At 42.5% G+C, this 144,179-nt stretch overlaps 1 protein-coding gene and 1 pseudogene across 2 annotated transcripts; one reads left to right on the top strand and one right to left on the bottom strand.

Annotated features, from left to right (window-relative positions):
- Positions 1 to 61,637: 61,637 nt before the first annotated feature.
- Ccr3 (C-C motif chemokine receptor 3) lies at positions 61,638 to 126,105 on the bottom strand. Of its 2 annotated transcripts, none has more exons than XM_074059383.1 (2): positions 125,874 to 126,105; positions 61,638 to 66,649 (listed from the first exon to the last, which is right to left on the bottom strand). In XM_074059383.1, the coding sequence occupies exon 2, from the start codon at positions 66,636 to 66,638 to the stop codon at positions 65,559 to 65,561; it is 1,080 nt and encodes a 359-aa protein (XP_073915484.1). In that variant the 5' UTR covers positions 66,639 to 66,649; positions 125,874 to 126,105; the 3' UTR covers positions 61,638 to 65,558. The 2 variants fall into 2 exon arrangements, with proteins under 2 accessions (XP_073915484.1, XP_073915483.1); XM_074059382.1 differs by lacking the exon at positions 125,874 to 126,105 and adding an exon at positions 81,985 to 82,212.
- Positions 75,903 to 76,346, top strand: LOC109696493 (10 kDa heat shock protein, mitochondrial pseudogene; annotated as a pseudogene).
- Positions 126,106 to 144,179: the final 18,074 nt, after the last annotated feature.

The raw sequence follows: 144,179 nt of genomic DNA, 5'->3' as shown, positions 1-144,179 counted from the left end.
ATAGACTTATAAATGATGGAATAGACCTGAGAGTTAAGAAATAAGCCCATACATCTTTTACCAATTGATTTGCAACAAGGGTGCCAAGACTTGGGGAAGAGATAGTTTTTTTCAACAAATTGTGGTGTCCATATGCAAAAGCTTATTGGGCCTCTTCCTTGTGCCATATACAAAAATTAGCTAACAATGGATTAGTGACCTAAATATAAGAGCCAAGACTATAAAACTCTTAGAAGAAAATACAAGCTGAATAATCATGATCTTTGATTTGGCCATTAATTCTTAATATGACACCAAATGCATAAGAAATAAAAGAGAAAAGTTGATAAATTATACTTCATCCAAATTAAAAACTTTTGTGCACCAAAGGACATTATCAATAAAGTGAAAAGATAATATATAGAATGAAACAAAATATTTGCAAATCATTTATCTGGTAAGGGCTTAATGTCCAGAATATCTAAAGAACATCTGTTTAAAAATAAGCAAACAGGCACAATGACTCATGCCTGTAATCCCAGCTACATGGGAGGCATAGGTAGGAGGATCACAGTCTGAATTCAGCTTGGGCAAAAATGTGAGGCCCTACCTGCAAAATAACCTAAACCAAAAAGGGCTGAGGTTGTGGCTTAAGTGGTAGGGCATCTGCCTAGCAAGTTCAAAGCCCTGAGTTCAAAGCCCGGTATCATGCTCACCCCAAAATGGACAAAGTACTTTAAAAGACACTTCTCCAAATAAGATATACAAATAACCAATAAATACATGAAAAGGTACCAACATTATCAGTCACTAGGGAAATGCAAATCAAAACCACAATAGAAGAATTTTATGTACACTAGGATGGCTATAATAAAAATGGAAGTAAGACTTGCCAGGTTATGGAGAAACTAGAATTCTATGCCATTGCTGGTGAGAATGTTAAGTGAGTGTAGCAGATTTGGAAAAGAGTTTGACCGTTTGACCATTCCTAAAAACAGCAAACACAGAATTAGTATATGACCCTGCAATTTCAGTCCCAGATATGTACTCCAAAAGAACTGAAAACAGGTAATGAAGCAATTACTTGGATGCGAATATTCATAGCGAATATTCACAGTGGTCAAAAGGTTGGAAACAACTCAAGGACTCATCAACAGATGAACACTGTAGTCTACACAGGCAACCATCCGGTGGCAGCACAGGGACCTGCCACCAAGCAGCTGGGCCTCCAAAACATGCTAAGTGAAAGAAGCCAGGTGTCACCATATTGCTCCATTTATATGAAATATTCTGAAGAGGTGAAGCTATAGAGACAAAAGGATGGTTTGTGGTTGCAAAGGGATGGGGAAGAAAAGAATGGGAAGCGACTGCTTAATAAAACTTTCACGTTGGAGTGATGAAAATGAGTTGGAAGTAGGTAGAGGGGGTGGTTGAACAACATTTTGAATCATTAAATGCCACCAAACTGTTCACTTCATCTTATGGGACTTCTATGTCAATAAAAAATAATGCATATGTTATAGAAAAAATCAAATATTTTAGAAAAGAAAAATAAAGGGAACGTAATCACCCATAGTTCGTTGACCTCAAAACAACATTTATTAGTATTTTGAGCTACTTTTATCTTCTCTACTTTCCCCCACCTTCTAGGTTTTTTGTTGTTAAACTTGCTTATGGCATTGTAACCTTATCATATGTACTTTTGTACCTTTTTGTTTTTCTATGTAGTAAGCTAAAGCTTTTTGTATATTGTAAATTATTTGCAACTATAACTTTAATGATTGCCTACTGGTCATTATTCTTAAAAGACTGTGACAGCCAGACACAAGGACAACTCAGATTTACTTCCTAGTCTTGCTTCACTTCCAAGAGAACCAGGAATTTTACCGTCTGAGAAGAATTATTGTAAGGTCTCATGTCATTACGTGAGGCTCTGGGGAAAGTGGGACTGGCTGGGGAATTTGCACTATATTTTACCATCTTTTCCTCTTGATTCGTTCATTACCTTGGCCAAGAGTTAGCTGGTTTTAAAGTCAGACTTTTTGTGTGTTCCTAACACTATGGAGTCTGAGGCAATGGGTGGGAAGAAAGGGTTCTGAATCCCAAACCTGCCTTAAGGAGTTAGTGCTTTAAGAAGGCAAATAACGTGAAGGTGGGCATATGGATTACAGCCAAAGAGACTGGCTGGGTGGACAAGTTAGGAGGCCATTCTAAGAGTTACCTGGTGGGAAGTAACTAGAGGGAAGGCCGTGGAAGGAAAGGAAATGGAGGCGTAGATCAGAAACCAAAATGAAAGGATATGAAATTGTGTGCACACTGCTATACTCCATGAGGACTGGCAGAGAAGATAGACTCAGAATTTCGGTTCTTACTCATCGGTCACATCAACTTGATGAGTCTTCATAGTAGAGTGTTTAAAACTTTGCTAACTCAATACCAGCTAAAAGACTGGCAGCTTCAGTATCACTTGGGACCTTGTTAGAAATGCAAATTCATGGGCTCCACTCCGGTCAAGAGTCAGAAACTCTTGAAGTGGAGCAATTTGTGTTTTAACAAACTTTCTAAGTGACTCAGATGCACAGCAAAGCAGAAATGGAGTTTTCTGTAGCAGAAAGGATGCTGGATGTAAAGTCAAGAGCATTGGGTAAGGGGCTAGTGCTGCCCCTGATGACCTGGATGACAAAGAGCAATCTACGTGACCTGGGCAAGCAGGTCAGGTGAAACCAGGAAACCAGATGGTCTGCATTCTGATCCAGACATGCCATGCCTAGCCTAGCCGGTGACCCCAGGCAGGAAACTTTGCCAATCTGAGACTCAGCTTCCTCCCCAGGATCATATATGAAGACTTAGAAAATGGGAGCTCTTACTATTATTATTTCTTCATCCATACAATTACGCATTTCACCTAGCATTCTTTGCTTCTAAGAAGGCTCTGAAAGGTCACACGGGTTGGCATTGTTTTTTTCTAGAAGTGGTGTGACTTGGGTAGCTATGCAATTTTTAAGGCAGAAGACTCATTTGCAGTTTGGCCTTGCCGTCTCTAGACCTACCACCCCAGCAATAGTTTCCTTTTCTTCAACCTCATCTTTGAGCCTATAAAATAATGTATCAATATCTACCTTCCTATCCTCACAGAGCTTTTGAGAGGAGTCTCCTCCAAAATTAAAAAGAAAAAAAAAAAAACCCAAGATAAAAGTTCTTTTGTAAATCTTGAAATACACATTATTATTTGTGCTATCATAATGAATAAGATGGATATTATTTCTTGGACAGTGGTTCAAAATTTCCCTGACAGGCTTGCTAAGATTAGCCTTCAGACTCAGAGTTTCTGACTCTTGACAGTCTGGGGTGGCGATGCAAATGTGCACTTCTGATAAATTGCTAGGCAATGCTGCTGTGACTGCTCGGGTACCTGCGGTGAGGGCCACAGATTTAGATGTAAACCTGGTACTGAACAAAGTTCAAGGGAGTGGTGCCAGTTCCAGTGTAATGAATCTGGCATTTTCACACGAGAGTCCAGGGCAAAACACATAGGATAGGCATCAGAAAAACACTTTTCTAGCCTTGTCTGTCACTCTTGTTAGCTCTGTGACCCAGGGAGGGCTTGAGAGGCCTCTCTCAGGGTGTCCCTCTCTGAGATGGAAGGAGGGACCAGGAAATTTTTTAAAGAAAATCTCTTTCAACTCAAACACACTTTTAATCAAGAAATTACAGACTCTTCTGTGCAGGTAATTTGAATTCTCAACTAGAAAAGACCAGATAATTCTTTTTCTCAGATCTGTTTCTTATTGATTATTTCCCCCCTTTTCTTGAGACAGTAGCCAAGGAATAGGAGAAAGATTCTTGATTTTCTTTGTAAGCCAGTTCAATTTCCATTCCTCTTTTTTTTTGTAGCTATATTTTTACCTTCCTCTTTTGGTTTCTTACTCCTTAGCCCTGCCTTCTCTGAAATGTTTCAGTTCCCTCTCATGTATTTTAAGACCAACTTTCTATCTTTCAACAGATGTGACAAGGGTGCTTTTGCCTGATTCTTTAAGGCAATAGAGAGAGACCTATTTTGGGAAGAGACACAAGAGGGGTCCCTCAAATTCCTTCTTCATCCTTTCAAGGTGTTGATTCTTTGTTTTAGATTATAATAGAGGTTGATGTTTCTTGGGAAGTCATTCCTGGAGTAAAGACAAACCCATTTCATTCAGTGATGACCAGTATTGATTAAGAATTTCTGACTGTCTTATACTGTGGTTCGTTTTTCATGCTTTTGCCACTTTTAACACCTATGGAAAATTAAAATTATGTGTAGCACACATGCCTGCACAATATACCTGCCACATTTTTCTCACCTTTTTATTCCCTTTCTGATCTCTTAGCATTGTTGCTAATTAGGTTAATAAAATTATCCATTCCTTAGCAAACTCCTGAAGTTCTTTAACTTTGAGACTATATTAAAAAGTCTTTGAGATCATGAAAGACTGAAAGACTGGGAACAAGGTAAATAGATGGAATCGGAGAGCATCATTCTGAGTGAGGTTAGCCTGGCCCAAAAGACCAAAAATCGTATGTTCTCCCTCATATGTGGACATTAGATCAAGGGCAAACACAGCAAGGGGATTGGACTTTGAGCACATGATAAAAGCAAGAGCACACAAGGGAGGGGTGAGGATAGGTAAGACACCTAAAAAACTAGCTAGCATTTGCTGCCCTTAATGCAGAGAAACTAAAGCAGATACCTTAAAGCAACTGAGGCCAATAGGAAAAGGGGACCAGGAACTAGAGAAAAGGTTAGATCAAAAAGAATTAACCTAGAAGGTAACACCCACGCACAGGAAATCAATGTGAGTCAATGCCCTGTATAGCTATCCTTATCTCAACCAGCAAAAACCCTTGTTCCTTCCTGTTATTGCTTATACTCTCTCTACAACAAAATTAGAGATAAGGGCAAAATAGTTTCTGCTGGGTATTGAGGGGGTTGGGGGGGAGAGGGAGGGGGCAGAGTGGGTGGTAAGGGAGGGGGTGGGAGCAGGGGGGAGAAATGACCCAAGCCTTGTATGCACATATGAATAATAAAATAATTTAAAAAAAAAGACTGGGAACAAGACAAGGATGTCTACTTTCACTAGTATTATTCAACAAACGCAGTACTTGAAGTCCTAACCAGAGCAATCAGGCAAGAAAATGTAATAAAAGGCACTGAAATTGGAAGGGAAGAAGTAAGATGATTTCTTTTGCAGATGACATGATCTTTTATGTAAAGTTTAGTATATAGTGTAAGGTAAAGTTCAATTTCATTTTTTTCTGTATTATATGTGCATACTCAGTTTTCCCAACAATATTTATTGAAAAGACTGCCCTTTCCCTATTGAATAGTCTTGGAACCCTTGTCAAAAATCATTTGGCCCCCATATGCAAGAAAGAAATGAAATCTCTTAGAATTAGCACATGAATTTGAAAAAATTGTAGGATACAAATGAGTACACTAAACGAACTGCTTTTTTCTACACAAATGAGAAATCTCCAAAGGAAATTTAAAGAGTAATTCAACTTGGACATAAGCTTAACCAAAGAGGCAAAAGACTCATATCCTGAAAACTTTGGCAAAAGACTCATATCCTGAAAACTAAAAAAAGTTGCTGAAAGAATTCAAAGAATACATGAACTGGAAAGACCCTATGTTTGTGAGTTGGGAGACTTAATAGTGTCAAGATGTCAATGCCACCCCAAAATGATCTATACATGCAATGCCATTCATATCAAAATCCCAGTGATATTTTTTGCAGAAATATGAAAGTCACATGGAATCTCAAGTCTCCTCGAATAGTAAACACAGTCTTAAAGAAGAACAGAGTTGGAGTGTTCACAGTTCCTGATTTCAAAAGTTCCTACAAAGCTCTGATAATCGAAGCAGGTACACATATATAGATCAGTGGAATGGAAGGAAGAACCCAGAAATCAGACTTTGCATATGGGGTTAAATGACTTTTGACAAGGATGCCAAGACTATTTAATAGGGAAAGGGTGGTCTTTTCAATAAATATTGTTGGGGAAACTGGGTGTGCACATATCATAAAGAAAAAAAATGAAGTTGAACCTTTACCTTACACTATATATAGTATAACTTTATATACTAAAATTAACCAAAATGATTAAATTCCTAAGCATGAGAGCTCCAACTGTAAACGTCTTAGAAGAAAGCATCAGGGAAAACATGGCATTGAGTTTGGCAATAACCTCGTGGGTCTGACACCAAAAGCACAGGCAACAAATAAAAAATAAACAAACTAGGATTCCTGTAAATTAACAACTATTTTTTGCATCAAACAACACTATCAACAGAGTGAGAAAGCAACCATGGGATGGAAGAAAATATTTGCAAATCATATATGATAAGGAATTAATATCTAAAACATATAAAGAGCTCCTACAACGCAACAAGAACAACAGAGAAAGTCTTGAGCAAAAAAAGAGCAAAAGATTTGAACAGACATTTCTCCAAAGAAGAAAATGGCTAATAAGCAAATGAAAAAATGCTCAATATCACTGGTAATTGGTGACATGCAAGTCAAAACCACCATGAGATATCACTTTACAACCATTAAGATGGCCATTATTTAAAACACACACACACACAATAACAAATGTTGGTACAGATGTGGAGAAATTGGAACCCTTCATTGTTGGTGGGAGTATAAAATGCTTCAGCTGCTGTGGGAAAGCATGGTGGCTCCTCAAAAAAATTAAACATAGAATTCTCATGATTCATTTGATCAATGAATTGAAAGCAGGACTCAAGCATAAGTTTTATAGCCATATTCACAGCAGCATTATTCACAATGGCTGAAAGGTGGAAGAAAATCAAGTATCCATCAATGCATGAATGGGAAAAGAACATATGGTGCCCAATTTGTGATGGTTTGACTGATGACTTTGTTTTTTATTTTACAAAGGTATGAAAGTAATTTGGATTCGTTAGAAACCATATTTAAAATTTTGAATTCTGATCACTTCCTGGGCTGTGATATGTGGTACAACACTCTCTTGTGGTGATAGGCAGTGTCAGTGAGCCACAACTCCCAGTCGGCCACAGGATCATAGAGGTGAAACAACTGATGCTCTGCATTGTACTGCGTTGCTAAGCTCTAACGTTTGTAGGCTAGGTGTAGTCAATGCATTTTTTTTTTTGGTGGTACTGGGGTTTGAACTCAGAGCCTTACACTTGCAAGACACTCTACTACTTGAGCCACACCTCCAGCCTATATATTTGACTTATGGTATTTTCAACTGAAGATGGATTTACTGGTACATAATCCCATCACAAGTAGAGTAGCATCTGAATGTACAGCCTTAAAAATGAAAGAAAATTTGCCTGTGTAATGGTGTTCTGTAATCCCAGCTACTCAGGAGGCAGAGGTAGGAGGATTATGGTTCATGGCCAGTCCAGCAAAAAGTAAGATCCCATCTCAAAATGTAAACCGGACGTCATCGAGCACTGCTGTAACCCCAGCTACTCAGGAGGCAGAGGTAGGAGGATTGTGGTCAAAGGCAGGCCCTGGGCAAAAGTGTGAGACCCTATCTGAAAAACAAACTAAAACAAAAAGGGAAAGGGTGTGAATCAAGTGGTAGAGTGTCTGCCAGCAAGTATGAAACCTTGAGTTCAAGCCCCAGTACCACACATACACAACATAAGATATTCTGACCCATGTCACCATACGACTGAACCTTGAAGACACTGGGCTAAGTGAAATAGACCCATCACAAATGAACAAATACTGTGTATTTCCATACACACCAGGTACCTACAGAAACCCACAGTAGAATGTGGTTGCCAAGAGCTGGGTAGAAGGGGAATGGGGAATGAGTATTTGTAAAATGAAGAGTTCTGGACATGGGTAGTCATAATGGCTGCCCTTAATATCACAGAGTTGTACTCTTAAACTGGATACAATTATAAATTTTATGTCATGTGTATTTTACACACACACAGCCATATAAAACTTCACCATTCTGTGGGAGCATAGAGCCGGAAGAGCTCTACGTTTCTGGCCATGTGGTGCAACACACCCAGGTTACAGATGAAGAGACTGGGGTCCCGAGCAGTGGCATGGCTCAGGGGGGCTGTGTTGTCGTTGTGGCAGAACCAAGTCGTGACCACTTTCTATTACGTGGCATTGAACTGCCATGTGGTCTCTCCAGCTCTCTTTCCTGCACGTGGCTCTTCCACCCTATCACCATCTGCACACCCGTCACACATCCTCTAAGAACCCTCCAGGCTGTTCTTGTGGGGTGAGAAAACAGATCTATCTCTTGATTAAAATGTCCCCCGCCCCTCCGCTCCACTACGTGAGTGAGATAGAGTCTCAACGTGTGGTACAGCATAGCTTTTGTCATCTGGGCCTCTGTGACACCACCCTCTCCTCCTGTCATTGTCTCATACGTGGTCACTTCAGCTACACTGAGCCCAGGCTAGAGCCCTGAAGGAATCCTGCAGCCTCCCACCATAGAGCAGTGTGCCAAGCACTGCACCTTTCCCCACTCATTTATGCACCATTTTAGGTGTCTTTTCCTCCCTGCAGCCTCCTGGGTGCCCCGTGTAAAATCAGCCCCACCCATACTGATGTCAACTACCTGCTGAGCAATGCCCCTCTCACCTGCACCAGTATTGCCTTTGTGCCTTGCACTGTGGGACAGCGAGGGTCCAGATGACAGGAATTAAATCTTAGGTCTTGTTCAAAAACAGTTCTCAGTCATGGCCATGCATCAGACCCAGTCAAGGAACTGGATAGAAATCTCCAAGCTCAGGCCTCTCCCTAGACCAGCTGAGCAGATTCCAGTGTCACACTGGGGTCAGGGAATGGGTTTACATAGGAAGATGCTGGGAGATAAGTACAGAAAAATCAAGAAGGCAGACAGCATGAGCAGATCTGGAACAGAGAGAGTGACCATGGAGTATACAGCTTGAGGAGTTTAGTCTGGCAGCGGTGTGAACTGGGGAGACGAGAGGGTGAAGGCAGAGGGAGGAGAGGATCAGAAATGATTCATCTCCCAATTTCTGGGCTTAATGTGATGCTTGGTACAAAATAGTTCCTCAACAGACATGGAGGAAAAGGCCAGGCCTTGGAGGTCATCCCTACTGTGGATAGTGAGCTAAAAGACACTGCAAAGTTTTTCAGCTTCTTCTAGAACTTTGATTTAAAAAAACAAAACAAAACAAAACATCTAACTGTGCTCATTACACTCTTTGACTCAACAGTGCTCTTGCAGGAGTAAAATACACATGCTTGGGCAACACACACACACACACACACACACACACACACACAAAACCTCAAGGGTAAAAAAGTGGTGGTGGCTGAGCTCAGCAGATTCCAGCTCCACTTCCCCTGTTTCTCTGAGTCAACTGTAACCAGGGAGGAGTCAGGCCTTTTCCTGGCCATGACTTAGTTTTGGTTAGATAAGAGAGGAGCTGGAGTTTTAAGGTGAGAGCTGTTAACACAGTGCTTTTCAATCTTTATTGTGCATAGGGATCCTATGGACATCACGTTGCTAAGTTGATTCACCTTCTTGGCCTGGGGAGGGACCTGAGACTTGCTTTTTTATTTTAATTCATTAGTCATTTACTTATTTGTTGGTTTTTCAGCACTAGGGATCACACTCATGGCCTGGTGCACAGTAGCTACATCCCCAGCCCAGCACTTGCAATGTTTAATGAGCTCTCCACTGATGCTGAAGCCACTAGTCAAAGTTTTTGACCAGTGTCAAATGTCAAGTTTTTGCAGAATTTTCCAACTGGTGTCCCCAGTGAACAGAAGGCAGGCTAAGAAGTTGAATGTCTTGCAAGTCACTTCACATTCTTTATTTAGCACCAGTGTGCTAAATAATTTCATTTTTTATGGTGGTGTGACATGAAAAATGTTGAGAAGCACCTCACTGAAGCATGGGTGCTTCAATTCCAGAGGGTATCAGAATCATTTGGGGAACTGGGTAAAAATTCAGAGGCCCAGGTACTATCTTATTTCAACTAGCAAGGACCTCCTGATGATTCTGGTATACATTAAAGTCTGAGAATCACTGCACAAATGGGTGACTTTAGATGCCCTAGGAGATAGACTGTAGGCTGAGGAAAGTAGCAAAGTCAGTCATCCACTGGTGAGAAGAAGGGAGGCTCATTTTCCTTTATTTATTCTATCATTCAGCAAACAGTGCTTACTGCAGGTTGTGTGGTTTTGAATACTGGTGACATGGTGTACAGAGACAAATCAATCAGACATGGATTCCTCCCTCAGATATTTCATGGCTTTATGGGAAAGACACTGAGCTGTCAGTTGGAATAATGTGATCCATACCTGGATCTTACACTCTCAAAGAAATGATAAGACACATGTGTCTATAATTCACTAAATTTCAGAGAACAGTTCTTCTGGGTCAGATGCTAAGGTTACAGTGATGAATAAGACAGTCTCTGCTCCATGGAGATTTCTGTTTTCTGGTGGTACTGGCGATTGAACCCAGGGCCTTGTGTATGCTAGGAAAGTGCTGTAACACTGAGCTACAACCCTAGCCCTTGCCCCTGGAAACTTCTAAGCTAGTGGATAAAAAGGAAATATGAACAGGCTAGAATGTCAGGATTCCTTAGGTCCTGGATGATAACTCAGAAAAGATGAGGATTTTTCTGACTCACGGATTCTTGGGGTGGATACTCTGAACCGTCATGGAAATAGGATGGGTTCTCATTCAAAGTATGAGACAGGATTTTCTCCAGCCCCATCCATTATGCACTCTCCATGAATATAACCCACACCCCACTGGAAACCAGAGGGGAGGGCTTGATGTCTAATACCATCTTGTTTTGACATTCCACGGCCTATAACACTCCCAGTGTTGTCCTCTACCACTCCAGCTCCAATTCAATAGCTTTTCAAATCCACGTGGGTCCTAAGTCCTCAGTTACATAGATTTTTTTACATACCAGAGAAGGGAGGTGAGCTTTCTGCCCTTCCTCACTAAAGCCTGCAACTTGCTTCCAGCAGAAACGAGTCATTTTCCTCTGACTTCCCACTGCTTTGATGGCAAGGTGCAGAAGTACACAGAGAAAATCAGGGTTACAAGAAAAGTTCTGCTGTGGGACTCTTGTGTCTTCAGCTGTACCTGCTTTTGTGATGAGCTTACTAGTAAGTCATCCACCTGAAACAGAATGTGTTTAGACATCAGCCTTCAGTTTGTTTTCCCAAACATAATAAAATGAAAAAGGAAGTTATTATCTCTAACCTCAAGAATGAGGAACCGTGTATATTACACATTCAGTAAATACTACCACCAGGCATTGGAAATCTGCCATTTTTATTGTTTAAAAAAGACTGATATAATTGTATTTGTGAACACAAGGATATTGTCTCACTCTTTTAATTTTTCAATCTTTATTGATTCAAAAATTTATAAACTCCTCAGTCCTATATTGTATAAAAACCATAATAATTTCCCCCACATACAAAACCCCATTTCTTCTCCTGCTCTAAAACAATTCATGAAATTACTCAATGATGTATCAGTAATGGGGATGGATCAGCATATGCTGAGGACTGGGGGAAGTGCTGTGAGCAGAAAAATACTGAGTTTCTCAAAAAGGACATGATTTGATGAAAGAGGCAGATTTAGCAGACCTGGCGGGGTGCTGGGGCAGTGCTGGACTACTTTATCTGTAGAACAATGCATCCCCAGTTTAAGTGCAAGGTTACATTGTACTTCATTTATGCTCATGAAAGGTATTGACCTGTCAGTTTCCTGTACTATTTTTGTATTATTTTAGTATCAGGGTAATGCTAATCTCGAAGAAAAAGTTATATGAGAGTCCCTAATCATTGCTTTTATGGAAGATTTCATGAAGAACTAGAATAATTTCCTATTTTGTTGTCAGATAGTATTTACCAGTGAAGCCATCTGCATCTATAGCTTGCTTTGTGGGAGGGTTTTAAACTATACTTTCAGTTTCTTTCATGTGTATGAAACTATTTGGTTTGTTTCTGGGGGTGAATTTGGTTGTTTGTGACTTTCAAGAAATTTTCTTTTTCTAAGTTGTCTAATTTATTGTTCTAAAATTCCCTTATTGTACCTTTTTATATCAGTAGGGTCTGTACTGGTGTCACCTTGCTCATTCTTTTTTTTTTTTTAATTTCTTTTATTCATATGTGCATACAATGTTTGGGTCATTTCTCCCCTCTTCCCCCAACCCACTCCCTTCCCCCCACCCCCTCCCTCTACCCCCCTACCCCCTTGCTACTGGCAGAAACTATTTTGCTCTTATCTCTAATTTTGTTGAAGAGAGAGTATAAGCAATAATAGGAAGGAACAAGGGTTTTTGCTGGTTGAGATAAGGATAGCTATACAGGGAGTTGACTAGCATTGCTTTCCTGTACATGTGTGTTACCTTCTAAATTAATTCTTTTTGAACTAATCTTTTCTCTAGTTCCGGGTCCCCTTCTCCTGTTGGCCTCTGTCACTTTAAAGTATCTGCATTAGTTTCTCTGCATTGAGGGCAACAAATGCTATCTAGTTTTTTGGGTGTCTTACCTATCCTCATACCTCCCTATGTGCTCTTGCCTCTTCATGTGATCAAAGTTCAATCCCCTTGTTGTGTTTTCCTTTCATCTAAAGTCCACATATGAGGGAGATTTTTGGTCTTCTGGGCCTGGCTAACCTCACTCAAAATGATGTTCTCCACTTCCATCCATTTACTTGTGAATGATAAGACTTCATTCTTCTTCATGGCTCCATAAAATTCCATTGTGTATAGATACCACATTTTCTTAATGCATTCGTTGGTAGTGGGGCATCTTGGCTGTTTCCATAACTTGGCTATTGTGAATAGTGCTGGAATAAACATGGGTATGCAGGTGCCTTTGGAGTAACCTGTATTGCTTTCCTTTGGGTATATCCCCAAGAATGGTAATGCTGGATCATATGGCAGATCTATGTTTAGATTTTTAAGAAGCCTCCAAATTTTTTTCCAGAGTGGTTGCACTAGCTTGCATTCCCACCAGCAGTGTATAGGGTTCTTTTTTCCCCACATCCTCCCCAACACCTGTTGCTGGTGGTGTTTTTGATGATGGCTATTCTAACAGGGGTGAGGTGGAATCTTAGTGTGGTTTTAATTTGCATTTCCTTAATGGCTAGAGATGGTGAGCATTTTTTCATGTGTTTTTTGGCCATTTGAATTTCTTCTTTTGAGAAAGTTCTGTTTAATTCACTTGCCCATTTCTTTATTGGTTCATTAATTTTGGGAGAATTTAGTTTTTTGAGTTCCCTATATATTCTGGTTATCAGTCCTTTGTCTGATGTGTAGCTGGCAAGTATTTTCTCCCACTCTGTGGGTGGTCTCTTCAGTTTAGAGACCATTTCTTTTGTTGAGCAGAAGCTTTTTAGTTTTATTGAGTACCATTTATCTATGCTATCTCTTAGTTGCTGAGCTGCTGGGGTTCCACTGAGAAAGTTCTTGTCTATACCTATTAGTTCCAAAGTATTTCCTACTCTTTCCTGTACCAACTTTAGATTTGGGGTCTGATATTAAGGTCCTTGATCCATTTTGAGTTAATATTGGTATAGGGTGATAAACATGGGTCTAGTTTCAGTTTTTTGCAGACTGCTAACCAGTTTTCCCAGCAGTTTTTGTTGAAGAGGCTGTCTTTTCTCCATCGTTTATTTTTAGTGCCTTTGTCAAAGATAAGTTGGTTATAGTTGTGTGGCTTCTTATCCGGGTCCTCTATTCTGTTCCACTGGTCTTCATGTCTGTTTTTGTGCCAGTACCATGCTGTTTTTATTGTTATTGCTTTGTAATATAGTTTGAAGTTGGGTATCGTGATGCCTCCAGCATTGTTCTTTTCACTGAGTATTGCCTTGGCTATTTGTGGCCTCTTGTGTTTCCATATAAATTTCATGGTAGATTTTTCAATCTCTTTGATGAATGTCATTGGAATTTTGATGGGAATTGCATTAAACATGTAGATTACTTTCGGAAGTATCGACATTTTTACTATGTTGATTCTACCAATCCATGAGCATGGGAGCTCTCTCCACTTTCATAAGTCTTCCTCAATCTCTTTCTTCAGAAGTTTATAGTTTTCCTTGTAGAGGTCGTTCACATCCTTTGTTAGGTTTACACCTAGGTATTTGATTTTTTTGAGGCTATTGTAAATGGAATTGTTTTCATATATTCTTTCTCAGTTTGTTCATTATTAGTGTATAGAAATGCTAATGATTTTTCTATGTTGATTTTATATCCTGCTACCTTGCTATAGCTGTTGATGGTGTCTAGGGGCTTTTGAGTAGAGTTTTTTGGGTCTTTAAAGTATAGTATCATATCGTCTGCAAATGGGGATATTTTGACAGCTTCTTTACCTATTTGTGTTCCTTTTATTTCCTCTTCTTGCCTAATTGCTCTGGCTAGGAATTCCAGTACTATGTTGAATAGGAGTGGAGATAGTGGGCATCCTTGTCTCATTCCCGATTTTAGAGGGAATGGTTTCAGTTTTTCTCCGTTAAGTATAAGGCTGGCTGTAGGTTTGTCATATATAGCTTTTATAATGTTGAGGTACTTTCCTTCTATTCCTAGTTTTCTTAGAGCTTTTATCATGAAATGGTGTTGGATCTTAACAAAAGCTTTTTCTGCATCTATTGAGATGATCAAGTGGTTTTTGTCTTTGTTTCTGTTAGTGTGGTTTATTACGTTTATTGATTTTCGTATGGTGAACCACCCTTGCATTTCTGGGATGAAGCCTACTTGGTCATGATGAATGATCTTTTTGATGTGTTGTTGAATCTGGTTTGCTATTATTTTGTTGAGGATTTTTGCATCAATGTTCATTAAGGAGATTGGCCTATAGTTCTTCTTTTTGGAGGTGTCTTTGCCTGATTTTGGGATAAGTTTAATACTGGCTTCATAAAAAGTGTTAGGCAGTTTTCCTTCCTTTTCTATTTTGTGTAACAGTTTAAGGAGGGTTGGTATTAGTTCTTCTTTAAAGGTCTAATAGAATTCAGCAGAGAATCCATCAGGTCCTGGACTTTTCTTTTTGGGGAGATTCTTGATTGCTGCTTCAATTTCATTTTGTGTTATAGATCTATTCAGGTGATTAATGTCCTCTTGGTTCAGTTCTGGATGATCATAAGTATCTAGAAATCTGTCCATTTCTTCGAGATTTTCAAATTTATTTGAATATAGTTCTCAAAGTAGTCTCTGATGAGATCCTGGACTTCTATGGTGTTTGTTGTTATTTCCCCTTTTGCATTCCTGATTTTACTGATTTGGGTTTTTTCTCTCCTCATTTTAGTCAGGTTTGCCAGGGGTCTATTAATCTTATTTATTTTTTCAAAGAACCAATTTTTTGTTTCATTAATTCTTTGTATGGTTTTTTTGGTTTCTATTTCATTGATTTCAGCTCTTATTTTTATGATTTCTCTCCTTCTATTTGTTTTGGGATTTGCTTGTTCTTGTTTTTCTAGGAGTTTGAGATGTATCATTATGTCATTGATTTGAGATCTTTCAGTCTTTGTAATATATGCACTCATGGCTATAAACTTTCTTCTCAGGACTGCCTTTGATGTGTCCCATAGGTTCCGGTAGGTTGTGTTTTCATTTTCATTGACTCCAGGAACCTTTTAATTTCCTCTTTTATTTCATCAATGACCCATTGTTCATTAAGCAATGAGTTATTCAGTTTCCAGCTGTTTGCATGTTTTTTATCTTTATTTTTGTTGTTGAGTTCTAGTTTTAATGCATTGTGATCAGATAGAGTGCATGGTATAATTTCTATCTTTTTTTTTTTTTTTTTTTTTTGCTGAGGCTTGCTTTGTGCCCTAGGATATGATCTATTTTGGAGAAGGTTCTGTGGGCTGCTGAGAAAAATGTGTATTGTGTAGAAGTTGGATGAAATGTTCTATAGACATCAACTAGGTCTATGGTATGTTTTAGATCTAGGATTTCTTTATTGATTTTTTTGTTTGGATGACATATCTCTTGATGATAGTGGGGTGTTAAAGTCTCCCATGACCACTGTGTTGAAGTTAATGTATGCTTTTAGGTCCTTCAGGGTATATTTGATGAAAATGGGTGCATTGACATTGGGTGCATATAGGTTGATAATTGTTATTTCCTTTTGGTCTATTTTCCCTTTTATTAGTGTAGAATGTCCTTCTTTATCTCATATGATCAATGTAGGTTTCAAGTCTACTGTGTCTGGGATAAGTTTTGCTACTCCTGCCTGTTTTCGGGGGCTATTGGTCTGGTAAATCTTCTTCTAACCTTTCATCCTAAGCCTATGCTTATTTCTGTCAGTGAGATGGATCTCCTGTAAGCAACAAATTGTTGGATCTTCCTTTTTAATACAATTCATCAAGCAGTGCCTTTTGATGGGGGAATTAAGTCCGTTAACATTAAGTGTTAGTACTGATAGGTATGTGTTGATTTCTGTCATTTAGTTGTCTTAGTTGTTTGAGGGTTTGATTGTGTGTAGCTAAATTGATGTTACTCTCTACTTTCTTGCTTTTTCTTTTCCTGTAGTTTGGTGCTGCCTGCCCTTTCATGGTTATGTTGGGTTTCACTTTCTGAGTGCAGAATCCCTTGAAAGATCTTTTGTAGTGGTGGCTTTGTGGTCACATATTGTTTTAGTTTCTGCTTATCATGGAAGACTTTTATTGCTCCATCTATTTTGAATGATAGTTTTGCTGGGTAGAGTATCCTGGGGTTGAAGTTGTTTTCATTCAGTGCCCGGAAGATCTCACCCCAAGCTCTTCTTGCTTTTAATGTTTCTGTTGAGAAGTCTGCTGTGATTTTGATGGGTTTACCTTTGTATGTTATTTATTTTTTTCTCTCTTACAGCCTTCCATAGTCTTTCTCTAGTCTCTGTACTTGTTGTTTTAATGATAATATGTCATGGGGTGGTTCTATTTTGGTCAGGTCTGTTTGGAGTTCTGGAGGCTTCCTGTACCTATATGGGCATAGTTTTCTCTAGAATTTTGGGAAATTTTCTGTTATTATTATGTTGAATATATTATGCATTCCTTTCGCTTGCACCTCCTCTCCTTCTTCAATGCCCATGATCTCAGATCTCGTCTTTTGATGGAGTCAATAAGTTCTTGCGTTTTCTTTTCACAGGTCTTGTGTTTAAGTAATAGTTCTTTGATTTTTCCTTTGATTACCATTTCATCTTTGAGTTCAGAGATTCTGTCTTCTACTTGTTCTATTCTGCTGGATTGGCCTTCCATTTTGTTTTATATTTCTGTTTCATTCTTTTTTCTGAGGTTTTCCATATCCTGAGTTTCTTCCTCATAAGTATTGTCTATTTTCATCCTCAGTTCATTTATCTCTTTATTTATCGTGTTCTTTGCTTCACTTTGGTGTTTATACAGTGCTTCTATGGTTTCCTTTATTTCTTCTTTTGCTTTTTCAAATTCTCTATTTTTGTTGTCTTGGAATTTCTTGAGTATCTCCTATACTTTTTGGTTGACCATATCCAGTATCATCTCTATAAAATTTTCTTTGATTACTTGGAGGATTTCTTCTTTCAGAATGTTCTTGTGGGCTCATTGTGTTCTTTGGCATAGTTTATCTTTATTTTGTTGGAGTCTGGATCTGGGCATCTGTTTTCTTCATTTCCCTCTGGTTCCTGTACTAATTTATTGTTGGGGGGAAATTAGTTTCCCTCTTTTTTCCATGTTTCCATCATTGCCCTTGCTATTGTTACTGTCTTTGTACTGTGTGTAATTCAGTATTGTCTGGTTTATAATAATGATGATGATATCTAGAATGGAAGGGTGAGAGGAGAGGGAAAGCAAAGAAGGTAAAGAAAAAGGGAAAAAACCAAACCAAACCAAAACAAAAAACAGAGCTGAAGAAGTAAACAGGAAGAGATAGTGTACTAATCAACAGTGAGCTAAACAGGCATTAGAAAGACAGAGAGAGGATAAAAAATAAATAAATAAATAAAATTTCCCAAGTTCAAATGCAATAAAGTTTCAGTCTTAATAGATTTGGTGCTAGTCTTTCAGCATCCAGTTCTGGTGTTGGTATCTGAGTGGTAGTTCTGGTGGTCTCTCAAGCAGGGTAGGAGCTGGCATCTGGTGGCACAGGAGCCCTCCTGGTTTCTCCATTTAAAGTGGCAGAGGGATGCTGTGCGCAGGCTGGGGGTGTGGAGGTGTCAGAGTTTTGCCTCTTCTTGGTTTTTCCTGCCAGATGTATCTTCAGTGTCTCTCCAAGAGTTTACTTTAGGAAGCACACTTTCTGCTTCCTCCCTCTAGTTGCCATGTTGGAATCCACCAATTCTTTCTTGATGCATCAGCAATACAGGCATATAGCCATGTATTGCATAACAACTATGTTTCAGTCAACAACAAACTGCATAAACCATGGGGGTCAGGAAGCAAAAGAAAAAAATAGAAAGACCTGGGTTCTAACATCCTCTTCAAAAGCACATACATCCATTGACATCACCTCACTCATTCTTAATAGCTATACTTTGTGTTTTCTCTCTTCTTGATAGGTCTGGCTAGAGTGTTATCAATTTTATTAATTGTCTCAGAAAATCAGCTTTTGGTTTCATTGAGTTTTCTCTTGTGCTTTTGTTCTGCTTTTTTTTTTTAAGTCTCTTTGATTTCTGCTCTTTATCATTTCCTTTCTTCTGTTTATATTGGGTTTAGTTGGTCCTATTTTTCTAGTTTCTTAGATAGAAACTGAGGTCATTGATTTGAGACCTTTTTTCTTTCTAAAAATTCTAATAGGAGATTCCAGATGGAGGGAGATACATAAATTTCTCTGTGAGCATTGCTTAGCTTATCCTACAAGTATATTACAATTTGGAGTAAAGCAAAAGAAAAAGAAAAATACATTACCCTAAAAATTCTTTAGAGTGACAAACAACTGCCAGTAAGTACAAGTTAGTTACTTGGGACCTTTGGGACTGGTTATGTGGCTGGGTTGCTAGTGGAGGCTGGGACCCAGCTCTGCCTCTAGTTACCATGGTTACCAAGCTTAATGCCAACTGTGGCTTTTTAGAAAGGGTGTCTTTTCATGATTTGCCTGGAGGCATCCTATAGTTGTTCTGTCCATGTTTCTCTTCACTGTTAGAAAAAGATCACTTCTCTCTCTCTCTCTCTCTCTCTCTCTCTCTCTCTTTCTCTCTCTCTCATTCAGCTCAACATGAAAGAGTTGGCTCACTTTAAAGAGCTATGTGGGACAAAAAAAGAGTATCTTTATCTTGAATTTCTCTTACCATATGAGGCCTAGATAAAAGTCTTTAGTTTGTTAATATTTGTAAATATTTTCTTCTGCTCTGTTTCCTTGAACTTGTTCTATCATGTCCAGTTGTTTTCATCTGTTGCTTATGATTTTCTGTTTTGCTTTCTAAGACTTTTCTTACCCCAAAGGAATAAAAATATTATCCTTTTTTTTCTAGTGCCTTTAGCATTTTCCATACTTATACATTTCATCCATCTTGAATTTATTTATTATTTTTTTCATGTGAAATGAAATCATTTTACTTTATTTCTTTTTCAATGTGTAGACAATTCCTCAATACCATGTATGGTGTTTTTCAACTGATTTGAAGTGACACCTTTGTTATGTACTAAGTCCCTAGAAGCATGAATCTGTTTTGACTATCTGTTTTGTTTCACTCCTCTTATCGCTTATCTTATCACCTATTCTGCCTCAATGTCTTCCATTTTAATTGCTATCATCTTATAATAGGCTCTGATATCTGAAAGGTTGACACTTTATTCTCTTTGTTTCAACTATTATTGTTTGGTGTCTCTCATTTTATTTTCCATGTAAAATTGGAATCATTCTTTTTTTAAAAACCCTTTTTGTATGGAAATGAATTTATAGTTTAATTTAAGGAGAAAGGACAGCTTCATAATAGCATCTCTCTATCAGTATTGTGCATTTATTTAGATTCTATCTTATGTGATTCTGGTATTTGACTCATTAGCCAGTATTCCCAATATAATACCTATTGCCATTCCAATAGTCTCATCTTCAGGATATTAATTCAAGTAACTCAATCATTGACTAAAAATTAGTTTGATAATGAACATTTTAGCATTCTACTAAAGATCTTCTTTGAGGGTAATGTTAGCCCATCATTGGACACCAATTGAACCAGTCTTCATTTCTCCTTTATTTTAGCCATCTCATAGATCTTTATTCAATCCAATGTAATTAAATGGACCCCTCTTATCTTGACTTTAAAATGCTAAGGCATGCATTAAGCGGCATTGAGTCTGTCAAATATCATCTTGTCAATGAGCTTCATTAGGCACTCCTGGATTTACCAACTGGTTAATCTTATTTTTCTGAAGGCATGTGTTTGGCATAGCACAGTTTGTAGAGGTGGACTTGTCCTATAATGTAAGAATTGGTTGCTCTGCTAGGGGAGTGAGGTGGCATAAGGCCAAAGGATTAAGCAACAACAGAGCCAGGGGTGAGCAAGTGGAATGAACTGAGAAGTTATTGCCTAAGCTTGTAGGAGAAGGGGTTCAACCAGAAGGTCATCAGCATTGTGGATTGGTCTCAAGGATATGTAAGTCAGAGGCTGGAGGTGGGTATGGAAAAGTGAGGCTCAAGAAGTCCCTGAACTTGGACATGGAGTGTGTCAGAGCAAGTGGGTATTTGTTCTGTAAGTCCCTCCTTGACCCCCACCTCCTTCTACCTCTTCATCCTGTTTTCCATCATGGCTAGGACTCACTCACTGCTTGCCTTTGGCCAGGCTAGTGCCTCTGATTATTCTGACTAAGGCCCCTGAACATCACAGGTAAAATAAACAAGAAACTCTGAATGGTGGAGAGGAAAAGCAGATCAGCCAGAGACCTAGACACCCAAGGAATGGCACACTGTGAGTTCACTGGACTTGCATTGCATCTCTTATGTCCTAGACTGGGTGCTGGAGAAGCCAAGAACCTGGAAATGAATAACAGATGAATAAATAAATAAAAAGATCCAACAAAAGCCTGATCTCTTTAGCCAAAGGACCAGAAAGATACGAAGTTTTTAGATATTAAAATCTCCACTGTAAACAAGCACCAGAAAAAAAACATGGCCTCATACCCATCCCTGCTATCAAAGGGAAACATAGATTTCACTTTCAGCAGGCTGTAATAAGCTTCTCCAAAGCTCTCCCCTCCTCCCATAGCAGAATGGTGTCAGAGGAGGCCAGGCGAGGAACTGAGTCTTTGGTCCCCACCAGCTGGTAATGAGACTCACTCTTCTTCCTACAAGTGTCAGTGGGGACAATGCAGTGTCAAGTCTGGACTTGAGCCTGCACCTAGCAGAAACAAAGCTTTCCACACATGCCCCTCTGGGGTGGCATCAGAGGAGGGCTAGTAGGGAGGCAGCACTCTTGCTACCATGTGGCAGTAGCGAAGGCTGTGTGAGGGACAGTGACATGTACTTCCACCCTGTCTTCAGGAAAGTACTGGCAGAAACCTAGTGGGGACTCTCACCACACAGCATCGTTAGGGTGCAAAACATTTGTCATACAAACAGTTCTCAAAAGAAGTATTTGTGTCTATCTTAATCTCAGACAGACTTCAGAGCAAAAGCAAACAAACAAATGCAGAGTGAGAGAGAGAACATTCTTCCATCCATGGAAATCCTAAATGTGTAGCAATACTGAAGCAAAGACTGAAAGAACTGGGAGGAGAAATAGATAAATTTACAATTATCACTGGAGACTTCAAAATCATTCCCTCTACAACTGATGAATAGCTAGACATAAAATCATGAGGTTAAGGAAGAACATAATAACACCGTCAACCAACAGGATCTAACTGACTTTTTTTTTTTTTTTTTTTTTGCAGTGCTGGGGTTTGAACTCAGGGCCTCAAGCTTGCTAGGTAGGCGCTCTTCCACTTGAGCCATGTCCCTAGCCCTTTTTGATTTTAGTTATTTTTGAGATAAGGTGTTGCTTTTTGTCCAAGCTGGCCTTCCCTGATACTCTCCTATTTATGCTTCTGAGATGACAGGAGCATGCCACCAAGCTCAACTGTTGGTTGAGATGGGGGTTCAAAAACTTTTTGCTCAGGTTGGCCTTGAACCGGGATCCTCCTGATCTCTACCTCCTTAGTAGCTAAGATTATAGGTGTGAGTATAATTGTCTAATTGACATTAAAAAAAACAAAACAACTCAGGCACATCAAAGGAAACAATCACCAGAATGAAGAGACAGCTTACAGAATGGGAGAAAATCTTTGCCAGCTATACATTTGATAAGGGACTAATACCCAGACTATAAAAGAGCTTAAAAAAATTAAATACTAAAAGAACAAATAATCCAATTACTAACCTGGCCAGCGAATAAGAAGTACAAATAGTCAATAAACATAAGAAGCTTTTAACATCCTTAGCTATAAAGGAAATGTAATCAAAACACTGAGATTCCATCTCATCCCAGTCAGAATGTTATCATCAAGGAAACAAACAACAACAAATGCTGGTGAGGATTCATGAAAGAAGAACACTTGCATGCTGTTGGTGGGAATGTGAATTAGTGCTGCTGCTCTGCAAATCAGTATGGGAGGTTCTTCAAAAGATTAAAACCCCCCTGGTGGCTCATGCCTGTAATCCTAGCTACTCAGCTGGCAGGGATCAGAATGATAAGGTTCGAAGCCATCGCAGGGCAAATAGTTCATGAGACCCTATCTTGAAAATACCCAACACAAAACCAGGATTGGTGGAGTGGCTTAAGTGTGAAACCCTGAGTTCAATTCCTATACCTCCCCTGCATAAAAAACAAAACTAAAATCAGGCACATGCCTGTAATCCCTGCTGCTTGGGAGGCAGAGATCAGGATTGTGATTTCAGGACAGCCCCAAGTAAAAAGCATGAGACCCTATCTGAAACATAATTAAAGCAAAAAAAGGGCTAGGGGCATGGCTCAAGTGATAGTGTCTATCTAGCAAGTACAAGGCCCTGAGATCAAAACCCAGAGCCACCTGAAAAACACCAAAACTAAAAATAGTTTTATGGTCCTGCTATACCACTCCTGAGACTATATCCCAAAGCATGTGAGCCAGAATACAGTAGGGATATTTGCATGTTAATTGAGCACTGATTACAATAGCTGACAATGGAATCAACCTATGTGCCCATCAACTGATGAATGAACAAAGAAAATATCGGTATCTACATAAGTACTAATCAGCCATAAAGAACAAAATTGTGTTATTTGCAGGAAAATGGATGGAACCTGAGATATCATGTTAAGCAAAATAAGCCAGAGTCTGAAAGAAAAATATCACATTTTTCTCATATGCAGAATCCAGACATAAAATACACACATACATATATGACATGAATATAAAAGAAGAACTGTTGGGGAGAGGGAACAAGTAGGGATAAGGATGAAAGGAGAGGTTGATGGAGGGGTGAATATGTCCAAAGTACATTATATGCACAGAGGAAAACCATACTGAAACCCACTGACATTATTTTAAAAGGATGTGGTGGGGAAGGGGAGGAGGAGCAGGGAGTAATGGAGGGGTTGAATCTGACCAAAGTGCTCTTCACAGCCCAAGCTCTCTGCTTCTGAAACTTCTCATCAGGTTCACATCAGACGCCTATCCTGTCCATGACCACTTTTCCAATTAAGGCGTACAAAGGGCTAAAAATACATGAAAAGAAAGTTCAATATCTTTAACCATTAGAGAACTGCAAATCCAAACTATGTTGAGAATCTACCTCGCCCCAGTCAGAGTGGCATCACCAAGAAAACACAGAGCACCAAATGCTGAGAATGCAGGGAAAAAGGAACTCTCATTCACCACTGGTGGGAATGTAAATTATTCCATCCACTATGGAAATTGGTATGGTTTGGGTTCTCAAAAACCTAAAAATAGAACTCCCACTTGATCCAGCCATACCACTTCTGGGAACATACTCAAAAGAATCAAAGTCAGCTTACTATAGAGATATCTGTTTATTGGTATTTGGTACTACTTTGCCCATCAATGGATGAATGGATAAATAAAATGTACATACACAATGTAGCTTTACTCAGCAATTAAAAAGAATGCAATTATGCATTTGCTGGAAAATTGATGGAACTGGAGATCATCACATTGAGGTCTCTTATGGCTATCTTCCACGTAGATACTGTGGCAGGTGTCCCCAGGCTCCCTGAGCTGTGATTCTACCTTGTTCTCAGGTCCCCAGAGTACCTCAGTCTCAAACAATAGGTCCCTGCTCATACTGGCACCTGGTGACAACTCTCCAAGATATGGGGAGCAACACAATGGTTTTCTTCTCCAATACTGGCCTGCCTCACAGGAAGAGTCACTGTCACACCGAGTCCTCCCCCACTGGATTTAAGACTTGCAGGAAAGGTGGGATTATCCTACATTCTGTTGTAACCAGGTTTGTCTAGCTTACCTTGTGGTTGTGATTTCAGCTCCCTCCCCACACTCATCCCACTCCAGAAGCCAGGGTTGGAGCTGTAGGTTGTTTCCTACTTTTTCTGTCACCTTTCTGTTTTTCTGTGCTTTTCAGCTGCCCTGTCACTTCTATTTTGATTCCTCATGGTCTTCTCTTTCTCTCTCTGGAATGTGGTGTCTCCTTTGTTCCACTCAGCTTCTCATTCCCAGAGTCACACGGGTCAGGCTTCTAATCCACCATCTTGCCTTGCTTTTCTCACCAACAGAATTTTGACAAAAGTACAAAAAAAGTTCATTGTGAGTCATGATTTAAGCGTCAAGCATAAAACAGTAAAGTTTTTTTTAAATAAAAAACAGGTTCAGAATCCAGTTGTAGGGAGAATAGTTGACTTGACACCAAAAGCGTGAAACATAAAAGAAAAATTTGATAAACTAGACTACTTACATTAAAAACTTTGTTGTAAAAAAGACACTCCTAACAAGATGAATGGAGGAACTACAGAGGAGCAGAGTAGAAAATATTTGCAAAACACATAGCCAACAAAGGACTAGTATCTAGAATATATAAAGAATGATCAAAACATAGCAGTTAAAAAAAATCAAACAATTCAATTACAAACTGGGCAAAAAATATGAACAGGCTTTTCACCAAAGAGGATATATACATGGCAAAAAAAAGCACATGAAAAGATGTTCATTCTTTGCCATTATGGAAATACAAATTAAGACCACAAAGATGACTACGTACTAACTTGTCAGATTGGCCAAGATTAAAAATAAAACAGCAGCACACCAAATGCTGGTGACAATGCAGAAAGAGTGTTCACATAATGCTAGCAGGCATGAAAAATTTTATAGCCAATCTGGAAAATAGGTTGGCAATTTCATAAACAAATGAAAAGTACAAATGCCACACAACACAGTAACCGAGTTCCTGAGCATTTATCCCAGAAAAACAAAAACCTACATACACTCGATAATCTCTCTGTGAACGTTCAGAGTAGTTTTAGACACAATAGACATTCAGCTGTCCCCTGACAGGTGAATGGTTGAATAGATTGGGTCATAGCTATACCATAGAATACTACTCAGCAAAAAAAGGAATGAACTGTTGATCACTATTGGACCAATGTTAAGGGAGTTATACTGATCAAAGAAGCTGTTTTAAAAGGTTTTGCACTACACAACACGGGGATCGGACTTTGAGCACATGATAAAAGCGAGAGCACACAAGGGAGGGGTGAGGATAGGTAAGGCACCTAAAAAATTAGCTAGCATTTGCTGCCCTTAACGCAGAGAAACTAAAGCAGATACCTTAAAGCAACTGAGGCCAATAGGAGAAGGGGATCAGGAACTAGAGAAAAGTTTAGATCAAAAAGAATTAACCTAGAAGGTAACACCCACGCACAGGAAATCAATGTGAGTCAATGCCCTGTATAGCTATCCTTATCTCAACCAGCAAAAACCCTTGTTCCTTCCTATTATTGCTTATACTCTCTCTACAACAAAATTAGAAATAAGGGCAAAATAGTTTTTGCTGGGTATCGAGGGGGTGGGGGGGAGAGGGAGGGGGCGAAGTGGGGGGTAAGGGAGGGGATGGGGGTGGGGGGAGAAATGACCCAAGCCTTGTATGCACATATGAATAATAAAAAAAATTAAAAAAAAAAAAGGTTTTGCACTGGGCAAGGGGCGTGGCTCAAGTGGTAGTGCACCTGCCTAGCAAGTACAAAACCCTGAGTTCAAATCCCAGTACCATAAAAAAACCCAACCAAACAACAACAAAAACATAAAATCCAAACCAAAAACAAACAAAAGGTTATGTGCTGTATAAGTCCATTCACACAGCATTTGTGAAACTAAAATGTTAAGAATAGAGAGTAAACAAACAGTTGCCAAGGTTAAGTGCTGGGGGTAAGGGTGGGAGTCTGGAGGAAAGTGGGTGTGGCTCAAAAACAGTGACACAGGGACCTGTGCACACATTGCACTGTGTTCATGTTGATTGTCTCAGTGTCACTATCCTGCTTCAGGGCTGAGGGCATGGCTCAAGTGGTAGAGTGCCTGCCTTGCAAATGCGAGTCCTTGAGTATTACAGAGAAAGAGAGAGAGAGAGAAAAGAAGAAAAGAAGAAGAGGAGGAGGAGGAGGAAGCAAACAGAGGACAAAATAAGATAGATAAAGTGAATCTGATTTTATCAGTATCACAAAAAATGGTAAAAACTAAATGAATAACCTAATTTGTTATCCATTTAGACAACATGTTGGGCACCAGTGGCTCACGCCTATAATTCTAACTACTCAGGAGGCAAAGATCAGGAGGATTGTGGTTCAAAGCCAGCCCAGGCAAATAGTTCTTGAGACCTTATCTTGAAAAAAACCCATCACAAAAAAGGACTGGTGGAGTGGCTCAAGGTGTAGGCCCTGAGTTCAAGACCTAGTACCGTTAAAAAAAAAAAAAGAATTCTTACAGCAAAACCACACAGAAAGATTGAAAGTAAAAGCATCCCTTTATTTTATTTATTTTAGGGAAAAAAAAACCCCAAATAATGCTAAGGTATAATATCAAAATGGGATTTAAGGCACAAGCCTTAATTTAGATAAAGAGAAAAACTATACTAAACATTAAAGAAATAATCCATTAAGTAATTTTCATTTTGTTAATATAGTTATAATAAAGTGTTTTAGTTCGCTTAGTGTTGATACAACAAAACACCTGAGACTGAGTATTGTATAAAGATAAGAAGTTTATTTAGCTCACAGTTTTGGAGGGTGAAAGTCCAATATTGGGCAGTCCCATCTGTTTGGTCTCTGGTGAAGGCTGCATCACAACATGGCGAAGGAGAGGAAAGAGAGACAGCTGTACTCAGAAGGGACCAAGTTCATGGGGTGGCTTTGCTTCATAGCAACGTGCTTTCCTAAGAGCTAAATCATTGCCTGAGACCAGAATTAGTGCCTTCTGATTGGTCACGGTACGCATGACCTAACCACTTTCCACTAAGCCCCTCTTCTTAAAGGATCCACCACCTCCACAGTGCCACATTGAGGACCAGGCTTCTAGCACATGAACCTTCAAGAGACAAACAATGCCTAAACCATAGCAGAGACATAGAAAATCACAATATTAAAAAATATGAAACACTGAGTTTTGCAAATTTCACAATTTTTTTTTCAATTTTTAAATGAGAAATTTCTCCCATAGACATAAATCTTTATCATAGTTTTGCTTGAAATTAGTCTGCACATTTTTAGTCAAGATTTACACTGATAATAGTGATAAAAATTAAAGCAAAATGTTTATAACCAAAGTTTTACAATTAAAATTATATTTAGTTATAGTAGTTCTTTTTCTTTCATTAATGAATCTAATGTTCATTTTTTTTTTTTTTTAGTGGGACAGGGGTTTGAACTCAGGGCCTTGCACTTGCGAAGCAGGCACTCTACCACTTGAGTCACACCTCCAATCCACTTTGCTCTGCTTATTTTGGAGATGGGGGTCTTTCAGACTATTTATCTGGGCTGGCTGGCCTTAAACCTCAATCCTCCCAATCTTGGCCTCCCAAGTAGCTAGGATTATAGGCATAAACCACAGGTGCCCAGCTGTTGACATTTCTTTCTTTCTTTTCTTTTGTTTATTTATTTATTTATTCTTCTTCCTTTTTTCTTTTTTATTTGTTGACATTTCTTGTATATACAAATGGATATCAAAAGTTTGAAATGTTTTATGTTAAGATTTTTAACTGATACATCCTTAGAATTTTCATTCCTGCAGCTGGTTTGGAGGCCCCTAAAAATGCACATCAGCTCTAAGTGAATGGCAGTGACCAACAGATGTAAAGTGGTCAGGCCTGCTACCTGGAGCTGGAGCTGCCAGGACCCCTCACTGAGCCTCCCTGACCCCCAGGCTTTGGCTGCACCCCGCCTTCTTGGGCATAGGGAACAGAAGCAGAGTCCTTCTGCCATTGCCAGTTTCCTTGTCCTGGATGGTCAGCCAGGAGCTCTGCAGCTGGCTGGTGGTGTGATGTCCCCCCAGTGGTGGCTCCTGGACTCTGTGCATCCCCACTGAGCAGCAAGGGATGGAGGAATGCCCGTGCTTCCTCCTCGGGGGCTGCAGAACAGCGTGCTGAGTGAGGGTCTGCCCTCTGCACAGTCCCGTGCCAGCTTGCTCACGATAAGGTACCGCCTGGCTGTCCTGAGGGCAGAGGATGTTTACAACATGACCATAGTCCATTTGTGGCTTCCCATCTGAGACATTCTGAAACAGAGAATGAAACTTTTTCAAAGCCGGCCATGGGCAAGTTCCTTCTAGAGGGATTAGCAAATCTGAAATAAATAGTATCATATACCACACTCTGGCCAAGATTTATTAAGTTACAAGTCATCCTCATATTGATGACAAAAAGCAAGGGAAATGAAAAACAAAAGCAGAGAGCCAAACTCCTGAATTCTAGAAGACTCTGAAAACAGAAACTTTTTTTTAAAAAAATGTTTTTATAACTTATTCTGTGATAGAAGCTGATCTGAGGCTATTCATGGTACTTACTGATCTCATTCTAGCAAGGCCAATGGAGAAGAAAATGAGAAAAAGAACAAGAAGTAATACTATACTAGCAACAACGACAACAAAAACAAAAGGCACAACTAAATTGAGGGTGAAATCAAGGAAACACCTGGAGCAACTTTATATAAATATGTTTGAAATTGTGGACAAGTGAACAGCTTTCTAGAAGATTATATATTGGCAAAGTTGACTCATAAAAAATAGGAAAAAAGGGAATAAACTTTTAAAGAAACTGAATTATCTCAATTTCCTCTCTTCCCCTAGCAGATTTCCAAAAGAGGAAATACAAATGGCCAAGAAACATGAAAACAGACTAAACTTCTCTTACAATTAAGGAAATGCCCTTTGGAACAGCGTTGAGCTAAGGTTTTCCACCCAGCTGATTAAAAAGTCTGACAATACCAAGAGCTGGAGAAGATGTGGAAACTACCCTCTCCCATCATGTTGGGAGGAATTTAGATCAGCAAACCCACTTGTAGGAATTCTAGCAATATCTTAGCATGCTAAGATATTGCATGCATGTACAAAGAACAGGGAAGACGCTGGGGTGGCTGGAGCAGGGAGTAAGGAGGAATGCGCTGGAACCTGTGCAGAAGCCATGGCAGGGCTCTGTACCTCGCTAGGAACCAGCTGGGAGCTCTTAGAGGCTCTGGGTGGTGGAAGGATGGATGTTTGAACAGGACACCTCCAGTAGCTGCCCTGTTAAAGCCAAGGACAGAAGCCCAAGGGCTGGGCCACCATGGTGGCCAGGGTGACAACAGAAGCAGTGGCATATTGGCGGGTTATGTGGTCAGATGGGAGAAATGGCCCAGCCACACTTCTGATGCTAATCACTTGTGGCGTCAGCCTCACGGCCCTATGCATGACTCCCTCATTTTAAAACAGCAGCCAAGTCATCTGCATAAGCTTGTACTTGTTGGAAACCAACTTCCCCTTCTCGGGCAAGCCGTGCGTCTTTCTCATCCTTGTAAAGGGGAGGAGGCCACTGTCATTACGTTTGTTTTTTTTTTTTTTTAGACAGGGTCTTGCTAGGTTTTCCAGGCTAGACTCCACAGTGCTAGGATTATAGGCGTGTGGCACTACACTGGGGCTGTGTTTGTTTAATTTTGATCACTTAGAGTGAATATTAGAGAATTCTAAGCGAGACGGGCCCTGACCATTTATTGTCACACGAAGCACAGAGACGTCAGGAGGTGGAATAAGAAAGGGGTGCCTATGTCACCAACTCTGTAGAACTCTTAAAAAAGTAGTTTCAAAAACAAATGATGAAGTTAAGATAATATTAAGGGGAAGTTTCTGAGTCTGACTCCGGAAATAAAAAGGTTGGTACTGTAGCTGCCGCCTCTTTGTAAGAAGGGCTACGTCCCCCTGCCGTCCTATGAGGATACATTTTCACTAAATGATTGGTTGAACCTTCTGAGTTTAGGAGTTCTTGAAGAAATAAAATATTTGAACAGAATTCCTCATCCTGTGAAAGATACAGACTGCCCATAGTTAATTTGAACATGCATGCACCAAAAAACAAATATCCAAAGACTATAAACAGTGTGATTCTGTTATTTATAGCCAGAGGCTGCTACTGGCAATGAAGTTAGGAACATTCATGACTCTGGATGATCTGAGTGAGCAAAGACCTGTGTACATGTTAGGCCACACAGCCCCATTGGCAAGAATGGGTGCTTGTTTAGTGCTCAACCTGCACAACTGTCCTTGGCCAGCCCTCTTAATCCACATCTTAGTAAAGCCCAGAGCTGAGCAAGCAAAGAGCTCTCCACTTCGGTGTAGACCGGTTCCTTTTTTTTTTGATCCTTGTTAATTGTTTTTGTCTTCTGCTGACCTCTTTCTGCATCCACACAGGCCAGGCAGATCGTCCCCAGTTGGGGCTGGTGTTACCATTTCCTTTCATTAAGGCCGACACATTTACTACCAAGAGCATCTCTCCTTCTTGCTGTAGATTTTTTTGGGTAGATAATTTTCACAAGGCTGTATGCAATGTGCTATAGCTGCTTTTCCTCTGTCGGATGCACCACAGAAGTCTGTAAGGAACCAGGAAATGCAATTTTCTCTTTTATGAAGACTCTACCAAAATATTTCCCTCCCTTCCTGCTCCTTCCCTTTCTTGTTAAAGCCTCAAATACACTAAGTGTGAACTGGCTGTGGTTTTACGTTTACCTGGTTTGTGCTGTTTGAAAAAGCTCTTAATAATCAGAATGACAGACTTAGACTTTGAGACTTGACCTTGGATGTTGGGGCTGGTAATTTTAATTTGGGATTCCACAAAATGACACTGTAGATTCAATTAACACCACCAACCATGTCTGATTGGCTCTTGATTCTTCACGCATGTCTCAGAGGACATCATTTCAATCTGCGTTCTCAGGTACTTTTCTCTCTAATCTAAAAAAACCTCCCTTTTCATCATGATAGGCTGAAGTGGGGAGTCCTGGACTTTGGTCTTGTCTCTAGCAATGGGTGAGATACTGGCAATGCATGTTGCCCCTTAAAGCCTCAGTTTCCCCCACAAGCAAAGAGGAAAGAGGGGCCTCTGTCCCAGCTCTAACATCTGTGGACTTTGGAAAGTTTCCTCTCACTGTGCACACAGTACATTAAAGAAAGAGAAGCAAAGGGAGCCATCTCTCTGGATGTCTATTTTGTTATGACTTTAAGGAAGCAGAGTGGAATGGGTAGAGTTACAGAAATGATTTCTTTCTAGGGCCTAGGATGGGACTCATGTCTGTAATCTCAGCTACTCAGGAGGCAGACATAGGAAGATCTTGGTTAGAAGCCAGCATGATCAAAAAAGTTAGGGCAACCCTATCTTTAAAGAAAAAAAAGCAAGCCAGACATGGTAGCACACACCTGTACTTCCAGCTACATGGAAGGTAGGTCCTGGGAAAAAGCATAAGATTCTATCTGAAAAATAACCTAAAGGAAAAAGACCTGGAGGTGTAGCTCTGGTGATAGAGTTGCCTGCCTAGCAAGAGCAAGGTCTTGATTTCAATCTTCTGTACTACCAAAAAGAAAAGGAAGAAAGAGAGAGAGAGAGAGGGAGGAAGGAAGGAAGAAGTGATTTGTCTCTCTACTCCAATGTGGTGTTTGAATGGCTTCCAAGTGCCCCTGATTCCTCAAAGCTGCCCTGTTAAAGTGTGGATGGACAAGTCCACACACAGAATTTTTGGGCCAGAAGATCGGGGACAGAGTGGGGTCTAACATCAGCTTGCTGAAGCAAGTTTCTGATGCTGATGGTTTGGGGGTCCCACTTTAAAGACCACTGTCTTCTGGGCCTAGACTCAAAGCTAACACCTCCCTGTCTGACTTCATGCACTCAGCTTGACTCATCCCCAAGCCCCTGATTGACATTCCAAGTGAAAACACCTCTTGGTTCCATCCAGGTGGTTTGGGACAGGTACTGATATCAGGCCAAATGTCTCAGCCCCCAGACCACATGAATCAGTCCAGGTGTGGGTGCCTGGCTCTGACTGGGCCAGTGAGCGCTTCTAGGGTAAGTGGAGCTGAGACAAAGTGATTTCACCTCTTGGTCTGCACTCTATAGCTTGTAGAAGTAGTAAACAGAAAGCTTACCTGCAGCCATTGAAAGAGAGAGAGGTATAGGGCCAGACGAGTTGGCTCATGCATGTAATCCCAGCTACTCGAGAGGCAGAGGTAGGAGGATCATGGTACTAGGCTGAGCAAGGATAAAAAAGGAGAGACCTTATTCAAAAAATAACTAAAGCAAAAAGGGCTGGTGGCATGGCTCAAGTAGTAGAGTGAGGCCCTGAGTTCAAAACACAGGACTGCCAAAAAAAAAAAAAAAAAACAAAAACAAAGAGAGAGAGAGAGGTGTAGGGTAAGAGAGGAGAAGAGACAACAGGAGGAGAAAGGAGACTCCTAATTCCTGAGGCTCTCGTCTGTCAGCTCCCACGGTGAGGCTCTGTTGCACCTCTGCCTTCATATTCCACTAAGATGTCTTTAAAATAAAGTCTTTTGTTGGCTTAAACTAGTGTTTTGTAAGTTTTCATGACCTTCAGAGTCCTCTGGAGGCTTGTTAATTCTATCTCTGGGTGTCACTGCAAGAATTTTTAATTCAAGAGGACTGGGATAGGGCCCAAGAATCTGTGCTCCTAACAAGTTCCCAGTTAATAGGTGCTGCTGGTCTAGGGACCTCACTTTGAGAACCACAGGCTTAGGAAGTAGCTTCCCCAATATTTTTCTAATATATATGCATTTTTTCTAATTATATATATATAAGACCTGACGAACCTCGTACTGTTCTAGTCTTCCAGGTGACTATGTAGAGGTTTACGTGTTTTGTGACTCTGTCCCCACAGCAGCTCTTTGGGGAAGAAGGCTGTTGTAATCCCATTTTACAGATGAGAAAATTGTGGCTGTGATGCGTGAAGCAACACCCATCAGCCTGTTGTAGAAACACAGAGCTGGGAGTTGACCCAGGACTGCCCAACTTGGAAGCTCACATTCTTAACTTGTGCTCAATGTCACGTCCCATTGTGGCCAGTCTGGGATCCGTGCCATGGTTGTGGGCCAACCAGTCCTCTGTGATTTGCTCACATGGGTCCTGCCTGGACACCTCTCTAGAGGCTGAGTTCAAGGCTCGCTTCTTCCTTCGGCTGTGGTACTTTGTGGTTGTTCTGCTGTATTTCGAGTCTTTGAGTCACGTGCTTTCCCAGCTCCCTTGCCCAAGGGGTGAGGTCCTCAAAGGTGGGAGCTGATGCTTGCTCACGCTGGGACCCACCATCCCCCTCCACCTCTGGTACCCAGTGTCTCAGAGCCAGCTGGCACTCAACAGATGCCTGTGAAGTTGAACTAGAAAAGAAAGAAGTGGTTTTTTCCTTGGTTAGGAGTGGCCTTGGCAGATCAGCCTGCAGGGTGTTTCTCAAGAGTGCTCGGGGTGGTGGGAGGAAAGGGAAGGAAGGGCTGTCTGCAGCCTCGTGCCTCTGCCCACTCCTTGGGCTGATCTGGATCTGGGATGGGCCCTACATGAGGGCCTCATCTCGAGGGGGGCGCGATCTTGTGCAAGCTAACTCTTTTCAGCCAACGTGGCTTCTTTTGGCTTTCCAAAGAAGGCTGAGAGCTGTACCTCGTGCTCCACCCAGGTATTTTCGGTGACCTCTGTTGGAACAGATCCTACCACTAGCTGCCCTTCCTCACTAGCCGTGATTATGTTCAAAACAGCATCCCTTGCAGCAAGAGGTGGCCGTGTGGCACAGCACTGGTGATGGAGACTTTAGGGGAAGTCTACTGAGATATCCTGGAAAATTTTTCTTTCCTCATAGTGTAGCTGCTCCTTTGCCTTCCTTTTATTTCCTCATTTTCTTCCTGCTGGGAATGAAAATAGGATGCTGGCTGTGGTCAAACCTTCTAGAGCCCATGCGTCAGCCACAGGGACAAGAGCTTCACTCCAGGAATGGCAGGGCAGAGAGACCGGTGCCCAGGCACCTGTGTGAGTAACACAAACACATTTGGTCAAGTTCAGTGGCTAGCCTTCTGCTGCACGCAGGTGGAAAGACTCCAGTGGGAAGGCACGAGGATGGGTGGCTCTGTGGTTATGCCAGTGTCTGTACATTGTTCTGAGGAGGCTGATTGTCTAGACGTACCCGGGCTGGACTGGGAGTCACAAATATGAGTGTTGGACGTGGGGACCTGGTGAAGAGTTTTGGAAAGTAGAGGAGTCATAAGGGGCGGGTGGGGAGGGGGCTGGGCAGCTAGCCGAGAAAGAGGTGGTGATTAAATACAACCATTATTGTTCAGTAATGGTCATTTAGTTGGGCACTGGTGGCTCGTAACTGTAATCCTAGCCAATCGGGAGGCTGAGATTGGGAGGTTCATGGTTTGAGGCCAGCCCAGGCAAATAGTAAATACCCTATCTCCAAAATAACCAGAGCAAAATGGACTAAAGTTATGCCCATAGACTGCCTGCTTCTCAAGCACAAAGCCCTGAGTTCAAACCCTAGTGCTGCTGCTACTGCACACACACACACACACACACACACACACACAAATAATAATAATAATAGTCATATCATGCCAGACCCCAGTGCCTCCTTCACACCTGTCTTCCTGGGTCCCACACGGGATCAGGGAAGTGACACTGGTCCACTTAGGCTTTCAAGACCAGCAGAATTGAACCCAAACTTCTTCTAAGTTGTGTGGGCAAGTCACTTAGCCTTTCAGAGTTTTTGTTTGGAAAAAGAGTTAACGGAACTTACAAATGCAGGGATGCCAGGATGCACATTTCAGTGAGAAGGAGATGTGAGTGAGCCTGGGCTCCAAGTGTGAACTCCAGGCTCTGAACACTCACAGACGGGTACCTTCTGATGAGTTGGTTCTGAGACTTTTGTTGCCAGTGCAAAGAGGGAAGGCACTCTTTCCCATTCTCAAGACTCCCAAAATCAAGAAAGGAAGCGTCCACTAGCCGCACAGCCATCCTGGCCTGGAGCAAGGAGAAACAAGTCTTCTGCAAAGCTTCTTTGAGAAGACACAGAAGTGATGAGGCCTGTCCTGATGTTTTTTTTACCCAAGATCATTTTGGAAAAAAAGTTAAATAAGTCTGGAAAGCCCCTTCGAGTGACTTTGTTGGTGGGTGTCACGTTGGCGTTACAGGCTCAGTTGCTCAAAACGAGCTGACCACAGCTGCCGGGGCTCCTGTGTCCAACGCAGCATCTCCAACTCCTTCCTCTTCTTTCTGTCTTTCTCCACAGCTCTCATCTGAGGAACTGTGGCACACATGGGGGCATCTCCAGGACAATGCAATGAGCACCGCTCACACCACCCACGAGTAAACACAGCGGTGCGCTCCAAAGGCCAACATAGGTCAGTGTTGGTCAGCGGTGATTGTCACATGTCAAGACGCAGTTCTGTAGGAGGTGTTCTGAGGGTAGAGAGAAGGAATGGGGGTAGCATCTGGCTTACATTAGAATCCTATAAACGTGTGTATAGGCATCTCCCCTTCTGGACTCAGAGAAGCAATTCCTTGTCATCAAATCAAGGCCCTTTAAAAAAGTTATTTATTTATTTATTTTCACCTGCACTGGGATTTGAACTCAGGGCTTTGTACTTGCTAGCAGTCACTGTACCATTTGAGCCAGTGCACTAGCCTTTTTTTGCATTGGTTTTTTGAAATGGGGTCTTGCTTTATGTCTGGGGCCAGCCTGGACCTCCATCCTTTTTGTGCTTCCCTGTGTAGCTAGAAAGTGTACTTAGCCATTGTTAAGATGGAGTCTCAAGAACTATTTGCCCAACTTGGCCTCAAACTGAGATCCTTCTAATCTTGGCCTCCCAAGTAGCTAGGATTACAGGCATGAGCTACCATGCCCAGATCACAAGGCCATTCTTAGTGTATGAGTTCCTCCTTTCTTCCCTGATTCAAAATGTCCCTTTTATGATATTCCAGAGATAAAAGTAACATTCCAGGACACCTTAATGGAGAGGAAGTGTGTGACTTGCAACTAAACACGTATTCCATTCTTCCCCCACCCCAACACCACCCTAGGAAGGTCACGAGAATAGGGGAGAGAAAGGCCCAGGGTTATGTACCAGGCCTAGCTTTTCCACAAAGCTTTTGTAGTCACCTCAACTCCAGGCTTTCTCTCCACTCTGCCTCGTCCTGTATCAGCCTGTCTCAAACTTGAACTTGTTTACACACCTCTGGGGATCTCAGTGGAATTACGGACTGATTAGTTACTCTGAGTGGGGAGTGAGACTGGGCTTTTCTGAAAATCTCTGGGTGATGTGGATGCTGCTAGCCCACAGAGCTCACTTGACCAGTGTTCCATGGCAAACCCTTGTCACTGTTGTTAATAGCCTTCCAACTGCTGCCTGCAGAGGCCAGATGGCACCTGTCCCTGACACATCCCTTTATGCTTAATCCAACACTGTGTTCTTGGACCCTGCTTTCATGGAAACTCACAGAAAAAAATCACAGAGAGCAACCTGCTCCTTCTGAGTTCATGGATTGGAGCAAGGATCAGGGATGATTAGAGAGAGAAATAAATCACTTCTGCCCCTCTGATCCCCAAATAGCCTTGATTTTGATTCCTGGGCCCCAAATCCCCCCTTCTCACCTGTCCTTTCGCCTCTCTGTCTTGGCTTCTGTAGAAAGAGTGAAACTCACAACCTTTGAGTTTGAGTGCCAAGGGTGATTTCCTCCGTGGATATTTTGAATGTTGACATGACTCATCTCTTCCTCTGGCTTTTCAAAGTCTACCTCTCTGTCACACCCCTAGTAAGTCCCCTAGCCCACGCTCTCCTGGGCTGTGTCAGGTTCTTTGCCAGCTTCCCCGCCCCAGGAGCTCCCCACCTTGCTGCCACATCAGTGCTTTCTCCAAGCAGAGCCACTGTAGGTGCCTCCCCCATTCACACCTTATGAACTAAATACTGCTTCTGCAGTCCCTCTGTGTCACTGGGCTTTCTGCAGAAGACCTACTCAGCTTCGAAGAAAGGGCCGATTCGGGGCTCACAGAGTTTGCTGACCTGGTGTGGGATGGGATGTAGCTCAGAACCTGGTAGACTATTTATTTATTTAAGCAGTGCTGGGGTTTGAATTCAGGCAGGTGCTAGGCAGGTACTCTGCCACTTGAGTCAAACCCTTTTCTGCTTTAGTTATTATTTTTTATTTTTTCAATAGGGTCTCCCATTTTTGTCTAGGGTTGGCCTCGAACCAAGATCCTTCTACTTATACCTCCCCTGTAGCTAGGATTACAGGATACGTGCCTGATTTATTTTTTGAGATGGGGTCTTGATAACTTTTTGTCTGGACAGGTCTTGAACAGAGATTCTGCCTCCTAAGTAGGTGATATTACAGGTGTGAGCCACCACATCCAGCCTATGGATGAACGTCTATTATTTTATTGATTCATTTCTCACCCAGGTCACTGGACAATGTCCAAGCTGTCATGATCGCTACACGAGGATCAATGAGCAGTAGGAGGAAGTGGGGACTGGGCTGGACCAGGGGCAGAGGAAATGGGAGGGACAAATCCCACCTGAAGGTGTTGCATAGGGCCCTATGGAGTGTCCTGACTCCAGTTCCTGATTGATCCAAACAACTTAGGCCACTGAGCTGTGCCACTGTGCCAAAGTACAGACACCACATTCCACCCCCAGGTGAGCAGTCTTATAGGGCCACAGGACAGAAGGTGGACAAACAGAGGGGATCAGCCACAGAAAGGTGGGCTCCATGTAGCTGAAAAGGGATTTCCAGAAGGTACTGAGAAGCTTGAGGGGGATGATGGGTAGGCAGAAATCATGAGGTCAGAGAGTTCAAGGAGCCAGAGTTTCTCTTTCCTCCACAGCACAAAGAGACTGACAAGGTATAAGACTAGAGTTTGAATGGGATTGGACTATGAGCACATGATAAAAGTGAGAGCACACAAGGGAGGGGTGAGGATAGGTAAGACACCTAAAAAACTAGCTAGCATTTGTTGCCCTTAATGCAGAGAAACTAAAGCAGATACCTTAAAGCAACTGAGGCCAATAGGAAAAGGGGACCAGGTACTAGAGAAAAGGTTAGATCAAAAAGAATTAACCTAGAAGGTAACACACACGCACAGGAAATCAATGTGAGTCAATGCCCTGTATAGCTATCTTTATCTCAACCAGCAAAACCCCTTGTTCCTTCCTATTATTGCTTATACTCTCTCTACAACAAAATTAGAGATAAGGGCAAAATAGTTTCTGCTGGGTATTGAGGGGGGGAGCGGGAGGGGGTGGAGTGGGTGGTAAGGGAGGGGGTGGGGGCAGGGGGGAGAAATAAACCAAGCCTTGTATGCACATATGAATAATAAAAGAAAAATGAAAAAAAAAAAAAAAAGACTAGAGTTTGATGGCCTGTTATTGGAGGTGGTTATGGGTTTTAAACAAAAATTCAGGGCTGAGGTTATGGCTCAAGTGGTAGAGCACCTGCCTAGCAAGTGCAAGGTCCTAAGTTCAAACTCAAGTACCACCACCAAAAAAAAAAAAAGAAAATACATATGTTTTCTCCTTAACATTATTATCTTTAAGAAGACTTGTAGCTTAATTTTTAATCAAGCACAATTTGCTTTACTAGAAGTAACCACTTTGAAAGGAAGTCTGGTATCTGTGACACGAAACCTAGTTTCTTATCTCATCAAGTTGTGTCTGTCAGTCATTCCCATAGTGCTGTTTCTCTTTTTTTCTTGCAAATTTGTAAGAATTCCATATATTTTAAATATCAATACTTGATTGGTCATCTTTGTTGCAATTTTTTTTCAAATTACTGTCTGTATATTGGCTTTGTTCCTGTGTACTTTGTTTTGCAAAATGTTGAGAAATCTCCATGAGCAAGGGTCTTACCTTTTCCTTTGTAGTTTCTGAGTTCCTGTATAAAGCATGGTTATTGATACTTGAATGTTCCAGAAGGGTTTCTATTCTCTCTCCTTTTTAAAAAAAGAGTCTCATGGCTGTTTTAGGAACATGGGTGTGCAAGCTTTTGCCAGATTTTTCTCTTCTTGTCCTCACTGTGTTTATTAATCAGACACTTCCAAGATGGCATCAAAATACAATGACAAAGGTAAACATTTGTCTGTGGTTCTAGTTAGCCCTTTAGGGGGATATATTTTAGGCAACAGACTTTATTACAGATAGTTCCATAACTTTTGCTATCTTATTTAGAGTTACTACTGGGAATCATTCCAGGTTTTTGTTGAATAACGCTTCCAGTATTTATGAAGATGACCACTTGGTTTAATGTTCCTTAACTTATTGATATAACACATCAAAAGAACAGAGCTCTAATGTGAACCACCTTTGCATGTTTGGATAGCATCATTCGCCCTTGGTCTGTTATACTTTTCATACAGCTGGATTTTAGTCACTAATGTTTTGTACTCAGGGTATTGATATCCATTTGCCTTTTTTGCATCCTATTTTTAAAATAGATAGGATTCACAAAGTCAAGCAGGGAGTTTTCCATCTTTACATATGAGCCAGAATAATTTAAATATCATAAAAATATTCTTTAAAGCTTAGGTAGAATTTAGCTTTGAAAATACCTGCTTCTGATACCTTTTTTAGAAAAATAGGTGTTAGACTGAAAGAGGCACAGAAGGGATAAGTGGAAGACAGCCCAATGCCAGCACAGGTTTTATTATTCAGGAAGAAACCCTGTGGAGGGGGTCCCCAGCAAGAGAGCTGGAGCCCACAGCCACTTTCAGACTGGGGATGGATGTAGGAGGTGACAGGAAGGTCATTGGGCTAGAAAATCCTCAATGGCCCTCTGACCCTCCTGAGACAATGGTTTAAGGGTGGGTCATTAAGGGCTAGATGGGGAGTTTCTGGTAAATGGCTAAAGGTGGATGTTTATCTATTTTTTTTAGGGCCAGGTGGAGAGTTTCCAGTAAGTTACCTTCAAATAGGAGGGGATCCAGTTCTAACATGGCTGCCCTTTTGTTCACCCTAACAGTAGGTATTAGTTTACAGTTCCAGTTTTTCTATGATAGTTGGTTTATCTGTATTTTTGACTTCTTCTTGGGTTAATTTTCATGATTTAAATTTTCCTAGATCTTCCATTTCCTTCAGGTTTTCAAATGTGTTGCCATAGACTTGTGAATAGAATCATCCACAATTTGTTCATGGTGTCCTTGCTGGCACACCTCCCTTCTTGCCCCTAAGGAACAGGCAATTCATAGAAAGCAAATCCCAATGGCTAACCAGCATCAATGCATTTTCAAAGACATGAGTTACATTAAAAATGAACTGCTTGGCTCTCATCACACTAACTGTATTAGGAAGGGTGGGTGTTAGGAAAAACACTGCCTGCAAAGAAAGCTCACAAGAAAAATCTCACCTCTAAGACCAAGGTTTAACGACAGGCACGAGCCACCAGGCTGACAGGGAAAGATGGTGCAGCACAGACTCCGGGCTAGGTGTGGCTTTTGCAGCAGAGGGAGGTTAAGGAAGTTAGCACATGTGTGGGAGTCTCCCTTAGGGGGAGCTTGTCTTAGAGCATGGGAATTTCTGTTTAAGGGTGGGGATGTCGTTGGGAATGGCTCCTTTCTCAAGTGAGGCCTCAGGATAAAATGACTGCTGATTTACAAAATGGCGGCATTATTGTTCTATCATTCCCCCATTTTTTCTTTAATAATGATGGGGGCAGGGGCTGAGGATCGGGAATTGGGGCAAAACATCAGACTCTTAGCTGCTTCCTGCTGGCAGGGGGCGTTGTATGGGGCAAGCTCCTCAGACTCCTGTGGTGTCCTGGTAGGGGTCCTCACAGTAGTTCTCTGGGTGGTTTTGGAGAGGTTGATATCCCTGGAGGTACAACTGGTTAAACTTTTGATCAGCAATAGCAGACATGCAGTCTAAAAGAAATCTTTGTACTGTTTTTATGATACAAGGGAGGAAGCTTAAGAATAGGAGAGCAAGAAACATAGGCATTAGGATGGGCATTGGCCAGGAGAACCACTGTGAAATGTTGTTCCCTAGAGGATTCCAAGAGTCCTCCAATTCCCTTCTCCATTTCTCTAATAGCTCCTGGAGTTGTCTAATTTTATTTTTTACCACCCTCCAACTGGCTAACATAGAAGCAGCATTCTTCTTGTAAAAACAGGCAGAGACCACCCTTCTCTGCAGTGAGCAGGTCAAGGCCTCATCAGTTTTGGAGTACAACTGAGGCTAGGGAGTCAAGTTGTTTTTGTAGGATTAGGATAGACTCGACCACTGTTTGAAGATCACTTACCAGTTGGTTAGAGAGTTTTGTGTAGTAGTGGATACAGGTTCCTATTCCTGCAGCCCCTGTTCCCATGACAGCCATTATTCCCAGGGTAGCTAACAAGGGAATAGCCTGGATTGCCCTTTTAGATCAAAGGCACACGGTGAGGGGAAATAGGAGGTCCTGATCTTCTGTAATAATATCCATGTCAGGAACCAAAACTACCAGAGTACAGATGCCCTTCCAGGCTTGGAAGCAGGGGTATACACTCTGACTGCATAGAAAGAGAGTCCTGGGAGGGGGGGCAGCAACAGATATTGTTTCCAGTTTTGTTGGCAGTCCTAGTGGTGTGGCATTTTTCGGCCTCTAGGGAGGTTACTTCAATTGTCTCCAAGGAACTCTGCAGGCAAAGAGGGGCTGGCTGAAAAATGGAAACTGGGGAAAGAGTGGAGGAGGTGATCTTTTTGGTGAAGGAACAGTTTAAGGTAAGGGGTGTGGAAATACTTACGGGGATGGCGATAACCTGAGAAGGGCCAGTCCACTGACATATCCAACAACCACGGGCTAGAGTAGGATTGGTGTGGTTGAGTAGTTGATGAGTGGTATTTATGACATGGAGGAGAAGGGTTTCAGAAAGGGACAGCATATGTAAAGGAATTTTGAGGGGCTTTCTGGTGGGAAAGAATAGGTTGTCAAGAACCTGAGGTACCTGGGTGCAGAAGACCTTCTTGTATGCCTGATCCTGGACTCCTCCTCCATTGGACATACCGTAATGTGTGAGCTCAGTCCAGCACACTTCTTGCTTACGATTCCCAAAGCAAGTATAACCCGTGTTGCTGCCTTTACTCCTTGCAGTCCAGTGAGATTTGCCCCACATTGTACATGGGATAGCTATATCGTAGCAAGCCCTATGCTGATAGGAATAGGATGAGGTGCACGAGTAGGGGGGATGTTTGGGGCTCATGAGGGTACAGGTCATAAGAAAGAACTGAGCACAAACAGTAAGACACACAGGGCAAGGTACCCAAAACAGAGAGCTGCGCGATGGGGCCATCTCCACTCAGGGGGAGAAGTTGCCCATAGGCCAATACTCAGGAGAGAGGGGACGAGGACAAGAATTACTCACAGAAAGGGATGGAGTGAAAGTGGTGCAGTTTACAATAAAGCAAAGAGAATGTTGGAAAATGAATAAATTTCTTCAGGAGTAGAGTCTGAGAGAGTACCTTGGAGGTGAAGGTCGGATATCCAATCTATGAAGCAGGAGTAAAGAAGGTATGAGAAAGAAGGGAGGCTGATTGTGTCAGGAGGTGGGAAGAGTAAAATCTCAGAATAGAGTGTATATAGGAAAGAGTAAAAGCATGGGCAGGCACTGACAGGAAATAATGGGAGGGGGGGAAGTATAAAGAGTGAGTAGGCGAGATGCCAGGTCCCCAGGCATAGGGCTCCTGCCTATACCCTGGGAGTCTCTGTGGGTGTGTCTCTGTCTTCTAGGATCTTGGGGAGGCAGGAAGTCTTTATTTTTGTTGGTCCTGTAAGAAGAGATTGGCAGGTCTTTTGTGGGGCTGCCAGTTTTAGATTTTGCACATGTACCCAGGAGGGAAATCCTGCTAGTTTAGCAGCTGTGGGGGTGGTGAGGATGACCTTAAATGGATCTCTCCACTTTTCTTGTAGGTGGCTGTACTTTTTAGGTAAACCAGATCTCCCATTTGGAGGGAGGGAGTTATTTCGGTGGTGTCAGAGAGCTGTGGTAACTGAAAATGAGCATGTGACCAAAGGAGAGAGCGAAGAAAAGTGAGGAGAAGATTGAGGAGAGTGGGGGAAATGCTAGGGGGCTCTGGCTGAGCTGTGATAGGGAGGAGCAGATGGCCTTAGAGGAGCTCGAAAGGGCTGAGCATGAGTGGTCTTTTAAGAAGGGCCTGGAGCCAGAGAAGGACTAGGGGTAGGAGCTTTGTCCAATCTTGGTGGAGCTCGAGGGAGAGTTTGGTGAGAGTATTTTTTAGTGTGTGATTGGCATATTCAACTTTACCTGAAGATTAGGGGTGATAGGGAATGTGAAACCTCCAGTGAATATTTAAGGCTTGTGCCAATTTTGGGGAAATAGAGGAAACAGACTCAGGCCCATTGTCTGACTGGATGGAGGCTGGGAGACCAAACTGTGGGATGATTTCTGTGACCAAAATTGATGTCACTATGGGGGCCTTCTTATTGGTTGTAGGGAAGGCTTCCACCCATCCCATGAAGGTGTCTACCAATACCAGGAGGAACTTAATCCTCTTTATTGGAGGCATATGTGTGAAATCCACCTGCCAATCCATGGCAGGTGACATCCCCTGGCTTGGTGGGTAGGAGAGGGAGGGGGTCTGATATTGGAGTTGGGGTTTGTGTGCTGGCAAATTGAGCAGGATTGGGTAACCTGTTTAAGGTATTGTATGTCTCCTGGAGATAGGGAAAGGGATTGGTGAAGAAAGGCGTAAAGAGCATGAAGGTTAGGGTGAAAAAGCATATGTAAATAGGAAAGAAGAGTTTTTAACTTCAGAAGGGGGAAGAGACAGTTTAGTGGGGGGATAAGAAGCTGGGGTAAAGCGGTACATGGCCAATTGGGGTGCAGGTTAGAGGGCTGCCTGCTTGGCCTCTGCATCTGCTCAGTTGTTTCCTCTGGTAATTATGGAAGAATCAGTTTGGTGAGCTTTGCAATGAGTAATGCCCACTTGGGAAGGGAGGCGTGAAGCCTCTAGGACCTGGGCTATTAAGGCAGCATTGATAATGGGAGTTCCCCTTGTAGTTAGGAATCCCCTTTCCGCTTTGGAGGTCCCACACAATGGAATCCACCAGTGTAGCAGGTAAGGGCAAGGGGTCAGGAGGGGCTTGTGGAAGCAGGGCACCCATAACAGCAAGGAGGGGCCGTGAGGATGGAGATAAGGGGTTAATGAGTTGTGGCTTAAGAGGGGGTGGGTGTAAAGTGTGAGTGGCCTGGAATTTTGACAAAATGTCCTTCCCCAAGAGTGGGGTGGGGCAATTAGGGAGGACTAGGAAGGAGTGAGTAAAAAGTGTGTCTCCCAGTATGCAGGTTAAAGGAAAAGTCACTAAGGGCTGGGTAGGAGTTCCCTCCACCCCAACTATGGAGGTTAAAGAAGGCTTGGTAGGTCCCCAAAACTCCGGCAAGGCAGAAAGAGTGGCACCAGTATCTATGGGGAAAGAGATAGGCGTACCTTCAATGAGGGCAGTTACTCTGGGCTCCCATGGAGTTATGGTTGTCAGGCCTGGGAGTCCTGGGCTCTGTCAATTATCAGCCACAGTTGCCAGTCCTAAAAGATCAGTTAGGGAGGAGGGACAGTGAGAGGGGCATAGACCCTCCACCTTGAGAGGTGGAGGGGCAGCCCATCACCCAGTGGCCCTCCTGTTTGCACTTAGGACATGGCCCTGGCAGGCGGCGTGGTTTAGGACATGCACAGGCCCAGTGTCCCTCAAGGCCACACTGAAAACATGGGCAGGGAGGTGTTTGGAATTTTCCCTGGCCTCAGGAGTTAGAGGTCAGAGGCCTTTGTCGGAGGGCTTGTGCCAACATCTGGAATTTAGCCTTATCTCTCTTTTCCTTATCAGCCCTTTGTTGTTCTTCTCGGTAATTATAGGCCTTGAAGGCCACATTTAAAATTTCAGCCTGCAAAGTGTGAGGACCATTTTCCAGCCTTTTAAGTTTCTTTCTTATATCTGGGGCTGACTGGGAGATAAAGTGGGTCATAAGAATAATTGTCCCATCCCGAGTTTCAGGGTCAACTTTTGTATAGCGTGTAGCACCTCTGTGAGCTGGGACAAAAAACTAGCCAGATTTTCCTCCTTCACTTATTGAATTTCTCTGAGTTTATCAAAATTAACAACTTTCTGGGCTGCCTTTTTTAGTCCTGCCACTAAACAAGTAGCCATCTGATTCCTAAGTGTTCTACCACTGGTTTGGTAATCCCAATAGGCTCCTCAGTAGGGATCGCTGTAGCTCCTACAAAATGGGTGGGGGTGGTGTGATGGACCTCATCTGCATGGGCCCTAGCTGCGTCCCAGAACCTGTGTCTCTCCTCCAGAAGGAGGATGGAGGAAAGAATGAGATAGATGTCATGCCAAGTAAGGTCACAAGATTGAGCCAAGTATTGGAACTCTTTAACATAAGAATCAGGATTAGTGGTGAAAGAGCCAAGGTGCTTTTCTATCTGAGAGAGGTCAGTGAGGGAAAAGAGGACATGGACCCTCACAATGCCTTCCGCTCCAGCCTCTTCTGGAGGGGTAGATGGAAACTAGCTGACTGCGGGGTCTGTGAGAGTGAGTGTGTGTGGGGTTCATGGGGTCCTGTGGTGCTGGGGGGGCAGAGGGAGGGGCAGAAGGAGGAGTGGAAGGGCAGGTGGAGGGAAGGGCAGAAGGAGGGGTAGAGGGGCAGAAGGACTTGGAGGGGGGGGCCAACGCTTGAGCAGTGGAAGCCTGTCGCTGATAAGGTGGAGGCTCATTAGCAGGGTTGAAAGAGGGGAAAGTTTCAGAGTCAGAAGGGTGTTCGAAAAAGGATTTGGCTGGTTTTGAGACTGGTTTAGAGGCTAATAGAACCTGCACAGGGGAACAGGAAATACAGAGGGAAGGTTTAGTGCAGAAATAGGAAAAGGATTGGATGTAGGTTATTACCTTCCATTTACTAGCACACTCACAGAAATTGTATAAATCCCTTAAAATATTGGGATTGAAAGTGCCATTAAGTGGCCATTTGGAGGCGTTGTCTGATGGATATTGGGGCCAGACCTGATTACAGAGAAAAATGAGCTTTTGGGGCTTAAGATCAGGCATTAGGTGAAGAGGCCCAACGTTGGCCAGGAGACATCCCAATGGGGAGTCTGAAGGAATTTTGGACAGTCCAATTCCCATGGTGAAGCCTGAACTGAGGAGAAGATATGATGGGCATCCCCGAGATATCGATTCCTCAGGAGAGAGTAGAGGTGGAACTCCTGGGAGGGACGTCTCCGTCACTGGGGGCCCACAGTCCTAGAGGACCTGGTCCCCAGGGATGAGAGAGAGAGAGAGTGAGAGAGAGAGAGAGAGAGAGAGAGAGCCAAGACCTAACGCCAGGGTTTCGAGGAAATGAGAAAGAGATCACGGCTCTGCATGCGAGGAGGACTCACTGAGAGAGAACCTTGAGGGAGGACTGATCAGTGGTGGATAGTGATTAGAGGCACGCTGGGGTGGAGGAAATTCCCTGTGAGCAGTGAGGGCATCTTCTTGGCTTGGGGGTTCCAGCAAAACAGCTCAGATCCTGGAGGATGGGAATGGGAGTTTGGAGTGGGGGGCCAGGATGGGGGGGGACCGAAAGAGCAAGGTCAGCACCGGAAGTGCACCCAATCCGAGTCACGGCACCAAAATATTAGGAAAAATGCTGCCTGCAAAGAAAGCTCACAAGAAAAATTTCACTTCCGAGACCAAGTTTAATGACAGGCACGAGCCACCAGGCTGACAGGGAAAGATGGTGCAGCACAGACTCCGGGCTAGGTGTGGCTTTTGCAGCAGAGGGAGGTTAAGGAAGTTAGCACATGTGTGGGAGTCTCCCTTAGGGGGGAGCTTGTCTTAGAGCATGGGAATTTCTGTTTAAGGGCAGGGATGTTATTGAGAATGGCTCCATTTCTCAAGTGAGGTCTGAGGATAAAATGGTCACCAATGTACAAAATGGCGACATTATTGTTCTATTAGTGGGAATGTAGGCTTCGTGAGTTGGTAGGTGGTGCAGGGAGGGCTAAGAGGTTTCCTTATAGCTGCATATGAAAAAGTAGTCAATCAGCGTAATTGTCTCAGAAAAGAATCTGGCAGGGTCTTTTCAATTTAAAACACATGCATATTTTGTGACCCACCAGTCCTGCTCCTGGACACCTATGCCATAAAATAAAAGTACCAGTGACTAGTATGTAGAATAGTTAAGTTGTTGGTGGTGGGGAGCTCTGGAGGTGATTAATCCAAAATTATTAGAAAGGGTTAATGAGTTATTCCCACTCCAGAATATTATGCTCTTTAAAAGAAGGGATTAGAGGGCTGCGTGTGATGGCTCATGCCTGTAATCCTAGATCTCAGGAGGGTAAGGCAGGAGGGTTGAGAGTTCAAGGCTAGCCTGAACTGTATGGTGAGACCCTGCCAAAAAAGACAGACAGAGAGAGAGAGAGAGAGAGAGAGAGAGAATCTGTTGAATGGAGGGGTGTCCACAAATTATAGTAAAGTGAGAAATTAGCAAGTGATGATAAACAAGTACCACACAATGACATAAGTGAAAGCAAGCAAAGAAAACCTTATATATAGCGAGATACTTGTATTTTCTTTCTTTCTTTTTTTGGTGTGGTGCTGGGGATTGAACCAGGGCCTTGTGCACGCTAGGCAGGTGTTCTATCACTGAGCTACAACCCTAGTGTCTGTATTCCTTTTTAATCTGAAAAAGGGCAAGGGAGAAGGGAACACCTTTACTTTTCTATAAATTTATATATTAAGATGTCACTTGCTATAATACATATTTAGTATTTTTTAGCCTAAAAAAACATCAAAAAGGAAGTCAGAAGTAAAACTAATCAGTAACTAGTATTAACATTTAATAATACATGCTTCTCATCTTTTTAATTTCTGTCAAAGCTTTTCCAGTCAGGTGATGCAGCCCAGGTCAGCCCCACTGGAGGTAGCAGAATAGGTGCCATGGCTGTGGCATCTTGAACTTCTGTACCTAGAGCTGAGCTCAACAGTCCACTCTCATCCAAATCCAGGAACTCCCAGCCAGGTCACTTTCCATTGGATTTCCACGTGAGCCAGGTTGGTCTTCTGTGGCCTATGAACCCAAGGTTAAATTTAACCATAGCCAACATAATAATGATTGAAATAGAAGAGACATAAAGGGAGAAATAGGAGTATTTATCTTTGCAAAGGATACTTAAAACACTTCTTCCACTCCTCTTTAATGTTTCCTTTGCTTTTGGCCACCACCTCCCTGGGTGGGATCCATGGAATTTGGGCTCAATCTGCCCTTTGCTCAACCATCTGAGATTTTTATTGACCTGTCTGTATAGGACTACAATAGTTGTTGTTAATTCTTACTTTTGGGTGTGTTTTTACAAGGAGATAAAAAACCACTCAAAACATTCCCCCTAGATTTCACCACCCATCTTTCTCTCTCTGTCTCTCTCTCTCTCTCTCCATTTCTCTAGTTGTATAAGGGACTGCTAGGGCCAGGTAATATTTTCTGTTTCCAATTGAGCACTTTTTTGGGTCAACTTATAGCAGCATTTCACTTGGGCAGAAAATGTTGGAGCAACAGAGCTTAGCTAGATAGGTAAGAGGTCAGGAAGGAGCATTGGTGGGTGGATCATTGGGTAAAAACATGAGGTGGGTCACCACCTCTGTCTCTCCCCACCCATTTCCACTCTTGGCTCTCTAACCTGTGCATCCGGCCTCGGTTCAGAGGCTAGATCATCTCTACTTTCAAGATCTTGTCTCAGGTGGCCCCTTAGCTAGATGTTTATATAATTTCTAAAAAGTCTACTGATGTTTCGGATATAGTCAGAAAAAGAAAAGCACTGTACCAATCCATCTTCAGATTTCTTATACTTCCTGAAACTTCTATAGTTCTTGAATTCACCTCATGGATGTTACTCTTTTTTTTTCTGTTTTAACTTTTTATGAGTCACAAAAGACAAAATAGCACAAAGATCTTAGACAAGTACCCAGCATGGAAAGAGTTTATTAAGCAATTTAGTGCTATTCAAAATGGTGTTAAGGTCATATGAAATAGGTAGGAAATAAAGTTGAAAGAATCTGATTTTGGCTTCAGTGTTAACCTTAGCCATTGGAGGGCCAAAACGCCAAATGTCTACATCAATGTCGTCTTTGGAGTTCCTGAACTGCTGTGTGGTCCATGGTCATGTGATCCTGCAAGTCACCACCTAGCAATGCATATAAGACCTGCACAGGCTTATTGTAAATAATGGAATGTCAACTCCAAACATAAGTAAACATTAGATGTAATGTAGAGTGAAAAATCTCCCTGTATGGTGAAATTCTGTTAATCAATTAAAGTGTAAATGTTCATTGAAAATTGCAGGAGGAAAGTCCCCCCAAAATTAATAACAGAAGCTGTCAATTTTATGTACCAAAATCAAGGTTTTTCAAATGGTGAAATAAGTAGGAAAAAAATAGGTCAGCACTTAAAGTAAATACTAAGTCTGTGTTGTCTAGGTGCTATAAGTAGCTTCCTGTGTCAGCCTTGGACCAAGAGATGCTAAAAACATCTAAATAGCATTTAAAAGTAGAGAGGAGGAGAGAGTCAAGGGATTAAATTACATCATGATTTTGATCTTTCTAGAGTTGTTTGACATATCTGAATTATTCTTGAATCAAACAAAATAACTTTTAAGAAAAAGAATTGCTGTTGACTTTTAGTTTGTTTAATGTACTTCAACCAGAAATCTTTCTAAAACAATCTCTGAGAATTCTTGTCATCCTATGATGGTGCAATAAAAAGCTGAAGGTCCAGATTGCATCTCAAAATTTCCCCCAAGGTTTCCAGAAGAGTGTGTAGAAATATTTAATTCAGATTTTACAAAAATAATAAAGAAGAAATGCTGGAGATGTGGCTCAGTGACAGCACACTCGCTTCGCCCGCACAAGGCCATGGGTTAGATCCTCAACACCACGAAAATAAACAAATAACAAAAATGAACAGAAAATTGAAATAATAATAGTAAAGAAGAAAAAGAAAGTGTTGAAGAAAAAAGGGAAACTTAAAGAATATTTTATCTCACTAATCAAACTTTGAAATAAGTTACCTCACAAGAATGTTTTATAAAGACACAGTCCTTGCTTTCAAAGGATGACTGAAAACACAGAGGCTAACATATAAATAAAAACCTTGATCAAAGTATCTCCAGAGATTGCCACCCACTTTCAGAAGTTGAAGGGTTTTTGAGACGTATCCAGGCTATGGATTCAAAGATCATTCTAGAAACCTTTGACTGATGTGAATTCTCCTGTGCACAAAACAATCACTCACAGGTGAAGTGTGCTAGTTTTCCATCTCATGACCCCGCTATGTCTGCATTTGGAGACACCCAGATATCTTTTTGTGGTGTTTGTACGTGTGACCACACAGTGGAATGACACTGTATTCTACTGTCACTTGCTGGTGATGAGACTTCCTGTCTCATATCAAAAGGAACGGAGTGAATCTGAAGGAAGAAACATTCGCTGATTGGAAAATCAACAAAGGGAAATATTCTGTAGTTGTCATTGTCATCGGAAAACACAGGGTGAAGCTCTGAGTGATTTGGGGATGGCAGATGCAATGCTCAGTTCTCACCTTTCAGTTGTGTTTTCAGAAGGTGACAAGTGGTACAATGTGGCAGAATTTCTGGTTGTAAGCAGAAAGGTAAAAGGACACTTGTGTCATTGGGTATTTTTTTCTTTTATAATTCTTGTCATCATACTTTCTCAAAAGTCAGTAGTAAAGATGTGCTTGTTTTCACATGGGTGTTTACAATTTGGATCAATTTCTTTTATGAAATTTTGGAGCCAGAATGGTCAAAGATAAGATGTTTTTGTTTATAAAGAAAAAAACAAGTGGCATCACATGCATGGCGTTGGAAAGGCTGTTGGAACAAAAGAAAATCTACTCATAAACTTTACAGAAAACGGCACTGGCACAGTGGAACTTGCTAACAACCGACAGGAGCTTATGGGAAAACAGCTCATCTGCTGGAGAACCAACGGCCTCCCACTCCATAGCTGTGCGAGCTGTGACAGCTGAGAGGCACAAAGAAAGATCTGTCACCAAAAGTCAACGCCAGTTCCAGTGCTGCCTGGCCCATTGTTAGATTCAAGGCCTGGGAACAAACTTTTCTCAGGAGCCTCTGTGGAATCCCATCTGCATAGGAAAATATTAGAAAAATAGCTCGGGTTCCCTGAAGGCAGAGCTCCAGGAGGATGATGTGTCAGAAGCCGTCAGGGTGTGTGACCTCAGGCAGCAGACGTGAGGGACAGGGAGGAGAAAGGGCAGGACAAGGGTGTGTATGTATGGCCACAACCGGGGTGTGGTATGTGAGGTCTCAGGATGGTCCCTCCGGTGGTGTGTGGAAGGAAGCACATTTACCCCTCAGCTCCTGTCCCTCACTGGCCAGAGCTTTGTCCCACTGGGCACCAAGTCCCCTGCACATACAGCTGTGTGGGTACCATGTGCCCATGGAGGAGTCCTAAGGTGGGTGGTAGAAAGCGCCATCTGGCCACACCTATGTGAGACAGATTGGAACCCACTGTGGAGAAGGATGAGATGGAAAGTGGTGGCCATGAGTGTCCAAAGAGGGAGCTTCTGTAAATACTCAGAAAGCTTCTTCATGAAGTGCACAAGGAAATTGCATGATTACTGTGATGCTATCTTTAATTCCAGGAGTTGAAGAGGAGGGAAGCTGTCACCTTAGCTGATGACCACAAGAGATAAAGAGAGGAAAGTTTAATAACAGTGACAAGTGTGCTTTGGGCTGGTGCAGTAAGCACCAAAACTTGCTTCTCATCAACCTCAGTTGGAAATGAGTGACTATATGTATCTTACACGTCCTGACAAGTGACCACAGGAGCCACTGGACACTTATATCGCAGAGAATTGATTATATCTGCACCATAATATCAAAATTTAAAAATTACAGCACTTGCAGCTGGGGGCACGGCTCAGTGGTAGAGCTCTTACCTAGCATGTGCAAGTCCTCATTTCAATCACTAGCCCTGAAAAAGAAAAGGAAGGAAGGAAGGAAGGAAGGAAGGAAGGAAGGAAGGAAGGAAGGAAGGAAGGAAGGAAGGAAGGAAGGAAGGAAGGAAGGAAGGAAGGAAGGAAGGAAGGAAGGAAGGAAGGAAGGAAGGAAGGAAGGAAGGAAGGAAGGAAGGAAGGAAGGAAGGAAGGAAGGAAGGAAGGAAGGAAGGAAGGAAGGAAGGAAGGAAGGAAGGAAGGAAGGAAGGAAGGAAGGAAGGAAGGAAGTTTAGAGCTGGGCATGGTGGGACATGTCTGTAATCCCAGTAGGTGGAAATAGTCTGAGGCTGGCCCAGGCAAAAACACGAGACCCTATCTGAAAAATAAACTATAAAAGCTAAAGGACTGGAGAGTGGGTCAAGTGTAGAGTGCTTACCTAGCATGCTCAAGGTCCTGAGTTCAATCTCCACAACCTCCAAAAACAAGTATAAAAGCCAGCGATGGTGATATACATCTGTAATCACAGCACTTGAGAGACTGAAGGAGGAAGATCTCAAGTTTCAGACCAGTGAAGGAAAAGTGAGATCCTGTCTTAAAAGAAAAGAAACAGGTGGGCACAGTGGCTCATACCTGTAATCCCAGCTACTCCAGAAGGAGAGATAGGGAGGATTCAGTTTCAAGGCCAATGCAGACAGAAACTCTGTGAGATCCATCTCAATCAATAAAACTGTGCAAGGTGTCACAAGCCTGTTATCCCAGCTACATAGGGGGCTTAAAAGGAGGCTGTCTGTCCAGGCCTGCCCTGGGCAAAAGTACAAGACCCTGTTCCATAAATAACTAAAGTGAAAAGGGGTGGGGGCATGGCTTAAGTGGTAGAGCACCTGCCTGCCTAGCAAGCATGAGTCTCCAAGTTCAACCACCAGTACTGCCAAAAATAAGACAACACAGCACTCACATTTAATAATACAGTTGCAAACAATCACACTTTGAAATAGAATTTCAGACTGTGCCTAAACTCCAGCTTTTTTATCTAGGATGGTGACAACTGTTTGTAGCCTTAAATGTGATCAGAATTTTGGCTTTTTTTTTTTTTTTTCAAGATCCTGGAGCTTCCTCCCCTACACGTGGGTAAATAACATACACACATTCCTACTGGTCATGTACTGACTTTAGATGTAATTTACTGAGTCCTGATCTGTAAGGTGATTATTTGGCTTGTGACCCTTCCTTCCCTACCCCTTTGAAATATGGTTATTTGACAGTTTCTGGTTAAATCACTAATTCTTGTTCACACCATTCTGAGTACTTACATATCACTCATTGTTCAATCTACTGCTTTGTGGTTTTTGGAGTTGATGTATCTTCCCCACCCATCCGCTTAGTTTATATTTTTATACTTATTTTCAGTTTTCCAATGTGATCTGTAATTGGGCCCAACAATATTATAAAAGCCTCAAACCCCACAAGTTCCACGTTCTTTCTCCAGACCAGCTGGCCTGGCTGCTCCAGAGGTCCTAGGAGTCCCCTTGCCAGCCTTATAGGACTGGTAACTAGTAACTAATTCTATTAGGACACAACCACACCCACTCACTGATGTGTGGCTGCTTCCTTGCCACAACCACAAATTTGGGTAATTATGACAGAGACCATCTGGCTTAAAAGCCTAGAATATTTACTACCTGGCCCTTGAAGTATTTACTTCTATCCAGTCCCTGTTCTAGAATCAACAACAATGTGCCAAATAACATGGCTGTAATGATTTGCTTCAGGAAACAAAACAAATGTAGACGAATGCACACAAGCGAGCTAACGGTTTGATTTAGTCGTAATGTTTCACTGCTCCCCAAGACACACTCGTTTTTTGGTCTGTTTGTTTTACCAACCATGTAGGTAAATTCTAAAGGGAGCATGGCAGGAATTGATGTATCTATGACTTTCTTATGTGTTGATGAGACTCCAATCTCCGTTATTTCCCCCACAAGATAGGTTTGATTTTTTTTCAGCATTTGGTTTTCAATGCTCCCACCTGGGCTTTCCTCTCATAGTGAGCATTCTGTACTGTCTGACGCCAGTGTGGAAATCCTACCATTGCCTAGTACATCCATTCCAATGCTGCACTTGAGGGCTGGTGAAAAATAATCACAAGGTGGTTTCAAGGTCAAGTTCACATTACAATGATGCAGTCACAACCAAAATCAGTGGCTTTCGTGAGGCTTTTCATGATCACATGATTTCCTGGGTCTTTTGGAATTATTACAATTTATGCCTGGAAACCAATGAGCCCTCAAAAGTGTGGGTATTTCTTTTCCCACTGTGTATTAATCCAGCAAAGTTGGCTGAAGTCCATTTGGGAAATGACAGAGTGAACATTCTCATAAGCGGTAGTGTTGTCACACTCTTCTTCAAAGACCGTGTTTCCTAATCAGTCAGCCCCAGTTTTATGAAATGACTCATTTCTGAGAATTTGGAGAAAGGTCACAACTCTCAATGCAACTTAGGACATATCTGTGTGGCTTTTTTTTTTCCTCACACCTGAACATTTGTTGAGTAACACTTGATTTAATTTCTTGGGGTCCCCACAAAGAAGGAACATAATGAGAGGTTTCTGGATGTTTCTGCTCATTCCCCTAGGTCCTTTTGTTGGCTTTTAAAATGACCACAGCTATATTGCTTCTGGCAGATTAAAAGCCCACACGTTACATACTCCATACACCATTGACGTCAAGGGTTATATTTCAATTACAGCCCCTCCCCCATCATTCCAGATGACCTTCTCTCCCTAATCTAGTCTTTATGATCAGAGGAAGAGTATATGAGTTACTGGCCTGAACCCACACGGTAGAGGTGACACAATGTTCCTGTCTTCCTCTGAGTTATGCCAAGGGACCCTGACCTTTCATACTCACTTGGTTTGAGCCAGCATTTGGATCAGGATTATATTCTCCTAGTCAGCAATTCCTAAAACTTCAGCCACTTAGAACAATATTTTCAATGAGTGCATCTGCCAATAAATTCAGCCCAATGAAAATTTCTGTTCTGCTATCTTTATTAAGCACTCTTAAAATTCAAACCCAGATTTTAAAAATAATATACCTTGACCAATTTCTGTTATTCTTTTTGGAAATTCTTTCCCTATTCTGATGCTGCATTTCCTTCTCTTGGGCCATGTTGCATTCAAATCTACAGCTGAGTTATTTATTAGTTAGTTTATAAACAATTGCAACAATGGAGAGTGGGATGTGGGAGTGAACCCTTAACTTCCCCATGCTAAGGAAAAAAAAGGCTTCCTAAGGAAAGAGAGATGTAGATGTCGGTGTAACAGAGGGCAGTGGAGGGACAGGACTCCTGGCCCTCAGCTTCCTCCCCAATATCCCTGTTCCCACTGCTCTTCAGTCCCTCAATACCTCAACAGTCATACAAGCTTTTTTGGAAAATTTGTAAATTCAACTCATAATTCAGACACCTGCCAATGCAGATTCTGAGTTGATTTCCTCAAAGTCAACTGAATTAACAGTCTTAACTTGGCAGATTCCTGAGTTAACAGTCTTAACTTGGCAGATTCAAATAACAAGAGACTTAAAAAAAAAACAAAAAAAACCATGGTCACAGAAAGGCTCTAAGTTTCCCCTCACTTGAAGGTGGAAATTCCAGAACTTGAGTATTTCAGGCCCTGTCCTCAGTAGGCACACAGCTGGAGGGGCTTACACAGTTGCTTCATCCCTTAGTTCCATGCACTGTTGTTTTCCCATCCGGGCATTTGGAGAGGAAATCTCCTTTTCTGCAGTGAATTCACTGGGTTGTTGCCACCATGGAAGTTTGATGTCTGCAACCTGCTCTCCAGCACTCATTTACATACCAGTTCATCATCTTGATTTATAAATAATCCCAGCCTCAGCCAAGAATGCCTGTTTGGGCAGGGTTCGGATGGCCTAGTTTAGGGCAGGCTGAGGTCATCATCCTTGGATCAAATTAGTCCAGGGAATCTGGCAGGAGTGGGCGGCGGGAGGCTGGTGATGACCTCAGCAAGACTCACTATGAACCGGGCAAACTCCCCAGTGTGTGTTCATAGCAGGGTCCCTTCCTGTGGTCCACAGAGTAAGTTCAGACCCGTGGCATGTACATTCAGCAAGTGCTCCTGCTTCCAGACCTTTCTCCCAAACTGTCCATTTTCTCTGGTCCACACTGACTTTTTGTCCCTGACATCCTCTGTCCTCTCCCAACAGTACCTTATCTCCCTCGGAGGTACAGCTTCCTGCCTTTAAGATCTGGCCTGGCCTCTCCTCTTCCAGGAAGTCTTCCCTGAACACTTACTTGACACCTGCCAAACTTTTTTCTTTTATGACTAATTTCCTCTCTTATGCTATGCATTGTTTTTTTGAGTCACTCAGGGTCCCAGCAGGAAACAGCTGGTACACTCAAATGGCAATTTGAGGAGACAAGAGGAGAGCAGGGTGAAGGGTACTAGGCTGTAGGGGCAACGGGTGGGAGGAACTGAGCTCAGGAATTGTAACTGATTAGTTTGACAGAAGAACAGTGTCTTTACTGAGGAAAACGCCTGCCTCCCGCTCCATTTTCACTTCTCCTCTGGATCAGAGGAGCCGCTAGTCTGAGGGTCATCAGATTTCAGAATCTGGATGGGGTCATATTTATGGGGAGCTGGCCTCTGCATGTTAGAAGGACCCCACACTTTCATTGGCAGGAGGCTGAATCAGGGTGGGCCCCGTGGGTCCATGTCCTGTTCCTTGCTTTTTCTTTCTTTCTTTTTTTTTCTCTTTCTCTCCTCTTTCTCTCTTTCCACAGTTTTCAGCATGGCCACTGCTTTGAGCTTGGGCATGGTCTTCTGGAATAAAGTTTGAATACTGGTTTAAGGAAAGGTTCTGGAATTTCATAGGCCTTGCATTATAACCAGCCCTACCAAAGCCTGCCTCAGAGGGAACTGGGAATTGACCCAGATAATAACAAAGTAGAGGCGTGTCCACTATCTTCTGTTGCTCCTTCCTGCTGTCACTGCATAACACAATTTCTGGGAATGCAAATGGTATCTCCAAGAGTTTTGCAACACAGGTGGAGAAGATCAGATTTAGATATTCCAGAGTTTCTTGCTGTAATATCAAAACCCCACTTTCCTCCTAGCACAAGGGCACAACCCTTTGCTTACCCTTTGGCTGTACAGGGTTGGCTGGGGCAAAGGGCTGTCATTGTCTAGTGCCCCCTAGTGTTCACATCTCCCACTGCAACTGTAGTGAAAGCTGGTATTGGCAAGGAAAAGACTTCATCTGAGGGACCAATTTGACTGGGACCTCACACTGAGTCATGAAGAATCATATCCTACCAAAAATGAGAGGTTTTCCTCAGATACAGAAAGTCTAGACTGTAAGAGTCATCCCTTTTGATGGCAATGGGCAATGGCCAACTAGGAAAAGTTAACCTTGAAAATAGGCAAAGTCTAGATATATAGGATTTGATTTGGAATTTCTATATTTAAGCCTATACATAATTCGCTCATATCCATGTTTGTATTTATATCTACATGTATATTTAATATCGTAGCTTTTTTTGTGATACTGTGGTTTGAATTCAGAGCCTATTCATTGAGCCTCTTTGCCAGTCCTTTTTTTCTTCTTCTTCTTTTTTGTGATGAGTTTTTTCAAGATAGGATCTTGGGAACTGTTTGCCTGGGCTGGCTTCAAACCTCAACCCTCCTGATCTCTGCCTCCTGAGTAGCTAGGATGATGGGCGTGAGCTACTGGAGCTCAGCTTACCATAGCTTTTTTTTTTTTGCTATCCTTGTCCTGCTTGTTAGGCAGGATCTGGGTCTCTAACATCTGTTTAAGTCCTGTAAATTACTCTGCCTGGACCTCCGAAAGCTAAAATTTGCAGGCTTTGATTTGCTACCAGTACACTGAATCAACAGAGCACATAGAGTGTAGAATCTTACATTTGTACCTCACTGTGCCTTTAAATCTTAGCCGAGGCTAGAGTTCTACACAGAATGAAAACTATGACTTTTTGTCATAATGCTTAGGTACAAAAGTCTCATGATCACTTGAAATCACAAAAAGACAGTTTCAGTTCAGAAGCTGAAGAGCTGACCCCCATAAGCTATTTAAAACTCAACTTGATTTGACATTTAAATCTCCCTCCTCTCTGCCCTTCCAGGTGGCTGAGGGGTGACTGTTGAGCGAGAGAGGTGTGAGGCCAGGATCCTACTTACCTCTCTCTCTAGCTGGCATCTTCCTTCCTCAGCTTGCTAAGTGTGGTCATTAACACTCCTTCTGGGTGGGAGCCGGGAAGGAAAGGAAAGGCCAGGTTGGACTTTCCACTGGGCTGGCCCTGTTGTAAGAAGCCACAGTCCTTTCTGAGGATGGCACATATTTAAAAGTTGATCATGGGCTGCTTTTGTAGTCATTTGGAAACAGCCTTGGGAATATTCAACAAAGTTCCTGTGATATAAGACACATTTTCCCAGCTGCCCCCTCCCACACATCTGGGTGTCCACTGTACCACACACGCGTTCCTCAGATTCCTGCAGAAAAGGTCGCCCAGGCAGTCCTCATGGGGCCATTAGAAGTCCTGTAGTGAGCTTTCTCCCATTTAGACCCAAGCAAAAAAGCTCCACATTCATGGCTAAAATCTACTCTGTAAATACACAGAGTATATCCAAAGTAGTGGCAATTCTCCACCCCCCCAACCCCCAAGACAGCTGGCCCATCCCTTGCCAGATCTTCTGGGTGCGGACACTTCTTTGTAACTGTGGTGACTCATATCGAGCCCTCAGTGGTCCCCTTGGCATGGCTTTCTCCAGGCTTGAGGTGAGAAGCAGGCACCCACCAGGCTTCCTCTCTTCAAACCCAGGATGGGTGGCACCCCACATTTGAGCAGCCCTCTACAAACAACTCCTTTTTGAATACTTCCCTAATTTCATCATCCATTCCCTTTGTCCTTACATAGGCTGGGGCCTCAAGAGTCATGAAACCTATTTTTACAATTCCACTGTAAATGTTCCCATTGTCTCCTTTGGGATTTGACATCTATGGGTCCTGCTGCCTCGACTGAAACTTCCAATTGGATATCTGGGTGCAATCTTGCTAGCAATATGAGCATGGGCGACTGACTACACAAGCGAACTCCGTTTTGCCTGTTTGGAACTGCATGGACGGACAAGGTAGAAGTAATCTTGGAATTTAACCCACAGGCCTCGTGCCACAAGTCTTCTCCACAGCCAGGTCTCCCTCATCACAGCAGACCCAAGGCCATGGGGGCATGGACCATCAGAGGTCAGGAGACTTCTTAGAGAAGAAGAAAGTTAATCTTTTAGGACAATATAGTTCCTGCAATGGCTCACCTGTGTCGAGGCAGCATAAGTCCCAGTAGTGCTCTGCATAATACAGCAGAGGGCGGAGTTTGGCCTGTGGGTTGAGCTCATAGCCATGGATTAGGTTATGACTAGAGGAAGGGGGATGGTGACCCTAACTACTGAGGGCTTCCCTGGGGAGGAGTGCACAAAACCCCCATTGACTAAAGCGTTTGACATCCTACAGGCTACTGAGCACAGGAAGCTGCTTTGTTTAGACGTGAAGACTAGAACTTTGGCTCTGGAATTTGGAGAGCATGTCAGGAGCTCAAGCTCTTTTTTTGAAATAGTAGATTGCATTGACCAACAAAAAGAAGGCAGAGCAGGGATGCCAGAGAAGTGAGCACTGAGGTATGTGGGAGATCACCTGCCATTATCTGGGGTCATGCAAGGCTTTGCCCACAGCAGGCCCTCTGCTATGAATTCGTGGGCTTCTGTGCCTTCCAGCAAACCGACCCATCTATGTGGTTGCCACTCTCACTTCCAGCTTCTGCTTAATAACAAAAAGTTTCTCAAACCAGTTCACACATGGAGCAAGTGTTGTCAAGCCTTAACCACATGTGCTCAGCTGCCTTCCAACTTCCAGTGTCTGCATCTTGTTGCCCAGAGAGCTTTCCCCAAAGCTGGGAACCCCTCTAAGCATTCTGGCTCCCTTAGCCCCAGTGGGAGAACTGACAAGTGTGTGCTACACTGTTTCCTAGAGACTTCTAGTGGCTTTAACCCCAGTCACCACCCACCAACCCCCAACCACCACCTCTTGTCCCCATAGAAGATGGCACCTTCTCCTCCTGTTTTACTTCCCCACTACGCAAATAGAGTTTCTCTTTGATTTCAAATCCTTACCCAGGGTCTGAGCCCCAGGGAACACTATCAAAGCAGAATGTCATTTTCTCCGTGTGCCTTTCTCCAACGTCTCCACCCCACTTTCTGCAGCATGGTCCTCTAGGCACCCACCCATATTATGGCAGTCCTATGAGTCACAGGTCTTTTCCACTGAACAGTGAGGGAAATTCCTAGAAATGGATCTTCTTCAGTTTTGCCTAGCATTTTCCTTCCTCTGTCACACAGGGCTGAAATTATGCGTTTGCTGACTGCACGAAGCTTCACGCAAAGGTAGAAAAAGGTTCAAAGAGACAAGTTTGTCATGCCACTAGCCACGTGGAGAAAGCCACTGGCCAGGTGTGGCTATCTAAATTTAAATCTAAACCATTTAAATTGAGTAAAAGCTTACAATTCAGTTCCTTGGGCACACAGTCCACATTTCAAGTGCTTAATCGGTGCCTATGGCTGGTGGTCACCATATTGGACCATGCAGACACAGAACATTTCTATCACTGCAGATATTCTACTGGACAGAGTGAGGTTAGAGAGTACACTGAATTAATGATTTGGTTATGTGCGGTTTTGTGTGGGTCTCAAAGCTTCCACAGATAAAAGAAGTATAAAAAAGCACCTGTAGCCAGGTATAATAGTGCTCATCTGTAATCCCAACTACTTGGGAGGTGGAGACAGGAGGATTGTGGTTGGAAGAAAGCTTGAGCAAAAGTCAACAGAGGTGTGGAGGTGTGGCTCAAACAGTAGAGTGCCTGTTTTGAAAGTGTGAAGCCCTGAGGTCAGACCCCAGTTCCACTTAAAAAAAAATAAAATACACACACAAAAAACAAGCCTGGTATGGTAGTATACATCTGTAATCCCAACTAACTATTCAGGAAGCAGAGCTAGGAGGATCATGATCTGAGGCCAACATGGGCAAAAGCACGAGACCCTATCTGCAAAGGAAATTAAAAAAGCAAAAGGACTGGAGCCATGGCTCAAGTGGTAGAGCACCTGCTTGGCAAGTGTGAGGCTCTGAGTTCGATTCCAGTATCTGTACCCAGCACATATGGTTACCTAAGAGCAGATACCACTTCCCAAAGCAACAGAGAACAAGCAACATATACTTAAGTTTTGAAAGGATGTTTTATTTACACATTGGCTGAACCACAGAGAAGAGAAAAAACACTTCAAATTTTCCAAGCCAAAATGAGATTCATGTTGTATGTTTTAGAGTGTTCCAAAGCTCACATTTGTGATACCCATGGACAGCTTTCAGGTAGGCACGATGGTAAGAAAAGTCAAAGTCATAAACCGAGGCGTTGAGGATGGATGGAATGGATGCCTGAGAACACACACACCAACTTTTCCAAGCATTTGATTGGGAAGTGACACAGGAGTGTCTCTCATTTTGGTTGAAATAAGCACTGGCAAATCTGCAAATCTGTTATAGGACAGGACTTGAATTCAGGCAGTGGAGGACAAGAACAGATTCCGGTTGAACCTGACCATGAACTGCCCTGAGGCAGAGTTCCTGTGATGACCGATTTCATTTCTCTGGGACTTAGCTGAGAACATGGTAGATGCTCTGCAAATGTGTATGGAGTGAACGAACTGTATGTGAAAGATGAATTAGTAAGCAGAGACACCTGAGTACACCTTGGAGATGCACCTGGTCCCATGCCAGCAGGAGGTGATGCCTTGAGATTATCCACCACTCACTACTCTTTCCCTTTCTTTTTCAATCTATTTTATAGACTGAGTCTCTAGTGTCTAATGTTTTAGCAAAATAAGAGACTATCTGTAATAAAGATGGCTTGGAAATGTCTAATCTGACTTTTTTTTTTATTAGATCAGGAAATTGGGGCCCAAAGAGGTGCCAAATAATTCTGTCAAATAATAATCTGTCTAGTAATTTATCAAAGGAGTAATTCATGACAGGAAGCTTCTAATGTCCTTAAGGATGCTGGGATAAATAGTAGCCTAGTCTTTTATTTTTAAGCATAATTCTAAAGTTTTATTTTTTTTTTCACAACTAACATGTTTCCATGGTTCAAAATCCAAAAGGCACCACAGGCCACCCCTCCCATTTCCTGTTCTCCAGGCACCCGTGTTATTCCTAAAGATCAGCTTGCACTGGGTCTTTTGTATCCTTTGTTATGGTCTATGCATCTAAGCACAAAGAAAAATGTATGTGTGTCTTAAGAAGCATATTGATATGACTTAAATATGGGTAGTGTCCTACCCGCACAGGTCTACGTGTTGATGGATTGGGTCATCAGGGGGGCACTTTGGTGGGTGTTGTGGACTTTTAGGAGGTTTGACCTAGTGGGAGGTCCTTTGGTCATTGGCAGTGTGCTCCCAAAGGGGATTGTGGGATACGGGTCCATGCTCTGTGCTTGGCTTCCAAGCCCATGGCATCTGAGTTGAACAACTTTCTCTAATATGTCATCTGGCCATTGCTCTTACACAAGTCCCAAAGTTATGGAGATGCTGGATCTTGGACTGGAATCTCCAGAACCATGAACTAAATAAATCTTTTCTCTTTATAAGTTAATTCTCTTAGGTATTTCATTGTAGTAATGAAAAGCATTGAAGTAATGTGAAGTATTACATATGTGACACAATGTTCTGCTCTTGGATTTTTTTCCCCCATTGGTACTGGAGTTTGAACTCAGAGCTTCCCGCTTGCAAGGCAGGTGCTGAGCCACACTTCCAGTCCCTTTTGCTCTGCTTATTTTGAAGATAGGGTCTTTTTTTGCCCAGGCCAGCATGGGCTGTGATGTTCCCACCATTGCTGTGATGACAAGCAGGCCACCACACCCAGATCTTCTTCCACTGAGATGGGATCTGACAAACTCTTTTGCCTGAACTGGCCTGGAACTGCAATTCCCTTGTTTCAGCCTCCCCATCAGCTAGGATTAGAGGCTTGAGCCACAGGAGGCCCAGCTGCCCTTTGATTTTTTTTTTTTAGTGAGACTGGGGTTTGAACTTAGGGCTTTTTGTTTGCAAAGCAGGTACTGTACAACTTGAGCTATACCTCCAGTCCATTTTGCTCTATTTATTTTGGAGATGGGGGTCTTTCAAACTATTTGTCTGAGCTGGCCTCTAACTGTAATCCTCCTCATCTCAGCCTCTCAAGTAGCTAGGATCATAGGTGTGAGCCACTGGCACCTGGCTGCCTTTTGATTTTTACAGTCAACCATACATTGCTCCTAGCCCTGAACACTTCCTATGCTTTCTCTTGATCAAATTCTCTGACTATTCCTGGTACCTCTCTTACCAGAGGGGTCTTACCAGGTCTCTCCTTACCTCTACCCCGCGCTCACCTCCTAAATTACCTCCTTGTGTGGTTCTGAGCTTCCAGTCCATGCTCTATGTGTTACTAGATTCATCTTCCAATGCAATGTTGATTGTTTTACTACCCTGCACTAAACCCTTCTATAGCTCCCCCTGCCTTCCTACCAAAGCCCAAGATCCTTTGTCTAAAAATCCAAGGGCCCCACACATGTACACACTCTCTCCTTTCTTGTTTGAGTTGGGCATTTCCTTGACTTAAAGTGGCTTTCCCCAAATCTTTTCCTTTTCCAAATCCTGCTTATTCTTCAGAGACCTGCTCAGAGCCCACTTCCATCAAGTCTTTCTTCCCTCAGCTTTCAACTAGAAATGATTTTCTCTTTCTGGTCCAGGCATCGCATTGAGTGTCTACTTGTCTCTATCAGCTAACAGGCAGCTCTTGTATGAACAGCAGGTAGGTTCATATTACACTCCCCTACATGGTCTGTAGTGAGAGGCACCAGTTGAGAAGAAGCTTAGAACTTACTTCCCCAAGAAGCCATACACAGGGAAAAGAAAAGGGAACGAGTACCTGTATCATTCCTGCTTTTATTGAAATACTTCTACATCACAAGATACTTTTTTTCTCTCCTTAGGTTGTAGCTCACACAAGTCTCATTCACCTTTGTATCTCTGACAACTCCTAATGCAGGGTACTAAATACAGGGGCTTTAGAAAAACTCAATTGAATGAAACTGATGAGCTCAAAATTCCTACTAAACCAATTGTTTTCCAATGGACTGACATCATTTAGAGGCTGCCCCAGATGGAGAGTATCCTTAGCAGAAATTGGTCCATCTGCATCTTCCTCCAATGGCTGTGAACTCCTCACTCCAATGATGAGGCTGGGCTCTCTATCAGCACTTTAGTTCCAGCACGTGTTCTAAAAGTATGGTCCCAGTCAAGCAGCACGTGCATTATCTTGGAGTTTATATTGCCACAAATGCTGGAGTCTAACTCCAGACCTGCTGGGGGTGTTTTAATATGCCCTCCAGGTGCAGGTGGTGGCAAATTTGAGAACCACTGAGTTAGAGCTGCAGGGTCCCTTTGAATCCATCACCTCCCCTCTCTCCTCACTTGGACTTCTTTTCATGTACAGGAGGCCTATGGCCTCCAGCAATGTGATCTTGGCATTTAGGAGAACAGTGTGCACCTTCCAGGGCTCTGTGAGTCACTCGAGGAAGATCTGATCATTTGTTGTGATCACGAAGTCAATTGTTAAGACTATTTAGAGCAGGTATGTCATGCTAGTATCTTGCAAGAGTATTTACCCATAGGAAAAAAAGAAAATGAAAAAGATAGCCTTTGTGAAGCAAGATAGAGCTCAGCATATTGGGAAGTAAAATGATTGGTTTAATGCATTTTATGAAATGTTTCGTTTATGTCAAACAGCTGAAGACGTTAAGATTTAAAATAGCCACCTGTTTGTGGCTGCACATTGATAACTATTTAGCCTCTAGGTGCCTTAAAACTCATGTAACTCTAAGAATCAAGCAAAGCTGTGGTTTTCATGGTCAATGATGTGTAAACTGCTCAGCCCTTGGCCTCTGGCAATGACCGTGGAGTGCACGCATATATTGCCATTTTATATGTGTTTTCAGGTTTTCAAGAGCTTCAGTGTCGCACCAGAAGTTCAAAGGACTGGCCTAGAGGTCACTGTGTCTGCTTCATCGAGCCCATCCATCTTCCTTAGGCAGTTATCTGCGCCTGACCTAAAACACAGCAGAGAATTCCACCTCCCCTGTGGATGGGGAGAGAGAGCTGCTTCTTTCCAGTTTCTCACCAGGAAGGAATGGGATGTGTTTGCCCACATGGATGGCCACATGCCTCTGGAAAAAGTGGCGCAGGTATTTCCGGAACCGCTCACCAACAAAGGCATAGATGACGGGGTTGACGCAGCAGTGGGTGTAGGCGATGACCTCTGTCACCTGCATGGCTACGTCCAGCTGTTTGTTCTGCTCACAGTTGTTGTCCAAGAAGACTCTTTGAAAAGCAGAGAGAAGGATAACCAGGTTGTAAGGAGTCCAGAAGATGAAAAATACCACCATGATGACAAAAATGAGTCGGATAGCCTTGTTCTTTTTTTTATTGGGGCATCTCAGCAGCGTTTTGATGATTCCTGAGTAGCAGACAGCCATAATGACCAGAGGGAGAGCAAGACCCAAGATATTCATTCTCAGAGCGTGAAAATGTTTCCATTTATCCATGTCGTCTTCAGGGTAAAGAGGGCTGCAGACAGACTCTCCAAAGTCCCCTTGCAACTCATGGGAGAAAAATTCAGGGAGCGCTGCCAGCCCTGCCAGGACCCAGGTGGTGATGCTGGTGATGACACCAAAAGTCACAGTCCGGGCTCGAAGGGCAAACACAGCGTGGACAATGGCCAGGTACCTGTCAATGGTCAGCAGGGTGATAAAAAAGATCTCACTATATAAACCCAGGTAATAAAACCCAGAGAGGAACTTACACATGAAATGGCCAAAAATCCACTCGTTATGCCCAACATAGTGAATCCAGAATGGAATAGTGAAGAGGAAGAGCAAGTCAGAAATCGCCAAGTTGAGCAGATAGATGTTAGCCATAATTCTGAGCCTTCTATATTTTGCGAGGATCACCACGACTACCACGTTGCCCAAAAGGCCAACAGTGAACACCAGGGAGTACAAGGCAGGTAGGACCCTAGATCCCAGCTCCTTGATGTTGACTTTTTCGCAGGGCTGTGCCCACTCGTAGTCATAGGTTGTGGTCCCAAAGGTCTCAGCCAAGGCCTCAGTTTTGTCTGTAGGGATCTCCATTCTGCTTGTCCCTGTGACAGATGAAAAAAAAAAATTCTGTAGTTAAACATGATGAAACCCATGTGAAACACAGCCTATTGGTTATATTTTGGAGATTCCTTAGCACACATCTCAAAAGACACATCAGAAACGCTTTTAGTGGGGGTCAGGATGGAAAGATCCGACGTTCTTAAAGTCAGCATGACCCATGAACTGTTGTGGATGGTGGGAAACAAGGGGGATATTGAGCTCTGCAAGCATTTAAAGGAGGAAATTCAGAGTTTTGAATTGAAGGAGGGAAAAGGCTGGATAAAAGTAACAATAACGTAACAGTAATTTTTAATCATTGCATACTTTAAGGCATTTTGCATTTTGTTTTGTAATTTATATGTGACTCTCAAAAGCATTACCTTCATATTTAAAAACAAAATGCTGCCAGGCGCTGGTGGCTCATGCCTGTAATCCTAGCTACTCAGGAGGCAGAATCAGGAGGATCGTGGTTCAAAGCCAGCCAGAGCAAATAGTTTCACGAGACCCTATCTCGAAAAATCTTCACAAAAAAGGGCTGGTGGAGAGGCTCAAGGTGAAGGCCCTGAGTTCAAACTCCAGTACCACACAATAAATAATTAAATACAAAATGCTTACAATAGCAACAATTATTATTATTATATTAATAATTATACTTCTTCAAAGCCCTGTAATGATACAAAACATGTTTATCATAGCTAGTGGGGAAACTAAAACATGGAGAAATATAATAATTTGTCCAAATTCTCTAACAAGTACATACAAAAATTTAGGCTATGCCTTCAGTTTCTAACTACCTCTAATTCTTTCATCACTAGATTCAGATGTAGTGATTTTTAAATTTAACTGTTGACAGTTTAGCTATCATAATTGTGATTAGCCTTTGAAACAGTTCCAATTTCAGCAGCATTAACCCTGGTTACTTTCTTTTTCCTGCTCTTGAGAATACTGGATTAAGCAGTGATAGGCCAACAGCAAAATCCTAAGAGTTTATTCTTCACAAAAGAAATGCATGGGAGGGACTGGTCAAGGGAATTCTTAATCAACTTATGTTTTAGATCAAGAACCTCAGGACCAAAGCTTGCTTTTCTTAAGATGGTTGCCTCTAGTGGAGAAGGTAGAAATCCCAAGAAGGACCCTTAACCCATGCACTATGTGCTCAGAGGGAGGCCTACTGACTTTCTCCTTGCTAGGAGGAATGGACAAGGGTGATGGCATGAATTTGGAAGTCAATGGGCATTCCTCAGGGTGAACCTTGGCAATGGCAAGGAATTGTCTTTGCTTCTTAATAGAATACTTAACAGAATACCAAGACCCCAACCGTGAGGGTTCTGTGTAGTCAGAGAGAGTGATTGTGGAGACGGGAAACACAGGAGCCAGTCCAAGCCCTCTCACCAGCTGCGTGACTTGGACCAACTCTGAGGCTCCCTTAGTCATCTCCAAGAAAAGGGATGATGATACCACAAAGGGTTGTCAGGAAGATCAAATGACAGTGTATATGTAACATCGCATTTTAACCTTGCAAAAGCTGTAAAACATGGAGGAAGTAAGAATGAGAGAAAGATCATGAGGTACCATTTCAAATGAAATTGGGAAAAAGGAAGTCCCATTGTTGGACCTTGCCAACCTATATTTATGGCTGCTCTTCCCAGGTCCATACATTTTCCATTGATCAGAGACATGTTCTGGACGCTTGAGAAGGGAAATGGAGTTGAAGAACTGACTTGTATAATCTCATCAGCATTCTTACTCCTAATCCCATAATCACAGCATCTGAGAAAAAAAAACTTATTATTTTGTGTGTTGTACATTTACAGTCACAGAGAGTGTTCTTCTAAATTTCTGAATCTAAACAAGAAAAAACAGCTGCTTCTTCAGAGGGCAAAGTACAGTAGCCTCCCTTCACCATGAATTCCAGAGAGATGTAAGAACAAGTCAGACTTTAGAAGAGATGTCATTAAAATTTGTTTGATTTGAGGAGTGTCTAACTCCTGTGTTACTTCTATAAGATCTACATGATCAGTATGAGAAATGTCTAGAACCTTTTGGTTTGGTCTTCAGAGCCTTCCATGAGCTTTCAAATGTTTACATCAAAGCCCAGGAAACATATATGCTTTCCTAATTCTGCAGCCAGGTCCTCCCTTCCTGGGAGATAGGAAAATGGATAGGGTGGTCATAGGTTTACCCAGTCTCAGTGGATACAAAGATTTAGGTATGCAATAGTCAGATTTTAATTAGGCTTTTCAAAATGGCTTTTTGCAGCTGGGCACCAGTGGCTCACACCTGTAATCCTAGCTACTCAGGAGGCAGTGATCAGGAGGACCATGGTTTGAAGCGAGCCCTGGGAAAATAGTTCTTGAGACCCTATCTTGAAAAAACCCAGCACAAAAAAAGGGCTGATGGAGTGGCTTAAGGTGCAGGCCCTGAGTTCAAACCCCAGTACCACCAAAACAAACAAACAAAAAGGCTTTTTGCATTTTGGAAAAAATGATAGGGTAATAGTAAACAACAGCAACAATAAAAAAAAAAGCACAAAAACAAAAGTAAAAATATCCCAAATTTCATCATGCAATTTAACACACACTGCAAATATTTCTCTTTGTAGATACGCATGCATTTATATAAGATTTGCAAAAATGAGAGTACACTATTTTAGCTGGTTCCTTAATTACACAAACCGGTTTTAGAAGCCAGGTAGAATCACAAACAAATGGAAAATGAAAGCAAGCGTGGAAGTGGCTTAGGCTTGTGATCCTAGCTGCTTGGGAGGCTGAGATTGGGAGGATCGAGGTTCAAGGCCAGCCTGGGCAGATAGTTTGAGAGACCACCCCCCCCATCTCCAAAATAACAAGAGCAAAATGGACTGGAGGCGGGGCTCAAGCAGCAGAGCACCTGCTTTGCAAGGGTGAAGCCTTGAGTTCAAACTCCAGTCCTCCCCCAAAATAATGATAGTGTGTAACTAAGATGACAACATGAAACTCTATAAGCAGATAAAGGCAATGGGCAAATAATGAAAATAGTTGTGGTAGGGAAGTGGATTATGGGTAATCTTTGTGATCATTTTTAAAGTTGCAATTGAACTGTAATTGAAAGCAAATGCTCTCAAACTGCTAGAAGATTTGGCAAACATGTTTTCCAAAAGACAGGTGAGTTAAAAACCCAGGCAAGTTACAGGATGAAGGGATTACGTGTCTGAATTGAAAACCACAAACTGAATGATCTGAGAAACACTAGCTAATGCATTTGAGTTTTCTTTTAAATTTTAGGAAAGTGAGCAGCTTGGTTCTTTTCCTCAGTCTTGGGTAGGGTTGGCATATAGCCACCCAGACTCGGGAGAAGAGACTTTCTCTTAGGTTCTGGGGCTCAGCCAGCCTCCCTCTCGGGACTGAACAGGCCTGCAAGGGACCACAGGGTGTGCACTCCATGTGGACATGTGGGCTGTGCGGATGCCATGATGTCTCCAAATGTGTGAGGTGCTCAGGTCCACACCTTCTTTTCTCCTTCTACTCTGAGATTCTTAGTGCTTCTGGAAATTCTGACGTTAACCCGGAGGCCTCTGCTGGGGACCCTGAGCCTAAACACCCTTGAGTCAACATCGGAAGGGCACCTCCAGGGCTTAACTTCCCTGCCTTCAAACCATTCTGTCATTGAAGAAGTAGACACCATTTCTCTGCACCTTCATGCATCTCTCTAAAAGTAAGCCAGAGGGCCACCCCCAGCCCCCGCATCAACTCAGAGAGGCTTATTATACCCCAAAGATGCCTGGAATAAAACCAGTGCACCAAGGCACTATCTCCTCGGTCAGATCACGAGTACATACAGTATCTTAGAGTGGAAGAAATGTCCATTTTTTTCAGCATGGATCAAATAATTCATGACACATCCCAACATTTTCTCTGTGACTTTTTTTCTTTATAATTTACAGCCACTTAGAAGGAAAATGGTTTCTGAGTTCTTTTAGTTTACATTCTTTCCAGACAAGCTGTGTGAGATAAGAGTCAATAATAATTTTGCCTTCCATATGTCAGCACTTTATGTATGTCTTTGTATATCCTTATGACTTTGCAAGGTGGGTTTTCATAGACCCATTTTGTAGACAAACAAGCAGAGGTTTGGCAAGGCCCAGTCACTAGCCCAAAGCTCTTGTGTTAGTGCACAGCAAAAGCTGGGACTTGACCTGTGACCTTTGACATAAAACCTACTATTTTGCATTCGAGTTTCATTATTAAGGACCACTACATCAATATTTATGGCTTTTAGTGTCTTTTTATGATACATAATGTGAAATACATTTCTATGTCTTTCTAAATGGTTGACCAATTTAAAAACTGTATGTTGAGCATCCATTCTCTTCTCTTGAACTTGAACCATTGTCTTTGTCATGTATTTTCTGAGACTTCTGTTTCTCTTACTTCTAGGCCAAAAATACTCTTTTAATTACTACAGATTTGTTAGGTTATTTGCATAATTACCTGATTATGGAACTTCCTTTCCTTGCTCATTTCTAACTGCGTCTTATCTGTTAGAAATATTTGTCCTATTAGATACACTTGGTTATGGTAATTGCATATAGGACACAATGTTGAGTAGAATTGCATTACATATGTAAATAAGTTTAGGAAGAATTGATAACTTTACAACATCATGTGTTTATACCTTGGAAAAGGTTGTGTTTACTTATTCTGCTTACTATAGGTTTTTTTTTTTTTTTCATTGATTTTGAAGCAAGGTCTGGCTATATAGCCCAGATTGGCCTTAAACTCTTGCTCTCCTGCCTCAGCCTCCCCAGTGCTTGGATTACAAGAGTAAACCACCATGCTGGCTTACTGTGGCTCTTTTTGCTGCAGGTCTTACACACTTCTTATGCTATATACATCTAGCTTTATATTTTCTGAGGCTACCGTGAAGAAGACATTTCCCCTAATATGTTTTATAACCAATGGTTGGTATGCAGGATAGAAAATTTTGTATTTTTAAGCTGATTGTCTTGCTGATTTCTTCTTTTTCTTTTTTTGGTGGTACTGGGGTTTGAATTCAGGGCTTCATGCTTGCTAGGCAGGCACTCTACTACTTGAGCCACTCTGCCAGCCCTTTGGTTTGTTGGGTATTTTCAACATAGGTCTAATGAACTATTTGCCTGGGATGGCTTTGAACCTCAATCCTCCTGATATCTGCCTCCTGAGTAGCTAGAATTATAGGTGTGATCCACCAGCACCTTGCTGATTTTTAAAAATTAAATTCTTTAGGACTTGCAAACAATCATAGTATTAGTGAAATCGTCATGAAATTATATCCTCTTTAACATAGTCTTTTTTTAAAATTTTTATTTTTTTATTATTCATATGTGCATACAATGCTTGGGTCATTTAACATAGTCTTTATTTTGTTTTTTTTACTTAGTGTCTTGGATAGAAGTTCCATAGCAATGTTGAGTGAATGGTTGTATGAGTATGCTTGTCTTTTTCCTGGCTGGAGTGGGCCACCTTCTCTCCCCACCTTCTCCTCAACCTGTCAGAGGCCTTGAACCCCAGACTAACCATTAGGCTTCTTACTGCTCTTTAAGACCGTCTGGTCTGATAAGAGCTCTTTAAGAATGTGATAAAGATTCTTCAAGAATGAATGGCAAACTCAAAAACCAACTAACAATGATTGAGTAGAATATTAAGTGGGTACTTAGTATTCTCCGCCAGAAACTTTCTTTCATGTGACTTACTTATCACAATGGTAGTGTGACATGGGTCTTTTTTTTTTTTTTTTTTATTCTGACTTTATGTGGAGCTCATAAAACAGGTACTTAGAAACTTTTTTTGCTAAAAAGCGCTGACTCCATTCTTGGGCCCTGTTAACTGCAAGGAGGAGAAAAGCTTGGCATCCCTGCCTCCATTTTACCTCTATCTCCTTTACTCTCAGTCTCTCCTGCAGTCATTTGGGTTCCAGGAAGGACAGACTGATCAATCATATTTTTATGACACGGAACAGAAACTACTCCCAAGGGAAGAAGCAGACCATCCCCCCACAATGTACCTCAATCCCCCACCTTCCCCCCACACCAAATGAGGACAGTTCCCTATATTGATGAGGCTGCACCCTAGAGCAGGAGTAATTGTCTTATGGGAACCAGATTGCTCCCCTCAAGCGATGACAACCCCAGCAACTTCTCTGAAACCCTTGCAGAACTAGAACTGAGATATTGATCAACAGACCACACTTTGCCTGGGACTGTCGAATTATGCAAACCTCTCTCCTTCTGCTCCAATTCTTTCTCTATTGAAACCAAAACTTATGTCCGCACTTACTTTGCCTCTTCCCATGTTAATAAATCTCCTTTCTCTGCTCCCATCACTGCTCCCATCTTTATTTGGCATATTGGGGCGAGTGGCCAGACCTGACAGGCTGGGATTCCTAGAACTCCGAGCACTTACTTGTCTTATGATCACGGAGAGCAAATGGTGATGAGAGTGGAAACAATGAAACAGTAAGCTTTTTATAATTAGAGGGAGGACATTCTAGATTAACAATAAAACATACCATAGTAAATGCAGAGATAACTGATTTATTATCATGACCTAGTACTGGGTACTGTACATAATTGTACTGCTATACATTTTTTTAAAATTGTGACTTATTTATTTATTTGTGCAGTGCTGGGTCTCAAGCCCAGCGTCTCCAATGCTAGTCAAGTGCTCTGCCACTGAGCTACAGACCCCAGCTCTGTACCCTAATTTTCTATTATGGGCAGCATAGGAGGTCCGTTTACACTAGCACCACACACACCCGTGACATGACACATTGTGCCACGATGTTATGAAGGCTATGACATCACCAGATGGTAGGAATTTTCAGGTCTCTGACAATCACACGGGACTACCATTGAATATGCAGTTCACCATTGACTAAAATGTCAACCTGCCATGCACAACTGTACATCGTGTTAAAGGCCCGTGCAAGTCAGCAGGTGCAAACAAAATCACTTTCTCCCAAGAAGAGATTCAATCTGATTTTCTTTTGTCTTAAGAGCAAGATGGAAAATTTCCATATTAAAGATGTCATCTCTGTATCAGGATTGTCAAGAATGGAAAGCTGAGGCTGAAGGAAATCTGACCTAACACTGGAATCCCCAGGCCCAGCTGATGGAGTGGCTCAAGTGGTAGAGCGGCTGCCTAGCAAGCATGAGGCCATGAGTTCAAACCCCAGTACTGCCAAAAAAAAAATTACTGAATTCCCAGGCCCAATCCAAAGCCCTGAGAGGACAGAGATAAGGCTTTACTCCCATATGGCTTCCAGTTGCAGAAATACCACAGATGCTAGGATTTGGTAGTAAGCACGCCCCACGCACACTAAAATCATACTATAAAGCGTATATATTGCTGTACTTCCTGGTTTTGCTGGAAGTTAAGGTAACTAAAGGTTAATTTTTTTTTTCTTTTTTTGGTGCTGAGGATCAAAACCCAGGGCCTGGAGCAAATTTCTACCACTGAACTCTACCACCAACCAAGATTAAGAAGTCTAATACTAGCTGGGTGCTGGTGGCTCACGCCTGTAATCCTTGCTACTCAGCAGAAATTAGGAGGATCAGGGTTCAAAGCCAGCCTGGGAAAATAGTTAATGAGACCCTATCTCAAAAAAACCTATCACAAAAAAAGGGGGGGCTGGCAGAGTGGCTCAAGGTGTAGGCTCTGAGTTCAAACCCCAGAACCGCAAAAAAAAAAAAAAAAAGTCTAATACTACACGTATGCAAGTACAGAAGAAAAATAATAAAATATATTTTTAATTAGAAAAGTGATAAGGTATGAGGATGGAGTGGGTCAGTTGTTGTTTTGCTTTGTTTTCTTGAGATAGTGTCTCTATGTGTTGCCCAGGCTGGCCTCAAACTCAGGATACACCTGCCTTAGCCTCCAGAGTGCTGGGATTATAGGCGTGTACCACCAGTCCTGGGTTTTGAGGATGTGATTTGATAGAGAAAATAAACCAGTCATTTTGTTTGACCTTGGAGGTTATTTAAAGGTTATTTCAAAGTGAACAAGGCAGGGGGGGGGGAAGGGACACAAACTGAATGGACATAGGAAAAAGAGAGGGCTGGGGTGATAGCATAGTGGTCAGTGCTTATCTAACATGTGTGAGGCCCTGCGTTTGATCTCCAGCACTGAGAGAGAGAGACAGAGAGAGAGAGAGGGAGAGAGAGAGAGAATTTATTATAAGGATTTTTGAAAATAAGCCTTAGTATCAAATAGATTATTAGTTTAGCTTAGTTTGCTCTTTTTTCTTTTTCTTAGTGGTACTGGGGTTTTGAACTCATGGCCTTGCACTTGCAAGGTAGGTGCTTGCTCTTCCACTTGAGTCCCCAAGCCTCTCACCTTGGCCTTTAGCTATTTTCAGATAGTCTTGAGTTTATTTCCCAGTCCAGCTACAGACCTTGATCCTGCTACCTACACCTCCCGAGAAGCTGGTATTACAAACTTGCACCACGCCAGGCACGTTGGTCTGCTCTTGGAAAGAGATTATGAAATGTTTTGGTAATTACCTTTTAAGTGATCTGCCTTAAAAGAACAAAGATTTTATTCTCATCATAATCATTTTCTATGCCTAATGCTGACTTTACCAAAGCCTGATTATTTCAGAAAACTGAGTGATCTCTGTTACAAGAACTAAGTCTTTTCTCATCTATGTAACTTTTCAGATTTGCCTTTGAAATATTTTGTCATTTGGTTACATGGAGAACTGAGGATCATTTTACAGTGACCCGTGATCTTGTTCAATCAAGCGTTTTAAATTTTCTCACATTTTTGACAACTTTCCAAAATCAGATTCTAAATAAAGTCTTTTTGATCTTGAACCAACAAACTTTAGGATTTTGCAGAGGGCTCCTGGGGAAAAAGAAAATCTCAAAAGAATATGTTCTCTCTGCTCCATAAAAAGAGAAATGTTAGCCGGGCACTGGTGGCTCACGCCTGTAATCCTAGCTTCTTGGGAGGCAGAGATCAGGAGGATCACAGTTCCAAGCCAGCCGCGGGGAAATGGTTTGTGAGACCCTATCTTGAAAATACCCAACACAAAAAAGGGCTGGTGGAGTGGTTCAAGCAGTAAGAGCACCTGCCTAGCAAGTGTGAGGCCCTGAGGTCAAACTCCAGTGCTGCCAAAAAAAAAATGTTGAACTAATTAAGCTTATTTGATATATTAAATCACACGGGAAGCAATGTCCAATTAGAGATGGTGTTAAATTCCCTTTATATTATATTTATATAGCTATATATTAGTAACATGAGTGTTCACAAAATTCCTGAACATCTGGTATGTCCTGGGGTAATGTTATCAGTCATAATTCCAGTTATTATCTTAATAACCAAATTTTCGGTCTCTCCTGGAGGTGGCAGGAGACCAGAGTCCGAGTGTGGCTGCACAAGTCAAGGCAGGAAAAGCATTTAGAAAATTTCTTCTGCTGTCTGACCGAGTATTGTAGAAAGGAATGCAGCCCAAAAGATCACCAAAGGTGACATTATACTTCCAGAAAAGTCTCAAGGGAGTGTTGCAAGCAGTGACTGTGGGATGAGGCTCCGAGGAGAGGATGGGAAGAGCCAACCTGTTAGTGGACAAGTTGGAGATACAGTTCTTCTGCCAGAATATGGAGGCACCAAAGTCGTCCTCCATGACCAGCATTATCTCTTGTTTAGAGATGGTGACGCTCTTGGGCAATATGCAGATTGAAATAAATCACTGTTGAGATGGCATCACACAAGCTGCCCATCCCACTGACGGCTGCAATCCTTCACGTAAATAATTTCCATCTGTCCTTTTTACAAATAAACCAATGACAGCTAAACTGATGACACACATTGTCTCTAAAGTCTGTTTCACTCTACATGTATAAACATTTCCAGATAAAATATGTAAATAAAAAAAATAACCAAATTTTCTTTTCAATTGATGACAGTGAATTCTCAGGACCATTTTGTCTTTTGTCTCCCACAGACAGTTGTTTTACTCCAGTGCCCTTCTCCACCACATCCTTTTAGACAGAATCTCGCTATGTAGCCCAGGCTGGGCTTGAACTTGATATCCTCCTGCCTCAGCCTCCTGAGTGCTGGGATTACAGGTATCCACCACAATGCCCAGCACTCTGAAAACTTTTGCAAATAGCTGTGCTAAAACTTACAAGAAAATCATGGAAAAGGCTCTGACAAGTATAGTTTCTGATAAGGTCAAAGCTGTTCCTAGCCTTCCAGCCTTGTAAGCTGAAACTAGATGACTTAATAGCAACTTCAGAGAAATCTCCAGAAAGCTGTACATGGGCAAACTTTGTGCTTGTTAGGTGTGGTGGGCAATGCAGAAGGCTCACGGAAACACCAGTGATTTCACCAGACACTCAAACTGTGAACCAGGAAAATCCACTAGAATGAGATAGTCATGTATTATTAATAAGTTTCTTCTATGTCACTTAAGTCAGGATTTGTAGCCCAGGGGTTTCTTTAAAAACTTCCTGCATGTAAACTTAATTTAACTTAACCTAACTTAATTTAATCTTAATTAAACTAATGTAAATTAGTAGACATGATGTGTATGTGATGTATGAAGATTATGGAAAGTTTTTGAGGTTTTTTTTGATGATACCAGGCTTTGATCTCAGGGCCTCACTCTTGCTAGGCAGGCGCTCTACCACTTGATCACTTCATCAGCCCTGTTTTGTGCTGCGTATTTTCAAGATAGGGTTTCTTCAATTATTTGCCAAGGCTGGCTTCAAACCACATTCCTTCTGATCTCTGCCTCCCAAGTAGCTAGGATTACAGCGTGGCCATGGCACCTGGCTCCAAACTATTCTTCTGCATGCACAAGAAACTTCTGTAATTTTAAATTTGGTCTGCTCTGTGTGTGTGTGTGTGTGTGTGTGAGACTGTGGTTTGAATTCAGGGCTCCACACTTGTAAGGCAGGCACTCTACTACTTGAGCCACACCTCCAGTCCATTTTGTTCTGCTTTTTTTGGAGATGGAGTATTGCGAACTATTGCCCAGCCTGGCCTTGAATCTCAATCTTCCTGATCTCAGTCTCCTTAGTAGCTAGGATTACAGGAGAGAACAACCGGCACCAGCTCCGATTTGATTTTTTACAAATGTAAAGTCTCCTCTACTCTCTCCTCAATTCTCTCCTTTCCCTGGGAGGGAACTTACCGTCTTAAGATATTTGTTATGCAATTATACTCAGAAATATATAACATTTTCTTTATACATAGATCAGAGTAAAAAATGCCTATCTGTGACTTTTTAAAATTTATAATACATCTTTTTATATCAATTCTTGTAGAACTGCCTCATTCCCTTCAATAGCTGGATGGTGTCCCACTGTGTGACAATGTGAGCAATTTTCTACTAATGAACATTTAGGTTACCCACACCAGGCAACAATACTTCCCACAAATCCTGTAATTCAAGCTGACCATAAAATTAGCTTTATGATGGGACTTACACACACACTCACACTCAGTCACACTCACACACACTCACACACACACTCACTCACACTCACACTCACACACTCACACTTACTCACACTCAGTCACACTCACACACACTCACACTTGCACTCACACACACTCACACTCACACTCACTCACACACTCAGTCACACTCACACTCACTCACACTCAGCCACACTCACTCTCACACACTCATACACACACTCACACTCACACACTCACACTCACACACACACTGACACTCACACACTCACACACTCACACTCACACCTTCTTGCATATGAATTTAATTCAACCTAACTTAACTTAACCTAAGTTAATTTCATGTGAATTAATAGGTGTGCTGTATGCAGATTATGGAAAGTGATCATTTACAACCTCTTCAAGTGGTTCGGCTATGTCCACGACACATTTAATACAATCTGAAATGCAGCAAGGAGACCTTCCCAAGTAAAGATGAGTGGGAGCCTGAGGTCACCCTGGAGAAAGACACTGGGACAGGAGCAAGAATAAGGCACTGGCTATGTAGATGGAGAATCAGAATTATGTGTGGCTCCCAGTGGTGCCCCTGAGCCAACAAGAGGTTGCTCTCTGGCTAATTCCATCAGTACACAAGAAAGACTGTATGTAAGAATGGTCAGGCACCAGTGGCTCATGCCTATAATCCTAGCTGCCTGGGAGGCTGAAATGGGGAGGATCATGGTCAAGGCCAGCCTGTGCAAAAGTTCTATTTCAGCCGGGTGCCTGTGGCTCACGCCTGTCATCCTAGCTACCCAGGAGGCAAATAGTTCACAAGACCCTATCTAGAAAAAAATCCAACACAAAAAAGGGTTGGCGAAGTGGCTCAAGTGGTAGAGAAACTGTCTAGAAACCATGAGGCCCTGAGTTCAAAACCCAGTACTGCAAAAAAAAAGTGAAACAACAAAAAAAGTTCTACCTCAAAAATAACCAGCATTAAAAAGAAAAGGCTGAACACCTGCCTGACAAGCAGAAGCCCTCTCTTTAAAACCCCATAAGTGAGACAGTTCAACAATGAAAGGGGTACCACATGAGGCTCCAAGTGAGCTGTGACTGGAGAAGTTCAAGCAGCGGCTGGGTGACCACCATGTCCCTCCCTACATGGTGGGAGAGATTCCACAGGGAGGGGAGGGTTGGCAAGAGCAACACCTCTCAACTCTGACTGCACACCAGGAATTCATGGAAATTCCAGTGCTCAGGCCCTAGCACTGAGCAATTAAATCAGAAGTTCTGGAAATGGGGTTTGAAATCAGGGCCTTGTGTTTGCTAAGCAGGCACTCTATCACTTGAGCCACATTCCAGCCCTTTTTGCCTACAGATATGGTCTTATGTTTTTGCCCAGGGTAGACCTCAGACTGCAATCTCTTACCTCCCTTCCATCCCCAGTAGCTGGAATTACAGGCATGATAGATAGATAGTGAGTGAGTGCAATTGAGGAAATGAACATTTTATTTTTTAAATTGCCAACTATGGCAAGTCAGCCACCATGTCAGACAGTGCAGAACTAGTGCCCAGCAATGCCTGACAACTAATAGCTGCTCCAAATACTTCCATCAGTTTCTTAACTGATCAAAGATGAAGTAGGACCATTTTCGTTCTGTTTTGCACTGTTTAGGCTTCACATCTGAAGTGTCATGCTCTGTTCTAGATCTTAAGAGGATTAATATCAACCTGGAGTATAGAACAGAAAAGGATGAGAAAGATCTAGAAACATGCCAGCCCTAGTTGGTACAATTTAGAATGTTTTATATGAAAAAGGAAAGTCTTCAGATTCATTTTTAGTTCCTTTTTTCTCTACTGTATGACTTGTTCTTCTTTGGTCTGGGCTAAAGTCCTCTGATCTTTTTTATTTACTTATTCTTTAATTAAAGGATTACGTTAGGCCCTGTTTTAGGTCTCTTTGAGACAGAAAAGTCCATGTTGTAATGGCTTTTCCCAGAGAAGAGGGAGAAGATTCTCCAGACAGCAAAAGCTTCATGGCAAAGGAGAAACTAGAGTCAGCCCCACAAGGGGAAGAACCTTCTGAGAACGGTTTAGGCTCACAGCGGGAGCCTTGGAGCAAACTTCCAGAAACACACAAGAACCTCCAAAAGTTGAAATCATGAATGAATGCGATCCCCTTCCCAGCATTTGTAGCTCAGGGTGGCATGCGGACTTCCACAACTGCCAATCATTACTATTGGCTACTAGAACAAAGGTCGCCCCTATTCCTGGACCGCACCCAGTTTTTTTTAAATGACTTGCCAAGTGATTTGGGGAATTTTTTTTTAACCAACCTCCTTTCCCAAGGAGTAGACTTTTTTCATTATATTTTAGTAACAGGTCTTTCAAATGTGGCTGATTTTTAGTTTTGAATACAGGCTTACTTGAAATAGACAGTTACGAAGAGTATGTTTTTGTAGGAAGGCGTCTATGCAGTCAGGGTGCAACTTCCTGGGCCCCAGTACTTCCACCTCCACTGTGCATGGAGAGACCATCGTGCCACTGACTTTTTTTCTTGATAACACATATATCACAATTGACCACACATGTGATATTGCATCCTAACATTTTAAATTTTATATCCTGCCCCTAATTCCATGTAGTTAAAATTATTTGAAAATATAATTTGTACACATAGTCATAGTTAATAATATAACTATAATAATAACTATATAATAATATGAAACGGTATACACACTCACATATTTTATCATTATCTTATTGTTGTATGATGACATTGTTCCCAATTTGCCCTGTGATAAATAATACTGCAATAAACTCTTTGTCTTTATTTAGAAAAAAGGATCTTATTAAAGTATATTCCCTTAAGACACAATCTCCATCTCTAGTCATATTCCTAAGGCTCTTGATGCATTTTGCCAAATTGCTTCGAGAAAGTGAGTCACAATGAGTATATGCTTGCTGGAGGTAACAGTGCCAGTTTTGGCAAACTTCCAGCAACATGGAAAACTCTAAAAGAAAAAGATTACTTGGCCAATGAGACGGGCATAGGGAATTACCACTGTTGTTGACATTCCTATTTATCTAATTACTGAAGTATTTGTAATTATCAGTCATTTGTACTTGTTTCTGTGAGTCACCGTGCTCTTTGAATTTATTCTGCTGCTTTCTTATTATGTCACACAAAGGACTCGCACTTCTTCCTTCCAGAGAACTAATTCAATGCAATCATCTCCGTCTTCTGAAATCAGCTGCAGGTCCACCACAGCTCCCACCATTCCTGTACTAAAGATCCCTATCCCACTGCTCTCTCTTGAGGCACTCATCAAACAGTTAACTCCCACACTCTGCCAAACCAGGGTTTCCCAAAAGGCTGTGTAGGGTTTTCTGTCTCTAACACAGGTCTAGGAAAGGCAACCAGTTGACTTCATCCATCCATACAAAAAGACACCAAGTCAGTCATCAAAAGGTTCATCTAATATCCTGACTTAGAGTGATTTCCAATGAAAACTTAGAGCAAACACATTTGTACACATACCTATTTAAGGCACACACATATGGGTGTCTATATGCACATACTCATGCATATACACACATATGTAAATATAAATTATATTTCCACTGAATTTCTTACAAGTTGATATCAGTATACACGAATTACTAAGCATAAACTTTTGGAGTGCTCACATTCTCAGTATTTGAGAATTTATGAAAGTTCAGGGAAGGTGACACAGTATTTTTGATTTAACAGGTATAAAAAGCCAAGTTCAAATGTGTACAACAGGCAAGGTGTTATCATAGTGTGGAGAAAGAAAATTAGAGAAAGAAAAAAAGTGTGGGGGGGGACATATTCAGCAAACCGCCTTACCTCTACATTGCCATGGACCTTTTTTCCTAGAAACCACGCATCTTACCTGGAAATATCTTCTAGATCAAGAACTTCTGATACATTTTACTATGTTCTTGCTCAGATGAGAATGAAAAGGAGATAGGTGGTATCTGGTGACTTTGCAAAGTCCGTTTTGTATCCACTGGTGGCTTGGTTCTCACACTAATGAAATGGAGATACCATCGATACTAGTGAGGTAGTAAACAACACAGCTTCCTGTTTTAAACAGGACTGTCTCAGGTTTTGCAAGTTTTCAGAAAGATATCAATTTGGTACAGTTCTTCTTTTTTTTTTTTATGACAGCATATATTAAGCACTGAGTTGAGCAATCTGGGTGATGGGTACTGCTGATGTTCAGCAGCTATCTTAGGGGCTCTTCCATGCTCTCCCCCCAGTATGGCTCAGTTTTGGTGTGAGGAGGGGTTATGGTTCTCCAATAAGCATGGCTTTGACCCATGGGGAGGGAGGAGAAGAATGAAGTGGGGATTTCCCCATAAGCGCAGGACAACAGGTGTAAACTAAATGTTCTTTAGGGTCCAGCCAATGAGGCAAGGTGTAGCAGCAAAGGTTTTGACAACTCAAGACTTGGGTTTGAGTTTCTGTGTGGCACCATAACTGTAGGACTGTGGGGTAGTGATTTAAACTTGCTGAAGCCAGGTACAGTGGCTCAAACATGTAATCTTAGCTACTTGGGAAGCAGTGATTGGTAGAACCACAGTTTCAGGCCAATCTGGACAAAAAGTTCATGAGACCCTAGCTCAACCAATGGCTGGATGTGGGGGCTTGCACCTGTCATCTCAGCTCTGTAGGTAAGTACAAATAGGAGGACCAAGGCCCAGGCTGGCCCAGGCATATTGTGAGACCCTATCTCAAAAGTAACCAATGCAAAAAGAGTTGGTGAAGTGACTGACAAGTGGTAGAGTGCTTGCCTAGCAAGCATGACATGAGGCCCTGAATTCAAACTCCTGTACCAAAAACAACAACAATTTGCTGGACCCCACTTTTCTTTTCAGTAAACTGTAAATAGTGATGTCTGTGGTATAGGATTTTCATGAAATCAACTCAGATGAACCCATGAAGTCTCTGCAGAATACATACAGCTAAGCCAACGTAAGGGGTAGGTCAAATTCTAGCTGGGCAGAATCATCCAGCTGCCCTGCATGCTTATGTGCCCTCCCTGGAGCCTAGTGTGGTACTGTGCATAGGGCAAACCCCACCCAATGGTTGTGGGAAGAGCTCTGTGTGGCATTGACTTTGATAAACTGGATAACTGGACAAGCCAATGAATTCACCAAGTACTTATCAGATATTTGCTGTGTGTGAGATTGTGCTATATGCTTGATGGCAAAGAGAAGATAGAAATAGATAAGAAAGGAAAGGAGGAGAGAGAGCCTCAAGGTTTACCTTAAGGAATCTATAACCTTATTGGGAAGCAGGGCCAACAGATAAATCAGATCTGATAAAATACCAAGAATGCTCAAATGTAGTTAAATAATAGCAAAATAAACATTTAACTATTTCATCAAGATAGCATATTCAAATTGGTTAACATTTCTTTCTTTTTGGCAATAGGAGTTTTTTCTCTTTGCCAGACTTTTCGCTGGATGCTGGGTTCAGAATACCACTTAATAATGACAAGCTCTTGGGCAAGCAGTGTAGCCTCTTCTGCCTCAGCTCCCTCTGTTCCAAGTGATGCAGCAGTGCCTTGCAGACAGGACTTATGTGAGGAGGAAATGAATCATGACTGAGTGGGGACCAGTGTGTGACAAGTGGTTAGCACCTTGTGTCAAGGTGGCCTGACATATAGTGTAATGTACTGTGTACTGTGCTCTGAGTGTGGGGCACACCAAATGCAAATTCAAAGGATCTCAGAAAAGAGGAGCATGTGGGCTGAAGGACTGGGAAAGGCTTCACGGCAAAGGAAGGGTGTCAGGGATGACTAGAACTTGGCCATGTGGAAGGGGAGGAAAAGTCTCCAGGAATTAGTAAGTAGACTTGATAAAGCCAGAAGGTGAAATGAGTTGGTCCTTGTGTAGGAGCAAGTAGGAATGAAGTGTGTGGGGTGTGTGTGTGTGTGTGTGTGTGTGTGTGAGAGAGAGAGAGAGAGAGAGATATTAAGAAGTTCTACCTCTGCAGAGCATTCAGAGTCACCAGAAGTACTCTTCAGCAGAGGGTGAAATACTGCAGGACCATTGCTGGTCCATCTGGTTTCCATCTCTCTCTCTCTCTCTCTCTCTCTCTCTCTCTTTTTCTTTCTCTCTCTCTGTCCCTTTCTCTTTCTATCTCTCTCTCACCCCAACCCCCAGGGATTGAACTCAGGGCCTTGTACTTGCTAGGCAAGTGCTCCACCACTTGAGTCATGCCCCCAGTCCTTTTCCTTTTTAGTTTGTTTTTCATATAGGGTCTTCGAGGCCCAGGCTGGCTTCAAACCGTGATCCTTATAGCTCTACCTCCTGAGTAGCTGAGATTAGAGGAGTGAACCATCATGCCTGGCCATTTCCTTCTCTTCATTCTGGGAGTTTTATCCCTAGATCCCTTGAGGTGTTGACAGGTTGATGGCATCTCAAGATGAGAAAGGCATGGGCCTGACAGAGGTAGACAGCTTGGAACAAAGGGTGCAGAGAGATAAGATTGACCACTGGTCTTGGCTAGATTGTTAAGAAGCTGAGGAATTTAGGCTCCACAGGCATTTGGGAGCTACTGAAGGTTTTTTTAATAATAGTACAGGCACCACTTTTGTTGAAAGCATTCAAACCCCCACAACTTTTGACTCACTAGGGTGATTATCACTCCAGAGCTGACTCCATGGGGTGCTATTCACACTATAGTGTATGCAAACAGCTCCCTTGGATCTGTGCAGCACACCACAAGGAGAAGTGAGACCTGGTAATCCCCTAACCTGCAGATAAGGGAACCAAAATCACACATGACCAAATGGTGGGGAGGGAATTCAAAATGAGTCTCCTGGCTCTCACTGTTGTCTCACCAGTGGTGGAGTATGATGCTCTCTGGATTTACCACTGGATTCAGGCCTCACCTCAACCCCTCTCCTGTCATGTGGATGCAATATACAGCCTCTCTGAATCCAAGTTCATTATCTGGACTGGAAATTGTAGTGAAGAGGGTGCACATGGCAGGAGTCTGACAATAATAACTTCCAAATGACACCTTAGCCAGAAGAAACTCTAGAGGAGACATTCCTCATCTGAAATCAATGAGCTAAAATATTGCCTAGAAAGTTGTGAGGATTTAAAAGGCATTTGAAGATTTCTGAAAAGAAGCTATATGCATAAGATTTAAAGAACTAATTTATAAGAGATCTAAAAATTTTATGCTTTGGAGAAATATGAAGGGGGTAAAGGTAAGCAGTTTCTGGTATTTGATAACAAAGATTTTTTTTTAAAGAATTTCCTTGGTTTCCAACAGTTTTCACTTAATACCACATCAAAGTACAATTTATTGGCACCTACTTAAAGTGTACAGCTAAATAAATGTGACAATTGCATACTCCTGTGCAGTGCCACCATAATCAAATGAAAACATTCCCAGTCCCCCACCAAAGTACCTTATGACCCACTGCAGTCAACAATCCCACCCTCCAGTCCCAGGCAACCTCTGGTCTGCTTTATGCCACTCTAGTTTAGTTTTGCTTGTTCTAGAAATGGAATCTTACACTCTCTACTCCTTTGTGTCTAGCTGTTTTCTTAGCATAATGTGTTTGAGGTTCGTTTGTCTCATTACATGATATCAATAGTTGTAGCGTCCCTATGTCTCCCACTTTTTTCTCTGCCTAACTGAGCACCTTGGCCCTCTGTACCTGGGCTAGATTTGTGTTTTCCCTAAAAGCTTGACCCCAAAGTAGGGCCTCAAACATTCCCAAATACAGATAAAGTGTTTAGACTACTGTCTGAAACACTGAAGAAAATTGTCCCCTGCCCCAAGCCAACTTTTTAAAACCCTTATGTAAGCTCTGTAACCCATACCCTCCTGGAGGACATGTCTAGGGAGAACTTCTGTCTCTCACTGTACAGCAGGAGGATCTCTGAAGCACTTTCTAAGTTTCCTTAATAAATTCTTTGTATACAACATTGAGAAAATAAATAAACTAACCCAATAAAAAAGACTTGCACCAATAGTCCACCAAAAAGATACAATGATGGCAAATAAGCATGTGAAAACATTCTCATAACCACTTGTTATTAGGACAATACAAATTACAACTAAGACACCACTAGACATTTATTAGAATCTCTAATTTCTTTAACCAGACAATATCAAGTGTTCATGAGGATATGGAACAACTGGAACTCTCAGACATAGCTAGCAGGAATACAAAATGGTACAGACACTCTGAGAAAAAAGGCAGTTTTTAGATATAAAATGCATTAGAGTTAAAAGAGACTCACTTATGGTTTATAAAGGGCTAAAAAAGTCTGTCCATCAACTTTCAAGGAAAGTAGCTCGGTATCCAGATACATGTAATTGAAAAAAGACCTGATGCAAGCAAAGGGAATGCGTAATATATTCAACAAAATAATTACAGAAAATTTCCCAAATCTACAGAAATCTATGCCCATACAGGTGCAAGAGGCCTTGAGAACACCAAACAGACCTGACCAAAATAGAACTACCCCACGGCATATTATTATTAAAACAACAAGTACAGAGAATAGAGAAAGACTATTGAAGGCTGTAAGAGAGAAAAAGCAAATAACATACAAAGGTAAACGCATCCAAATCACAGCAGACTTCTCAACAGAAACATTAAAAGCAAGAAGAGCGTGGGGTGAGATCTTCCGGGCATTGAATGAAAATAACTTCAACCCCAGGATACTCTACCCAGCAAAACTATCATTCAAAATAGATGGAGCAATAAAAGTCTTCCATGATAAGCAGAAACTAAAACAATATGTGACCACAAAGCCACCACTACAAAAGATTCTTCAAGGGATTCTGCACAAAGAAAATGAAAGCCAACATAACCATGAGAGGGCAGGCAACACCAAACTACAACAAAAGAAAAAGCAAGAAAGTAGAGAGTAACCTCAATTTAGGTACACACAATCAAACCTTCAAACAACTAAGACAACTAAATGACAGGAATCACCACATACCTATCACTACTAACACTTAATGTTAACGGACTTAATTCACCCATCAAAAGGCACTGTTTGACAAAATGCATTAAAAAGGAAGATCCAACAATTTGTTGCTTACAGGAGACCCATCTCACTGACAGAAATAAGCATAGGCTTAGGACGAAAGTCTGGAAGAAGATTCACCAAGCCAATGACCCCCCAAAACAGGCAGGAGTAGCAATACTTATCTCTGACAAAGTAGACTTCAAACCTACATTGATCAAACAAGATAAAGAAGGACATTCCAAACTAATAAAAGGGGAAATAGACCAAAAGGAAATAATAATGATCAACCTATATGCACCCAATGTCAATGCACCCAATTTCATCAAACATACCCTGAAGGACCTAAAAGCATTTATTAACTCCAACACAGTGGTCATGGGAGACTTTGACACCTCATTATCATCAATAGATAGGTCATCCAAACAAAAAATCAATAAAGAAATCCTAGATCTAAAACATACCATAGATGAAACGGACCTAGTTAATGTCTACAGAACATTTCATCCAACTTCTACACAATACACATTCTTCTCAGCAGCCCACGGAACCTTCTCCAAAATAGATCATACCTAGGGCACAAAGCAAGCCTCAGCAAATATAAGAAAACAGAAATTATACCATGCATTCTATCTGATCACAATGCAATAAAACTAGAACTCAACAACAAAAATAAAGACAAAAAACATGCAAACAGCTGGAAACTGAATACCTCATTGTGTAATGAACAATGGGTCATTGATAAAATAAAAGAGGAAATAAAAATGTTCCTAGAAGTCAATGAAAATGAAAACACAACCTACCGGAACCTATGAGACACAGCAAATGCAGTCCTGAGAGGAAAGTTTATAGCCATGAGTGCATAAAAAAGACGGAAAGATCTCAAATCAATGACCTAATGATACATCTCAAACTCCTAGAAAAACAAGAACAAGCAAATCCCAAAACAAATAGAAGGAGAGAAATCATAAAAGAGCTGAAATCAATGAAATAGAAACCAAAAAAAACCATACAAAGAATTAATGAAACAAAAAGTTGGTTCTTGAAAAAATAAACAAGATCAACAGACCCTTGGCAAACCAGACTAAAATGAGGAGAGAAAAACCCAAATTAGTAGAATCAGGAATGCAAAAGGGGAGATAAAACAAACAGCATCGAAGTCCAGGAAATCATCAGAGACTACTTCGAGAACCTACATTCAAATAAATTTGAAAATCATAAAGAAATAGACAGATTTCTAGATACATATGATCATCCAAAACTGAACCAAGAGGACATTAATCACCTGAATAGATCTATAACACAAAATGAAATTGAAGCAGCAATCACGAGTCTCCCAAAAACAAAAGTCCAGGACCTGATGGATTCTCTGCTGAATTCTATCAGACCTTTAAAGAAGAACTGATACCAACCCTCCTTAAACTGTTCCACAAAATAGAAAGGGAAGGAAAACTGCCTAACACTTTTTATGAAGCCAGTATTACACTTATCCCCAAACCAGGCAAAGACACCTCCAAAAAGGAGAACTATAGGCCAATCTCCTTAATGAACATTGATGCAAAAATCCTCAAAAAATAATGGCAAACTGAATTCAACAACACATCAAAAAGATCATTCACCACGACCAAGTAGGCTTCATCCCAGGAATGCAGGGGTGGTTCAAAATATGAAAATCGGTAAACATAATAAACCACATTAACAGAAGCAAAGACAAAAACCACCTGATCATCTCAAAAGATGCAGAAAAAGCCTTTGTTAAAATCCAACACCATTTCATGATAAAAGCTCTAAGAAAATTAGGAATAGAAGGAAAGTACCTCAACATTATAAAAGCTATATATGACAAACCTACAGCCAGCCTTATACTTAATGGTGAAAAACTGAAACCATTTCCTCTAAAATCAGGAATGAGACAAGGATGCCCACTATCTCCACTCCTATTCAACACAGTACTGGAATTCCTAGCCAGAGCAATTAGGCAAGAAGAAGGAATAAAAGGAATACAAATAGGTAAACAAACTGTCAAAATATCCCTATTTGCAGATGACATGATCCTATACCTTAAAGACCCAAAAAAACTCTACTCAAAAGCTCCTAGACACCATCAATAGCTATAGCAAGGTAGCAGGATATAAAATCAACATAGAAAAATCATTAGCATTTCTATATACTAATAATGAACAAACTGAAAAAGAATGTATGAAAACAATTCCATTTACAGTAGTCTCAAAAAAATCAAATACCTAGATGTAAACCTAACAAAAGATGTGAATGACCTCTACACAGAAAACTATAAACTTCTGAAGAAAGAGACTGAGGAAGACTATAGAAAGTGGAGAGATCTCCCATGCTCATGGATTGGTAGAATCAACATAGTAAAAATGTCTGTACTCCCAAAAGTAATCTACATGTTTAATGCAATTTCCATTAAAATTCCAATGACATTCATTAAAGAGATTGAAAAAGCTACTGTTAGATTTATATGGAAACACAAGAGGCCACGAATAGCCAAGGCAATACTCAGTCAAAAGAACAACGCTGGAAGTATCACAATACCCGACTTCAAACTATATTACAAAGTAATAACAATAAAAACTGCATGGTACTGGCACAAAAACAGACATGAAGACCAGTGGAACAGAATAGAGGACCCAGATATGAAGCCACACAACTATAACCAACTTGTCTTTGACAAAGGCGCTAAAAATATATGATGGAGAAAAGACAGCCTCTTCAACAAAAACTGCTGGGAAAACTGGTTAGCAGTCTGCAAAAAACTGAAACTAGATCCATGTTTATCACCCTATACCAATATTAACTCAAAATGGATCAAGGATCTTAATATCAGACCCCAAACTCTAAAGTTGGTACAGGAAAGAGTAGGAAATACTTTGGAACTATTAGGTATAGACAGGAACTTTCTCAGTGGAACCCCAGCAGTACAGCAACTAAGAGATAGTATAGATAAATGGGACTTCATAAAACTAAAAAGCTTCTGCTCAACAAAAGAAATGATCTCTAAACTGAAGAGAATACCCACAGAGTGGGAGAAAATATTTGCCAGCTATACATCAGACAAAGGACTGATAACCAGAATATATAGGGAACTCAAAAAACTAAATTCTCCCCAAATTAATGAACCAATAAAGAAATGGGCAAGTGAACTAAACAGAACTTTCTCAAAAGAAGAAATTCAAATGGCCAAAAAACACATGAAAAAATGCTTACCATCACTAGCAATAGAGGAGATGCAAATTAAAACCACTCTAAGATTCCACCTCACCCCTGTTAGAATAGCCATCATTAGAAACACCACTAACAACAGGTGTTGGCAAGGATGTGGGGAAAAGGAACCCTCTTACACTGCTGGTGGGAATGTAAACTAGTACAATCACTCTGGAAAAAAATTTGGAGGCTCTTAAAAATCTAAACATAGATCTACCATATGATCCAGTAATACCACTCTTGGGGATATACCCAAAAGACTGTGACACAGGTTACTCCAGAGGCACCTGCACACCCATGTTTATTGCGGCACTGTTCACAATAGCCAAGTTATGGGAACAACCAAGATGCCCCACTACCAACGAATGGATTAAGAAAATGTAGTATCTATACACAATGGAATTTTATGCAGCCATGAAGAACAATGAAACCTTATCATTCGCAAGTAAATGGATGGAACTGGAGAACATTATTCTGAGTGAGGTTAGCCTGGCCCAAAAGACCAAAAATCATTGTGCTCCCTCATATGTGGACATTAGATCAAGGGCAAAACAACAAGGGGATTGGACTTTGATCACATGATAAAGAGAGAGCACACAAGGAAGGTATGAGGATAGGTAAGACACCCAAAAAACTAGATAGTATTTGTTGCCCTCAACACAGAGAAACTAAAGCAGATACCTTAAAACGACAGAGGCCAATAGGAGAAGGGGACCAGGAACTAGACAAAAGTTTAGTTCAAGAAAAATTAATTTAGAAGGTAACACACATGTACAGGAAATCAATGTGAGTCAACTCCCTATATAGCTATCCTTATCTCAACTAGCAAAAATCCTTGTTCCTTCCTATTATTGCTTATACTCTCTCTTCAACAAAATTAGAGATAAGGGCAAAATAGTTTCTGCCTGGAAGTGAGGGTTAAGGGGGGGACAGGGAGTGGGTGGGGGAGTTAAAGTAGGGGGCGGGAGGAAGGGGGAAAAAGACCCAAACATTATATGCACATATGAATAAAAGAAAATTTAAAAATAATAATAGTAAAGGAATGGACAGAAAAAAAAAGACCTGAAACTCTGTGTTTAATTAGGAAATGTAGGCCAATCTTGATATCCTTTAAATGCCTAGAAATTGTCTCAATTCTAAAGATAAGAAGAAGATCAAAACGAGGCATCTGAGTAATGAAAAATAATATTCTGGTTACTTATTGTTGTACAACAGATGATCTCAAAATGTAGTGGTATAAAACACTGATTTATAGTGGTGGAGAGTGTTGAGTTTACCTGAGGCATCTTTATTCTTAGCCTGTAAGATCCCAGACAGGGCTGCAGTCTGATAGCACCAAATGGCTAAATGAGGTTTCCTCATAGCTTGGTGATACGAAGATGGACAGACTAACTTCTTATATAGCTGCTGACCTTCTCCAGAGGCAATGTTCTACTGCAGTCTATCAGTCAAGTCCATCACAGGCTAGCCCAGAGTCAAAGGAGTAAAGAAATAAATTATCTTTTCTGGGGTGGGATAGCTTGCATATAAAGCAAAGGAAGAAATTGATGCAAATCACAAGATGCTGTGTACAATGTCCAGTGGTCAAAGACTAGCTCTTGACCTCCACCTGTGAGGGAGGTTTGACCTAGACATTTACAATGACACTGAAGGAGAAAGAGTACTGAAGTGCCTGGAGAAGCACTGCTGCTATTCACTGTAATTAGCTAAGTGATTATGGAAAGCAATATGGCGGGTGCGATGGTTTGAATGTGGTTTGTCTCCCAAGGGTCCATGTGTTAGAAGCTTAGCCTTTGGTGTGGTTGTGTTGGGAGGTGGGACCTTGAAGAAGAGAGGCCTTGTGGGAGGTCCTTTTGTCAATTCAAAGTATGCCCTAGGAAGGAATTAAGGTCTTTCTATGGAACTCTGATTAATTCTCAGGAGATTATTATAAAAACCTGAAACTTGCCCCACTCAGCTCTCTCTGGCTTCCTGTTTTGAGATGTGAGACTTTCTGTGTAAATATGTCCCTTTGGTCCTTTGGGAGCCAAACCAGTGGGTCCCCACTTACCTAATTTTGAACTTTAAAACTTCAAAACTGTGAGCTAAATAAGCTTCTTTTTCTTCATAAGTAGTCTGCCTCCTTCTTTTCATTACAGTAATGAAAACTGAGTAATTCAGAAGTTTCTTGAAAAATTCAAAATCGAACTATCGTACGATCTAGTGAGTCCATTAATAGCATATATGCAAGGACAGGAAAGCAGTTTGTTGAGAAGATATCTGCACTCCCATGATTCTTGCAGAATTATTCACATAGCCAAGGTACAGAATCAATCTAAGTTTCCATCAACAGGTGAATGGAAGCATAAATGTGATACGTACACATGTTCCTTGACTTACGCTGTGGCTGTGTTCCAATGGACCCATCATACACTGGAAGTGCTGTGAGTCAAAAATGCTAGTAAGGGCCAGGAGAGGTGGCTCACACTGTAATTGTGGTCTGAGACTGTCCCCAGGCTGAGAGCCTGAGACCCTATCCAAAAACACTAACTAAACTAAAAGGGGCTGGTGGAATGCCTCAAGTGGCAGAGCACTGCCTAGCAAACACAAGGCTGAATTCAAACCCCAGTACCAGGTGCTGGTGGAGTGGCTCAAGTAGGAAGAGCACCTGCCTAGCAAGCATGAGGCACTAAGTTCAAACCCCAGTGCTGCAAAAAGCTTTTAGTATACGTAACCTACCAAACATCACAGCATCATAGAGAAGCAATGCATTGATGGTAGAATATCCCCTGTACCTTCACCAATATATGGCTGCCTGAAGGCTGAGACTCACTGCTTCTGTTCAGCATGGCAAGATTATTATGCTCATATTACCAGCTCAGAAAAAGATCAAAACTGAAAATTTGACGTATGATTTCTACTAAATGCTATGACTTTTGCACCACCATAAAGTCAAAAAGTCTTGAGTGCAGAAATCATTAAGTCAAGACTATCTGTATACATGAAGGACTAGTACTCAGCCTTTAAAAAGAGGGAATGCTGTCAAGTGGGAAGACATGGATAAACCTGGAAGACATTATGTTGAGGGAAATAAGCCAAGTACAGAAAAAGAAAAATGACACTGTCCTGCTTATAGGTAGAATCTAAAAATGTCCAACTCAGGGCATGGCTCAAGCTGTAGAGCACCTGGGAAGTCAGCATGAAGCCCTGAGTTCAAACTCCAGGACTGCCAAAAAAAAAAAAATGGAAGAACGAGAAAGTAGGGTGGTGGTTACCAAAGTCTCACAGATGGGAAATGAGATAGACATTTGTCAAACATTACAGATTTTAAGTTAGACAAGAGAAATAAATTCAAGAGGTCTATAGTATATCATGCTGGCTATAGTTAATAACAGTATATTGTATAGTCAGAAATTAATCAAAGAGTAGATTTCAAGTGTTCACAATCCATTGGTCATTTCCATGTGACAGGAATGTCCAAGAACACGATATAAAACATGTTCCTAGAACAGCCAAGATGCCCCAGCACTGACGAATGGATTAAAAAAATGTGGTATCTATACACAATGGAATTTTATGCAGCCATGAAGAAGAACGAAATATTATCATTCGCTGGTAAATGGTTGGAATTGGAGAACATCATTCTGAGTGAGGTTAGCCTGGCCCAAAAGACCAAAAATCGTATGTTCTCCCTCATATGTGGACATTAGATCAAGGGCAAACACAACAAGGGGATTGGACTATGAGCACATGATAAAAGCTAGAGCACACAAGGGAGGGGTGAGGATAGGTAAGACACCTAAAAAACTAGCTAGCATTTGTTGCCCTTAACACAGAGAAACTAAAGCAGATACCTTAAAAGCAACTGAGGCCAATAGGAAAAGGGGAACAGGTACTAGAGAAAAGGTTAGATCAAAAAGAATTAACCTAGAAGGTAACACCCACACACAGGAAATCAATGTGAGTCAATGCCCTGTATAGCTATCCTTATCTCAACCAGCAAAAACCCTTGTTCCTTTCTATTATTGCTTATACTCTCTCTAAAACAAAATTAGAAATAAGGGCAAAATAGTTTCTGCTGGGTTTTGGGGGGGGAGAGGGAGGGGGCGGAGTGGGTGGTAAGGGAGGGGGTGGGGGCAGGGGGAAGAAATGAACCAAGCCTTGTATGCACATATGAATAATAAAAAAAAAAAGAAAAAAAAACATGTTCCTAGATATAGAGACAAACTCAAAGAAAGCAGAAAGAAAACAGTCACTCAAAAACTCTTGGGAAATACATCAATATAAATGACTAACTTCAAGGAAGATATAATGGAAAGAACAAGACTTATCACTGTCTATTAAGACTAGATTGTAGAGCACATTCCTTCAGACATATGCCCAGGGGTGGTATTACTGGATCATAGGTCCATTTTCAGTTCTATTTTTAGTTTTTCTGAGGGACCTCCATATTACTTTCCATAGTGGTTGCATTCATTTACATTCCCACCAACAGTGTAGAAGTGTACCTTTTATCCCACACCCACCCATTCACTGGTCAAGGTCAGCTTAGAAAGATTGGATGCCAGCCCCAGTGTGTTTCTGGCAATGTGGAAGTTTCAGCTTCCTGGTCACAGACAGAGGTGATCATGTGTTTACATGGATGTGAGGACTGGGCGAGCTAATGCATGAGCAGTGTTCTCACAGAGTCCAGGCTGTAAGAATGTCCCACAGAGCTAGTCAGGATTAGCTGTGCCTTAATGTCACTGGCCTGGGACTCACCACCTCCTCTAAACCCTGTAGCATTCATGGCCTACCTGGCCATGGGACAGGGCTCCCCTCTCTCTTGGCCCCTTTACTTCCTGGGTTCTGAGAAAGTTCAGAAATGGGGCAGGAAGGAGGAAAATGAGTCTGTTAACTAAGCCCCAGATCTAGACAGACGTATTTAACTGAGGCAAAAGCAGCCACTGAGATCCAAAAAAGGAAGAGGGGCAGAGCTGAGTCAAGCTCTCCAGCTGCCCTGCTCCAATTTTACCAATTCAAATGCCACTCCAGGAAAGGAGCAGAGAGAACCCATGTGTAGGCACATTGAGCTCGCTTCAAAAGAAAGAGGGTGACCAGTGGGCATGAGAGATGTGGGTGGGAGCCTGCCTCTGTCTAGCATGGACCCAGCCAACTCAGTTTTCCATACTCATTGTACACTTGGCATTGTTCTGAGGTGATTTGTTTCTTCATGAGGCAAGGAAAGTGCTGGTGATGGGATGGGGTGGAAGGAAAGCCAAAATGAAGCATAAAGACAGTGGTCCCGGGGCAGAGAACACCAGTTTTGGATGAGTCAGAAGGGGACTCAGAATCCATCAGTGACCTGGGTCTTCATGGGAGTGACTCCACTGTGTGCTTCACAAGGAAACAAGGAAGAGCAAGGGGGCAGTTTAGTTACAAGACCAGGCAGAGCAATGATCGCTCATCAGCCGAGAGCATAAGCTTTAGAGAAAGGCAAAAAGGCATTAGTCTGTGTGAGGATAATAACAACCACGTAAGACTTTTTTTTTTTTTTGGTGGCACTGGGGTTTGAACACCTTGAGCCACTCTACCAGCCTTTTTTGAGAAAGGCTCTCATGAAATATTTGCCCAGGGCTGTCTTTGAACCATGATCCTCCTGATCTCTGCCTCCTGAGTAGCTAGGATTACAAGTGTGAGCCACTGGCACCAAGCCACAGAAGACTCTTGATAGAAATTTGACTCAAGACAATGGAGGAGACTGAATGTCTCTGACAGGGCCTGTGGTGACCCTGGGAAATTTTAAACCAGACTCTTCACAGAAGCCAAAAAGTCTTTATGCCTTTCAGGTTGTAGGGACTCCATTGACTAAAACAACCCATCTATCCCAATGGTTTTGATGTTTCTTAGGATGTAAGCATTAGCTTTTTTGCCAGCACCAAAACAGATACCAGTGTCCTCCATCCAAGGACTGTTGTGTTATCGAAAATGCCCTTTCCAATAGAAGGTGTTGTGGAGCCCTGCCATGTGCCCCTTAAGGGGACACTCATGGAGATTCATAGAGCATTAAGGTCTCTGAGAAGTCTTGCAGTGATGAACCTACTTTTTTTTTTCTATCCAGCATTTTCCATCCCTATTTTTATTATTTACTTATTTATTTTGCAGTACAGGGGCTTGAACTCAGGGCCTTCACCTTGAGCCACTCCACCAACCCTATTTTTGTGAAGGGTTTTTCGAGATAGAATCTCATGAAATATTTTCCCAGGCTGGATTTGAACCACAATCCTCCTAATTTCTGCCTCCTGAGTAGTGAGGATTACAGGAGTCACAGGCGCTTGGCACCAACCCTATTTTTAACTTAGAAAAAAATATATTCTTTTCAGACAACTGCTAGCATTCCCAAACTAGTTTCCTTTTCTGCAGCCTGGGCGGTGCTGTCTGATGACTCAGCAGCACAGTTACACAGAACAAGGCAGACTGCTTTGCCGCCCTTTACTGTATTTCAGCAGGGGTCATCATGGCAGATGACCCCTGGGGATGGCAGGAATGCTCTTCTGTCTCTATGCTACAGATGGGAAAATCGAGATTCAACCAGCAAGTTGACAAAAGTCACAGAGAGAGAAGGGCCCATCTATGCTCCACCCTAGAGTTTGGACCACTCACCTGAGGCTTTTTCTCGGCACTGTACACTGTAAACAGAGGCCTACTGTCCTTCAGCTGAATGTGAACACGGTATCAATCTGAAGGGAAGAAGAAACCAAAGTGGTCTCCAAGGTCAAGAATGGCTTGTTCTTTCCAGACTCTTCCTATGGAAGGGCAAGAGAGTCTTGGTATTTTTTTAATACTATTATCAAAAGGCTAATACTCTCCAATTGTTCAGTTTCTCAATGTCCTTTTATACTCATGCAGAAACATTTCTGGGGAAAAAATATCCAAACCCACAACAACATAATCAGAAGGCAGCTTAGGCAGATGGGACAGTGCAAGAAGAATACAAGCAGACAAAAACCCTTCAGAGTCATGGAGGGGCCAGAAACTTCCTGCAGGAGCACTCAGGTCCAGTTATGACTCTGACAGTGTGAAAGGAAGTGATTACAGGGTGACATGGAAGAATTTCCTGTGATTACACCCATCTTCTGTCACAGATGTCCAGAGTGCAGGGTCTTGGAGCACACATTTCTGTCCCAGGACTTCTGTTTATTACCATTTTCTCAACAAAATTAGTAGAAAGATTATGTAGCCAGGAAGAACTGCCTCTGGCCCAGTGGCAGTTGAATGTATTCCTGAGCTCCCTCCATGAACCAGATACCACCCTTCTATGAAGCCCGAACATCAACAGAAGTAAATCTTAAAAACAAAAACAAAAACAAAAAAACTTTCCTGCAATACACCATTCTGCAAGAAAGACTGAGTATGAGTATGGAAACTGTGGTATTTGGGGGAGATTGTGGACTGCTCATGATGTGAAGATATCAGAAAACAGAGTCCAGGGTCAGCATCAAATCCAGAATGAAACCAAGGATGCAGCAAAGCACCTGTGTGGTGGCCGTGGACATGCACCTTGGACATCTCAACTGCAGGGAGACTGATTGCCCATGGCCCTGTACTGGGCTCTGAAACCAGGGCCAGATGGTCAATGGTAATACTCAGTGGTACCATTCAGCTACAAAGTATTTCTCTGAGAGGCTCACGTATTAAAGGCGTGGTCTCCACTGCAGTGTTCTGATGTGGGGCTTTGTAAGGAGGTGGGGAAGTTGATTGGATCATGAAGGTGCTCACTTAACCAATGGATTAATCCATTGGTGGAGTTATAATTGAATAAACTATTAGAAGGTGGTGGAGTCTATGGAAGGTGGGCCTGATTGGAGGAAGTGGACACTAGAGTATGCCTTTGAAAGGTATATCTTGTCACCAGCCTTCCCACATACCCACCTCCTTCCTGGTCTCCATGAGGTGAGCGACTTTGCATGGCTTACAAACAAGGGAGCCAACTGACTCTGAGCTGAAACCTTTGAAACCATGAGCCAAAAGTCAATCTTACCTCTTTTAAATTGTTTTTTTCCTCAGGTATTGTGTCACAGTCACAGAAATCTGACTAACACACTGAGTCAAGCCAATCCCTGAAAGAGGCCAGTTTTATCTTAAGACTTCCCCAGTTTCTATGCCAAAACTTCCTTAGGCTGCCTCCAGCCCTCCTTCACTCCCTGCTTCATTTGGACCTGACAACTGTCCCACTCTATCTCAAGGTCACCCACTTTCCCAAACAGGTGCTTCCCCTGGTGAAATCTTCAGGGATTTGAAAACCACCTGATGTCTGCTTTTGAAGATTGAAATAATGCAACCTACACATTCAAAATGAACTTCAAAATATACCCCAGTCCCTGAGGTCATTGCAGTGACACATTGTGTTATTACCAGTCTATTTTGCTCATTTTCATTCTTTTATGTAAACATCAAAAATCTAGTGTTAGTCTGTAAGTAAAAATGATGATGAAGAAAAGAATTGAACAGCTGGGAGTGTGGCTCAAGGGGTAAAGCACTTGCCTAGCATGAGTGCAGCTCTGGGTTCAATCCCTAGTGCTATAAAAATGAACAACAAAAAACCCCAATAATTTAGAAATAGTTTCCCCTCAGAAGGTGGAAAGTAGCTCCTAATAAAAATGAAAATATAATACTACTCTAGATAAATAGGAAAAACCAAAATCTGAATGTTAGTCAAGTAGAATAAGATTTTTATCTTTCATGGTATCTCACAATATAAGATGGACCCATGGAAATGTGAGAAGGGAGAGAATGGACAAAAGAAACCAAAGATATGAAAGTTGGATAAATAATATATTTAAAAATAACCTCTTTCTTGAGGCATGATTGGCACCCAAAAGAAGCTTTATACATCTAGTATGTGTAACTTGACAAATTTGGAAATAAGCATGCACCTGTGAGATTCACCACAGTGTAGTCCATAAACATATTCATCACGTCCAAACATTTCCCCCATTTTAATTATCGTTATTATTTTGCAGCGAAAACACTTATTGTAAGTTCTACTCTGGCTGGGTGCTGGTGGCTCACGCCTGTAATCCTAGCTACTCAGGAAGCAGAGATCAGGAGGATCAAGGTTCAAAGCCAACCTGGGCAAATAGTTTATGAGACCCTGTCTCAAAAACCCCATCATAAAAAAGGGCTGGAGGACTGGCTTGAGGTGTAGGCCCTGAATTTTAAAAAAAGTTCTACACTGTTAGCAAATTTTAAAGTGTATGTTACGGTGTCGTTAATGGTAGGTGCTGTGCTGATCACATAGTATTTATTCACCTGTGTGACTAAAACTTTGCACTCTTGCAAAGATTTAAGATAAATCTTTAACTATTTTCTCTGGTCTCTCTCCAATTAATAACCAGATTTATTTATTCATCTTCGCAGTGCTGGGGATTAAACCCAGGGCCAGAAATGTTTCTTATTGTGTGGAAAAAATAAACTTCCTCTTGTTCACAACTAAGTACGCAGGTGCTTTGGAGGTATCTATGAGCCACAATGGCTAGAAGGACACCGGAAGTCCTTGTAGGAGTGGGCAGTTAGCTTTCATCTGGGGTGATGTCAGCGCCCATTGCCAAGGTTAAGCTGGATGCTTTAAAAACACATCAAGGTCTCTGTTTTGAGCAAATCCTGAATGAATAAAAAATGTACCAAGGTCACTGTTCTGGAAAAGACATAAGAGCCTATGTGAAAGTTGGAGACAAAGGGTGTCAGCCCTGAGTCCAGGTGGCAGTAATGCCCTCAGGCTAATGACCTAGATGGTGACTAGGATGGACAGGGGTGGTAAGAAAGGGGTAAGTGTGTGGGCCACACTGATATGCTACCAGGAACTTTGCCAAAGGCTTCACATGGGCCATCTTGGTTAAACCATCCGGTGATCCTGCGAGGTAAGTGTGTTTGTTTTCACCCTTATCAGAGGAGGAACTGAGGTAAGCAGTTAAGCAACAAGCCCACACTGTACAACCAGGAAACAGTGGGGTCATTCTGGAGTGGTGTGTCAGACACATCCACTGTCTCCCTATGGTGAGAGGCATGAGATGTTATAGACGCACAGGTGACATTGGGGCTCGGATGGCGGAGTGTTTCTGTTGGCTTTGAATTTTCCATTCTACTTCAGAGACACATGCCCAAGGCCCAGCAGTTTGTTTTCAAGGTAGAACACCTCTACTTTAATTCTACACTTCTCTTTTTGAACTGTGAAGAAAACTTGCATACTGTGACCTCATTAGGACAACAAATGAGTGTTCCCTCTAGAAGAAAAGCATACTGAATGTTGGCAGTGCTCTGCTGCATCCCCAAGTCCCTCTTTCCACTTCTGGGTGCCCTTTAGGCTCGCATTCTTTGGCTCCCAGTCGCCTGAACCTGTGACTCTATGAAGATCTGTTTTCAAGGTTCTGGAGCCACTATGCCCCAGCGTACAGACAGCCAGAAGGCTATCTCCAGCTCCCTTGTCTTGAGCCAGAACAAACTCTGAGACACAACTCACATTCCAGAGCCCCCTATAGGACCAGGCCAAGCCCAGGATCTCAGCTGAGATCACACCCTTGCATGCCTTCCTCCCTTCCTCCCCGTCTGGTTTTTCCAAAACCATTTCTTTATGAAATCACTGGCACATGAATCCCAGGTTCATAGTATATAGTAAACTCTCAGTTTACTATATAGAGGGGTTGTTGTTTCAAGAAAACAATTTATGAAGACACAGCATATGTAATCAAAACTATTTTTAAAAGATACAATGTATGCACAATGAATACATCAATTTATTGTCTACAATTTAATCAACCTTGACAGTTGCTTACATCTATGAAACAATTGCCATGATGGATACAAAATATTTCCATCAACCCCCAAGAGATCCCTTATACTCTTTTGTAGCCCATCCCTCCCTCCGCTCCCCTAGGCCAGACAACCTCACTTTCTTGTGGTTCTGATCAGTTTCTCTGCAGTCACTGTCTGAACATTTAGCCAAGAGTACCTTGTTGCAAGTTTTTTTTGTTTGGTAATATCCCTTTCAAGTTCTATATCAAAAAAAATTCTAGCTGCTAATAAATAAACTCCAAAATGTATAATGGGCTTAAATGCATGCATGGAGTATATTTCTTGATCAGATAACACTAATGAAGATTACTAATTGGTTGGCAGTCTTCCTCCAAGCATTAGTTTTGCAATCAAGGCACATTTCATATTGTGATTCTGATATCACAAAATTTCCCATGTGTTAGTGTGTTTCTATTGCTGTGACAATACCTGAGAGAAACACTTTAAAAGGGGGAAGGATTTATTTTAGCTCACAGTTTCAGAGGTTTCCAGTCCATCATGATGGGGAGATCATGAGGAGGTAAGGAAACTCACATTACAGTGGCCAGGAAAGAGAGAGAGAGGGTTTCTGCAATAGCTGACTTGCTGCTTCTTCATTATCCATTTGGATCTCTGTGCCACCCACATTTGGGGTGGTTTTCCCCCCATGCTCTCTGGAAATGCCCTCAAAGACACACCCAGAGGTGTGCTTCACTAATCTCCTAGGCACTACTCAATCCAACCCAGTTGACAATCAAGATTAACTATCACAGAATCCAAGACCACAATATGCACAGCTGCATCGCTCAAAAGGAAGGGCTTCATGGGTCAGCCTGGACATTGCTCATATACCTCTGTCTAGGTTCCATTGGCCAGAACTCACTGAAATGACCACACAGAAAGGCTGGAGGGGCTGGGAATATAGTTTCCCTGTGTGCTCAGAAACTAGCAGTGCTCTCACACAGGCTTATAACTACCTAGCCAGAAAAGGAAAAGATAGAAAGAGGAAGAAGAAAGAGGTGCTAACAAGTTGACATCATCATCATTGATAACAGCACCAACCCAACAAAATAACAAACACAGATAAGAATATTGTCTGTTGAGCAGTCATGTGCTAAATGTTTCATCATGCATTATCATGTTTATTTTATTTATTTATTTATTTTTGCAGTACTGGGGCTTGAATTCAGGACCTACACCTTGAACCACTCCACCAGCCTTTTTTTTTTTTTAAATGGATTTTTTTGAGATAGGGTCTCTTGAACTATTTTCTTGGGCTGGCTTCAAACTGAGAACCTCCTGATATCTGCCTCCTGAGTAACTAGGATTACAGGCAGGAGTCACCAGTGGATATTTCCTTAAACTCTTGGCTGCTCAGTTTACAGATGAGGATTAAAACAATGTGAAATCATATGACCCACCATGTTTGCACAGCTATTAACTGGAAGAGGACAGATTTGTTCCCCAGTCTTCGCTAACTCATAAGTTTGTGCTGCTAACATCAGGTCAGAACAAATCAATTGTTCCCTCCACCCTCTGTGTGAGAGCAGCAGACTTCAAAATAACTGAGGTCACCTAGAATGTCAAGATTATATCATGTTATTCAAAGATTCCCACAACTTAAACCTCAGGGCAGATGGCCAAGAAGACATCTCTAACACAGATATTAAGGGTGGGGTTAAACTGAGCCCTAGAGAGTAAAGTTATTTTGTGTTTTCTGTACCTGCTACCTTTTAAGAAGTGTGAATCACAAAGGAAAATCTTTATGAGATTATCGGTGAAGAGAAATTTGAAAATCTGAGAGAAAATAATTCCCTACCATAAAGATGTCAATTTTCCCAAAATTGATATATGGGTTTAAGGCAATTTACATCAAGATTCCAGCAAGGTTTGTAGAGCCATTCACAAGCTTATTATTCTTAAATTTACATGAAAAAAGTCTTGGAAACTAGTCTAGCTAAAATAATTTTGAAAAGGAATAAAGTGGGAGGAATCATTTTACCTGATTTCAAGACTTATAAGATAGGTCCAATAATACAGACAGTATTGGAAGAAGAATAGACGTTTTGATTGATGGAACAAGTAGAAAACCCAGAACTAGATTCCTCAATGACTTTTTGATAAAGGTGCAAAGTCCTTCAATAGAAGAAGGTCAGCCTTTTCCAAAAACAGTGCTGGAGCAATTGGGCATTCATGGGTAAAAACAAACAAACAGAAAAAAAAAATACCCTCCACCTAAACTTCACATCTGACATAAAAATTAAGTCAAAGTTTATCATAGTCTCAAATCTAAAATTCAAACCCATAAAACTTGAGAATATAACAGGAGAAATCTTTTGGATCTTGCTAGGTGAAGAGTTTTTCTACTTGACACTGAAAGCACAATCCATTAAAATAAAAATTGACAAATGAGGCTTTATCAAAATTGAAAACTGTGCTCTGTGAAGATTCTATGAAGCAGATGAAAAGACAAATTACAGACCGAGGGAAGATATCTATAAGCAATATGTCTAACAAAATATTTGCACTTAGAATATGAAGCATTTACAAATCTCAAAAGCAAAAAGCAAGCAATCCAATAGAAAATGGGTTGAGACATGAACAGACATTTTGTTTAAAAGATTACACAGGCACCAACTAAGCACCTGTAGGGATGGTCAATATAATTAGTCATCAAAGAAATGTAAATTAAAACTATGCCAGGTGCATGTGGCTCATGCCTATAATGCTAGATACTCAGGAGGCAGAGATCAGGAAGATGGTGGTTCAAAGCCAGCCCAAGCAAATAGTTCATGAGACACTATCTCAAAAACACCCATCACAAAAAAGGGCTGGTGGAGCAAGGTTGAGGGCCTGAGTTCAAACCCTATTACCGCCCAAAATAGCAACAACAAAAAACTACAGTGACATACCACCACATGTCTACCAGAATGGCTAACATTTAAAAAAAAGTTTAAAAAAATGGTGACAAAGATTCAGAGAAACTGAATCAATCACACATTGCTATTGGGAACAGTCACTGGGAAAATAATATATCCATTTTGGAAAAGAATGTGACAGTTCTTTATAAAACTTAACAAGTATTTACAATACAGCCCAGCAATTACATTTGTGTGCAACTGATCTAAAAAAAAATGTTTTCAAGATTTTTAGATTGAAGTGTTACATTCATACAGTAAAATGGCCAATGGGCATGAATCTTAGGTTTCTGCATAAGTATAGATCCATAGATCCACCAGTCAAGATATTTCCAGAACCTCATTTATCCCTTCTTTCTCAGGAGAAGAAAGGTTTCTTGCTTGCTGATACTGAAGCAGGATGAAAAGAAAAAAGAATTTTATACATGCAGACAAATGATAATGTCTGCTCTGCATGAAACATATCAAAGTGTTCTCATCTATGTGCTCTCTGTCTCCCTGTCTCTCTCCTCCTCTCCACCCACCCCCAACCTCAATCAGCAAGTCCCTACATTTTACATCAAGCACCAGTACTGGGCATTGGAGGAACACCCAGCGCATGAAAAAGGGTTGGACATGGGTCGGGCTGGCAAGAAGCTTACAACCTAGTGGGAGAGAAAAGATGTAAGGCTGGTGACGTGATCTAATAAAGCACTGTGTTTTAGATAGAATGTAAGTCTGGTCAGAATCAAAGGGTTTTAAAATTGGGTATGCAGGTTTTTAAATTGGGCTAGATCTGGAGGGGAAGTTTCTAGAACATTTCCTTGAGACATTCTCTCCTTCCCCCTTTCAGCATCGGGGTTTCTTGATAGCTGTCTTGCAACAGATATCTGCAAGTTTGGCTGGGGCTTGGGATGAGGAAATGGAGAGCTGCAGAACTCCCATCAGCCCAATACCTACCAACTACCAGACACATAGGGAAGCCCACTTAATTCCTGCACAGTTTCCAGGAAGAAATATTATGATTTCTATTTTACAGCTGGGAAAACTGAGGCTTAGACATGTGCCAAAGAAAAGTGCCCAAGGCCACCTGGCTGGCAGCTGAGGGAGCCATGATTTGAATACAACCCTGATGTGCTGGAGTGCTTCCTGCCTGCTGTAAGACACCACTGTTGCTGCCACTTGTACAAAGCGAGGGGTATAATATGTGTGGCCTCTCAGGATGTCAGGGGTTAGGGCCAGGCCCTGAGGCATCAGATCTCTGGGGCAGGGCCCAGAAGGAGTAGGGAGCCCTAGAGGTTTTTCTGCTGAGTACCCTACCAGGCTGGTAGCACCCTTCAAGGAGAAGCCTAAGTCTGCCTGATTGGCTTCAGAAGGCAAAGAAGTTACAAGAGGGTGGCCAATTTGAGAAAGAGAGTAATGCAACGAGGCTGTCTGACAGCCCCAAATCATAATGCTGAATTTAGCCAGGTGTGGTGGCTCACTTTTGTAATCCCAGCTACTTGGGAGGTAGAGGTAGCAAGATCTCAGTTTCAAGTCAGCCCTGGGAAAATTAACATGAGACCCTAACTGAAAAACAAACTGAAAGCAAAAGGACTTGGGGACATGACTCAAGTGGTAGAGTGCTTGTCTAAGAAGCATTGAGTCCCCTAATCTCCAGTACCTCAAAAAAAAAAAAAAGTTGGATCCATCATATGCCCAGTGTGGGCATCAGTCCCCACAAAACCCTCATCTCCTCCTCATTGCATTCAGGAACACCTGGGTATGCCACACTCTGCAGCCATGAGTGGAGATGGGACTGTTTGTGGATGTGGACTCGTGGTGATGACATGGCCCGTGGTCCTGTTTCCTCTGCCTCTCTGTTCTGAAATAAGAATTCAGACAGAAGGCCCTCATCTTGGAAAGTACCAACTCCCATTGTCCTAGAGAGTGGGACAGTCTAGGAGGACTGCCAGTCTGACCCAGGGGAATGTCAGGCTTTGTGGAGGAAGCCATTGCCACGGATGGGGACACTACCTAGGAGGACTGGTCATGATGGATGGTGGTCATGGTATTTCAAATCTTTAGCTCTATCCATGCCCTGGGAGGGCTAGGCACTGAATCTCTCTCTTCCCCCTCCCTATGGTCATATTTTTTAATGGTCAGAGCCCCAGTGAGCCATAATGGTAGCACTCCTTCCTTGGACCTCTGGAAGAAGGACCTGGGTTCTTTGTCCCTTCTCCAGTGCTCTGTTTAACCAAGGCCATTGGAAAGGATAGGCCCAAGGCAAGGAAGCCCCACTAATCTCAAGTCTACCCAATCTGCAGAGTGCCCCTTGGCCCCAACATCTTTGTAAGGACTCTGGACCTCTAAAGAGCCCACATGAAACAAGCATGACAGGAAAGGATGCTCACCCTAGGAGTCAGGATGATACAGGAGCAGTGAAAAGAGGAGGCTGAAGCAGGGATTGGGAGATGCACTGGAGAAGGAAGACAGGCAGAGCAAAGTTCAGAACAATCCCAAATCAGGGGCCCAGACACATCCTTCATGGATCCATCACTTTTCTGTCTTTGGAGGCCTTAGGTGGTCTGGTCTGCAAAGGGTGACAGAACACAGGATTATCAGCTAGAAGACTGAACACATTTCAGTGACAGGGAAACTGCCAGGAAGGAGCTTGGGGAAGAGTTAACCTCAAAAGTGAAGGTCAGAAAACAGAATAATACCCCCCAAAAAAAAATCATAGAGGGAAAAGGAAGAAAGTATCAAGTGTACAAAATCCAGACAAGGGAAGTACAAATATAATTTCAAGGTAAAATTAACTTGACCTAAGCCAGTTAATTCCTTATGTCATCTCTTGACTTCAGCCTTTCTTTGGCTTATCTCTTTCACTAAGTCCCACCCGTCAGGGTACTTTGCTATCCTTTCAATAAACTTTGTGCTTGCTTTAACTCTTAACTCCTCATCAGGCATCTTCAATCATCAACTATGCCAGGACATGAATTGAATTTGGGAACAATGATCACTGTGCTGAGAAGCATGACAGCACCTGCTGGGCTTTGAACTAGGTGGGCAGGAGTTTAAAATAAATTAACTATATTGGACTGTCTTAGGTCATTGTGAGCAAGTAGGCTAGGCAGTTAGCTAAAGTTAGTATAGCTAGGACAGAAGGGCCCCTGGAAAACTCCATTATGACCTTCCTGTGACCTTAAAGGGTGGAAAGAAAAAAGCAGGATAGACCAGAATGAGGACACTAGGAGGGCTAGTAGGAATTTCAAATTCCCACAGTTTAAAGAATACAACCAATCAGAACATTGCAGGCACAGCCAACCAGAATGCTGCTTTTTGCACTCCTAATTAGCATATAGTTTGATCACCATTCTGGAGGAAATGGATAAAAACTCTAGACTTCGAAGGTAACCCCTTCTGGACCCCTTCCCGTCTCACATGAGAGCTTTGTTCTTTTTCTTAATAAACTTCTTGCCTGTGCGTCCACCCTCCATTGTCAATGGACTGCATTCTTGTCTTTATAATTTCACTGGAGAATGGATGAGGGGGCTCCCATAGCTTCCTAGTTTCCACGAAAAATCACAGAATCCTTGAGATCCACAACATGAAAGGCATTTCAAGGTGTCTCACGAGGTGGAGGTTTTAGCAAGGATTTATTTTAGTATAATGGGATAAAGTATAGACAAAGTGGGAGTGGGGAGAAAAACAAAGAGAAGCATTTCCTATTCCCCATGCAGAAAAGGGGAGCAAAGGTGGTTCCCATCTCTTCATGCTATTGTGAAGAGCTGGGGGAATACATGTGGTCAAAGATAATGGATCTGGGTGACTGAGATGGCTGTTAAAACAGGGAGGGGTTATCCTGGCCCACCCAAATCATAGGGACAATAGATGTGCTTTAGAACTTCCCTTTGTTAGACATGATTATTCTCTACACAGCCAAGTGTTGGGTCTGGAGACTTAAGGCAGATGAGTGAGTATCCCATCCTTCTGTGGAGAGCACTACCATTCCTGCATCCTGAAATCTGCATTCTTGCATCCTGAAGAGGAGATACCTAGTCTGATAGATCTGCCACAGGGCTGATGAGCAAAATGCTCTCAAGATTGTTTCCCCTTCCCCAACAAGGGGCAAAACAAACCAGTTCACCTAAGAAAGCCCGTGAATCCACTGCCAATCCACCTAACCCAGAGTTAAAACATCCATGAAAGCCCCAGCCTTTACCTGAGCAGGGAGCCACAGGTATCCAGGCTCAGCTGCACTGCTCTAGCTGTAGCCTTTCCTTTCTCTCTAATAAATCTTACTTCATTTAACAGCTTTGGTTCATCAGTCAGCTGCCTGATGAACCACTTCTCTGGCCTGTGAAGGCAAGGACCCGCAACACTGGCCTGTAACACTTCAAACAGGCACATAACATTTTGGTCACCGCACAAAGGGACATTTCTCCTGGACCAAGGTTGGTATGACGTGAGTGCCAAACCAACAGAGGCATGCCTAAGGTGCAACTGTGAGTATCTGGCACTCTGCTGGATGTTCCTGCTGGGGGAAAACCCCTGCTGAGGACTAGCCAAAAGCAGACTTCCTTGCACTGCTCACTCTGTCTGTCTCTGCTCCTATCTTCCTGAGGGATTTTCCCATCATGGTATCAAATCAACAGCTCCTAGCCAACTTTGGCCTCACAGCGATTCTGGCTCTGGAGGTACTTTTGCCCCTCCCTGTGGGCCAAGACCAAGCCCAGGGTTTATTCGGGTACACCTTATGCTACATCGGAGGAGACCTCATTGGTTGTGGCACCTGACAACTTTTTCTTTTGCCACCTGTCCAATACCCCTTCTGCCAGAGGCAGTGACCCGAGAGTGGAGATTTCATGTGGTTGACAGTGTTCCAGTACCACTTAGTGGGAGTGACCTGGAAGCACACTTGATCATTAATCCCTCAGGTGTGCATCCTGCCTCCAGGCTCTGCCTTCCCCTCTGTTACCTAAAATGCCAGGACACCCCTTCTGCTCCCTCCCCAGTTCCACTGCCTTGTCCCTTCATCTCTTTCTGCCTTCCCCTCCCTGGACTTACTGGGACCCTGGCCTCCCATGGAAAACTCAAACCATGGTACCTTATGACTTTCTTAAGGTACCATGTACCTTAAGAAAAAACTAGGTACACCTAGTTTGTTAGGCCCCTTGGTCCAAAGCAGCTTTAAATCAGCTGCTGGGCACTGGCGGAGGCAAAGGTGCCTGCAGAAAACTGTGGCTGAGCCACAGAAGGGGAGGAGGGAAAACAAACAGGCGCACATGTGCATAGGGATGCTGGCCCCTGGGCGCACCAGTAATGCCTGCCATAGCTAAGGCAATCCATAGAGAGGGCCCAGCGTGCATCCAAAGCTGCCAGCCATACACAGAAGGCTGCGGTGTTGGGCCTGAGCAGACAGAGTCACTCGTCCTGGGCATGGGGGGTAAGGCATGGTGCTTTGTGCAGGCCCCATTCCCAGCCCCACCTCACACTTCCGGCCTGACCAACTGAGCCCTTGGAACCAATTCTTATCTCAAGGTTATGGTCCTCCCACCCCCCCAGAAAAGTTTCCTATACTTTTGGCCTCAGCATAAAAAGTTTTTTCCTCCAAATATTAACACTAGTCATCTCTTTGGCACTGTGATTGCCCCAGGATCCCCTCTGAATGCCCTTTTCTAATCTTACAGGCTCCTCTTCAGGTGGTGCATTCCCTTGTTAAAGAGGCTGCCTGCTGTTAGCTAAAAGACAGGATCCTAGAGATTTTCTCTCACTGCATCAGTCAGGAGGCCTATTCTGACACAGTCACTTCCATCTGGTCACAGATGGCGAAGGAAGTCATGAGACTGGGACATCTGCTCTCGTTAGGTCAACCCCCAGTTGGGATGCTGACAAGAGGGGAGCTGACCCATTTTTGTTGTTGTTGTTGTTGTTCTAGATGGGGCCTGCCCCTCCAGTCTTCCAGCCTCAGTACCCAAGTGGTCTCTGCTGGCCTGTCTACTGAAATGTTGGAAGGACCTTGACCCTATTAATCTCAAGAAAAAAACCCCTCGTCTTTCTTTGTACTGAGGCCTGGCTGCAGTATCCCTTGGGTGACCAAGAGAAGCGGCCTTCACAGGATTCCTTAAATCATAATACCATACTCCAATTAGACCTTTTCTGTAAAAGGGAGGAAAAGTAAACTGAGGTCCCCTATATACAGCTTTTCTTTTATCTCCAAGACCACCCAGAATGGTTCCATAATTGCTATCTAGATTCTCAAACATTGGCCATTCTTTGTAAACAACAGGATAAACATGGAGAAGGAGGACCAGAAAAGCCCCTTACCAATGACAAGTCCCCAGTCCCTACTGCTCCACCCTCTGCCCTACTTTCTTAGCCACCCCAATATTCAGAACCTCCTAATGATGCTTCCCACTTCAACAGGCAGTGGTAGGAAGAGGGTGACTCTATGTCCCTTCCAGTTATCAGATCTAAGGGAGATTTTTAAAGATCTGGGTAGCTATACTGATGCCCAGACCAATACATCCAAGCCTTTATCTCTGTGATCCAAACCTTTGAATTGGCATGGAAGGATATTATGCGTCTACTAGACCAGACCCTTTCCTCATTAGAAAAGCAGTGGGTCCTGGCCCAGACCACTCAGGTTGTGGAAAATTTCCATCTACAATGAGCCCCAATACCCATGAAAATGAGGGAATGAATGTGCCATGCCCAGAGAGGCACAGGCAGTCCCCTTAGCAGATCCACAATGGAATCAAAATGGTGAGGAGGATGAATATCCTCGATGCCTCTTCATCTGTCTTATAGTGGAAGGGCTAAAAAGGGCCAAAGTCAAACCTCTAAATTATTCCCAGGTGACTGCAGTACAACAAGTCCCTGAAGAAAACCCCCTTACACTTCTACAGCATCTTAAGGACGCTATCAGAAAGCATACCACAGTGGACCCAGAGTCACAGGTGGGAGAGGTTCTCCTCAAAGATAAATTTCTAACTCAATCATATCCATAGACTGCAAAAGTCTGTGACTGAAGGAGAAAAATCATTGGACCAACTAATGCAGCTAGCCAGGTCTGTATACTATAACCCGGATGTTACTAAAAAGATAGAAAAAGATAAACACCATGACCTCATCACAGCGCTCAGGGAGTGCCCCACCTGACTGGGGCTTACATCCCCAGAGGGACTTCTGCAGAGAGTGCCCAAAAGGGGGACAACCCCTGTCCTCTCTGCAAAGGTAACCACTGGAGGTCTAAGTGACCCCCTCTCCAGATGGAAGGTGGGGTGCCACCTCCTATGGATTGATGGGTTCCAGGGCCTCCTGTCCAGGCTCTACTTCTTAGCATCAATGTTGAGGAGCCTTGGGTAGCCATAATGGTAGAGAAGAAAAAGGTCATCTTCCTCCTAGACAGTGGTGCCCATCTCTCTGTCTTACCATTCTCTTCTGGTCTCTGGTCCCATAACAAGGTAATTGTTCGAGGCATATCTGGCCAGCCCCTAGAGTGCTATTTTACCTGGCCTCTGGCCTGCTCTTAGGGAGACCTCCACTTCTGTCATTCTTTTCTCATAGTCCCTGAGACTCCAGTGCCCCTGCTGGGATGGGATTTACTATCTCAACTAAAGGTTCATATTCTACTCCCCCCAGGTGACTATCTCTGCTGCCCTCTTCTTCAGGAACAAGTAGATCCTACAGTGTGGACTGATGGAATGACTGTAGGGCAAACCAAAATGGCCCTCCCAATTCAAATAAAACTCAAAGATCCCTCACAGTTTCCACATCAAAAACAGTACCCCCTCAAGCCTGAGGGACGATGAGGCCTCTTACATATCATAAACTCCTTTAAAAAACAAGGGCTACTAATTAGTTGCTCCAGCTCCTGAAATACCCCTATTATTGCTGTCCACAAGGGGCCAAACAAATGGAGGTTGGTTCAAGACCTCTGGCTCATTAATGAAGCAGTCATTCTCCTCCACCCAATTGTTCCCAATCCTTCTACTCTATTGGCTCAAATACCCTCAAAAGCCTAATATTACTCTGTACTAGATCTAAAGGATGCTTTCTTTTGCATTCCTCTGCATCCTGACAGTCAGCCCCTGTTTGTCTTTGAAGATCCCACAAACCCTTCACAGCAACTGACTTGGACAGTTTTGCCACAAGGGTTTAGAGACAGCCCCCATCTTTTTGGACAGGCCCTGACCAGAGACTTATTAGGTTGGCACTACCTGGAGACCACCCTTCTTCAATGTGTTGATGACCTACTTCAGTGCGGAGCCACAGAGCCCCTTATCTGCAGAGCAACTGAGTCCCTTTTAAACTTTCTGGCCTCCTGGGGATACAAAGTCTCAAAGGACAAGGCTCAATTATGCCTCCCACAGGTCACCTACCTAGGTGTGGTCTTAAATGGACAGACATGCTCCCTGAGTCATGAGCTAATTGACCCAATCCTCCATTTTTCACTGCCCCAGACCATAAAGCAGCTTGGAGCTTTCTTGGGAGTTACAGGATTTTGCAGAAGCTGGATCCTTAGATATGCAGCCCTTGTCAGACCCCCATACCAGCTCCTAAAAGATGCTCAGTGAGGTCCCTCTTAGAATGGGACCCTGAAAACACAGAAGCTTTTTAGGCCTTCAAACTGTCACTCCAAATTGCCTCAGCACTGAGCTTGCCCACCCAAGACCACTTCCAGCTGCATGTCTATGAAAAAGGGGGGACAGCCCTAGGAGTACTGACCCAGCTCTGAGGGCCAACTCCACAGCCAGTGGGATATCTAAGCAAAGAACTAGACAATGTGTCTAAAGGGTGACCTGGGAGCCTAAAGGCCCTGGCAGCAACCTGCCTCTTGATCCCAGAGGCCCAAAAATCAATTCTTGGATGGCCCTTAACCATATATACTCCACATGATGTAGGGGGGCTTCTAGCAGCTAAAGGACAACAGGCTACTTACGTATCAGACCCAATTGTTAGAATGTCCCGATGTGAGCCTTCGGGTGTGCTCTGCCCTAAATCCGGCATCGCTCCTCCCTACTGAGGGAGAGCCACTCATGCATTCCTGTGAGGAAGTGCTAGCCAAATGTTATTCAGCTAGGCCTGACCTCCTTGACCAGCCACTCCAGGACCCAGACCTCACTGTCTTCATGGACATAAGTTCATTCATCTGGGAGGGAATTAGAAGAGCAGGGGCAGCTGTGGTCTCTCTCACTGAGACCCTATGGGCTGAACCTCTGCCTCCTTCCATTAGTGCCCAACTGGCTGAGCTGATAGCTCTCACTAAGGCATTATGACTATCTGAGGGAAAAATTGGAAACATCTATCCAGACTCTAAGTACACTTTCCTGGTCCTGCATGCCCATGCGGCTCTTTGGAAAGAGCAAGGATTGCTAACTACTGAAGGATCTCCTATCAAACATTCCAGGGAAATCTTAAAACTCTTAAAAGCAGCTTTACTTCCAAAACAAATAGCAGCAATTCAGTGCCCCAGACATCAAAGGTCAGAGGGTCAGGTTGCTAAGGGAAACCAGAGAGCTGATATGGCAGCAAAGGAGGCCACTAGGAGACCTTATGTTCAGGCCCCTGTCTTGTGGGAACAATCCCTCCTCCCTTCTGAACGCCCCCTATACTCACCAGCCGAGAATTCACAGGCTTCAGAGAGAGGATATTGCTTAGATCATAGAGGATGGTGGATAACTCCTGAGGGCAAATTATTTCTCCCACAGACAGGCCAAAGGAAAGTCCTGAAAACCCTACAGCAGACCTATCACCTGGGGTTCATAAGACACTCTCTTTGGCAGGGTGATTATTTGAGGGGATAAAACTCAGAGATGCTCTCCAGGATATTATTAGAGGATGTGAAATCTGTCAGTTAACAACCCTCACAACACTATCCTGCCTATCCCTGGAGCTCAGAGGCAGGGACATATCCAGGGGAGGACTGGCAGCTTGACTTCACCCACCTGCCAGGGGGCCCAGCTTCTAGATTGCTCCAGTAAAGGTAGATAGATACCAGTAAAGGTATCTACCAGAACCAGTTGATGTGTTCCCCTGCTCTTCTGAAAAGGCCCAGGAAGTAACTAAGGTGCTAATTAGTGAGACTATCCCTAGATTTGGACTTCCCAGTATCTCCAAAGTGACAATGGGCCAGCCTTCCAAGCTGAAGTCACTCAGGGAGTCTCTAAGACTTTGGGAATCAAATATCATCTCCACTGTGCCTGGAGACCCCAATCCTCAGGCCAGGTTGAGCGAGCCAATGGATTACTCAAGAGACACCTGTCTAAGCTGGCTCAGGAAACTCACCTCCCCTGGCAAAATTACTACCTCTAGCCTTAATCCAACTCAGAAACACCCCAGATAAAATGGGCCTTACTCCCTTTGAGGCCTTGTATGGGAGACCCTTTCTCCAAAAAGATTTAATTTTAGACCCTGAAGTAACAAACCTGGTCCCTCATATCACACACCTGGCCAGGTTCCAGCAGGTCCTCTCTGAAGTAGGGAGGAGGAGCCCCAAGGCCTCTCCCTGGCTGCCTTTTGTCCTGGAGATCTAGTCCTTATCAAACTCCTCCATAACTTCCAGGGTCTCTCTGACCCCCTTGAGAAGGGCCACACCCGGTCTTATTATCTACCCCACAGGAATGAAGGTTTCTGGGCTGGACTCCTGGATGCACATCTCCCAAGCCAAACACTGGACACCAGAGCCTGACGCACCCAGCCTGAGCCACACCCTGCTCCACCAGCCCACTCCTGTGAGCCAGTGGAAGACCTCAAGTATCTTTTCAAAAGGAACACCTTGAACACGTAACCTATGCCTTCACTTCCTCCCTTTTTGTGGACTGTTTTTATTCTGGTCCCCTTTATTCTAAGTGTCAGCTTGTGGGCAACTTCTCCCCCTGAGTGGGTATGGCCCCAATGAATAGTCTTGAGTGGTGGGTATCTTGTCCTGTGTACCTATTGTCTGCACCTTGGCAGCAGGTCCCCCTCCCTGCCCTCATGATTGCAGTTACTACAAGGCTGCACCTGGTTGTTTCAACAGCAAACTTCCCTGTTTGAAAAATGAACAACTATATGGGAAAGCCTTAGGCACAGGCTTTGTCGGCATATATGGTTCCATCCAATGCCTTAGAAGAGCAGGCCAATGGATCTGTTGGCCACAGGAGGGGACAAAAGGAGAAAATTAAAAAACAAAAATAATAAGATTTTGTTTATATTTGTCAAAATACTGGCTTACATGTCACAGGAGGATCACGTAAACTATGCACAGCAGAGACTCCCACTTCCCACTCCTCCTCCCAGAAAAAAATTAAAACCCCAGCAGCCTCAGCCACCCATGGATGTAAATCCCCAGCTGTACAGTTACTCAACTCTTCCCATCATATTTTAAACTCTATAAACCCCTCTTTGGCTGAGGATTTCTGGCTTTGTCTCTCTCCAAGCCTTCCACAGTTATTGGCAACCCCCGTGGACTCACTTGGAGTCTCACCAGGTAATAAATTAAACCCCCTCTTAACATAACCTAATATTACCAATAGAACTAACCCACCCTACTCCCCAGTGCCTCCAAGGTTTACAGGGGTCAATCACACTGGGGGAAATTTCCAAAAACCTTTGCATCAATATCAAACAGTCAACAAATGACACACAGTGTTAGTTTTCTTCTGGAATTTATTTTGTTTGTGGAACTGCCACTTACACTTGCCTACCTACCTCCTGGCTGGAAGGGAACCTGTACTAAGGCTCTCCTAACTCCACAAATTGATGTCATCCCTGGTAATCAATCCCTTCCTATTCCTCTAGAGGCATACACTTGATCAAAGAGAGCTATCAAAATCATTCCTCTACTGATAGCTATGGGGATCACGGCTGGAATAGGTACTGGCATTAGGGGCATCTCCTTGCCAGTCCATAATTATCAAAAGCTGTCAACAGAATTTAATAATGACATAGAACAGGTCACTCAGTCCATAGAGGCTTTACAAGACCAGGTAGATTCACTTGCATCAGTAGTGCTCCAAAAAGGTGTGTACTTGACCTATTAACTGCTAAAAAGGGTGGAATGTGCCTTTTCCTAAACGAGGAATGTTGCTTTTATGCTAACAAATCTGGGGTGGTCAGAGACATAGCCTGATAGTTAAAGGAATGTGTTACAAAAAGGAGAGAAGAGCTAGCCAATTCGTGATCCTTCTGGGACAACTTATGGAGCTGGGCTCCTTGGGCACTACCTCTGGCTGGCACACTTTTTATGCTCCTTCTAATACTCCTATTTGGCCTTGTATAATAAATGGTCTCTCCAGATTCATATCTCAACAGGTGCAACAGATCAAACTCCAGCTCTTAGTCAAGGAATACTCACCTCTGCCTATGCATGAGCCCTCCACCCCGTTCTATTGGGGCCCCTGGAGACTACACAGGTCAACCCCTGAGACAAGTACCACCTCCCCTCTCCCCCTGTCACCCCATTGTCAGCATGAATCAGCTAGATGAGTCATCACCCCTCTCCCCAACAGCAGTTGGGTGAATGTCTCAGAGAGGGACTTGTTGGGTCAGGGGACTTGTTGGGTCTGGAGACTTAAGGCAGATGAGTGAGTATCTCATCACCCCATGGAGAGCACTATCATTCCTGCATCCTGAAATCTGCATTCCTGCATCCTGAGAAGGAGTTGTAAATCTACATTTCTGCATCCTAAAGAGGAGATACCTGGTCTGATAGATCTGCCACAGGGCTGATAAGCAAAATGCTCTCAAGATTGTTTCCCCTCCCCTAATAAAGGGCAGACAGACCAGTTCATCTAAGAAAAGCTGCGAATCCACGGCCAATGTAAAGAGCCTACCTAACCTAGAGTTAAAATGTCCATAAAAACCCCAGCATTTACCTGAGCAGGGAGCTACCCGTTTCCGGGCTCTGCTGCACTGCTCCAGCTGTAGCCTTTCCTTTCTCTCTAATAAATCCTACATTATATACCGACTTTGGCTCATCTATCAGCTGTCTTAAAAGCCAGTTCTCTGGCCTATAAATGCAAGGACCCTCAACACTGGCCCACAACACTTCAAACGGGCACATAACACAAGGATCCTTGCAGGTTGTTAACATCTCAAAGAGGAAAGCAGAACAGGTAGCTCCTCTATGTTTCCCTGTTCCTGTAACTTAGCAATTAAAAGGAGATGGGGGAGGGCTAGCTGCTCTGGCTCTCCAGCCCTTACTTCCTTGTCCCAGTGTCAAAGTCTGGCCTTTTAAATGTTTATTAAAATAATAGAATTTCCCTGTATCCTCATCTATCTCTCCTGCCTCAAAGAGACAAAGAATTCTGTGTGAACTGGAAACCTTCTGCCACTGAGCTAAAAAAAAAAAAAAAAAAAAAGAGCTGTGACCTACCCAGCACAGCAGACCTCAGTCTCAGAAGAAGATTCCAAGTTCAATTTGCTCACAAGCTTTCCAGTGTCAAGAATTTTCTTACTTCAACTACATTGTGGAGTTTTGGTTTATGTGGATTACTAAGATTTACTATAGTAGAAACTAAAGCTGAGAACTTAAATTTAGTAATTCACTTAAAATAGTAAGAAAACTTACATGTTAATGTACATAACATTTTCATGATTATGTTTTCCAAAATGAAAAACCTTGAATAATAAGTGGTAATGTTTCCCATTCTTGCAAATCTCCACAATGCCTGGCTTAATAGAAGGTTTCTAGATTTTTACAGCTGCTTCTACAACCAGTCTGGTATAATATATTGCTTTGCTTGAAGGCTATGAAAGAAAACCAACCTCACACAGACCTACTAATGGAAAGAGAAGATGGTAGTGATCACCTGAATGGGTTTTGGGAACCCCAAGGGATTGTGGACCACATTTTGAGAACTGCTTATCCAACTAGTACCTGGTGCAAAAGTCAAATCATACAAAATGACATACAGTGAAAAATAAGTATTTCTTTCTGTCCCAGCTACTCAGTTCTGCTCATCAGAGACCATGAATATTAGCAGTTCATTGTGCCTCCTTCCAGAGACACAGGTGCCTCACAGCGGGTACCTCCACAGTTCACCCAATGCAGCCTCACACATTGTATACCACTTTTGCTCATTCACCTGGCCCTCTAGCATGGGGTCATTTTGAATGGCATATTGTTAGCCTAGGCAGCTAACAAGACATGAGCAGGAACAAGGAAAGCCCCAAACTGCTTCCCTTCAAGGAGGCAGAATCATAAAACCCTAGTGGCCCACACTGGGCCAATAATTGACATAATGGACCACCCTGAACTAGATTAACATAATGGCCCAAAGCCAGGATCAGTAATTAAGATAACACTCTATGGCCTCCCTATAGGGCCCTCTCCCGGTGTCAAAGCTAAACTAGGAAGGGCAAAGAGGATCGACTCAGAAGGACAAAGAGGGTCACGTGCAGACTTCCCACACCTGGGCCACCCATGCCCAGCCACCAGGCCATTTGGGGAGAATGATTAGTTTCACACAATTCCTAACCCCACCCTATTGGGCAAAACCCCCAGTCCCAAGGTGGTTGACCCTTACCCCACTTGCCTGCCTCACACCTTAACGTGTACTTAGGATTGCTAATAAATCACCCTTTTCTGTCTTTCTATTCTTCATGGTTCTTTTGCTGTATGGTTCTTTTACTACACCTGGGGCAGCACTGCTAACATTTTGGTGCTATGCTCCAACTCTGCTAAAAGAGTAAGTCCTGTTCTTGCCCACTGTATTGCTAGAGGACTGCCTTCTGGTCTACAGACTTTTCACTTTCTTTTTTTTTTTCTTTTGGCAATGCTGGGGTTTGAACACAAGGCACTGAGATTGTTAGCAAGGCACTCTACCACTTGAGCTATGCCTCCAGCCATTTTTGCTTTCATTACTTTTGAGGTAGTGTCTCACTTTTTTCCTGGACTGTCACAGCTGAGATTGAGGTAGGCTAAAATTAGGGGAAGTTCTGTTGAGTCTGAGGGATCAGAAGACAAAATGAGCCAGTGCCCCCATTCCCCATGAGGCCCCACATCCTGTAAAGGGATGGACAGGTTCACAAGTCATGGCCCCCTGGGGATGCCTCAAAATGCCACAAGACTGATAAGCAGGAGGCTTTTGCAGAATTATGTATATGTTCCTGCAGAGATATGTTAAGAGACCACTCCTCCCCTGACTCCTGCACCTCCCCGACAGAGTGTGTTTCTACAAAGATATATATCAAAAGGCCACTCCACCCCTGACTCCTAACTCTCCTCCCCGACAAAAAGGACCAAATTTAAAAAACCCTCTGTGAATAACAGGGAGATACCAATTTCCCGGGCTCCCTGTCCATCTCTAAGGGCAGCTTTTCCTTCCTCTCTAATAAATCTTACTGGAGTGCTGACTTTGTCTTCTTGTGAGTCCGTCTCACTGGCCAATTCTTTGGCTAGTGAAAGCAAGGCCCTTCACCACTGTCCTTCAATAGTTCAGGACCCAGAAACTTATTATTATGTCCCAGATTAACCATACTCTGGCCCAGGAACCACCTGTGCCCCTCCCCACTCACTGATTATTGGATGGGAATCACCTGGTTCCTCCCTTCCCATAAGTTAGTGTAAGTTTTTAAGGCAGATACCTTAAAAGCAACTGAGGCCAATAGGAGAAGGGGACCAGGAACTAGAGAAAAGGTTAGATCAAAAAGAATTAACCTAGAAGGTAACACACATGCACAGGAAATTAATGTGAGTCAACTCCCTGTATAGCTATCCTTATCTCAACTAGCAAAACCCTTGTTCCTTCCTATTATTGCTTATACTCTCTCTTCAACAAAATTAGAAATAAAGGCAAAATAGTTCTGCCGGGTATCGAGGGGGTGGGGGGGGAGAGGGAGGGGGCGGAGTGGGTGGTAAGGGAGGGGGTGGGGGCAGGGGGGAGAAATGACCCAAGCATTGTATGGACATATGAATAATAAAACAATAAAAAAAAATTAGTGTAAGTTTTAAAAGTACTTAGAAAAGAGAAGCATGCTCTCTCTGCCAGCGGACTCCACCTGAGCACCATCATGCTCCCTTTTGTATTTACCATCCCTAACTTTTAATAAACTCCATTTACACCCATGTGTCCCACCATGGATTCTTTCACATAGGACAAAGAACTTGGACGTCTCCTGATCACAGACTGCACAAGCACTGTTAACAGGATGACAGGTGTGTTCCATACATCCAGCTTTCTTTTGAGATGGGGGTTTCATGAACTTTTTTTGCCCCAGACCTACAACCTCATTCTTCTCAGTCTCAGCCTCCCACATAGCTGGGATGACAGATACATGCCATGACATGGGATGAGGTCTCACAAGCTTTTTGTTCAGTTTGGCCTTGAACCACACTCCTCCTAATCTAAACCGTCCAAGTAGCTAGGATTACAGGTGTGAGCCTCTGGTACTGGGCTTCCACTTCAAAGTCGTGTCTCTCTCCCTGTCTAGCTTCTGCAGCAATTGAGCACCAGTACTTTCCTAGCTTTCTGGAATGGTGGTGGGTTCCCAACCCTTGCCAAGACCTCACTTTCTATTCCTGATCCATGTGTCAACACTTTGAGTTTTATGGGATATGATCCCTTTTCCACCCTGACTTCAGGCACCACAAGACCAGATTTCTCATTGTTTGTCTGTCTCATTAGTCATCTCCTCCAAGATCATGAGGCAGACACAAAGGGAATCTATGGGGAAACTGAATTCCCAGACCTCCAAAATGAGAGGTTCTGGCTACCTGCCAAATATTGTGGGACATTTATTTAAAGGGACGGTAGCATTTATGGGGTGGGGGTGTTGTTAAGAATGCCCAGCTATAGGGCATGTGTTCTGGGGCAACTAGAATCATTATGAATCACAAAATCTATGCCCCATAGTCAATCCAGAGATAGAGGAAGATCACAGGGCAGGCCCCCAACAGAATACTTCAGCTCAGCTCAGGTCTCTACAGGAGTAACATATGTACATGTGGAGGGAGCCTCTGAGGGATATGCTCAAGCCCTCTATGGTTGGTTTTGTGCCCTCTTCCTCTCTCTTGTTGAAATGAGAACCAGCTCTCCATACCTCAGGATTCACCCCTGGGTTGTACTCTACACCTTTGAAGGAATTCTACCCCCAAGTCCTCAAGCAAAAATGTGTTGCTTTCCTTTGCAACCATGCTTAACCCCAAATGCCCTAATGGTGTCTCTAGATAAGAACATCATTCTACAATTAGATCTATTCTGTAGAAAGTGAGGATATGGTCAGAGGTCCATAACACCCAAGTTATCTATGTCTGATCCCTTCACCTCCTCCTAAGAAACCCTCACTTCCAACAGACCGGTCCCCTCAGCCAAGAGGGAGATAAATCCCCTCCCTCCAACTCCCATCAGCCTCACTTGCCTTTGTCCTCTCCAGAAGATTGTGGAGCCCACCCAGGCAACAGTTAGGGCTCATGAGGGACCTCCAACAAATTCAACACAATCTAGGAAACTACACGAAAAAGCCTGATAAATATACTCATGATTTCTGCAGATTATATCAGATAATTGACCTCACTTGGAGGAATTTGTCTTGGGTCCCGAACCTAACCTTAAGCAGTACTGACAGGGATCGAATTGGGTCTGTGGATGAACTAACCAGGGTTTCCCTATGATATCCAATTCTGTGTGCCTCACAGAGACCCAAACTTGGGCCATAACACTCCTTAGTGACCTGGAACTGTGACTACCTTCTAATATGCCTAACTGAAGGAATGAAAAAAAATTGCTGAACAAAACTGATTAATAAACTAGCTTTAATCAACCAGGAAAAAGGAAGTTCACCTGCCTTCCTTAAGAGACTAAGGGGGCACTAATTAAACATATCAATTTAGACCCTAACTCTGAAGATGGGCACCTGGTCCTAAATAGGTGTTTTATGACCCAAGCATCCCCAAATATTTGGAAATAAAACTAAAAAGTTGGCCTTAAGCTCAGATGCAGCCACTAATGATCTCCTTAAAAACCACCTTGGCCATCTACAATTGAAAACAGGAAGAGGAGGACAAGGAGAAGGAAAAAGAAAACCATAAGGACAAAAAGCAGGCTCAGCATTCTGGCTGCACTACAGGGCAGACCTCCCCTCCAGGGTCAGCCCACCGAATGATCTGTGACAGGGATCTGCCATAAGTACAGGATGGTGGGCACTGGAAGAATGAATGCCTTTTTGCCCAATCTCCCGAGATTTTATTGTCCTCTTTGCTATCAGATGAGACACTTGTGAAAGGATGGTCCCTCTGGTCAAAGGACTGGGGGGTCCAACCCCTATATGGCCCTGGCTACAGTATGAGGGGCCACTCAGCTTCAGTTGGCTTCTCTCTTCCCAGGACATATCACCTGAACAGAGCCTTGGGGCACCCTGGAAGTGACAGGTAGGACTATTAATTGTCTTTTGTGTTCGGTAGCTGCCTACTCTGTCCTGACCTCCTTCACTGGTGAGGTCTCCTCAACACCTGCTCAGCAATTTATAGGGATAAATGGTAACCCCATAGAGTTAAAAATTACCCTACCCCTCTGCTTCACTGGAACAGGATAATCTTTACCCACTCATTCTTGATTATGCCCCAAATACCCCAGTCCCATAACAGGAAGAAATATTTTACTAAAATGAAGACCAGGATAGTGTTCCAAAATCTGGCCAAGAGCACCATTTTTGGCTCTCATGGAAAAGGCTCCACCTCTACCTCTTCTGCCTTCATGATCCCAGGAGTAAAGCCCAAACCTGGGGCTTTAGAGCCATGGCTACTCCTATAAAAATCCAATTTAAAGATCCCAATTATTACCTAACAAGAAACAATATCCTCCTAAGCCAGAGGCTTAAGCTATTTATAACAAAGTTTAAAGAGCAGAGACTCATCTCATTCCCTGTAGCTACCCCTTCAACAACCCCATATTCCCATTAAGAAAGCAAATGAGAAATACCACTTAGTATAGGATATAAGGCTCGTAAGTAATGTTTTGGTCCCAATTCACCCAGTGGTATAAAACCCTTACACTCTCGTAAGTAAAATCCAACCAGGCAACAGCTGGTTTTCAGTGTTAGATCTTAAGCATGCTTTCTTCTGCATCCCATTGGACCCAGAGTTAGAGCCCATTCATTTGAATGGGCAACCTCACAGAAGACTCAGCAACTTACCTGGGCAATCTTTTTTTGTTGTTGTTTTATTATTCATATGTGCATACAAGGCTTGGGTCTTTTCTCCCCCCTGCCCCCACCCCCTCCCTTACCACCCACTCCACCCCCTTCCTCTCCCCCCACCTCCTCAATACCCAGCAGAAACCATTTTGCCCTTATCTCTAATTTTGTTGAAGAGAGAATATAAGCGATAATAGGAAGGAACAAGGGTTTTTACTGGTTGAGATAAGGATAGCTATACAGGGAGTTGACTCACATTAATTCCTGTGTGTGTGTGTTACCTTCTAGGTTAATTCTTTTTGATCTAACCTTTTCTCTAGTTCCTGGTCCCCTTTTCCTATTGGCCTCAGTTGCTTTTAAGGTATCTGCTTTAGTTTCTCTGCGTTAAGGGCAACAAATGCTAGCTAATTTTTTAGGTGTCTTACCTATCCTCACCCCTCCCTTGTATGCTCTCGCTTTTATCATGTGCTCAAAGTCCAATCCCCTTGTTGTGTTTGCCCTTGATCTAATGTCCGCATATGAGGGAGAACATACAATTTTTGGTCTTTTGGGCCAGGCTAACCTCACTCAGAATGATGTTCTCCAATTCCATCCATTTACCAGCGAATGATAACATTTCGTTCTTCTTCATGGCTGCATAAAATTCCATTGTGTATAAATACCACATTTTCTTAATCCATTCATCAGTGGTGGGGCATCTTGGCTGTTTCCATCTTGGCTATTGTGAATAGTGCTGCAATAAGCATGGGTGTGCAGGTGCCTCTGCTCTGGAGTAACCTGTGTCACAGTCTTTTGGATATATCCCCAAGAGTTTACCTGGGCAATCTTATCCAGGGATTTACACATAGCCCCCATATCTTTGAATGGGCCCTTCACCCTTGAGGGGGCCAACTCCTTCAGGATGTTGATGACTTGCTTATCTGTTCACCAGCAATGTCCCAAGCCCATGAACATGTAACTCTGACTCAATTTTTTTGGCTGGGTGTGGAAGTTATCATCCTCCAAGGCACAGCTTATTGAACAACAAGTACACTACTTGGGCCTAATCATAGTCCTAGGAAAAAAGATAACTCTTGGGAGACAGTGTGAGCCTCATTAAGACTCTCACAACCTCCTCAACCAAGAAATACCTCAGAGCTTTCCTGAGCGTGACTAGGTATTGCAAATTATGGATCACTAACTATGGGTTAATTTATAAACCCCTATATGAGTTTGGAAAAGGAGGGGAAAAAAATCAGAGCCTCTTACATGAGAAGGACCAGAAAATGAGGCCCTCCAAGCCTTAAAGTGTTTATTCTCCCAGTCATCTGCCCTACGGTTCCCAAGATTACACCAGTCATTCCACCTCTTTGTGACCAAACAATGAAGCATAACCCAGGGTTGTCTTAATCAACTCTTGGAGCCAACATTGACAATTGAAGGATACTTCCCTAAACACAAGGATGGCCCCATATCCTTTGTGCAGTAGAAGTTCTAACCCTCCTAACAGAGGAAGTATTTTTTCTTACCTTGAGCTTAGAAAGTAATAGTATACACCTCATACCAAGTACCCCTGAAAATTAGAACTGAAAGGCGTTCATTTGTCATCTGACAGCCAAATACTCAGATACCAGGTTCTTCTCCTGAATAACCCCAATCACTGTGAAGGTGTGTTCAGTCCTTAAACCCACCACCCTTCTCCCCATACCCAATTCAGGTAACCCTCAAAATCAGTGACCAGAGGTTATAATTCTGGCTTTCTCCAAATGGATAGGCCTGTTTGACTGACCTCTGGAAAATCTGGATGTAATCTGATTCACCAATGGGAGTATCTTCAAAGGAAAAGAGTATTGAAGGGCTGGATATGCCATAGTGTCATTGCATCAAGCCATAGAGGCATAAGTCCTGTCCACAGGGATATAAATATCTCATAGTGTCTGTTGATACTTTCACAGATGTATAGAGGCCTTCCCCACCCACACAAGAGAGAGCACAAGAAATGACCAAACCACTTCTGAGGAGCAATAATTGCCTTGCCTTTCCAACAAATAACCAAAGACATATGAGATAATGTCTCCATATCTCCTGGAGTCCACAAGATTCAGGAAAGCTATCCAGAGTCAACCAAACCTTAAAAAGAACCCTTCGTAAGTTCTGCTAAGAAACTGCCTACTCCTAGCTAAAACTATCACCCACTGCACTTCTTTGCTGTCAGACTGTATCCTCCAATTGAGTGCATTTGAGATCCTTTATGGATGACCCTTCCTCTCAACTGACCTGCTGTTTGACTCTGAAATGTTGGAACTCAAGCAATAGATCATTAGGCTTAATGCAGTCCAGCAACAGATCTTCCAATATGGCAGCACTGTGATGCTGGCAGCCCCTCCCTATGAAGGATCTATCCTCCGTTCACTCCAGAGCCAGCTCACTAAGAACTGGAGGGCTAGTGGAGTGGGTCAAGTGGTAAGAGTACCTGCCTAGCAAGCATGAGCTCAAACCCCAGTGCTGCCCCCCCCAAAAATAAACAAAACAAAAAAACCAAGATAATATTGTCTATTAAATAAAAAACAAAACAAAACAAAATGAAAGAACTAGAGAGATGGATCTCCCAAGGCCCAACTGTAGTCCTTATGGAAAGTCTCCTATATAGTCTTACTTTCCACCCCAGCCATCAAGTTCCCCAACATACCCAGCTGGATCCACATCTCACAAGTCAAGCTGGCCAGCACACTAGTGGAAGATAACCAGAAGAATATACCTGTGAACCAGAAGACCTTACATACCTCTTCAAAAAGATAAGTAGATAAATGACCTCTGCTTTAACACCAAAAGAGCAAGCCCATATTTTCTTCTCTGTAGTCCTCCATCCTCTCCAGCTGCTTCACCTCCTCTGTCCTTCACTATTCTCAATATATCTGGGAGTTAATATAATATCTTTTCCTCCAGGGGGACCTCATGGATTATCCCCATCAGGAATTCACTGGCTTCTTCTGATAGTGCTCTTCCCTGTCAGTTGGTCCCTGTCTGACCTTTTCCCTCCCTCCTGATTCTGACTCATTTACTTTGACTAATCACGAGGCCTCTCTACTTAAATCCACATCTCCCTGCTGGGTGTGCAATAACTGCAAGAGTTGGGGATGTATAGCTCCCATCTAGTCCCCATCTCCCCTAAACTCTGGGCCTCCACTCTCTCACACTTACACTCATCAAGAAATAGTGTGTCACGTGCAAAAGCTGCAACCTTCATCAAGTTTGAGAAATATTACATACCTTGGTATCAATAAAAGCTTTCCCTATTCTCTGCCACTGCTTCTTCTAAGCTATCTTGCAAAGGCTTTCTTTTCTTTTTCTCACCAACACTCACTTTATCTGTAACATCTGTTTTTTGTGTCAGTCACTTGGGGGGGTGGGTAACCAGCCCTGAGGCTGGATAGATAGATGAGGTGTCAGGGAAACTAAAAATAATAAATACTTAAAGGGCCAGACTCAGAAAAGAAAAGAAAAAGCCCAGACTCAGAAAGTAACCAGGAAGCAAAAACTGAAAAATCAGAGCAGCAACCTCTGCTCCCATTACCTCCTCCTCTTAGATGTTAAGTTACAAGAACAGGGAGACACACAGGGGCTATCTGCATCTACCTTCTCCTTTGAGATGTTAAGAAGTGCAAATTCTTTCAATAGGTAGAGAGACAGAAAATTAAAGGGCAGGTCTGGCAAATGGAAGTCCTGAAACCCACCTATTGTCCCTGTGTTTTGTGTAGGCATAGACTGTTGCGGGAGGTTGCTAGCTGAGACAGGAGACTCTGAAGCAATTAGCAGGAAGCAATGTTTTATTGTGCCAGCACAGATCCAGTGGACTTGTGTCCAAAGGCTGAGCCCTGAGAACAAGGGGGTCTCACCTTATGTATCCTTGCGAGCATATTACAGAGGCAATTAGCAGGAAGCAATGTTTTATTGTGCCAGCACAGATCCAGTGGACTTGTGCCCAAAGGCTGAGCCCTGAGAACAAGGGGGTCTCACCTTACGTACCCTTGCAAGCATGTTACAGAGGCAATAAAATTAAAAAGCAATAGAGTTGCATGTAACCACATGCAACTCTATAGGCTACTTCACCTAGTGTTAGTGGCCTTCTACCCCTAGTGCTACATGACCTTCTCCACCTTTGAATTCTTCAGGTTTTATCTCTCTGCTATGCTGTCCCTTCCCCCCTGATATTTTATCAGAACACAGGCCTGTCTCTCTTCTGGTCCTTCTCCCTGCTACATTATTCCCCACTTTGATACTCAGACCCACTTAGGGTGACCCACTTAGGGTGAAAGAGCATAATCTTAATTTAAGGGTTTGTATTTCCATAGCATCCTTACATGTGAGGCCGTTTTCCTTTCTATAATGCCCTCTATAATAGTCTTGACAAACCATAGCACCAGGGGAGCCAGGCAGGGCAGTATTACACATGCTCCTAGGATTAGGCCTATCAGAGTTTTGAATTCACCTAAGGCTGGAAATCACCCTCCAAAAAGGTCATTGGGATCCCATCCTTTCCAAGTCTGGACTGGGATGTGGGCAAGCTTTCTCATTCTGTGATCTCTTTTATGACCTTTCCTTCATCATCTCTCTATAAGCAGCAGTTGCTCAGGTTAAACTTTCCACAAACTCCTCCCTCAGAGGCCAGCAAATAGTCTAAAGCCAAGCGGTTCTGATAGATGGCATTGCATATCTTAGTGCTTTGTTTTGCCAGCAAATCGAGAGCTCTTGCAGTTTCATTAGTTATAATTTCAACAACAGCCTGCAGCCTGATGATGTGGTTGAGCATATATATAGGGGTGCAATAGCCCCAGGACTGTCTTTTGCCCAGGTGGCAGGAACATAATACTGGATGATTTGCTCAGGAGGCCATTTGTCATCTTTTTCCCAAGCCCAATGGTCTCGCATGTTGGCCACCTCACAATCATAGCACGAAGTGACATTCAATGTCTGGGCTATAGACTCAGCCGGTGAGAGGAGCAAGTTTTTAGCTTTGGCAGAGATGGAAAATTTACTCCTCATCTCCTTATAAAAGGAGTGAAAAACTTGGTATGAGGACCTCTCATGGGTAACAGGTACTAATTTGAGGTGTATCAGATTCTCAGGGCCAAGACCCTTTCCGTCTATCCTTATGCTAATTACTTGTCCCCGTGTCCAATCAGATGGCTTAAGCACAGGGAAATTTACAGAGTTACAGGTGCCACGGGTGCAGCCAGGGGCAGCTTTCCCCTCGTGAAGGAGGGCTGCATATTTAGCACTCTGCCATGTGGCCCGTGACACACAATAATAAGAACCCGCATCATCACATGGCCAAGAGTTGTCTCCCCGGCATATGCTTATCACTTGATGTATAGACTCCTTCCTATACACAGCCGTAGCCTGTACCTCCCCACCCACCTTTGTCTATGGCCGCACATGCATCAAAGAGCATCGACACTGGTTTATCACGATTAAACAACTGGCTGTGCTGACAAGGTTCCCAGGGTGGTGGACGCTCCTGATCTCTCATCATTGCTCCTGAGGGCGGTAGGTGAGGTTGAAGCAGATATGCTGATTACCCTGGGAGCACACTAGATAGGTGGTGTGATTGTGAGTACATGAGCCGATGACAGAGCCTGCACAGGAATAGTAAGTATGGAAAAGTAAAGTCTTAGTAGCAACAGTACTTGCCTGAGTAGTACAAATACATAGGTCACAGGAGGAGGGCTCTGGGGCCACAAAAGGAAAACAGATCAGTAACAATAAATAGTAAATATGCATCCTGCCCAAAAGAGATAGAAGAGAGCTAATAAAAACCTTTCACTGTGATACCAATCAGCAGGGGTGGTTTTTGCCAAGCCTATGGCAAAGACTAGGGTGAGAACTACAGCAACAGATACAGACAAGGGGTTACAGTGCATTACAGTGAGATAACTGGTGTGAAAAACAACCCATTTGTCCCGTGCATAGACTAGTCAGCTTCCGGAGTGACTAGAGCAGGGCTGTTGTACCGTTGTTCTTGGTTCCCTGTTGTTTCCCGGGAAGCAGAGTTCTGCTGAGGGACAGCATACACAGCTCGTTCCAGAAGGTGATCCTACACAGTATATATGACCAAGAAAACTCAAACGCATTGTTTTAAAAAACATTAAAACCACCATGTTTAAGTATCAAAGGCTATGTTTAGAGAGAGTAAAAATAGTTATTTTGTCTCTATTTAAGTAGAAGACCCTGTCTAAAAATATGAGTTTGTGTCTGGAAGGGTTTTAATGCCAGATCCACACATGCATAAAAACCATTTCTTTAATCCTCTCAACCTTGGTTGTTTTTGAGAGGTCTGGCACCAGTGACTCCATTTGAACTTTGATGGCATTCCCCCCTTTGTCTCCAAACTGCTTGTCTCTGAGCAGTCTCTTCTAAAATTGGTCTTCCATCCAAGTACTAACCAGACCTGACCCTAATTAGCTTTCAAGATCAGACAAGATTGGTACGTTCAGGGTGACATGGCCTCAGACTGAAGATCTTTCTTGATTGGTTGCTCATTTCTGGATTTTATTTGTTTGGTTGGTTTTGGTCCCACATTGGGGAAGGGAAATAACGAACAGATCAGGTGAGAATCAGTGTCAAATAGACCCTTTTGACCAAATTTAAGCAACAAAGAGGCTTAGAAGGAGTGGCTCTTAGGCAGCCGGCTTCTAGACAAAGACAATGCAAAACAAAATCTAACAAAAGCAGATGTCTAAAAAGCTAAACTGGTTGACACATAAGCACTTATTAGAGTCAGTTTTTATGGACTTGATTGTAAATGCCCCAGAAAGATCAGAACTGTAATGACAAAAACTTAAGAGTCATGGTTAAAATTTTGATGGACAATTTAGCAACTAACAGAACAGTATATCAGTATCACTAACTTTTTGTTACCATGTTTATCTAAATTTTGTATTTTAGAAGGCTTTATATACTTGAAAAACATAAATATATTTAATATATAGGAACCAGCAATAGCATCACAACTCTATAGAGGTTATATATACATATTACTTTAGTTGTTCTTGAAGGAAAATCTTAGATTTTTATCAGCTGTAGGGGGAAAGAAAAAACAGTTTTATGTTCTTTTTTTTTTTATTGTTGGGACTCAGGATTTCATGCTTACAAAGCAGGTGCTCTACCACTTCAGCGACACCTCCAGACTGAAAGAACGTTTTAGTAAACCCAAATAGCCCAGTCACAGACACATAAAGGATACCAACTGTATTAGAATCACCCAAGACAACAGTTGTTTAACCATGAGATCATCTAGAAAATTTTATATAAACTGTTAGAAAATAAGAGGTATGGAAGAAGCAGAGAGATGGCTCAAACACCAGCTCAGGGTTTATTGTTTAGGCAGGAGCCCTGTGGAGGCAGACCCCAGCAAGAGAGCTAGAGCCCATTGCCATACACAGGCTTGGGCTAGATATAGGGGGCTAGTGGAAAAGTACCAGGAAGGTCACTAAGGGATATTGTTCCTGGGCAACCAAGAAGGATAAGTTGTAGTTAGGTCACTGTCTGCCCAACTGTCCTTAGCATCTATCCAGGGAGATAAAGGTAAGCCATCTGCAAGGGGGAGGGGTCTAGTCCTAACATGGTTACCCTCATTGTTAACCCCAACATAAACCAACTCTTAAATGAACATGACTCAGTTACCTTAGTAGCTAAAACCCCAACAAAAATCACCAGAGAACACATAAATAATTACGGGGACTAAGTATGGAGTTAGGAAACATAGCAGTCAAGAATCATGGCTCAGATATTGATAAGGGATCACATCCCAGATTGTTGACATTTACATATGGCTCATGACATACAGCAGGATCCCACCAATCTTTAGTCAATGGAGCCCCCCTAAAATAACAGGCCCAATCCAGACATCCCAGTCCCAAAATTCCCTCCATCCAACATGTGGAAGGAGTAAGACTAACATCTCCACTTTGTTGAATCCAATAAAAACTGGAGGTCTTGACTTCCAGTGTAGAGCTCCTTTTTGAGTTTTTATTTATTTATTTTTTATCCTATCTGGAAGGTATACTTTGGCTTTACATAAGTAAATCTGTCTTAACTCTCACATCAGTGCAGCAGCACTCCCTGTGCTCAGCTGCCTCTTGTCTCTCTGTGTTTTAATAAACTCTTGTTTTCTTGACAAATTTGTGGATTAACCTGTAGCTTCAAAAATTCCTGACAGTTATCTTGATACAAGAAAAACCATTTTAAGACAATTTTTTATAAACCTTATCAAGAACAATACAATATATTAAAGATAGTCTTGTTGTTATGAGCTTAGGGAATTAAGTTTTAGTTTAACATTAGTACATTAAATTTTGACCTTACAAACCTTTAATGTAACTCTTAGATTTTAGTCAACTAAATCACTTACATAAGCATCTATAAGCTCCATCTTTTTATGACAACTTACTCTGTACCTTTATGACAACTTATTTTGTATCCCCCAGGGGAGCTTGTCTTTATCTTTTTTTAAAGTATTTTTTATCCTTTTATTTTAAAAACTATATCTTTAATATCATATATATATATATATGTTACTTTTTGAAATTAACTCATAAAATCTTTTAACTTAGAACCTTATATTTGTATTAAAAACACAAGAAAGAAAACAACCTTGAAATTATTTTTGTATACAAGCAATTTATAGAAAGCCCCCTTGTTAGTACATCCATGTATTATAAGAAAGAATTAAATTCCAGATTGCATTGATGGCAGAAAGAAATATGTTAAGGTAAGATTTCTGCTGCAGGGCAGGCTATGGCCCCCCCTTTTCTTTTATTTCTTTCCCTCCCCCCTACCGCCTGAGCTGGAGTGTTAATCCCTAAGGTCCTGCATCTTAGTGAGACCTGATTGAAATAAGTTTGAGAACTGGTTTTCTTGAAAAGTAGCAGTAGAAGAGAGTAACAATTTTTTTACATTGACTCTATAATAAGAACTATTCTCAAGATGTTTAATATTTATGTGTAAAAAGCCTAAGCAGTCTATAACAGAGATCTTTAAAGTAAATACCCTGTTTTTTTGTCGCCTTGAGTATCATACTTATAGCAGCATTTTAAGAACCATTTTGAAGATGTTTACACACACACACACACTGTGAACGCACCATGAGATGGATGCCCAATCTGACCAGCCATTAGCAAGGGAGACATAAGCATCTCATGACTCAATATCAGACCAAGCTTCCTGCCCCAACCTTTTGGAACAGTTTTTTTTTTTTTCTTTTTTTATTAGCAACAGTCAAAGTTGCTCTCTTTTTTTTTTTTTTTTTTCCTTTCACCCTTTTAGGTAGGTTCTTCCTGTTTATATTCCCTGGAAGTAAAGGTGCCAGCAAGTTTAGTATTTCTGGCATATTTTAATAATCCTAAATTGTTTTAAATTTACTTTTTATTTTCAAGACATAAAAACTCAACTGAAGGAGTGTATTAAACCTTTCATTTTTTTCTGTCTCCAAACATTTTATGACATTTTACTTTTTTTTCTCTCTCCTCCCTCTCTCTCCTCTCCTCTCTCTCTCTCTCCTCACTTCATCCATGAAGACCTCATCTCAATTTTGTTTCCATTCCTCCACTTTTCCCTCTCTACATTCACAACCCTTCTGCAACATTCCTTTTCTTTCAAGTCAGACCAGATCTTATGTATCAGTGTAAGACCATCCTTCATGTGTTAATTTTTGTAAGAGCTCAGTTAGTGCTGAGCCTCAGTCCTCCTTCAGGATGCCCATTTTGGGTGAAGATGTGCAAACTAGGGCACCAAAGCTACCCATCAAGACTGAAAGACTCTGATTTCTCCTCTGACTGCCCAATAAATTACTACCTGAATTTAAATAAACAACAGAGTCTGGTTTTTGAAGACCAATTTTAGCCTCTTGGCTTTTCCCATTCTCCTGGGTAGGAGGGTTACACAACATTGAGTGAGGACTCCTCATCATCCTTCTGTATTGAAGTCCCAGGTAGGCTGAGCATCAGGGGCTGCCTCTCTTGTCCAGGCTTCTGCATCGAGCGTTCCTGCTGTGGCCTGCCCTTGGAGCCAGCCGTGAGCCTTCATCAGGATTCACTATAGCTCTTCTGTGTTGAAAAATGTCAGGTGGATCTGTTGGCAGTCATCCCAAGTAGGTTGATGGGTCTGAAATATGGATTCTAGGAGGTTGATCATGGCCTGGGGCTTTTCTGAATAAGACGGTTTGTGGTTCCTCCAATTTAAGAGGTCAGTTGTCCTGAAAGGCTGGTAATAGAGGATAGAGTGTCCGGGCTGAGCCGTGCCATCAGCACCAATCTACTGCAGGCTCTGGCCCAAGGGGCCGGCATCTGGGATGAGCGAAGGCAGCAGCTCAGGGGCTGTGGACTCAGGCTCCAAGCCTGGGATGGGTGGGAGGTCCCTGGGACTGGGAGGCTGCTGACAGGACTGAGGGGACTCTAACCCAGGCTGGGTTAGAGACCTGGGATTGTTTAGATAAGAGCAGCAGGGGAGATCTGCTTTAGAAAGTTTATTTACAGATGGAGACAAAGGAAGGTGGTAATGGGCAATTATCTCTACATGGTGCACTTTGTCATGACCTAACCAGCATGACCTAACCTTGTGTCCTGGGGCCTTGCCTGAGACAATCTTCTTGTTCAAGGGAAATAAAACCTTCCTAAAGGCAAATGTTCTAAAGGGATGAAATATAGACCCCTAAAAAGCAACACAGCAAACTTTCCCAAGATAAACAAAAAGGGATCTTATCAAAAATGATGAGTGGTAGCCCGAGAATGTACATGACAGGTTTCAGAGACATGATGGACTAACAGGACCCTCTTGAAATGTCTAGCATGATAAGGATTGGGGGGACAACTTGATTGTTAGGCTTGACCAGAAGTTAATTTGATAGCCAATTATAGCCACAGTGTCAAAAGTAGAGTGGGGAAGGGTGCCTAAATTGACCTCTATGTGGTCTCATAAATTTTAGCCATTCTTTGGCTTAGCTTTTTCACTAAGTCCCACCCATCACGGTGCTTTGCTATCCTTTCAATTAACTTTGTGCATGCTTTACTCTTACTTAACTCCTCATCTGGCATGAACTTGCTTTAACTCTTTTTTTTTTCTTTTATTATTTATATGTGCATACAAGGCTTGGGTCATTTCTCCCCCCTTGCTTTAACTCTTAATTGCTTGTTCCGCACCTTCAATCATCAACTGTGCCAGGACACGAATCCAGGGAACAAAAATCCTATCTGGTATCATAGGGACAATGTATCCCCAGCTAGACACAAGCAGTGGACACAAGAGGAAAAAAGAAAGAAATCATTGTGATTCAACTTTCCAACTCCACTTTCTATTTAAAATCAGGTAGCCAGAGCCCAGGGGCTATGATAAGATGCTTTGAAGTTAGCCACTATTCTAAAACTTAGTTCAGTCTTTACCCAAGAGTAATCCACATTCTAAATATCAGCTGTGTCTGACACAGGGAGGTTTTCACAAGTAAATTTAACAAAACAAAATCCCCAAAGGAAAAACTAGATGAGCAAAGGTTAGGAATCAAACAGAAATTCTCTATCAAATAGAACAGGAACCAGTAGATTACTCAATGTCTCTCTTAACAAGACAATGACCGAAACTCAGGAAATCACCCCAGGGGTCAAAAGGACTCAGAGCTAAGAATTTCTCAATAAATATTCCAACCTCAAAACCTGACTAGTTGTTCTCACTCTAGAAAAAAACCTGTTTTCAGTCCGTTGAAGGTGTATTCCTTTCCTAATAAACTTTACTGTTATTTTTACTACATCTTTTGTGTCTTGCTTGAATTCTTCTCTGGCTGGATATAAGAACCGAGGTAATTTTCAAGGCCATTTTTCCAGTAGCACTTGCCTTTCTCATGTTTTCCCATCAAAAAAGACTTTGACTTTTTGTTACAAGAAAGCTGGTCCCCTGGTCTCAATGACAGTTCACAAATAATGAGAGCAGGTCTTGTGAGGAAAACAAAATACGGTTTATTATTCATCAAAGAGGAGAACAAGGAGAGTCAGTCTCTCAAACCTGTGTCATCCCGCTTCTGAGAGAAAATGTCTGCTTTTTAAGGGAAGTTCAGACACAGCTGAACTACGTGATGAACTGCAAGAACCAAGTGGCTGCTGGCCTTGGTTCTCCAGGCCACATCCCCAGAGCTGTATATCTTGACTGACAGGTTTATTTCCCTGGTAGTCAGAGAGAGGTAAGGAGAAGAAGACTGTCTGATTATTTGAAGAGTATGGGGAGTTAGCTTTGGGCTGTCCAGCATGTAGACAAAAAGGGAGAAAATGTCAAGTTGATTAACAAGTAGAGTTAATTGGTCAGCATGCAAGTTGGCTACACCCAATGTTTTTCCCTTTTGTAATCCCAGTTATGGTTTCCCCATTGTCAACTTATTCCTTCCATTTCTATAAGGGAAAAAGGGTGTTGATATTTTCTAATTATTTCCTGCCTTTAGTTAATTCCTGGGCCCAAGTAAGGAGTCAGTGCTCCTCAGCAAAAGCAGCTTTAAAAAAATGTTTTTGTGGTACTGGGTGTAAGGAACTGCCGAACAAAGACCACACCATGTGTAGAAAAGAAAAATTTATTAAAGCACAGACTGCTGGGCTGTCCCTCTCAGGTTCAGAGTGCAGCAGCTTGGCTGGAATGGGTAAGGGGCTGTATAGGAGGGGCCACATGGTGAGGGAGGGATGGTGTTCCAGAGAACAGCTGGGCCACTGGCCTCCGTTTATCTGTGATCACCAGATGGAATGGGTCGACATGCATAGCTGGTTGAGAAACTGGAAGTTCCTGAGGTTTTGCAAGCAGGGAAACAAGCAGGAGAGTTTTGCAAGCAGTCATAAATCAGGAGGTCTGGTTTTGGTGTTAGCCTCAGGACCCTCTGCCCACCCCAAGAACGCCAGGGACCCAACATTCCAGCCTTTTGTTGGTATTATGGGCACCAATCGATCTATCTGCTTCCTGCTGAGTGGGGGCATTATAAAAAGGGGGGAGATCTGGCTGGAATTTGGAAATTTGTAAGGTCCCCAGAAGTGGAGGTGGACGGTTTTTCCCAGGCTTCATTTGCAGACAAGTTGTTGGTAGGCGGGAGAAGGTTATAGTAGCATCTGGTGGGGAGTCTGTCTTCTGAGCTCCCCTAGGTGAACCTGGAGGCATTTAAAAAGGCAAGGGATGATAAGGAGTAGGAAGAAAATATCTGCCAAAGATCACAACTGACAGAGCCTTCGCTTTCGATATATCAAAGGTAAGGAAGATAGAAGATTGGCATCCTTAGTTGGACAGAAGGTGGAGTTAAGCAGAATATGTGGGTAAAATCGACCTGCCAGTCTTCTCCAAGTATAGAGTCCTGGAAGGTCGGGGGTGGTCCGGTATGGTGGGTTTTTCTCATTGGCCATGGATTTGTGGGCTTTCTCAGGTGAACTGGTTTGGTCTGCACCTTTATTGGGGAGAGGAAACAATCTTGACAGCATTTATTATGTAAGACCCAAATAGGAATATTAGAAGGAGCATAAAAAGGAGTGTGGCAAGGGCTGCATATTTAGGGATTCAGATTCTGCAAAATCCTGTAACTCCCAAGAAAGCTCCAAGCTGCTTTACGGTATGGGGGAGTGGGAAACAGAGGATTGGGTTGATTTACTTATCACTCAGGGAGTGAATCTGTCCCTTTAAGACCACACCTAGGTAGGTGACCTGTGGGAGGCATAATTGAGCCTTCTCCTTAAAGACTTTGTATCCCCGGGAGGCCAGAAAGTTTTAAAAAGGACTCAGTCACCCTGCAGATGAGGAGCTCTGTGGCTCTGCACAGAAGTATGCCATCAACACATTGAAGAAGGGTGGCCTCTGGGTAGTGCCAACCTAATAAGTTTCTGGTTAGGGCCTGTTCAAAAAGATGAGGTCTGTTTTTAAAACCTGTGGTAAAACTGTCCTGTGAAGGGTTTGTGGAATCTTCAAAGGCAAACAGCATCCTAACTGTCAGGATGCAGGTTAAATGTAACACTTTTGGATAAAAAGAGAGCTTTAGCTCATTATTTTATATAAATTTACACTTTCAACTTTGTAAGTGTTTGTACCATATTTAGATAAAGTATAGACACAGCACTGTTATAAGGTGGTCATTTAAGACACCTGAGAAAATATATAAATAAACTCTGATTTAGTAGTACTTAAAGCTTGACAGGATTAACAGAAAACTCAAGTAATTTCTTTGATAAAATCTTTCCCTATAACAGTTTTCTGTAGATGTTACTCAGAGCAGAACAATATTCAGATAACCTTGTTATTTTATAGACATAGAGAATTTGATTTTAGTTTGACACAACCTTAAAAATCTTTTAGGTAACTCTTATATTATAGTCAACTTTAACTTTATCACACACCAAAGCTTTTTATTATACACTTTTAAAACTTACTCAGACCTTCATATAACATACTAAACCCTTTGATGGCTTGTCATTATCCCTCCCATTTGAAGCAATCTTTAGGACAAACCCTTTTTTACAAAATCCTTTCTCATCCAAAAAACCATTCCTTTTTTCCTTTAACTTCTCAAAAAATACACTCAATACCTATCTATATCCTTTCCAGTTGTTTACTTTGTAACTTGTATTTTAAAATTGACTTTTATAAGAATTTTAAATTTAAATTTAAAAAAAATTTTTTTTTGGCTGGTGGATGAGACCGTTCACCTCCACCATGGAGATCTGTGAAGGATAAAGTTTACCCGAGAAGTGAGGTAGCACCAAGTAGGTGATTGAGGCCTACCTGCTACTTGGACGGTTACCCTGGGCTCCTCCGAGGTGATCTTGAAGGGGGCCGAGGTCCTAGGGCCGCATCAGTCTTCTGCCACCAGGCCTAAGAGGTCCGTGAGGCCTTAAGTCTGGTGGGAACCAGAGTGGGAGACTGACCTACCTTGTGGAGGCAAAGAGGGGCAGTCGATCCTCCAGTGTCCATTTTGACCACATTGTGGACAGGGTCCTGGCAGCAGACGAGGTGAGGGGCAGCCTTTTGCCCAGTGTCCCATCTGGTTGCATTTGAAGCAGGCCCCTGGAGGTGTGCGCTGTTGTCCAGCCTGTCTCAAAGTCAGAGGAGGTGGCCTCAGGGCAGTCGCCAAGAGCTGGGCCTTTTGCTGGTCTCAAGCCTGATCTCAATTATTAAATACCTTAAATGCCATTTTCACAAGATCTCCTTGAGGGGAGAGGAGGTTGAAGGCCATTCTCTGCCTGTTTAAATTTTTTTTCGAATATCAGGGGAGGATTGGGAAATAAAGTGGGAGTTGAGAATAAGTATAGCAGGTTAGAGTTCCTGTCAGGAATCCCAAAAAGTCAGAGGGGTTTTCAGTTGGATGCTGAATTTCTTTAAGTTTGTCAAAACTGACTGCCCTATGGGAAGCAGTCTGTAGCCCCACAAGGAGGCAGGTGAGCATATAATTCTAGGTGGGTAGCATGGCGGGGTCATGATAGTCCCAATGTGGGTCCTCACATGGCACAGGCGTAGATCCCACTGGGAGAGTGAGATCAGTGCAGTGGATGTCATTGGCATGTGCCTGGGCTGCCAACCAAACTCTTTTCATCTGAAGTTAAAGTGGAGGAAAGAATAACATATATATCATGCCAAGTCATATCGTATTCTTGGGTTAGGTATTTAAACTCTTTAACATAGGAGGCTGAGTCATTAGAGAAGGAGCCAAGTCTCTTTTCACTTTGAGGGAGGTCAGTCATGGAAAAGGGCACATGGACTCTAACAATGCCGTCAGCTCCTGCCACCTCCCGGAGTGGGTAGAGATGGGTTGGGTGTGCTTGGGAGGAGGTATGGGAGCAGGTATGGGATGCAGGTGGGGAGGAGAAGGGTGAGGGTGCAGCAGGGGCTTAGGGCAAACATTGGCAGTGTTGGTCCCTGAGGAGCTGATGGTTCAGGGTCAATAGTGACTACTGTGGAAGGGGAATATGGTGGCAGATGTTTGGGAGAGCCAGCAGGGGTCGAAGAAGGGGAGTCTGAGCCATGGGAGGATGGGGTGGGAGAAGAGATTGACTGGCGGGAGGAGGAGTTGGGAGGTGGGCAGACGGAGTCCGTGAGGTCACAAGTAAGGGAAGAATCTTCAGGAGAGAAGTCAAGAGAGGTTTTGAATTTTGAGGGGGGTTTGTTGGAGGCAAGGAGGATTTTAACAGCATTACAGGATTGGAGCAGGGAGGGTTGAGAGCAGAGAGAAAGAAAAGCTTGGACGTATGGAACTTTGGATCGCTTGCCATTGCGATGGCAGAAATTGTCAAGATCTGTAAGTGTGTGAAGATCAAAAGTACCATGTTCAGGCCATTGGGATTGATTGTCTAGCTTGTACTGAGGCCAAATGGTGTTGCAATAATAAATCAGTTGCTTCGGTTTTATATCGTATTGGAGACCAAGGGGAGGATACAGAGAAGGCATCCCAGAGGCATGGATGCGTCTAATTTAGAGTGTGTGGTCCCCATAATGTAGTTGGAAAAAAGAAAGAGAGAGAGTAAGGTAGGTACCTTGCTGAGTTTACTCTTCAGGCCAATATAGATCTAGGTCAAGATCTAGCCTCCTTTATGTGACTCATAAGGAGAGCAGAATTGTCCAGTTGCTGTTTGGTCAAAGTAAGCTGGAGGGGCTGTCAAGCTCTCACCCTGCGGAGGAAAAGAAGACAGAGAGGAAGAGCAAGAGAGAGAGAAAGGGAGAGAGAGATAGTGAGAGGGAGGGGAAGTGTCACCTGAACAGGTTCCCAAGGGCGAGCGCCCCTTTGGGTCACCGTCCAAAGAGAATGCCCAACAAGTTAGCCAGACATCCCCATGCTAAGTGGAAGGGCAACCCAGTGGGCATGGGAGGCACACCTGGTGAAGCGCTATGATTTCCATGACTATGAGAGAGCAGGCACATTTACTGAGTCTGAGGAGAGGAGTAGGTCAGGTGGAGGGCAGTGGAAGAGAGGTTAGTGGTAGATGGGAAAGCCGGCAAGGCAGTAAGGTCTGGGATCCACAGTCTGTAGGCACCTGGAGTCAATTCAGTAGTCTTGGTCCAGGAGAGGGCAGGACACGAAAGCCAAAGGACCAGCCCCAGGCCAGAGCATCCTGTTAACCTCTCCCAGGTTTCAGCACCAGATGTAAGGAACTGCCGAACAAAGACCACACCACCTGTAGAAAAGAAAGATTTATTAAAGCACAGACTGCTGGGCTGCCTCCCTCGGGTTCAGAGTGCAGCAGCTTGGCTGGAATGGGTAGGGAGCTTTATAGGAGGGGCCCCCCCATGAGGAAGGAAAGGTGTTCCTCCCAGAGAACAGCTGGGCCACTGGCCTCCGTTTACCTGTGATCACCAGATGGAATGGGTCGACATGCATAGCTGGTTGAGAAACTGGAAGTTCCTGAGATTTTGCAAGCAGGGAAACAAGCAGGAGAGTTTTGCAAGTGGTCATAAATCAGGGGGTCTGGGCTTGATGTTAGTCTCGGGACCCTCTGCCCACCCCAAGAATGCCAGGGACCTAACACTGGGGTTTGAACCCACACCTTGAGCCTCTGTGCCAGCCCTTTGTTGTGAAAGGGTGTTTTTTGAGATAGGGGCTTATTTTCCTGGGCTGGCTTTGAACTGCAGTCCTCCTGATCTCTGCCTCCTGAGTAGATAGGATTACTGGCGTGAGCCACTGGCACCTGGCAGCTTTTAAGCTCCCATTACAATCACCCTGCCATGCTTGAAATTTCTTCAATCATGAGGAAATCAAAGTGTCGCCTAACCTGGCTTTAAAGGTTTGTTGGCCACTAATAAACCCATATGCAAAAGGGGACAAATATCTGACATACATAAGTAAAATTAAGAAAAAAAACCCCTCATTTTTTAAGGCTAAAAATTTCTGAAATGCCATCCTAAAGCAGAATACAAGAGGGAGTAAATAACCCCCTGAGTATGGACTATTGAAAGGACATGACTGGATCAAGTAGAAACAGTCATTTTGCCTCTATTTAAGTGAAGGCCCTGGCCAAAAATATGAGCTTGTCTTACTATAGTAGATGCTTGGAAGAGCTTTGATGCCAGGCAGTCACACATGCCTAAGAACCTCTTCTTTAACTATTTCAGCTTGGGTTACTTTTTGAAAGTCTGGAACAAATGACTCTATTTGTATTCTGACAACTTTTCCCCTTTTCTGAACAATCATCTCTGAATAAACTTCTCTGAAGATTTTGTCAATTAACCATTGTGGTTCCTGGTCACCAGAATTAGCTTTCTCCCAGATGGTCTTGATCTGACCCCATGTGGGAGGGGAATTAACAGGTCAAGTGGGAATTGGTGCCAATAAACCCCTTTGGGAGCTGGTGGAATGACTCAAGTAGTATATTACCTGCCTATCAAGTATGAGGCATGGAGCCCAAATCTTAGTACAACAACAACAACAAAGGACCCTTTTGGCCAACAAAAAGGTTTAAAAGGAATGATGCTTACACTGGGCTTACCTGAAGTCCATTTTTAAGTCTAATTCTATCTGTCCTACAGGTGATGTCCTAGCATCTCAAAAATGCTCAGGCTGTTTGTTAGAAGGTGCTCTTCTGCAAAATCTTAACAGATAACATTTAAAAAGTTTTACAAGGACAATACAAAACAAAATGCAACAAAAGTAAATAATTTACAAAGCTAACTCAGTTGGCTTTTTAGAGTAATTTTTCATGGATTTGATTGAAATGCTCCAGAAGAATCAGAACTGTAATGACAAAAAGAATAGCCATGGTTAAAATTTTGAAAAACAGTTTAGTAAGTAATATAAGAGTTTATTTATTTCCTTTGTATACAGCATTTTAGGATAGTAATTATGATTGACAACATTACACCAGCACCATTAGCTTTTCCTTGTTAGAGCTAGGAACACATGCACATAAACTAGCAAAAGGCTAATAGCACTAGCAGTTTCAATTTGAAGGACACTAGTTTGGTACAGTGCTTTATTAAACTTTGCATATTAGAAGACTTTATATTTTAAGCATACAGATATATTTAACATGCAAAGGAGCCAGCAAGAATTAGCATCACATTTTATAGATTTCATACATACATATTAATTTTGTTGTTACTCTTGGAGTAAAACCTTGATTCTTCAGCTAGGTAAAATAATAGGTGTTTAGCATTGACAAAAGTTAAAACTATAGATTTTTCCACTAGATAGGGGGACAGTGACAATGATCCTAAGTAGCCGTACTTTTTAATGTTTAACTGCACTATATATATATATATATATATATAGAGAGAGAGAGAGAGAGAGAGAGAGAGAGAGAGAGAGAGAGAGAGAGAAAGAGAGCGCAATATCTACCCAGCCAAGACAAACAAATGTAGTCTAGGCTCCAAACAGCAGGGCTGCCCAAATGACAGTCCTTTTTCATGTGAATCCCAGTGATCATAAATAACAGAAATGTCAAAAGAAAGGTCCTTCTGACTGTTTTTAAATATAGGAGGGTCAGATGCAATGCATCTTGAATAAAAGAGTACACCAGCTGGTCATCTTACATGTAGGAAACTTATGCATTTTTGACTCTGCAAACATTTGCACGATGTTCAGATGAAAAGTTTAAATATATAGCTCTATATCTCTTTAGTCACAGACACATCTAGGATACTATCTTAGAATCACTTTAAATAACAATTGTTTAACCACAATTTTGAGGTAGTCATTTAGAAGACTTGATATGAACACACTCTCAAATAAACTTCCATTCTGTTAAAATTCTGTTTCCTCAGTAGTCAAAACGTTGAAAAAAAAATCAACAAAGAACACAAGCAATTATTGATGAGGACTAAGCATAGAGTTAAAAACCCTGATGGCTAAGAACCATGGCTTGAGTGTTGATAAAGAATCACATCCCAGATTGCTGATGTTAACAGGATGGTTTCTGACACAGAGCAGGGTCTTGCTGACCTGCAGCCCCTGGAGCCCAAAAAAAAACAGGTCCAGTTTCTGAGAGTTAATGACACACAACCCTTTTTTTCAGGCTAACCATCCCCATCGCTACAGATCCCAATAAAACTTGAGGTTTCAGGACCTCCAGAACAGTTCTTCTTTTGTCCTCCCACCATCCCATCTCAGAGTGCACACTTGCTCTACTTCCACTTTGCTTTACATAAATTTGTTCCACATCAGAGCAGCAGCACTCCCTGTGCCCAGCTGCCTGTGACTTCTCTGTGTGCTAGTAAACTTCTTGCTTGTCTTGGTAAATTCTTTTACCAACCCACATTACTGAAAATCTCTGACTGTTACCTTGGTAAAATAAAAATCATTCTTTTAAACAAGTTTTTTGTAAATATTAGTAAGAACAGAATAATATTTTTAAACAGCCTCATTATTGTAGACATACAGAATTAGGTTCTAGTTTTATAACTACGTTAAATTTTGTACTTGGAAAATCTTTTATGTAACTCTTACATTACAGTCAATTTAATCACATATCTAAACTTTTATAAGCTCCATACTTTTTAAAAGACTTCCTCTACACTTTTGTGACTTCCTGAACTTTCTGGGGACTTGTCCTCATCCTTCTTTTTCCATCTTGGAAAAATCCTTTCAGACAAAGCTTATTTTATACAATCTTTTTGCATTTACAAACATTTAAAAAAATTTTTTTTCAAAAACTTATCTCCAATACTTATATCTTTTTTTCTTTGTTGATTTTTTTTGTCTCTTCTTTTGAACTTGCATTTTGAAATAACTTTCATAAAACCTTTTAACTTAGACAAACTTGTTTTTCCTAATGAAATAAAATACTTCTAGAAGCCTTATATTTTCATGAAAAATCAGAAAGAAAGCAATCTTAAACTGTTTCCCTGTACAAAAACAATTTACATAAAGCATACTTGTTAATAGACACATATATTACCTTACTGACAAAATGACACATGTTAAGGTTATTTTTTCCAAATGCCCAGATTCCCAGACCCCTTCTACAGTCTGCTGTAGTTTAAAGTGGCCCTTGTTCCCCCTAGACTGAGCTTGAGAGAGAATACCCAAATGCCTGCATTTTAGTCAGACCCGATTGAGATAATATTAAATAACATTATTTGAAGAGACATAGCTTCTATGTTTTAGC

The sequence above is a fragment of the Castor canadensis genome, chromosome 17, assembly GCF_047511655.1.
Source record: "Castor canadensis chromosome 17, mCasCan1.hap1v2, whole genome shotgun sequence".
Taxonomy (NCBI): Eukaryota; Metazoa; Chordata; class Mammalia; order Rodentia; family Castoridae; genus Castor; species Castor canadensis.
The sequence above is the reverse complement of the archived record's forward strand: the minus strand, read 5'-3'. Positions and strand labels throughout refer to the sequence as shown.

Bases quoted from the DNA above. Each gene is read 5' to 3' on its own strand.
- Ccr3 (XM_074059383.1), bottom strand. From the start codon at position 66,638: ATGGAGATCCCTACAGACAAAACTGAGGCCTTGGCTGAGACCTTTGGG.